Raw genomic sequence first — 134,246 nt, 5'->3', positions numbered from 1 at the left:
ATGAAAAATGAGTGTAAGCTAGCTAGTATAGAAAAGAAGATTACAAGAGTTTTTTTTCAATATGTGAAAAGTAAGCAAGAGGCAAAATAGACTTTGACCACTGGAAAATAACGCTGGAGAAGGAATAATAGGGAAAAAAGAAATGGCAGAGGAACTGAATAGTTACTTTGCATCAGTTTCATGGTGGAAGACACCAGTGGGATGCCAGAGCTCCAGGGAACCAGGGGGCAGAGGTGAGTGCAGTGACCATCACTAAGGAGAAGGTTCTGGGGAAACTGAAAGGTCTGAAGGTGGATAGGTGACCTGGACCGGATGGACTACACCCTCGGGTCCTGAAGGAGATAGCTGAGGAGATTGTGTGGTGATCTTTCAGAAATCTCTGGAATCGGGAGGATCGCAGAGGTCAGGAAAATGGCTAATGTACCACCCCTGTTTAAGAAGGGAGGGAGGCAGAAGACGGGAAATAATAGGCTGGTCAGCCTGACTTTGGTCATTGGTAAGATTTCAGATTTCATTATTCGTCAAGGGGAGGTCGTGTCTGACAAATCTGTTAGAGTTCTTTGAGGAAGTAACAAGGAAGTTAGACAAAGGAGAACAGGACGTGATTTATTTAGATTTCCAGAAGGCCTTTGACAAGGTGCCACATAGGAGCTGTTAAATAAGTTAAGAGCCCATGGTGTTCAGGGTAAGATCCTGGCATGGATAGAGGATTGTCTACAGGCAGAAGGCAGAGTGGGGATAAAGGGTCTTTTTCAGGATGGCAGCCGGTGACTAGTGGTGTGCCTCAGGGATCTGTGCTGGGACCACAACTTTTCACAATGTACATAATGATCTGGAAGAAGGAACTGAAGGCACTGTTGCTAAGTTTTCAGATGATACAAAGATCTGTAGAAGGGCAGGTAGTATTGAGGTAGCAGGTGAGCTGCAGAAGACTTGGACAGGCTAGGAGAGTGGGCAATGAAGTGGCAGATGGAATACAATGTGGAAAAGTGTGAGGTATGCAGTTTGGAAGGAGAAATGGAGGCATAGACTATTTTCTAAATGGGAGATGCTGAGGAAATCAGAAGCACAAAGGACTTGGGAGTCCTTGTTCACGATTCTCTTAAGGTTAATGAGCAGGTTCAGTCGCAGTTAGGAAGGAAAATGCAATGCTAGCATTCATGTCAAGAGGGCGAGAATACAAGACCAGGGATGGTTCTGAGGCTATAAGGCTCTGGTCAGACCCCATTTGGAGTATTGTGAACAGTTTTGGGCCCCGTATCTAAGGAAGGATGTGCTGGCCTTGGAAAGGGTCCAGAGGAGGTTCACAAGAATGATCCGGAATGAAGAGCTTGTCGTATGAGGAGCGGTTGAGGAATCTGGGTCTGTGGGTGGAGTTTAGAAGGATGAGGGGGGATTTATTGAACTTACAGGATATGCGAGGCCTGGATAGAGTGGACGTGGAGAGATTTTCCTCTTTTAGGAAAAACTAGAACCAGAGGTCACATTCTCGGACTAAAGGGACGATCCTTTAAAACAGAGATGAGGAGGAATTTCTTCAGCCAGAGGGTGGTGAATCTGTGGAAGTCTTTGCCACAGAAGGCTATGGAGGCCAAATCACTGAGGGTCTTTAAGACAGAGATAGATAGGTTTTGATCAATAAGGGGATCAGGGGTTATGGGAGAAGGCAGGAGAATGGGGATGGAAAATATCAGCCATGATTGAATGGCGGAGCAGACTCGATGGGCTGAGTGGCCTAATTCTGCTCTATGTCTTATGGTCGTATGGTCTAAAGCAGCCAGCTCGCCAACCTTGCTTCCTTGCACAAGTGTTTAACTTTTTTTTGTGATCGCAGCTGTTCCAGTCTTTGTAAAACATTTTTATCACAATTCTACTTCACAATGGCAACATTTAAGGGACAATTTAATGAGCTTTTATTGGCGGTGCACATGTGACACTCAGAGTGAAATTGTGAGTGCATTGTAATTTCTGATACATTCTGCTGGGATGTGAATTCATTAAATTACCCACAAAATCGCTGAAAGCTTTTCATCTCACACCAATCAGGACAAACACAAGAATGCCAAATTTCAAATGATCGCAACAATTGGTACTCTAGATCAAAGGGTGTTGATTGGTTGGCAAGTCGACTGATTGGCTGAGCCGTTGCCACTGAGAAAGCAACAGGGAACTATAGGTTCCCCAAGCTCCTGGTAATTCAAAAAGGCTTGAACATATTCCTCTTGTTTGTGGAGAACGTTCCCTGTATTTGAATGTCACTTCCAGCAGGTGTAAATGAGTTATGTTATAAACTCAAACTGATTATCTTGAATTGGTTGTTTGTAACTATTCGCACACTCTGGATTGTTCAGCAAGTGCTGCCCAAACATGGAATCACACCTAGCAATAGCTGTTTCACTTTGGGGTTTGTAATTGCGGACGGGTTGAGCACGGTCTGCATTCTGTCTATTATGAACAATCAAAGTTGATCAAACTTACCCGTTCAATATACTGCCACGGATTGGCTGGCTTAACCTGGAATAGTGGCAGAGAAATCATTCCTGAGTTGATTCTTATTGAAGCCTTGAATGCCTGAGTTATATATTAAACAGTGGTGTCCATCTCACCATCACCATATACTCGGCAGTTAATTTAATTATTTTTTGTTTTGGTGGGATGTTGGTGTCACTGGCAAGCACAGTATGTGTTGCCCATCCCGAATTGGCCTTGGACTAAGTGGCTTGCTGGGCCATTGCAGTGGGGAGTTCAGAGGTAACCACGTTGTTGTGGGTCAGACCAGGTAAGGACGGCAGATTTCTTTCCCTGAAGGATATGAGTGAACCACATGGTGTTTACAATAGTCATGGATTCAGTTATGAATTGAATTTAAATTCCACTGGCTTTCAACTCAAGTCCCCAGAGCATTATTAGCCTGGGCCGCTGGACGACACACCCAGTGGTGCCACGGTAGCACAGTGGTTAGCACTGCTGCCTTACAGCTCCAGGGGCCCGGGTTCAATTCCAGCTCGGGCGACTGTGTGGAGTTTCACTTTCTCCCCGTGTCTGTGTGGGTTTCCTCCCACAGTCCAAAGATTTGCAGGTTGGTGGATTGGCCGTGATCTATGTGCAGTGTTATGGGGATAGGGCGGGGGGAGTGGGCATAGGTAGGGTGCCCTTTTGGAGGGTCGATGCAGACTCGATGGACCAAATGGCCTCCATCTGCCCTGTAGGGATTCTATGGATTCCATTTGTGGAATATCAGTATTCCACAATCTCCCTCAAGGGAGACATGGAAAGAACCAATACCCATTCACAGTATAACCCGGGAAACCAGTTTGCTAGGAGCTGCTACACAGTTAGATCCTTCTAAACATCTACATCAGAAATTCCCAAACTAGGGCAGATGAGACCAGATTCTGGGAATATGTTTGGGGAGCACTAATCTACATATTAGATAATTTACACTTTAGTAACCTCTGAGTTTTCTTGCAACTTATGCTCACTTCTAAATGTTATTTGAAGTAGTAATTTATTATAATAACCTCGGTAAAAATATCTCCTGGTTGAGGCAACTTCAAAGGCAAAGTAGCTACAGCTTGAGTTGTTTTTAATGCATTGATTGTAAACCTTTGTAATTTCATCGGATTTCTTCAAATACTCTTGTGAAATGCGACATTAAAAAGCTGTGGATTGATCCTGTGTCAGATTGAAAAGACAGATAATTGGCTGTGAATTTATCAGAAAAGAAACTTGAAAGATTTCTGCCTCTTCATGTTGAAGATCCTGCAAATTTGGCCAAAGGAAGATTTTAAGGCTGTAAGTCAAAAAGTGAAGATTCACAATCTATCTAAAAGAGTTTCATAATCCCTTGCGCGATTCTCCGCTCCCCACGCGGCGTGGGAGAATCGCGGGAGGCCCCCCCCAAGACAAAATTCACGCCCCCCGGCGCCCCCTGCGATTCTCCACCCCCGCTCGGAAGAATCGGCGCTCGCCGTTTTTCACAGCGACCGGCGATTCTCCGACCCGGATGGGCCGAGCGGCCTGCCGTTGGCGACCGTTTCATGACGGTGGCAACCACACCCGGTCGCTGCCGTCGTGAAACGGGTGAGATATGCCCGTTTGGGGCTTGTGGGGGAGTACAGGGGAAAGAGCACCACGACTGTGCTCGGGAGGGACAGGCCCGCGATCGGTGCCCACCGATCGTCGGGCCGGCGTTCAATCGACGCACTATTTCCCCTCCGCCGCCCCGCACGGCCACCGCGCATGCAGGTTCGAGCTGTCAGCGCCGTGACGTCAGCTGCGCATACGCGGGTTAGAGCCGGCCAACCTGCATACGCGGCGACGTCATTAGGCGCGCTGGCCGCGTCATTCACGGCACGACACCCCCACGCCGGAGTTACGGAGCGCCGCTCCTAGCCCCCCGCCGGAGGGAGAATAGGGGCGAGGAGCGGCCTCCAAGGCCGTCATGAAACTCGGCCGAGTTTACGACGGCCCTCCCGATTTTTCCCGGGAGCGAGAATTCCGCCCCTTCTAAATATTTGACACCTATTTTAGGATTCAGAAATCAGGTTTCTGAGCCACTGGTTGTGCAAGTTGTTTTTAGTGCTAATCCCTTTCGGCACCAAGGGTAAAATGTCTTTGAGGAAAACAAGCCCCCACTACGTTGGCACCAGATTGGTGTTGGTCGCTGATAGGTCAGCGACTCAGAAAGACTGCTGAGGAATCATTCGAAAGTTCAAGCTCTAACTCAGCACTTACCTGGGAAACGTCAGCAAAAACCAACACCAGTTACCGAGGCCAGTTTACAGACGTTTACCTTTCCCCTCTTCACTTCCTGTAAGTGTTGTTTACTCCAAAAAGCAAAGTATCCGTATAGCGAATATGCAACATAAAAGAAATAAGAATTTTGCCTGCAATGTATGAGTCGTGCAAACTGTGCATTTTGGGGAAAATATACCGGCGGATTCTCCGTTTCAGAGACTGAAGTGTTGACCCCGATGCAGAAATCATAGACATCCGTGACAGCAAAACAGTGCCGCACCTGGACCCATTCAGTTCCTGTTAAGGGACGAGCACCGGGAACACATGGACCTCAATTCCAATGAGAAACGGTGCCAACTTCGCTGCTTCACAATTGACACTTGGGAGAATGACAAGCTGCAGCTGCAGATATACATTACACTCCCCCACACACCATCCCAGCCCCCACCACACACTGCATTCCCCACACCACACACACCATCCCAGCCCACACACACAGCATTCCCCACACCACTCTCCAGCCCCACACACACCTGCCATTCCCCACACACACCATCCCAGCCCCACACACACTGCATTCCCACACACACCATCCCAGCCCCACACACACTGCCTTCCCCCCACCACCACCCCCACCACACACACTGCATTCCCCACACACACCACCCATCCCCACTCCCAGCCCCCACACAACACTGCATTCCCCACACACACTCATCCCAGCCCCACACACACACTGCATTCCCCACACACACCATCCCCACCACCACACACACACTGCATTCCCCACACACACCATCCCCCCCCCACACACACACTGCATTCCCCACACACACTCATCCCCCCAGCCCACACACACTGCTTCCCCACACACACTCATCCCCCCCGCACACACACTGCATTCCCCACAGACACATCCTAGCCCCACACACACACTGCATTCCCCACAGACACCATCCCAGCCCCACCACACCATCCCAGCCCCACACACACTGCATTCCCCACACACACCATCCCAGCCCCACACACACACTGCATTCCCCACACACCCATCCCGCCCCACACACACCATCCCAGCCCCACACACACACTGCATTCCCCACACACCATCCCAGCCCCACACACACTGCATTCCCCACACACACCATCCCAGCCCCACACACACACTGCATTCCCCACACACACCATCCCAGCCCACCACACATTCACTCCCCACACACACCATCCCAGCCCCCACACACATTACACTCCCCACACACACCATCCCAGCCCCACACACACCATCCCAGCCCCACACACACACTGCATTCCCCACACACCATCCTAGCTACACACACACACTGCATTCCCACACACACCATCCCACCCCACACACACTCATTCCCACACACACTCATCCCAGCCCCACACACACACTGCATTCCCCACACACACTCATCCCAGCCCCGCACACACACTGCATTCCCCACAGACACCATCCTAGCCCCACACACACACTGCATTCCCCACGACACCATCCCAGCCCCACACACACATCCCAGCCCACACACACACTGCATTCCCCACACACACCACCCAGCCCCACACACACACCTGCATTCCCCACACACCATCCCATCCCCACACACACACCATCCCAGCCCACACACCACTGCATTCCCACACACACCATCCCAGCCCCACCACACACTGCATTCCCCCACACACACCATCCCAGCCCCACACACACACTGCATTCCCCACACCACCATCCCAGCCCCCACACACATTACCTCCCACACACCATCCCAGCCCCACACACACATTACCTCCCCACCCAACCATCCCAGCCCCACACCACCATCCCAGCCCCCACACACTGCATTCCCCACACACACCATCCTAGCTACACACACACACTGCATTCCCCACACACACACACCTCCCACCCCACACACACCTCACACTCCCCCACCACCCTCCCAGCCCCACACACACTGCATTCCCCACACACACCATCCCAGCCCCACACACACATACACTCCCCACACACCCATCCCACGCCCCACACACACACTGCATTCCCCCACACACACCATCTAGCCACACACACACACTGCATTCCCCACACACACCATCCGAGCCCCACACACACACTGCATTCCCCACACACACCATCCCCCCCCACACACACACTGCATTCCCCCACACACCATCCCAGCCCCACACACACACTGCATTCCCCACACACACCATCCCAGCCCCACACACACATTACACTCCCCACACCACACATCCCAGCCCCCAACACACACTGCATTCCCCACACACACCATCCCAGCTGCCACACACTGCATTCCCCCACACACCATCCCAGCCGCACACACACACTGCATTCCCCACACACACCATCCCAGCCCCACACACACACTGCATCCCCACACACACCATCCCGCCCACACACACACTGCATTCCCCACACACACACCATCCCACCCCCACACACCATCCCAGCCCCCACACACACTGCATTCCCCACACACACCATCCCAGCCCCACACACACACTGCATTCCCCACACACCATCCCAGCCCCACACACACTGCATTCCCCACACACACCATCCCAGCCCCCACACACACTGCATTCCCCACACACACCATCCCAGCCCCACACACACATTACACTCCCCACACACACCCCCCACCCCACACACACCATCCCAGCCCCACACACACCATCCCAGCCCACACACACACTGCATTCCCCACACACACCATCCCAGCCCCGCACACACCATCCCAGCCCCACACACACTGCATTCCCCAACACCCACCATCCAGCCCCACACACCACTGCATTCCCCACACAACCATCCCAGCCCCACACACACTCATCCCAGCCGCACACCCACACTGCATTCCCCACACACACCATCCCAGCCCCCACACACACTGCATTCCCCACCACACCATCCCAGCCCCACACACACACTGCATTCCCCACACACACCATCCCCTACACACACACACTGCACTCCCCACACACACCATCCCAGCCCACACACACTGCATTCCCCACACACACCATCCCAGCCCCACACACACTGCATTCCCCACACACACCATCCCACTGCACACACACTGCATTCCCCACACACCATCCCAGCCCCACACCACCATCCAGCTGCCACAACACTGCATTCCCCACACACACCATCCCAGCCCCACACTGCATTCCCCACACACACCATCCCAGCCCCACACACACTGCATTCCCCACACACCATCCCAGCCCCACACACACCCTCCCAGCCCCACACACACCATCCCAGCCCCACACACACCATCCCAGCCCCGCACACACCATCCCCCCCACACACACTGCATTCGCCCCACACACCTCCAGCCAACAAGATGGCAGCAAGACACGCAGCCCCACGTTTCGCAGGCGCAGAGCTTGAGACCCTCCTGGATTCCGTGGAGGAGAGGGTTGACCCTTACCGGGCCCGGGTAGGAGGCTGCCAGCCACCACCATTCGCCGTGCCTGGGCACAGGTGGCAGAGGCCGTGAGAAACCATCCAGACTGGCCAGCAATACCGAAAAGAACTGCTCAACCTCCTCGGGTCACGAGGGTGAGTAGACATCACTGAGGCCTTGGCACCAGCCCCACCCCTAAGACCCGTAAGCCTACCCCCATCTGTAGGGCGACTGCTCCCCCCACCCTGCACCACATTGCGGGCACCCATACCAGCCAGGTGCCCTGTCCACACAGGCCACCAGCTACCCACCCACCTATGGCAGACCGTCTAACACTGTCTATTTCTGCTTCCCCCCTCCAGAAGGCCGCCCACAACCGCTGGGAGTGGGAGAAGACAGACCTCCGAGCCACAACCGCTGGGAGTGGGAGAAGACAGGACCTGCGTGCCTGACCCATGACAGAGCAAGGACATGGTCTATGCCGAGGAAAGGGAGGGCGCCGGGGTGGAGTTCGGCCCGTGGGCAAGGACCAGCCTGAGTTGCGGTACCTGTGTGTCAACCCCCCCCCCCCAAACACCACCCCCACATCACCCTCACTCCCATTCTCATCCCACACACGCCAAATCAAATTTGTTTTGTCCTCTTTTAAGGTTAGACCAGAGCATTTATTGCCTATTCCTAGTTGCTCTTCAGAAGGTGGTGTTGAGCTGTCTTCCTGAAACCCGCTGCAGTCCCTGAGGTGTAGGTACACCCACTGTGCTGTCAGGGGGGAGTTTCAAGGTTTTTGACCCATTGTGCTAATTGTTAAATCCCACGGGAAAATAATGAAATAATCACACGTTTTTTAAATGTATTGTGCAAACATATTGTAGGAATGTTGTATTGGATATAACATTTCATAATGTATCGAATCATAGATGGTTACAGCCCAGATGGGTCTGCCTCTGCAGGGTCTTTAAAAGTGCAATGAGATTGTATTCACTCTCCTGCCTGTTGTATATTTTATATAACTCGGATCTATGCAGAGAGGACGCCAGTTTTCTGTGCGACATGTTTTATTTCCAGTGATTTAAAATGTCCATTCCATACTTCACTTCAGGTCAGTGTTTTTCAAACTTTTTTTCCGGGGACCCATTTTTACCAACCGGCCGACCTTCGGGACCCAGCCCGGCCGACCGTTGCGACCCACGCCGGCTGACCTTCGGGACCCACGCCGGCCGACCTTCGGGACCCAGCCCTGCTGACCGCTGTGACCCCACGCCGGCCAACCTTCGGGACCCAGCCCGCCCGCCGTTGCGACCCACGCCGGCCGACCTTCGGGACCCAGCCCTGCTGACCGCTGTGACCCACGCCGGCCGACCTTCGGGACCCACGCCGGCCGACCTTCGGGACCCACGCCGGCCGACCTTCGGGACCCAGCCCTGCTGACCGCTGTGACCCACGCCGGCCAACCTTCGGGACCCAGCCCGGCCGACCGTTGCGACCCACGCCGGCCGACCTTCGGGACCCAGCCCTGCTGACCGCTGTGACCCACGCCGGCCAACCTTCGGGACCCAGCCCGGCCGACCGTTGCGACCCACGCCGGCCGACCTTCGGGACCCAGCCCTGCTGACCGCTGTGACCCACGCGGGCCGACCTTCGCGACCCAGCCCGGCCGACCGTTGCGACCCACGCCGGCCGACCTTCGGGACCCATGCCGGCCGACCTTCGGGACCCAGCCCTGCTGACCGTTGCGACCCACGCCGGCCTACCTTCGCGGCCCATACTGGCCAACCTTCGGGACCCACGCCGGCCGACCTTCGGGACCCAGCCCTGCTGACCGCTGTGACCCACGCCGGCCGACCTTCGGGACCCAGCCCTGCTGACCGCTGTGACCCACGCCGGCCAACCTTCGGGACCCAGCCCGGCCGACCGTTGCGACCCACGCCGGCCGACCTTCGGGACCCAGCCCTGCTGACCGCTGTGACCCACGCGGGCCGACCTTCGCGACCCAGCCCGGCCGACCGTTGCGACCCACGCCGGCCGACCTTCGGGACCCATGCCGGCCGACCTTCGGGACCCAGCCCTGCTGACCGTTGCGACCCACGCCGGCCTACCTTCGCGGCCCATACTGGCCAACCTTCGGGACCCACGCCGGCCGACCTTCGGGACCCAGCCCTGCTGACCGCTGTGACCCACGCCGGCCGACCTTCGGGACCCACGCCGGCCGACCTTCGGGACCCACGCCGGCCTACCTTCGCAGCCCATACTGGCCGACCTTCGGGACCCAGCCCTGCTGACCTTCGCGACCCAAGCCGGCCAACCTTCGGGACCCAGCCCTGCTGACCTTCGCGACCCAAGCCGGCCAACCTTCACGACCCACGCCGGCCGACCTTCGTGGCCCAGCCCTGCTGACCGTTGCGACCCACGCCGGCCAACCTTTGGGACCCAGCGCTGCTGACCACTGTGACCCACGCCGGCCGACCTTCGCGGCCCATACTGGCCGACCTTCGGGACCCAGCCCTGCTGACCGCTGTGACCCACGCCGGCCGACCTGCGTGACCCACATTTTCTCTTACCTTGTTTGCTGCTGACAAAAATGGAGGAAATGGTTTTGGGTCCCTCTGGCCCTCGTACACACTCCTCCAATGGAACCTGTTGGGATGAAGGTGAAGCTTTCCGGTGTCGGAAAGTATGGAGTCTCCATCTGTCCAAAGTTCTACATTTGTTTCCTGTAAAATTTTATCAAATAAAACCCCCCCCCAGAACTTGTAAAAAATAATAAAAATAAAATGAATGAAAAAAATTAAATAAATAAAATATAATGAATAAAATAAAATGAAACCACCCTGAACTTGTAAAAAAACAGCAGCGACTGTTTAAAGAAAAAGTGGCCGCACTGCCTAATCACCGGCGCGCACCGTGACCTGGCACGCATGCCCAGTGCGGCCACACTGCCTAATCACCGGCGCGCACCGTGACCTGTGTAGCCACCTAAAATGGACGCTGAGCTACAAAATAAGTCAAGCGCTAAGACTGCTGGGAAACAGACAGTTTAGCCAGAACAGCAGTCTGCAAAGAGAGCATTTTGCATTCTGCAAACAGCAGAAACCAGTTTTGGGCTCAGGTGAGAAGACCTTAGCTAGGTGCAAATGGCAAAACGCTTTGCATGCTAATGAGGCAATCAGACCTGAACACCCACACAATAGATACATTTGATTCTGAATGGACACATTTGAATCAAGGCCCAGACATCGAGGCACCAGAAACCTCCAAACAAAAGGGCATAAGAAACGCCCCCCCCATCACGGAGACCCCCTCGCATTGGGGAATTAAAACAGTATCGATGAGGAATTGACCCAATAGGTAAAGCCCGCCCAAGAAGAGGGAAGGACAATGGAATCCCTATAAAAGACAGGGACCTCGTGTTGTCCGGTCTGTTTTTCTGTGCTCCGGCTTAACTTCGATCAAGGTCTGCTTTTCCGTGCTCCGGCTCTGACCACGACCTTGAAGATCCACTCTGACTCCAGCCGTCGAGCACCAGCCGCCGAACCGTAAGTGCCAGTACGACGCTCGCTACGCGAACTAAGCCCCCTAGAACCCCCAGTGACCAGAACGCTTGCTGAAGGTTGCAGCCCAAGACCAGGACGAAGGCCTCGCTCCCTGACCTTGCCTGTTCCTGTTAGATAAGTATTCTGATTACTTTAGTTTAGTCATAGCTTAGTCTCTTAGTGTGTGCATGAATATTTATTATAACTGTATAATAAATATTATCGTTTGGACCTTACTAATCGGTGTATCGTCTTTATTACTTTGAACTTGACCTTGGAATACTAGTGACGTTGTCTATACGGCAACTGGCGACTCCTAAAGCTGAATAAATACATAAGACAGAGCCTAGTGGTGTTAAGCACTTGGAAGTTAATACACCCCAATAAACGCGTTTTACGCCCATAGTAAAACGTGCAACACCTGGCACGCATGCCCAGTGCGGCCGCTCTGCCTAATCACCGGCGCGCACCGATGACCTGGCACGCATGCAGAGTGCGGCCGCTCTGCCTAATCACCGGCACGCACCGATAACCTGGCACGCATGCCCAGTGTGGCCACACTGCCTAATCTCCGGCGTGCACCGATAACCTGGCACGCATGCAGAGTGCGGCCACACTGCCTAATCACCGGCGTGCACCGTGACCTGACACGCATGCCCAGTGTGGCCGCACTGCCTAATCACCGGCGTGCACCGATAACCTGGCACGCATGCCCAGTGCGGCCGCACTGCCTAATCACCGGCGTGCACCGTGACCTGGCACGCATGCCCAGTGTGGCCGCTCTGCCTAATCACCGGCGTGCACCGTGACCTGGCACGCATGCAGAGTGCGGCCGCTCTGCCTAATCACCGGCACGCACCGATAACCTGGCACGCATGCCCAGTGCGGCCACACTGCCTAATCACCGGCGCGCACCGTGACCTGGCACGCATGCCCAGTGCGGCCGCGCTGTCTAATCACCGGCGTGCACCGATAACCTGGCATGCATGCCCAGTGCGGCCGCACTGCCTAATCACCGGCGCGCACCGATAACCTAGCACGCATGCCCAGTGCGGCCGCTCTGCCTAATCACCGGCGTGCACCGATAACCTGGCACGCATGCAGAGTGCGGCCGCACTGCCTAATCACTGGCGTGCACCGATAACCTAGCACGCATGCCCAGTGTGGCCGCTCTGCCTAATCACCGGCGCGCACCGTGACCTGGCACGCATGCCCAGTGCGGCCGCTCTGCCTAATCTCCGGCGCGCACCGATAACCTAGCACGCATGCCCAGTGTGGCCGCTCTGCCTAATCACCGGCGCGCACCGTGACCTGGCACGCATGCCCAGTGCGGCCACACTGCCTAATCTCCGGCGCGCACCGATAACCTAGCACGCATGCCCAGTGTGGCCGCTCTGCCTAATCACCGGCGCGCACCGTGACCTGGCACGCATGCCCAGTGTGGCCGCACTGCCTAATCTCCGGCGCGCACCGATAACCTGGCACGCATGCCCAGTGCGGCCGCACTGCCTAATCACTGGCGTGCACCGTGACCTGGCATGCATGCCCAGTGCGGCCGCTCTGCCTAATCTCCGGCGTGCACCGTGACCTGGCACGCATGCCCAGTGTGGCCGCACTGCCTAATCACCGGCGGCACGCATGCCCAGTGCGGCCACACTTTTTTTACATGTTTGCAGCCATTTTGACGGCCGCTTGCAGCCGGCGTTATTAAAAGGCAGCTGCTGCTGCTGTTGCGTGGGGATTGCGCGATCGGGAGTGCAGCGATTGACAGCTCCGCGACCCTCCCGACACCCGCACGCGACCCACCCGCAGGTCGCGCCCCCGAGTTTGACAATGCCTGCCTTAGGCCTTCAGCTCTTTCAATAGGGCAGCACGGTAGCATTGTGGATAGGGCAATGGCTTCACAGCTCCAGGGTCCTAGGTTCGATTCCGGCTTGGGTCACTGTCTGTGCAGAGTCTGCACATCCTCCCCGTGTCTGCGTGGATTTCCTCCGGATGCTCCGGTTTCCTCCCACAGTCCAAAGATGTGCAGGTTAGGTGGATTGGCCATGCTAAATTGCCCTTAGTGTCCAAAATTGCCCTTAGTGTTGGGTGGGGTTACTGGGTTATGGGGATAGGGTGGAGGTGTTGACCTTGGGTAGGGTGCTCTTTCCAAGAGCCGGTGCAGACTCGATGGGCCGAATGGCCTCCTTCTGCGCTGTAAATTGTATGATACTATGAATAGTTTGTTTATTTTCCTATGAGTCCATATCCAGGCTTAACCAATCCAGCGCAGTGAGCATTAATAGTAAACAGACTTACATTAGAATAATTAAACATTACACTGCCACTCCCCCAAAGCAATGCGATGTTTTTCCTTTACCAAGTGTGTTAATTAACTTTTGAATGATAATTTGTTTCCCTTCACATTGAGAGAGGGGGAAATGTGGCAGCGAATGATAGATTATGATATTGCCTAGCAACGGAGACCAGTCAAGTCAGACCCAATCTCCTCCAGGCCTTTACCTCTCTCTAGTCCCTGAGCAACAATTCCTGCATAAGTTACTGAGTGTCTGCACATGTCGATTGCCTTGTTGTATTTGCTATGCCTGAATTCTTTTTTCTTTTAAAGAACGAGATCGTTCTTTTTTCACTGGAGGATGCAGTTTGCATTCTGAAAGTTTCGGTAAGTGGCTTGAACAAAATGCTCCTTTAATATTTGCGGAAGCTGTAAATTACCTGATGTATGTTCTGGATTAATTATGTGCATGTTGATGAAGTTGCCAGTTTTGACCTCCTGCTGTTTGATTTGATTAGGGTCACAGAATGGTCTGACACAGCAGCGAGCCATTCAATCTATCAGGTTTACCGCTTTGCTTTTCTCTGTAGGAGAACTAATCCCAGTCTTGCACATGCTCTCCAGTCCATCTAATATTCCTTATTTTAATTCAACAATTGTTAGTGCTGGAGCATTCCTATCACAATCATATTCTAATTACAATCACAATCTAATCACAATCTACATAAAGATTTGTTTTGTATTGGCAGCTCTTTAATTTTTTTAATAATAATCTTTATTGTCACAAGTAGGTTTACGTTAACACTGCAATGAAGTTACTGTGAAAAGCCCCTAGTCGCCACATTCCAGCGCCTGTTCGGGTACACAGAGGGAGAATTCAGAATGTCCAATTCACCTAACAGCACGTCTTTCGGGATTTGTGGGAGGAAACTGGAGCACCCGGAGGAAACCCACACAGACACGGGGAGAACGTGCAGACTGCACAGAAAGTGATCCAAGCCGGGAAACGACTCTCTGAAGTTCCTTGCGGTCCTGGGCCGAGCAGTTGCCATACCAGGCTGTGATGCAGCCAGATAGGATGCTTTCTATGGTGCATCTGTAAAAGTTGGTAAGGGTTAATGTGGACATGCTGAATTTCCTTAGTTTCCTGAGGAAGTATAGGCGCTGTTGTGCTTTCTTGGTGGTAGCGTCGACGTGGGTGGACCAGGACAGATTTTTGCTGATGTGCACCCCTAGGAATTTGAAACTGCTAACCATCTCCACCTCGGCCCCGTTGATGCTGACAGGGGTGTGTACAGTACTTTGCTTCCTGAAGTCAATGACCAGCTCTTTAGTTTTGCTGGCATTGAGGGAGAGATTGTTGCCGCTGCACCACTCCACTAGGTTCTCTATCTCCCTCCTGTATTCTGACTCGTCGTTATTCGAGATCCGGCCCACTATGGTCGTGTCATCAGCAAACGTGTAGATGGAGTCGGAACCAAGTTTTGCCACGCAGTCGTGTGTGTACAGGGAGTAGAGTAGGGGGCTAAGTACACAGCCTTGCTGGGCCCCGGTATTGAGGACTATTGTGGAGGAGTCACACTTACTGGGAGAAGGCGAGGAGGCTGGACCTCAGAGAGTAACTGTGGCTATGCCCAGATGTTATATAACTTTGTAACTAAAAGATTTTGAATGAAATACCATTGCCTCCAGCATAATGTCTTCTGGAGTAAGAAACCAAGGCATCCTGACACAAACCCACGATAACAGAGTTATGACTGGATCTGGACCATATGGCAGAGACATAATTGACCGTGATTATCCTCTTTATGACACCATGCAGAGCTATGAGCCTGTTGCAGCCACTCCTCTACTGCTCTACGGTGATTCTTAATGAACCCTTACCCATGGCAGTAAAGATTAGACTTTGTCACCCACAGACCAGTGATTGGCATGATTCTCTGAGAGATCAGGCAAGGCCATCGTACAAAGAGGGTAACTAAAGAAGGCACAGTGAAAATTGCTTATCATTGAACCATCAGCGAGCCACTTCCGTCCCAACCATTGCAAAGTAAAGGGATCATTGTCCATAATTCTTATCTTCAAAGTCACAAAGCTAAAGGACTCTTCCATCCAATATGGTAGCCATAAAACTTCAGTAGCACACGCACCATCAGTGATACCGCATTCATTTTCACCACTAGAGGAGTGACGGATTGTTGGTACTTTAGTCCAGGGATAAAAAGGGGAAAGAAACAGTGGGGTTGAATTCGAGCGGGGACGTAGATTGAGTAGATTGGCCGTCTGACATGGTTTGAATGAAAAGGGAACGCCAGCAGGGTGTCTCGTGAAGCCAATTTATTATCATCTCATTTACAATCTCCCCCCACTCAGTTTGAATTTCACATCCAGCAGTTTCCAAACTAGCCTCATCCGAGAAAGTGCCTGTAAATGTTGAATTAAGCTTAATACCTGCTTATCCGATTGAGATTGTGTGCAAAAGCTCTTCCACATCTCCAAAACATTTTGAAATCCAAACACACAACGCAATTATTTTCAGTATATTTTCAGCACGCTTAATACTTCAGGAACGCTGCTAATTAAAATCCAGGAGAATAAGAAAGCAGTGAACATGTATGTGCATATATAAATAAGCTGAAGGTATGGACTGGGCCCCTGATTTGAGAATCTGTTGCTAAACAATTTATCATGCATGGCGCTATGAATTATTAGAAAGCCTCCCCAATGTCAGGTCATGCAAATATTTATTGAAAGCATTAAATAATAAATTGAACAGACTGCACATTTGTAAAGCTGTCATGTTTGGTTTTAGTTGAAAGCATTGATGTGCTAGATTGTGGTTTACTTCACTGCACTCTCTCTCAAGGGAGTAACATAAACCACAGAATATCAGCACCAGTCACAATCATCCTTTTGTTTCCAGTTACAAAGGCTCGAAGGAGGATGGTCTTGCATACAAATAAAATATTATGCAAATTCGGTAATGAGCATTTTCCTCTCCCCCAAGAAACCTCGAAACGTTATTTCATTCCATCCCGTCAAGTTTCCCTGTGGCAATGGAGGTAAAAATGGCGAAATGACTTTCATTGTCAGCTCGGCACTGATCAGAGGAAGGCAATACTTGTCACATTGCTGGGTGGAGTATATTGGCTTGCTATGTTCGCGAACTGCATTCGGAGGATGCCTCGCTCTGCCCTGAGAACCGATCCAGGTTTACACACATCACTGCACCGTCTGTCAGTGGTGGGACTGAAACCCACAGCACGCTAGTGATCTGAATTTTAAAATTTTATTTTGTTCTGTTTCACCTTGACCTCCGCCCCCACATTAGGGCAACGTTGTTCAAAGCCTTTCCTTCAGCTGTATGTACAGAGTTTAAATGCCACGATGCACGTATGACAGACGGGGTAAGTCAAACCTGTGTGTCAGATAGATTGTGGATTTTAATGATAATAATCTTTATCAGTGTCACAAGTAGGCTGACATTAACACTGCAATGAAGTTACTGTGAAAATCCCCTCGTCGCTACATTCCGGCCCCTGTTCGGGTACACAGAGGGAGAATTCAGAATGTCCAATTCACCCAACAGCACGTCTTTCGGGACTTGTGGGAGGAAACCGGAGCACCCGGAGGAAACCCACGCAGACATGGGGAGAACGTGCAGATTCCGCACAGACAGTGACCCAAGTCGGGAATCAAACACAGTTTGCTCTACTGTCTCTGTACCGCTCACTGCTCACCCCCCAACATCTGAAACCAAAAACAAGCCAAAGGCAAGGTGAATGAAAATAAGGGGGAGCGTGATAAATGGTTTGAAGCATCTGACTTAACTTCACCAAGGTTTGACTGTGAGCTGACCCAGTTTCCCACAGTGTACCACCACCATATCCTGCCAGATACTTGGAGCCATCGGAATATAGAAAATAGGAGCAGGAATAGCAGTGGTTTAGCTCACTTGACTAGACAGCTGGCGTGTGATGCAGGGTGAGGCCAGCAGCGCATGTTCAATTCCCGGCCCGGCTGGGGTTATTCATGAAGGTCCCGTCTTCTCAACCTTGCCCCTCGCCTGGGGTGTGGTGTCCCTCAGGTTAAACCACCAACAGTCAGCTCTCCCCCTCAAAGGGAAAAGCAGCCTGTGGGACTCTGGTGACTTTACCTTTATCAATGAAACATGAATACCAGTTTTCGCATCGTCATTCACTCCAGGAAGATGTTGCTCTGATAAGTGGCGTATTTCTGGAACTGTTGGGGAATTTGGTCGATTAGATTACCTGGGATCTGGTACATATCCAATCCCAGGCTTGATCTTTCTGGTGAGATCTGTAATTGCATAAATAACAGTTTCACTCAAGAGGGAAGTTGCAGTTAGTTTTCACAGCTGGCTCCTTGAAATCTACTCAAGCGCGAAGATAAACGGGGTTAAACAATCTAGACAGCTGAGTGTGTGCAAGCTGTCAATCAGAGGTTAGTAAAATCAATTTCACATCGATGTGAATGAAAGCCTTGCAGACCAAAGATCTGAGGGGGTTTAAACACAGCTGATGTTGTTTCCCTTCCTAGGAATTTACCGATGCTGTTTCTCTCCCGGAGGCAACAGGTGTGTTGCACAGGTGAGTTTTAAAGCAGTGATTTTTTTTCACAGTCTCTGCCTGGATTGTTCTCCAGCTTCCAGGCCCGGGTCTCTGTATTGGGAGGTGGTATTCCAGGCCAGGGTCTCTCCTATGGGGGGGGGGGGATCTCCGGTGGGGTCTCTCTTATGGGGGGGGGTGGTCTTTGCTGTGGGTCTCTCTTATGGGGGACTCTGGTGGGAGTCTCTGTAATGGGGGTCTCTGGTGAGGGGGGGGTGGTTGTGGGTCATCCTCATACCCTTCTAACTAGAACCAGAGGACATCATTTCAGACTAGAAGGACGATCCTTTAAAACAGAGATGAGGAGGAATTTGTTCAGCCAGAGGGTGGTGAATCTGTGGAACCCTTTGCCGCAGAAGGCGGTGGAGGCCAAATCACTGAATGACTTTAAGACAGAGATAGATAGGTTCTGGATAAAAAAGGGGATCAGGGGTTTTGGGGAGAATGGGGATGAAAAAAATATCAGCCATGATTGAATGGCGGAGCAGACTCGATGGGCCGAGTGGCCTAATTCTGCTTCCTATGTCTTGTGGACTTATGGACCCACAAAATCCTGTGGTGGTGGGGGTGGAATTGCATTGTGGGGAGGGAGGGGACCCCAGCCAGCAGACCTCGGTATTGGGCAGCCCGATAGGAGGATCCTTCGCAATCCCCTTCATCCATAAACCAGCCGGACAAGACATTGTGAATCGCTTCTGATTTGTGTTCCCAGAGTTTGCACGGATCAGTGGCGATTCATCTCCGGCGGAACAACATCGGGCCGGATTCTCCGTCTCGGAGACTAAGAGCTGATGTCGGACGAATCGGTGATGTTCCCCGACCACGGGAGCGGACCCAGTCCCGAGCAATTCCCGAGCAATTCCGGATCCGTTAATGCTCGAGCATCGATGCCACCTGGAACTGGGGCAATTCCAATGAAAAACAGTGTGCGATTCGCCGGGATTGGCACTCGAGAGGCTGACAGGCTGCAGTCACATACCAGCACTCACCCCCCACGTACACTCATCACGGCCAATAAGGTGGCAGCAAGAGAGCGGCACCCGGTTGGCAGATGAGGGCTGGAGACCCTGCTGGCCTCCATGGAGGAAAGGAAGGGCACACTGTTCCCCGGGGTGGGAAGGAGGCTGCCCCCCGCCAACGTACGCCGGGCCTGGGCACGGGTGGCAGAGGCCGTGAGCGCCGTGGGCCCCACCGTCAGGACCCGGCCAGCAGTGCCAGAAAAAGCTGCACAATCTCCACAGAGTGCCCAGGGTGATTCGCCCAGCACCGTGCCCCTGGCACCAACCCCAGTCTCACACACCGGTAACTCCCCACCCCCTCCACCGGAGGGCAAACCGAACCCCAGCCGCCGGCAGTTTGCTCGCGCACCCCCAACCCTGCACCACATGCCCGGACCCATAGTGCCCGCCATGGCCGGCTGCCCTGTTCACAAAGGCCAGCAGCTGCCCACTCCCTGCGCTGCCTCCATCTGACTCCCTAATGTGGTGAATGTAATATATATATATATATATGTTAATTCACACTGTCCTTTGTAAGCGCAGTAGCGCTATCCTACCACTAGGGGGAGTAGCTCTGGGAGTACTCAGGAACTTGTACTGGGCTCCACCCTTGGCTCCGCCCACGACTCCTCCCCCTAGTGCAGCTGTATAAATACCCTTGTCCAGAGTCAGCCTGAGTTCACTAAGAGTTCATCAACGGGTAACAGGCTGGCTCTGAAGTAAGTCGATTAAAGCCGAGATTCACATCGGAAAACACGTGTCTGGTGAATTGATGGTTCCATCACCTAACATTGTGAATTTTCTGTTCTCCCCCCTCCCCTTACTCACGGCCCCCCCAGGAGAAGGCTGTGTACAACCGCAGGGAGAGAGGGCATGGAGGGGGCCCGTCGGGCATGCAGCCCATCATCGATATGGAAGCAGCGGGCACTGGACCTCGTGGTGGGCCTGGGGAGAGGGCAGTCACTGAGGCAGAGGTCGGAATTGGGGAAACAGTGAGCCCCCGCTGAGTTGCGGTGTCCCTTTGGCATGCGTGGCACCACCCTCTCACCACCCCACACCCCCACACCACCCCCACACCACCCTCTCACCACCCCACACCAGCCCACTACCCCACACCCCCACACCACCCCACACCCCCACACCACCCCCACACCCCCACCCCCACCCCCACACCCCCACCCACCACCCCCACACCACCCCCACACCCCCACACCACCCCCACCCCACCCCCACCCCACCCCCACACCCCCACCCCACCCACCACCCCCACCCCCACCCACCACCCCCACACCACCCCCACACCATCCCCACACCACCCACACTCCCACACCACCCCCACACCCCCACACCACCCCCACCCCACCCCCACCCCACCCCCACACCCCCCACCCCACCCCACACCCCCACACCACCCCACACCACCCCCACACCACCCTCTCCCCACCCCACAACCCCGACAGCACACCCACACCACCCACACCCCCACACCACCCCCACCCCACCCCCACCCCACCCCACACCCCCACACCACCCACACCCCCACACCACCCACACCCCCACACCACCCCCACACCCCCACACCACCCACCACCCCCACACCACCCCCACACACCTACACCACCCCCACATCACCCTCACCCCACCCCACATCCACACCACCCCAACCCCACCCCACCCCACACCACCCCCACACCACTCCCACACCCCCACACCACCCCCCATCCCGACACCACCCCCACCCACGCCCAGATTGAACCACTTCTTCAGGATGCTGCTGCTCTGCTGGATCACGGCCCTGGTCGCGGCGTGGCTGTCTCCACCTTGGCCTCTGACCTCTGGATAGGTGAACTCAGCCCCGACTGCAGTGGATGACCTGGAGTTAAACCCCCAGCTGGGGCTGGCGTCTTGTAGGTGTCAGGAACTGTCGAGTGTGCCAGGATGGAGGCGTTGTGCACACTGCCGTGGGAACGGGTGCAGACGTGCATGATGTGCACCTCGCGGTCACACACCAGCTGCATGGAGTGGAACCCTTTTCGGTTTGTGAAGACCAGCCCCTCATGCGCTGGTGCTTGTAGGGGGACATGCGTCCCTTTGATCACCCCCTGAACCTGGGACATCCCAGCAATGGTGGCAGACCCACTGCCCGGGCATCCTGGTGGGCTTGGTCCACATTGAAACCTGATGTACTGTGCCGAGCAGGCCTCCGTGATGATGCAGATGGACCTGTGCACAGAGGTCTGCAAGTACCCCATGGCAAAAGAGATTCAGGGCGACCGTCACCTTGAACGGCCACCGGGAGCGGGGTGTCCTTCCCTATCCCCCTGGGGTATCGGGGTGCGCCCTGATCCGGCAGATATTGCGTACGGTTCCCCTGGCTCAGCCGAAAGTCTTCAACACATGCCTCGTTTTTTGGCTGACGCGCTATTCTCTGTCCAATCGCGTTTCCTGATTCCGCCGTTGGCCGACGGAGAATTCCGGCCATAGCCTCCCGAATGGAGAATTCTGGCCATAGCCTCCCGAAAGGAGAATTCCGGCCATAGCCTCCCGAATGGAGAATTCCGGCCATAGCCTCCCGAATGGAGAATTCCGGCCATAGCCTCCCGAATGGAGAATTCCGCCATAGCCTCCCGAATGGAGAATTCCGGCCATAGCCTCCCGAATGGAGAATTCCGGCCAACATCTTTGGCTCATTTCCAGGAACTGCCGGTTTCCCCCAGAGAATAATTTGTTGCTGTTCAGTTTCTTCAATATATTTTGTCCGTTGGAAATTATTTTTGGAGCTCATCCTGTTTTCCGTTCTGTGTCGTCCAGGAATAATTAAGATTTCACAGATAACAATTGTGATGACAAAAATGCTAATGTGAACAAACTGGGTTCTTGGTTACATTAGGGGTATCACTGTGGATTGTGTCAGTAAGATTGATAACATATAATAACAACATGACACCACACTGTACTCTAGGCCGTCACAGTCTAGATCTCCATCCTTTTTTCGATGTTTCGTTTTGCATGTCTAAAGGCAAACAGCAAAGTGGGAATTTGTAACTGGTAATGAGTGTGGCGAAATCTTCTCTTTGTGAGCAGGTTGTGTGGAGGTCACCAAATAGATTGTCACTATCGAAACTGTCGCATTGAAACTTGCTTTGTGGCAATAACACTCGTTTATACAAAACTCACAACAATTTTAAGGGGCAATTGAAAAGTTACAACAAGGAGCAATTCTTCAACCGTTTCGAGAAGGCTTTCGATAAATTCCCCCAAAAGAGGCTGATTAGTAAAATCAAAGCACATGGAATAGGAGGGAATATACTGCCATGGATTGAAATTGGTCAGCAGGCAGAGAGCAGGAATAAACGGGTTCCCGTCTTGGCAGGGTGTGGCTAGTGGGGTTCCGCAAGGATCAGCACTTGGGGCCCCGCTGCTCACAACATATATCAATGTTTGGATGTGGGGACGAAATGTAATGTTTGCAAATTCGCCGCATAATACAAAGCTAGACAGGAATGTGCGTTGTGAGGAAGATGTAAAGCGGCTACAGGAGGATTTGGAAAGACTTACAAGTGCGCAAGAACATGGTGGATGGAATATAATGTGGAAAAATGTGAGATAATCCATTTTGGTAGAAGGAACAGTTTGGGCAGAGAATTTCCTAAATAGTAAGAAATTGGAAGGTGTAGTTGTACAGAGGGACCTGGGTGCCCTTGTCCATAAGTCACTGAAAGCTGACATGCAGGTGGAGCAAACTATTCGGGAGGCTGATAGTACGTTGGCCTCTTATCACAAGAGGATTTGAGTGAAGTCTTGCTTCAATTGTATCGGAGCTTGGCTACACCGCACATGGAGCATTGTGGGTAGTTTTGGCCCCCGTCCTCAGAGAGAGTGTAACCACAGACATGTTCTGGGGATGGCACGGATGGTTAGCACTGCTGCCTCACAGAGCCTGGGACCTGGGTTTGATTCCGACCTCAGGTGACTGCCTGTGTGGAGTTTGTACGCTCTCCCCATGCCTGCGTGGGTTTCCTCCGGGTACTCCAGTTTCCTCCCCAGTCAAAGATGTGCAGGTTAGGTGGACTGGCCATGCTAAGTTGCCCCTTTGTTTCCAAAGGTTAATTGGGGATGCAGGGTTACTGGGATAGGGTGGGGGTGCTCGTTCAGAGGGTCAGTGCAGGTCTGATGGACCGTATAGTCTCTTTCTGTACTGTAGCTATTATCCGATTCCATGGCGACAGTGAGTTATGAAGAGAGATTGGGCAAACTGGGCCTGTCTTCTCTAGGGTTTTGAAGAATGAGAGGTAATCTCATTGAAACCTTCAAAATACTGAAAGGAATAGATGCAGATAAGAGATGCTTCCCCTGGTTGGGGAGTCTACAACCCGGGGGCACCATTTCAAAATAAAGGGGATGCCTGAATTGAGCAGAAGTTTATTGATGCAGAGGGTGGTGAATCTTTGGAATTCTCTAACCCAGAGGCTGTGGAAGCTCACTCACTGAGTGTCTTTAAAGCAGAGATTGACCAGATTTCTGATTAACAATAATGTGAAGGGTGATGGGGGATAGTGGGGGTGAAAAGGTATCGAAATGTCTGATCATCCATCATCGTACTGAGTGATGGAGCAGGCTCGATGGGCTGAATGGCCTACTCCAGTTCTGTGTGCGTTAAGGGCTGGGCGTTATTACACAGACCACTTAAAAAAATTCACCTGTAGCAGTAAACCTTCACAATCAGCGAAACATTATTTTACGCTGTTTATCTTTGTTGGATATTTGTACCGTCTGAGGCAGGGTGGGGGGTGGGGTTCTGATTATTCTTCTTTACATAAGGTTGGGAGCTGCGTGTGAGATTTCTGGAGATCAGATGCACCATCCCAAGAAGATGAAGCTTCCACACAGGGGTCGAGTTTTATCCACAGTTTGCTGAGCCAATTCACCTTTAAAATTGCTGATATATATTTTCAGTCAGTCTGCCCTGGGATTCTTTGTCATAAATGCAATAAGTGTGATGCTTTGAGCCACTGGGAGAAAGCTCACTGACAGGCTGTCCAGCACACATAGCGAGATTCTCCGTTTGGAGATATGTCTCCCACTGGAGCTGAATTGCATGGGAGTGCAAACCAGGAAGCGATTCCCCAATCCTTCGCCATGCAAATTTATACCAGAATAAATAGGGTAGATGCAGATTAGTGAAGTCCCATGGCTGGCCACGCCCCCCCCCCCCCCTCCCACATCACAATTCACCTTCCCCCTCCAGCAGTCTCCCACCCTTGTTTATTCTGAGTTTCCTCCTTCCCCCTAGTATGGGGGTGATGAGAATCACAAGAGATCCCCTCCATAAAAAGATCCCTCACAGATACCCCCTAATAGGAGACCCCCCCTCCCCCCCACAGATTCCCCCAAAAGACAGACCCCTGTCTGGAAGCTAGAGAGCAGTCCAGACAGAGGCAGTGAAAAAAAAATTACTGCTGTAGCACTCACCTGTGCAATGCATCTGCTGGCACAGGCACAGGAAGCAGCACCTGTCAATTCCTGGAAAGAGAAAACCATTCAGCTGTGTTTGAACCCCCTCAGATCTTTGATATTGTATTTATAAGGCTGTGATCAAGAGCTTCCAACCACCAGCCCCCTCAGCTGTCAGTACTGTTCCATTCATCTTCCTTCACGGTTGGATACCTTTGAAGTAGTCCAGCCGCAATGGTTTAAACATCAAGCTTTGATTGACAGCTCCTGAAACCACTTCAAACAGAGTTAAGTGCTTTCCAATCACCTCACTTCAAGGTGAGTGACTTTGGAAGTGGTCAGCCAAAATCTGACAGCACTTAACTCTGTTGGAAGTGGTCCAGGAGCTGTGAATCAAAGCTTAATGTTTGTAAACATTTTGTTTTCTGCCCAATCCTGGAACTGCTGGGTTTATTTTCTAACTTGAAGTTAGAATTTAAATGCTGATCTAGTGGCAGCTAAATGTGGACTCATGGGTGTAACAACTCATAGGATGGAATTTGGTGCCCTCCCCTGGATGTGTTTGGTGGCAGGGGGCCATTTAATCAGAGAGGAGGCTGGCGGCAGGGGTCCTGCTTCCACCCCGAATTAAGTCCACGGTGGGAAGGTTGGCGAATTTCATTCCCCTCCCACCGCCAACTAAGTACCTGAGTGTGAGGTTACTGCCCACAAGGGCCTCAGCTCTTCGCTGCTGCTATTGACCCAAATCTGTTGACAGGCCCTTGAACTGAAACTTCACTCGGTTTCACACTCCGCAGAGATGCTGCCAGTCCTGTTGGCTTTTCCAACACTTTTTGTTCTTATTTCAGTTTCTCTGTTTTTGCTTTTGGCTTTATTAACGCAGGGGCCCAAACTAAAACTTTTCTCATGGCGCAGCGGGTACCGTCCCGCCCTCGGGGCCCGAAGCTCTGGGTTCGAGACCCACCCCAGGAAGGTGCGCTCATAACGTGGCCAAACAGATTGAGTGGCTGTGTGAAATCCTCTGCGTGCACTAAAGGCACAGGCCACGCCTTCCTCCTGCTTGAATTAAAATGGCAGGCTGAGTTAAAGACACATGTCCATTAATCATCCATGGATCTTAAATGTAACGGCAAAAATAAAAGAAGGGGGAAATATTAAATCAACAGGTGCGAACAGGAAGGACCATTACAGCAGCAACAACCAATTTCACATTTAGGTTATTAAGCCAGATGTAGGAGACAGGACTACATAAGGCCTCACTTAAAGCTGATGAAAAATCACAACTTGAAGTGAAAGGACCCAGGAACATACCCTGAATACTCAGAAGTGGACCTGAAGACTGAGGGACAGACCCTGAGACTGAGGGACAGACCCTGAAGACTCGGGAATGAACTCCGAATATTCAGGAACGACCTTGAATACTCAGGAAAAGACGCCAAATGCTCACGAAGGGACCCCAAGACGAAATGAAAAATGAATGAAATGAAAATCGCTTATTGTCACAAGTGGGCTTCAAATGAAGTTACTGTGAAAAGCCCCTCGTCGCCACATTCCGGCACCTGTTCGGGAGGCTGGTACGGGAATTGAACCCGCGCTGCTGGCCTGCCTTGGTCTGCTTTAAAAGCCAGCTGTTAGCCCTGTGCTAAACCAGCCCCTGTTGCAGGAATATCCAGGAAACGGACCCTGAATACTCAGAGACAGAGACTGAATGCTCAAGAAGAGAGCCCAAAGACTCAGGAACGGACACCCGAATATTCAGGAAAGGACCTCGAATTCTCCAAGAACAGGTGCTGAAGACCCTGGTAGGAGCAGAGGCCTGGAGTCAAGCAGAGGAGTTAGCAAAGGGAAGGCCAGGCCAGGTAAAGCCGGGAGAGGCAAGGCCAGTGGTTGGCTAAGCTGGGAGTGCAGGGAAGAGGGGACTGAGGGAGAGGATAATAATAATAGCTTATGTCACGATTAGGCTTCAATGAAGTTTACCATGAAAAGCCCCTAGTCGCCACATTTCGGGAGAGGCTGGTACAGGAATGAACCCCCTGCTGCTGGCATTGTTCTGCATTGCAAGTCAGCTATTTAGCCCACTGTGCTAAACCAGCCCCCAGGACTGGAGCGCTATGGATAGTGGATGTTAACGGAGAGGCCACAGAAGAGAATATCTGTGGCAATAGCATTGAGATGAAAATTGGCCACATTAAACAGACGTAGTGACATCACTTCACTGACACTGGTAAAGTGAAACAATATTAATCGGGTTGACTTTGAGGACTGATTCTAGTTGTGTGTAAACTATCACCCTTCCTACATATTTCCAATTCAGACATTGGGTTATTGTGTATTTCCTGGTCTGTTCTGGGTGACACAGGCTCACAATGGAGAGTTTTTCATTTTCCATTAGTGCACCTGATATCTACAATTACCCTGGATTGTGGCAGATACAGTTACCCTGATATCTACAATTACCCTGGATTGTGCAGATACAGTTACCCTGATATCTACAATTACCCTGGATTGTGCAGATACAGTTACCCTGATATCTACAATTATCCTGGATTTGTGCAAGATACAGTTTACCCTGATATCTACAATTACCCCTGGATTGTGCAGATGCAGTTTAGGATTGTCCTTGATCCACCGAAGATCGAGCCCGAATCTTCTATCCTGGCCTTTCGCAGAGTGTTTAGCAATTTTTGTGAACTTCACCTGGTTTTCCAACATTCAGCCGCATTGTGAAGGTTAAGGTTTTTAAAAATTCATTCAAGGGGTGTGGGCTTCCGCTTGACTGGACCAGCATTCATGGCCCATCCCTGACCATCCTTGGGAAGTGTGTGGACCCACAAAGATTTATGTTCAGGAACTCTGAGAGACATTGTGGCGGCAGAGGTGAATGGAAAGACATTAATTTTCCTTGACTCACTGGGCTTCCCTGAGGGTAGTGACATCATAGCGGAATGGATGGGGGGGGGGGGGGGACAGCGCAGGCAGCCAGAGAATGGAGGTCAGTTAGGTTGAAGAATTACCAGTGTTGTTGGTTTAGAAATGCTGCCTTGCCGTTTTCTGTTGGACATCAACAATTTCAGGTGCTGATCTATTAACTGTTCCTCGGTCTTGTTGACTGCAATCATTTGTGCTGCCAATCTTTCTTCTGGTTCCCTCTCTCCTTCATCCACTTCTTGGTCATGAGTTGATGCCTCTCCCTGTTGCTCTGCCTTTTTGAACTGCAACCTCCTTTGCTGAGCCAAGTTACACAGGATGGACTAAACTCTCAGCTCACCTCCAGCCTGTGGCAGTGATCCTCTGGCATAGATGAAACAGTGGAGAGATTGAACGGCTGTCACAGGATAAAGGTGTCATGGTCATCGTCACTTAAATAGACACTGTTTGCACAGTCTCACATCAGTTATCATAGAAATCATAGAGCTCCTACAGTGCAGCAGGAAGCCATTCGGCCCATCGAGTCTGAAAGAGGACCTTACTGAGGCCCACTCTGCTGAACGATCCCTTAAACCAACCTACAAATCTTTAGACACTAAGGGGCAATTTATCGTGGCCAATCCACCTAACCTGCACATCTTTGGACTGTGGGAGGAAACCGGAGCACCCGGAGGAAATCCACGCACACACCGGGGAGAACGTGCAGACTCCACACAGTCACCCGAGGCTGAATTTGAACAAAGGTCCCTGGCGCCGTGAGGCAGCAGTGCTAACCACTGTGCCACCGTGCCACCAGCTGTAAATGTTCACACAGCACATCATTCATATTCCTGGAGTCTTGCTAGCTATTTAACTACAGTCTATTATGTCATTGAACATGAGGAAATCCAACCATTCAACGCCATTATTCCAGATTAACAATACTATACCAAACAATTCCTGGTCATTCTTCAATGGCAGACAGCACACCAGGATGGTTACAAGAAATATAATCACTTTGATTGCATTTCAAGGTATTATTCAAACAGAAATATATCTAATGTGTATGCACTGATGCATGTGTAACAATGTCAATGATGTGAGCCATACATCAAAAAAACTGATCTTGATGTGAAACTGATGTACCAAAATATCTGATGCATGTCAGTCTAGATCAATGTCAAGCAGTGATGCCAGTACAAACTGGTGTAATTCAAGCAGCTGGAACATAGATCAAATAATATGACCATATTACTTCAGCTCGACAACCCTCTCTGGCGTGGGGGCTACAGTTCACTCAGAAGGCCTAGGTTATTGTGGTAACATGCACCGTTTTTACATGAATGTCTAGTCTGGAGCTAGGGATAGTGATGGTAGAGAGTCCAACGTTCATTCCAGCCCATGGCAGACCAGGAATCTCTTCACTCTTCTCACCTGCCATTAGAACATAGAAACACTACAGCGCAGTACGGGCCCTTCGGCCCTCGATGTTGCGCCGACCTGTGAAACCATCTGAAGCCTATCTGACCTACACTATTCCATTTTCATCCATATGTCTATCCAGTGACCACTTAAATGCCCTTAAAGTTGGCGGAGTCTACTACTATTGCAGGCAGGGCGTTCCACACCCCTACTACTCCTCTGAGTAAGAAACTGCCTCTGACATCTGTCCTATATCTCTCACCCCTCAATTTAAAGCTATGTCCCCTCGTGTTGGTCATCACATCCGAGGAAAAAGACTCTCACTGTCCACCCTATCTAACCCTCTGACTATCTTATATTTCTCTATTAAGTCACCTCTTCAGCCTTCTCCTCTCTAACGAAAACAACCTCAAGTCCCTGAGCCTTTCCTCGTTTCACAGGTCGGCGCAACAACGAGGGACGAAGGGCCTGTACTGCGCTGTAGTGTTCTATGTTCTATGTTCGTAAGACCTTCCCTCCATACCAGGCAACATCCTAGTAAATCTCCTCTGAACCCTTTCCAAAGCTTCCACATCCTTCCTATAATGTGGGGACCAGAACTGCAACGCAGTACTCCAGGTGCGGCCGTACCAGAGTTATGTACAGCTGCAGCATGACCTTGCGGCTCCGAACTCAATCCCCCTGCTTATAAAAGGCTAGCACACCAGATGCCTTCTTAACAGCCCTATTAACCTGGGTGCAACTTTGAGGATTTATGTACCTGGATGCCGAGATCTCTCTGTTCATCTACACTACCAAGAATCTTGCCATTAGCCCAGTACTCTGCATTCCTGTTACTCCTTCCAAAGTGAACCACCTCACACTTTTCCGCATTAAACTCCATCTGCCACCTCTCAGCCCAGCTCTGCAGCTTATCTATGTCCCTCTGTATCCTATAACATCCTTCAGCACTATCCACAACTCCACCGACCTTCGTGTCATCTGCAAATTTACTAACCCATCCTTCTACACCCTCTTCCAGGTCATTTATAAAAATGACAAACAGCAGTGGCCCCAAAACAGATCCTTGCGGTACACCACTAGTAACTGAACTCCAGGATGAACATTTGCCATCAACCACCACCCTCTGTCTTCTTTCAGCTAGCCAATTACTGATCCAAACCGCTAAATCACCTTCAATCCCATACTTCCTTATTTTCTGCAATAGCCTACCATGGGGAACCTTATCAAACGCCTTACTGAAATCCATATACACCACATCAAACCGCTTTACCCTCATCCACCTGTTTGTCACCTTCTTAAAAAAACTCAATAAGGTTTGTGAAGGCATGACCTACCTTCACAAAACCGTGTTGACTATCGCTATCAACTGTTCTTTTCAGATGATTATAACCCTATCTCTTATAACCTTTTCCAACATTTTACCCACAACCGAAGTAAGGCTCACGGTCTATAATTACCAGGGTTGTCTCTACTCCCCTTCTTGAACAAGGGGACAACATTTGCTATCCTCCAGTCTTCCGGCACTATTCCTGTCGACAAAGGCGACATAAAGATCAAGGACAAAGGCTCTGCAATCTCCTCCTGGCTTCCCAGAGAATCCTAGGATAATCCCATCTGGCCCAGGGGACTTATCTATTTTGACATTTTCCAAATTGCTAACACCTCCTCCTTTTGAACCTCAATTCCATCTAGCCTGGTCGACTGAACCTGAGTGTTCTCCTCGACAACATTGTCTTTCTCCAGGGGTAAACACTGAGACCGAAAAATATCCATTTAACGCTTCCCCTATCTCCTCTGATTCCACACCAACTTCCACTACTAGCCTTGATTGGCCCTAACCTTACTCTATCAGTCTTTTGTTCCTTGATATACCTATAGAAGGCCTAGGGGTTTCCTTGATCCTATCCGCCAACGACTTTGTCGTGTCCTCATCCTCGCTCTTCTTACTCTCCCTTTAGGTCCCTGCCTGGCTAACTTGTAACTCTCAAGTGCCCTAACGGAGCCTGCATGTCTCATCCTAACATAAGCCTTCTTCTTCCTCTTGACAAGTGCTTCAACCTCCTAGTAAACCACGGTTCCCTTGCTCGAACAACTTACCTCCCTGCCTGACAGGTACATACTTATCAAGGACACGCAGTAGCTTGTTCCTTGAAAAAGCTCCACATTTTGATTGTACCCATTCCCTGCAGTTTTCCTGCCCCATTCCTATATATCCTAAATCTTGCCGAATAGCATCATAATTGCCTTTCCCCCAGCTATAATTCTTGCCTTGTGGTATATACCTATCCCTGCCCATTTGCTAAAGTAAACATAACGAATTGTGATCACTATCACCAAGTGCTCACCTACATCTAAATCTAAACACCTGGCCGGGTTTCATTACCCAGTACCCAAATCCAATGTGGCCTCGCCCCTTGTTGGCCTGTCTACATACTGTGTCAGAAAACCCTCCTGCACACACTGCACAAAAAGCTGACCCACTCTATAGTACTCGAAACTATAGTATTTCCAGTCAATATTTGGAAGTTAAAGTCCCCCCCATAACACTACCCTGTTACACTCTCGCTCTTCGATGTGTGTTGGAGGATTGGCCGCATTCCTTGGCCTTGGCTGTCTCAGGAGAGCAGTGACATTACCCACTGTACCGCAAAAGTGCCTTTGTAACATCCTGCTGTAGTGTTGGTCCTTTGTACCTTATGAAGGAATCCACCAAACATTTGACTTGTCCAAACCAGAAACTTCTATTGGGTCTCGTGTGGTAAGATGGCAATTTATTACAAGCATGGTTATCATGGAGTCTGCCAACTACTCCTCTGGAACTTGCCTTAGCACCAACCATTCACATGTATGGTCCTTATTACCCTATCTTAATCTTCTTCTGAGGGATGGCCGGAAGTATCTCTCCCTTATATGGGAGTCACAGGTCACATGATCTTGGTCTAGAGACCTCATGGGGTGCCACTGCTGGTTGGAGGCTGCACACCATCCATCTATGATATAGGCCCATAGGTATATCGCCACACCTACAATTCTGGGACTCTGATGGTTCCTGATTGTTATCACTCACCATCGGCAGCCACGTCTTCAGCTTCCTCCCTAAGTCTTTCCACCCTCCACCTCCTTTAAGATGCTCCTTAAAACCCATCTGACTGACCCAGCTGTGCCTGTTCTATATCCCTTTGCGTGGCGCAGTGTCAAAGTGTGTTTGGTAGACACTCTGTTGAAGTGCTGTGCGGTGTTAAACATGAAATTGTTGCTGCTACTGCTGGTCAGACAAGGTTAAAATCCCTCCCTCCCTATTAATATTCATTCTTAATGCAGAATGACAGAATCCAGCTTTGTAAAATGGCAAAATGCATCAGTTAGGCGGGACATTTCATTGAGATTATAATTGTAACAAATTCAAAGAGGACTAGACATTAGGAGGAAATTTTTCTTCTTCGCGCATGACAGGACCTGTGGGACAGGCGCTTAGCAAAATTATTTTCTGTCATGTTGATAATACCTTTAAAAAGATGAATAAAATATTGTGTTAACATTGACACTAGATGAAATGATAGGCTCTCCCAGTTTGCTTGTGGATGTGTCACATATTAAAATGCGCTTCCATTGGGATTCAGGCTCAGTTAATTGAACAAATTAGTTAGATCCCTGGATTGATGCAGTTTCAGCTTCAGAAAAAGATCAGCACAAGTAAAAAAAAATGTGATTATTCAGCTTGTGGGTCTTTCTGAGTAATCTAAAAGACAGGAGGAATTTCTCCCTCAAAATCATTTGTGGCAACATTTGTCCCTGAGCCTAAAGCAGCAGGACATAAATTGACCTCTGCTGAAAGACTACAAAAGGATAGATTCCTCCAACTCCATGTGGGGATAACAAATTTGTCTTTGCAGGGAAAACGGGATAATTTAAACATTCGGGACCTTTGGCTTTATAAATAAAGGGATAAGTTGCAGACGGGTGTACAAGGGCACCCAGATCCACATTCTCAATATATCACCATTTAATAACCTTTCTGTTTTCACGCCAAGTGTGTAACTTCATGTTTAGCTGTGTTTGTACTGCATCTGGCCAGGTGCTTGCCCACTCACTCAACACGTCAAAATCAGCTTGACCACCCTATAACTTCTCACAACTCACAATTCCACCCAGTTTTGTGTCATCAGCAAACCTGGAAATGTTACATTTGTTTCCTCCTCCAGATCATTTATATATATAATGAACAGCTGGTGCCCAATCCTGATCCCCACTTGTTACTGTGCCATTTGGAAAAAGACCCATTTATTCCCACTCTCTGTCAACCAATTCTCGATCCATGGCCAATACATTGCCCCCTATCCATGTGCTTTAATTGTGCCCACTAACCTCTTATGAGGGATTAAAATCCTTCTAAAAATCCAAATACACCACATCCACTGGTTTTCCCTTATCTATTCGACTATTTGCATCCTCAAAAATCGTAGTCATAGAGCAAAGAGAAGGCCCTTTAGGCCCATCCAGTCTGCGCTGGTCAAAACACTCATCTAACTAGTCTAATCCCATTAATTCTTTCCAAATGTTCTATTATCCCGTCTTTTATAATAGGCTCTAGATTCTTTTCCATGATTTATGTCTGTAAATTCTGCCTTTTCCTCTACCCTCGCTTTTTAAATAGCGGAGTTACATTACGACCCTCGAATCTGTAGGTAGACTGCTCCAAAGTCTATTGACTTTGGAAATGCCTACCAAAGCAGCTAATATTCCCAGGGCCACTTCCTATCATACTCTTGAATGCAGGTTATCTGCCCTGATGATCTGTAGCCTTTAACCCCATTAATTACTCCAGATTTACTGACTGATACTGAATTCCCTTCATTTCCCTCGCACTAGATCTTACTTTCTGGCAGGGTTATTTTGTGAAGACAGAACCAAAGTACGTGCTCAATTCGTCTGCCATTTCTTTGTCCCAGTATAATTTCCTGGCGTCTGATGCACGTTGCCTTTACTAATCTTATTTGCGGGCAGCACGGTGCACAGTGGTTAGCATTGCTGCCTATGGCGCTGAGGACCCGGGTTCGAATTCCTGGCCCTGGGACACTGTCCGTGTGGAGTTGCACATTCTTCGCCCGTGTCTGCGTGGGTTTCACCCCCACAACACCCAAAATATCAGGGTAGGCGGATTGGCCACGCTAAATTGCCCCTTAATTGGAAAAAATAATTGGGTACTCTAATTTAAAAAAAAAAACTAATCTTATTTGCTTCCCATATTAATTGAAGCTTTTAACGCTAGTTTCTATTTCCCATCCCATTTTACCCTCGTACTTTATTTTCGCCCTCTTGATCTGATTTCTTGTCTCTTTTGCTGAATTCGGAAATGTCCCCCATCCTCAGGCTTGCTGCTTTTTCATGGCCTCCTTTTTTGATTTTATATTATCCCCAACTTCTTTTGCAAGCCATGGGACAGACTCCTTCCCTCTTTCATTTTTGCGCAGACGGAATGATTAGTGTTGAAACCAATCAAGATAATTCAAGGCCCAGGTTGGTAAAAATACTTCCCAGATGTTACAGTTGACCTGGGAAAACAGTGAAATTGCTCTCTCAGTGTAAGTGAGAAAAGTCTTTCCCATAGGCGTGCCGGCACTGCGTAGTTTCCAGTCTGTCAGTTTTATTGATCAATTAATTTCCGCGAGAGTTCTGACCTGATTGACCCTGACAGATTTCACGCAAAGCCATTACATGGCTGTTAAAGCCAGGAAGCCAAATAGTTAGATGTGTTGGTTTTGACCGAAGCAGATGCAATGGGCCAAAGGGCCTTTTCTGTGCTGTTGACCCCTGTGACTCTATGACTAATTCAGGGCCAATGACTCAAACAACTGATTATTTTAAAAATGGAAAGATTGACCTGACTGCGATCACCTGCAAACGCCCCCAAGTGAAATCCGGAAGTGGTTGAATCATGTCTGGCCTTGCCTTCATCTAAAACACACCCTCCTTGGCAGCTATGAGTGAGCCTAAAATCAGGGAGGTTCTGGCAAATGTTTACAAATCACTGCCTAACTGTTAGCTGAAGCATCAGTCCCAATTCTGGGAACTACAGTTTAGGAAGAACGCAGAAGAGATTTATTAGAACCACACAGGAGATAAAGATTTCAGTGAATTGTAGAGAGCAGGCAAGGCACAGTGGCAGCCGTGTGTACCATCTACAAGCTGCACTGCAGGAACTCCGCAAGGCTCCTTAGGCAGCAACTTCCAAAGCTGTGGGGCTGGATTCTCCATTGACGGGATCCTCCGCTTCACCGCAGCGCACCCAGCCCGCGGGTTTCCCCACGGCTGGGGGTGGCCCCATTGGCCGCTAAACGGGACAGAGGATCTCGCGTAGGCGGGGGGGGGGCGCCGTGCTGAAGAATGGGTGCGGCAGGTTGGAGAATCCCACCCCGACCTCGACTATGAAAAGGACAAGAGCAGCAGATATCTGGGGAACACCATCATCTGTAAGCTCTCCTCCAAGTTACTCACCTCCTGACTTGGAAATATATCGGCTGTTCCTTCACTGTCACTGTGTCAAAATCCTGTAACTCCCTCCCTGACAGCACTGTGGGTGTACCTACATGGAATTCAGCCATTCTAGTCAGCATCCAACCACTACCTTCTCAAGGATAACTAAGGATGGAGAACAAATAGCCAATGATGCTCAAATCCCTTGAAATAAATAAAAATAAGTGGATAAATTTGCAGAGCCGAGGGGGAAAATTAGGGAAATGGGACTAATTGGATAATTCTTTCAAAGAGCCAGTACAGGTTGAATGGGCCGAAGGGCAGCCTTTCTACTGTACGATTGTGGGTTGGATTCCCCGCTTGGGGTCTGAGTTCTCCCGCTGGAGTAGAATTGCTCCTAATCTGTGCTGGCACTAGGAGGGGTGCCCAGGAGTAATTCCCTCTCCTTTGCCATGCATGTTCACGTATGGAGGGGACCTCACAGGATTCTGTTGGAACCCCAGAATCAGGCCGCCATTTTGAGCGGGCAGACTGATACCGAGGTCCAATGGTGGGTCCCCGTTTCCCTCACAACACAAATCCTGTCCCCCCCGCTGACAGGTAGGGGCATCCCCCCCCCCCCCCCACTACAGGAATTATGGACCACCTCCCCACCACAGTACGCACGCTTGAGTGTGACCAGATCCCCCCCCCCCACCAACCCCCTATCGGACCCAAAAGAGCACCCCATCAAACATCCCCATCAGATTCCCCATCAGACCCCCCCCTCCAATCGGGTCCCCCATCAGAGACCCCCATATCAGAGATCCCCATATCAGAGACCCCATATCAGAGACCCCCACCAGAGACCTCCTCATCAGTCAGTCCTACCTGGAAGCATAAAAAGCAGTCCAGGCAGAAACAGTGAAAAATCACAGTTTATTCACTTACATGTCCCTTACACCTGCTGTCTCAGACAGAAGTGTTAAAAGCAGCAGCTATTGCTTCATAGAAAGCCAAAACATATCACAAGGCTTTCAACCCCCTCTGATCCTTTAATCCGAGAGGCTTCTATTCACTTTCAAAAATAAATAGTTTTTAGTGGGCTGTAACTGACAGACTAATAGCTTCCAGACAGCCAGGTTTTTAATTTCCCTTCATGCTTGAATGCATCTCAAGTACCTGGCTGTGAAGCTAACCACAATGTTTTACACTGTAGAAGATAAGTGCTTTCATTCCTATTTTTCTCAGCAGAAAGCACTTAACCTATTTTGATGTGGCGAGGACATGTCAACCACAGCTAGATGTTTATTGGGTGGCAGGGAATCCACCTCTAAGAGTCTCTGAATTACTTTTAAAAATGGGTACTCTATCACTTGATATGACTTGAAAAATGAATCACTGTTCATATAGATACACAGGTTCCTCCAGCCCAGTGTCCAAGAATCTCAACCGAACCACAGACAAGGCAGGGAAGTTATTGGGCTTGGTTTGACTCATTAAAATGTTTCATAAAACTAGTAACAAAAATAATAGTCCTCAACTAAATCTGTCCTGTCTCTCTTTTGTGCTTTGTTCCAGGGCTACCTGATAAGTTAAGTATCCCGGAGTTCTACAAGTGCTGTAATTGTTTGTCAGATTTCAGAACATTTCGCTGATGTTGGGTACACGACACACCATGCATTTTTAGAGTGTAATTGGCACAGGCGCAAACTGTGACTATCAATAATAGAGGTGACATCTGTGCTGTGATACAGAGCATGGTTACACCACCAACACTGATAAATTAGCTGGTGTGAATGACATAACCAACCCGCTTATTAATGAATATTAAAATATTCAAATAGTTTTCAGGCAATTACATTTTGCAAATTACTCTTTCTTGCCTTAGCCTCATTATAGAATCCTGCATCAATTATCTGTTAATGGTGAAGTTTCCTCAGTGATCAAGTGGTCTCTGTAAAGGATCACAGTTTCAGGCTATGTGTGAATCTAGATTCATTCTAGATTCATTCTAGATTCATTCTAACAAACGCTTTGAAGAAATGAGAGAAGGTGTAGAAAATGGGCATCATTCCTTGTGGCACAAGGGATGATTTCTTTAACATCCAAATACGGCATTATTCTGCTAATATTACAGGTTCTAGAATCTAAGGAGATAAGCATGCAAAAGGATAATTTTTAAGGCACAGTGTTCAGCAAAACACGTGTCTTGGTAAAAACACGCTTTTTGATGGGGGCAAATGCAAGACAAGGGCTACAATTAGAATTTCCTCCCTGACAGATTAGCAGCAGAGCGATAAGTAGGCTAATCAGCAGTGCCTTGTAGCATTCTCGTTAGAAGTGCCTGCTAATAATTGTTTTCAAGAGATATCTGTTAAAACCAGTTGTGCCACAACCCGACCAGGAAGCCAACAGTAGGAATGGGAAAGGATTTATTTTAATGTAACAGAAAGTCCGCCACGGTTTTACATAGAAAACAGAAAATAGAAGCAGGAGCCTGCTCCACAAGTCCTTTTGACCCTGACTTATCATCAAGTTCAATACCCTTGCCTTCCCCCCATATCCCTTGATCCCTTTACCACGTAGAGCTAAATCTAGTTTTAGGTAGGGAGTCTGGATCAGCGGAGGCTTGGAAGGCTGAAGGGCCTGTTCCTGTGCTGTAATTTTTCTTTGTTCTTTGTTCAAACTCACTTTTAAATTCAACAACGTTTTAGCCTCAACTACTTTCTGTGGTGGTGAATTCCACAGATTCATCACTCTCTGGGTGAAGACATTTCTCCTCACCTCAGTCCTGAAAGGGTTTACCTCTTTATCCTCAAACTATGACCCTAGTTCTGGACTCCCCCCCATCAGACAATCTTTCTGAATCTATCTTGTCTAATCCTGTTAGAATGTTGTAAGTTTCTATGAGATCCCTCTCACTCTTCGAAAACTCCAATAAACATAATTTTAACCAACTTATCTCTCCTCTATGACAGTCCCGCCATCCCAGGAAACAGCCTGGGTAACCTTCGCTGACCTCCCTCCATAGCAACAACATCCTTCCTCCTAGATAAAGAGACCAAAGCTGCACACAATACTCCAGGTGTGGCCTTACCAATGCCCTATACAATTGCAGTAAAAACATCCCTATTCCTGTACTCAGATCCTTCGCTATGAAGGCCAACATATCATTTCCCTTCTTCACTGCCGGCTGTACCTGCGCGCTTACTTTCAGCGACTGATGCACGAGGACCACAAGGTTCATTGAATATTCACCTCTGTCATTTCACCCATTCAAATAATATCTGCTTTCCTATTTTTGCTACTGAAGCGGAGAGCTTCACATTATCCCATTATACTGTATCTGCCAATGCATATACCCACTCACTCAGCCTGTCCAAATCCTGCTGAAGCATCTCTGCATCCTCCTCACAGCTCAACCCTCCCACCAACTTTGTATCATCTGCAAATTTGGAGATAATACATTTAGTTCCCTCATCCAAATCATTCATATATAATGTGAACAGTTGGGGTCCCAGCACGATCCCTGAGGTACCCCACTAGTCACTGTTGACAATTGGAAAATGCGCATTTATTCCAACCTTTTGCTTCCTGTCTGCTAACCAGCTTTTTATCCATCTCAAGACACTACCCAAGCAGCACGGTAGCATTATGGATAGCACAATCGCTTCACAGCTCCAAGATCCCAGGTTCGATTCCTGCTTGGGTCACTGTCTGTGCGGAGTCTGCACATCCTCCCCGTGTCTGCGTGGGTTTCCTCCGGGTGCTCCCGGTTTTCCTCCCACCGTCCAAAGATATGCAGGTTAGGTGGATTGGCCATGATAAATTGCCCTTAGTGTCCAAAATTGCCCTTAGTGTTGGGTGGGGTTACTGGGTTATGGGGATAGGGTGGAGGTGTTGACCTTGGGTAGGGTGCTCTTCAAGAGCCGGTGCAGACTCGATGGGCCGAATGGCCTCCTTCTGCACTGTAAATTCTATGATAATCCCATGCACTTTAACTTTTCATATTAATCTGCTATGTGAGACCTTGTTGAAAGCCGTCTGAAAGTCTAAATGAACCAAATCCTTTAGTTCTCCCTAATTCAACTCTACTAGTTACATCTTCAAAGAATTCCAGTAGATTTGTCAAGCAGGATTTCTCTTCGTAAATCCCCGCTTACTTTGTCTGATTACACCACTGCTTTCCAAATGTTGTGCTACGAAATCCTTGATAATGGACTCCAGCAACTTCCTCACTACTGACGTTAGCTCACTGGCCTGTAGTTTCCTGTTTTTCTCTCTACTCCCTTTTGAATAGCGGGGTTACATTAGCTCACCCTCCAATCTGTAGGAACCCATTCCAGAGTCCAAAGCATTTTGGAGGATGACCACCAATGGATCTGCTATTCTGGGGCCACTTCCTGAAGCATTCTGGGATGAAGGTTATCAGGCCTGGAGATTTATCCACCTTCAAACCCATTAAGTAATTATTTACACTTCATAGTCTCGTTGGGACAACCAACAACATGCTGGTCCCTGCTCGGGCCGGTTTTTAAGCTCGGTTTATGAGCCCCAGTTGAGTGGTTCTCCGCCCATGACCTGGGGAAGCCCGTATGAGCCCCACTGGGAGATCATTTTGGGTTCCCCGAGGGATTATGAGAATATCAATGATTAAATATAGACTGTACTGATATGTAGACAGGCATGTAACTAAAGGTTATCACAACACCTAGCTGTGGCATAACCACTAGAGGCATTACAAGGCCCACTATATAATAACAGCTCCCTGAGGCTCTCCCTCGCTTTCCAGCAGGAGTTACCAGAGAACAGCAGTGTAGGAGATCTCAGCCCAGACACCACGTGTAGCTTAGATACAGTTTGTACAGTTAGTTATCCTTACTTTATTGCTAGTTAGTTCAGTAGAGTGTCAAACTCATTTATTAGTTTAATCGTTACTTAATAAATTCTTTCAGTTCACTTTGAAGACTCGAGTGTTCTTCAACATCATCTACAGTTAGTAACGACATATATTACTTAAACCCAGTAATATAACATGCTACCAGGAGTAGCAATATAATATAACATAGACTTCAATAGCTTCTTTTCTTCAATTCTCTTCCCAAATTGGGATTTCATTCCTTGTTCCAAGGGGAGAAAGAAGAGCTAGATTTTCAAAGCACCTTTCCCAATCTTGGGACATCGCAAAGCACGTGACAAAGTAATTACGTTTTAGTACAGAAAAGATACTGGAGAAATTAATGGGGCTGAAAGTCCCTACATCCGAGGGTGGCTGCAGAGACAGTGGATGCATGGTTATGATTTTACAAAATTACCGAGATTCTAGAGCAGCCCCAGTCAATTGGAGGTGAGCCAATTATCCTGATGTATGTAGTTGCTGAAATGCTGGAATCCACTCTTAAGGAAGAGATGACAGGTTATTTTGGAGGTCTGTGATGCTGTGGGTAATGCCAGGGCTTCAGTGCTCGGAGTCAGCGTTTGAGGGGCGGAGCATTCATATGCAGCCAAACAGGGTGAGAATCAAGCTGAAAATCCTTCCAGCACACTCCTGTGGCAGCTGGTAAGATGGTGAACTGGTGGGCAAAACCTGCTGGGGGTGCCAGGTAAGTCCAGCTCCCGGGGGGGAGAGGGTCATGCCTGGCAGTACTCTGCAGGGCCTGTGTACTGCCAGGGTGAATTGCTAGGAGGCACTGACGGCGGAGGGGAGGGTGGTTCCGTTGGGGAGGATGGGGCTGCGTTGTTCCTGGGTATGGCCGGTCCCATGTCGTGGGGAGGGTTCCATGGTGGTCGGGGGAGGACGTGTCCATGGAGTATTTGTGCTTTTATTTTTAAGTTTTTCAGATGGGGGCGCCATTTTAAAAGGGGGCCCAGATCTGTCAGAAGTGAGGCTGCTGTTGGTGCCGGCTCTGAATGAGGCCACCCCACCAGCACCATGTGGTGGACCCATCCATTCAAACAAAGAACAAACAACAATACAGCACAGGAACAGGCCCTTCGGCCCTCCAAACCTGTACCGGTCATGATACCAACCTTTGCCAAAACCCTCAGTGCTTCTTTGTGCTGTATCCCTCTATACCCATCCTATCCATGTGTTTGTCAAGATGCCTTTTGAACGCCGTTAATGTATCGGCTTCCACACCCCTCCCTTGGCAACGCGTTCCAGGCACTCACCACCCTCTGTGTAAAATACCTGCCTCGCACATCTCCTCTAAACTTTGCCCTACGGACCTTAAACTTATGCCCCCTGGTGACTGACCCCTCCACCCTGGGAAAAGAGTGTCTGCCCATCCACTTTATCCATGCCCCTCATAATCTTGTAGACCTCTATCAGGTTGCCCCTCAACCTCCGTCTTCTAATGAAAATACTGAGTCTATTCAGCCTCTCCGCATAGCTAACACCCTCCAGACCCGGCAACATCCTGGTAAACCTCCTCTGCACCCTCTCCAAAGCCTCCACATCCTTCTGGTAGTGTGGCGACCAGAACTGTGCGCAATATTCCAAGTGCGGCCTTCCCAAGGTTCTATACAAATGCAGCCTGACTTGCCAGTTTTTTATACTCAATGCCCGGCCCAATGAAGGCAAGCATTCCGTCTGCTTTCTTTTCATTTTTCTTTTCTAAGTATTTAAAAACATGATGGGGAAAGCAGGAAAACCAAAGGGGGCTGAACTTCGCTTTTCCAGCTGGATAAAAAAGTGGAAAAATTCGACCCAATAGGTTTGTTTCGAGTCAACAGGCTTTATAAAAGCATAAACATTCTTGGCAAATCCATGAGAAACATTTAAGGATATCAACAAGGAGGTAAGTGGAAGTACTGGCTGGAGTATATTTGGATTTTCCAAGGCCTTAATAAATGAACACACAATAGGTGTTGCACAAGACAGCCGAGAAGACAAGGCCATTGACAAGTGTTAAATGGATTAGAATAGATAGGTGCTTGATGGTCGGCGCACACACAATGTGCCTAAGGGCCTCTTTATGTGCTGTTACAACTCTATGGTCCACGATTCTCCGCCCCCACGCGGGTGGGAGAGTAGCGGAGGGCCTCCCGACATTTTTCACGCCTCCCGTTATTCTCCCCCCCCCCATGCCCGATCCAAGCCACGAATCTGCTGCTCGCACGTTTTTTACTGCGAGCGGTGATTCTCTGAGGCCGATGGGCCGATGCGGCCGGGCCTTCACGCCCGTTTCAACACGGCAGCAAAACACACCTGGTCGCTGCCATCGTGAAACGGGCGCCAGCTGCCTGTTTGGGCATCTAGAGGCCCGATTGGCACGGGAGCACCGCAACAGTGCTCGGGAGGGGACAGGCCCGCGATCGGTGCCCACCGATCGTCGGGCCAGCGTCCAAAACAGACAAATTCTTTCACCTCCGCCGCCCAGCAAGATCAAGCTGCCACGTCTTGCCAGGTGGCTGAGGAGAAAGACGCCAACTGCGCTATGCGCGGCTGACATCATCGGCCGCGTCGGCGACGTGACGCTTGAAGTGCGGCCTTGACGACCGTCGTCAAGGCCGCGCCGCCGTGACGCATGGGGCCGCGCTCCTAGCCCCGCCCGGGGGGGGAGAATCGGCCCCGGAAGTGGCCGTGAAGGCTGCCGTGGGTCACGGCCTGTCCCACGGCATTTGCGGAGAATCTCGCCCCATGGCTTTATGAGTTAGGGCTCCTGGATTGGGGACAATGATAACATGTATAAATGATTGGTTGAATGACTGAAAGCTGAGAGTAGGAATAAATGGGCCATTTTCAGTTTGGCGGGCTGTTACGACTGAGGTGCCATAAGGATCAAGGCTGGCGTCTCAGATATTGACAAACTATGTTAATAACTGAGTGGAAGAGAATAAATGTGATCTATTCAAGTTTGTTGACAAACAAAGCTGGGTGACAGCATCAATTGTGAGGAAGACACAAATGCTGTAATGTCACTGAGTCAGGTTGACGGAGGAGCTTTTTAAAAATGGCGGGCGGTTCTGACTTGGGTTCTCCCAATGTCATTCCCAGCCTGTGCGATTTTTGCAAGTGCGTTTAAAGGATACGGACAGGTTCTAGTCAGAAGCCCACATCTGGCACTCCCAACCTGGCCGGCTCCATTGTAGCATATCCTGCTTCTCTGTAATATCATCGAGTCTGGTCAGGCTTTTGAACAGTTGTGGTTCACATCTGCTTTAGAGAAGTTGTGAACCCTAATATGATGAGGGAGGTTTTTAAAGGATCAGTTCAATAGATCGCCTTCACGCCCCCTTCACCTTCACTTACTCCTGATATTCCCTCATGTGCCCCCTGTGCCAGACACTGGCACTTCCATGCCCATTGACTCCCTGTACACGTTTTACAGCTAATGAACATCAGAGTGTAAAGTGGGATGGCTAAAGAAAAAAAGTTTAATTATTCTTCTACTATGAAGAAAAGTCCAGAATGCATGCTATTGAAGTGCCAATCATCCAGGCCCTTAGCAATTTGCTAAACCACAAACACCTGAAATCACTTGACTGAAGTCAACAAAAATTGTGAACTTGACGGCCAAGATCAGAGAGCCTGAGCTGTCAATCAAACAAGTTTCCTACAGGTAACTGTGGGGGGCATGAGGTGGCATAGATGACATGGGGAGTGTTTGGAGGGTGTGGGAGTAAGGGCTGCAGGGCACAATCCCACTGTGCTGAGGCCGGCCATTTAAACAGACCGCTCCTTGCCCCACAGCCCCTATGTCAGCCAGCCCAACCTGCAATTCACTGGGTTTCCCACGGGTGAAAATCCAGGCCAAAAAGATTACACAGGGTGATGGATTGACTTAATTAGTGGCCAAGAAGCATCAGATTTTCTTATTTATTCTTTTCACGTTACGTGGAGGTCTCTGGTTCGGCCAGCATTTGTTGCCCATCCCTATTTGCCCCAGAGAATGTGTTGGTAATCTGTCTTCTTGAACCGCTGCAGTTCATGTGATGTAGGTATAACCACAATGCTGTTAGGGAGGGAGTTCCAGGATTTTGACCGAGAAGGAATGGCAATATTTCCAAGTCATGGAGTGACTTGGAGGGGACCTTCTAGGTGGGGATGTTCCCAGGTATCTGCTGCTCTTTTCCTTTCAGGTAGTAGAGGTCATGAGTTTGGAGGGTGCTGTCTAAGGAGCCTTGGTGAGTTCCTGCAGTGCATCTTGTAGATGGTACACACGGCTGCTACTGTGCGTCGGTGATGGAGGGAGTGAATGTTTGTGGAAGGGGAGCAATCAAGCGGGGCTGCTTTGTCCTGGATGGTGTCGAGCTTCTTGAGTGTTGTTGGAGCTGCGCTCGTCCAGGCAAGTGGAGAGTATTCCATTACACTGCTGTCTTATGTCTTGCAGATGGTGGACAGGCTTTGCGGGGTCAGGAGGTGAGATAGCATTCCTATCCTCTGACCTTTTTTAGTCACAGTATTAATGTGGCTAGTCCAGTTCAGTTTCTGGCCAATGGTAACCCCCAGGATGTTGATAATGGGGATTCAGCGATGGTAATGCCATTGAGTGTCAGGGGATAATGGTTAAATCCTCTCAGGTAGGAGATGGTCATTGCCTGGCACTTGTGTGGCGCGAATGTAACTTGCCACTTGCCAGCCCAAGCCTGGATATTGTCCAGGTCTTGCTGCATTTGGACATGGACGGCTTCATTATCTAAGGAGTCACGAATGGTGATGAACATCGTGCAGTCATCAGCGAACCTCCCTATTTCTAACCACATGATGGAAGGAAGGTCATTGATGAAGCAGCTGAAGAAGGTTGGGCCTAGGACACTACCCTCTCGCCTCAACTCTTCAATTCAGGTCTTTTGACCACATTTGGACCAGGGCTGTACCAAGACCAAGACCTGAATGGCCCTGGTGGAACCCAGGTGAGCAGGGTATTGCTGAGTAAGTGGCATTTGATAGCACTGCTGATGACTCCTTCCATCACTTTGCTGATCATCAAGAGTAGACTGATTGGGTGATAATTACCTCTTTTGGATTTGTCCTGCTTTCTATGGATAGAACATACATGGGCACCTTCCCATAGCCGGGTAGATACCCGTTTTGCTGCACTGGACCAGCTTCTTCTGGAGTTCCTTCAGTACTATTGCTGAAATATTGTTATTGTTGAACATTATTGGTTATTGTTGAACAGTAAGGCCTTTGACAAGGTCCCTCATCGCAGACTGGTACAAAATGTGAAGTCACACGGGATCAGGGGTGAGCTGGCAAGGTGGATACAGAACTGGCTGGGTCATAGAAGGCAGAGAGTAGCAATGGAAGGGTGCTTTTCTGATTGGAGGGCTGTGACTAGTGGTGTTCTGCAGGGATCAGTGCTGGGACCTTTGCTGTTCGTAGTATATATAAATGATTTGGAGGAAAATGTAACTGGTCTGATTAGTAAGTTTGCAGATGACACAAAGGTTGGTGGAATTGCGGATAGCGATGAGGACTGTCAGAGAATACAGCAGGATTTAGATCGTTTGGAGACTTGGGCAGCGAGATGGCAGATGGAGTTTAATCCGGACAAATGTGAGGTAATGAATTTTGGAAGGTCTAATGCAGGTAGGGAATATACAGTGAATGGAAGAACCCTCAAGAGTATTGACAGTCAGAGAGATCTAGGTGTACAGGTCCACAGGTCACTGAAAAGGGCAACACAGGTGGAGAAGGTAGTCAAGAAGGCATACGGCATGCTTGCCTTCATTAGCCGGGGCATTGAGTATAAAAATTGGCAAGTCATGTTGCAGCTGTATAGAACCTTAGTTAGGCCACACTTGGAGTTTAGTGTTCAATTCTGGTCGCCACACTACCAGAAGGATGTGGAGGCTTTAGAGAGGGTGCAGAAGAGATTTACCAGGATGTTGCCTGGTATGGAGGGCATTAGCTATGAGGAGAGGTTGAATAAACTTGGTTCGTTCTCACTGGAACGAAGGAGGTTGAGGGGCGACCTGATAGAGGTCTACAAAATTATGAGGGACATAGGCAGAGTGGATAGTCAGAGACTTTTTCCCAGGGTAGAGGGGTCAATTACTAGGGGGGCATAGGTTTAAGGTGCGAGGGGAAAGGTTTAGAAGAGATGTACGAGGTAAGTCTTTTACACAGAGGGTAGTGGGTGCCTGGAACTCGCTGCCGGAGGAGGTGGTGGAAGCAGGGACGATAGTGACATTTAAGTGTAGAAGATTTTAGTTTAGACGGGCAGCATGGTCAGCACAGGCTTTGAGGGCCGAAGGGCCTGTTCCTGTACTGTACTTTTCTTTGTTCGTTGTTCTTTGATCCGTTGATTGTGAGATTGCTGAGCTCTGTCTTGCTGCTTCTGCTGTTTGGCAGTCAGGTCATCCTGTGTCGTAGCTTCACCAGGTTGGTGTCTCAGTTTTAGGTATGCATGGTGTTGCTCCCAGCATGCTCTCCTGCACTCTTCATTGCATGGGTTGATATCCTGGCTTATTGGCAATGGTAGAGTGGGGTATATACTGAACCATGAGAGTGTGGTTGTATACAATTCTGCTGCTGTTAATGGCCCACATCACCTCATGGATGCCCAGCTTTAAGCTGCTAGATCTTGTTCAACATTTATCCCATTTAGCACGGTGATGGTGCCATGGAACATGATGGGGTATACTCAATGTGATGACGGGACTTTGCCTCCACAAGGACTGTGCGGTTGTCACTCCTTCGATACTGGCATGGACAGATGCATCTGCGGCAGGCAGGTTGGTGAGGATGAGGTTAAGGTTTTACCCTCTTGTTGGTTCCCTCACCACCTGTCGCAGACCTAGTTTAGCAGTTCTGTCCTTTCAGACCCAACCAGCTTGGGCTGTGGTGGTATTACCGAGCCACTCTTGGTGATCGACATTGAAGTCCTTCACCCAGCGTACATTCTGTGTTCTTGCCACCCTCAGTGCTCCCTCCAAGTAGTGTTCAATATGGAGGAGTATTGATTCATTAGTTGAGGGGGTGGAGCGATACGTGCTAATCAGCTGGAGGTTTCCTTGCCCATGTTTAACCTGAAGCCATGAGACGTCATGGGGTCCAGAGTCAATGTTGAAGACTCCCAGGGCAACTCCCTCCCGACTGCATACCACTGTGCCACCTCCATCTCTGCTAGGAATGGTGGTGACTGGGACATTATCTGTAAGGTGTGATTCCGTGAGTATGACTGCATCAGGCTGTTGCTTGTGATCAAGTGTCTGGGGTTGGAAGTTCAGCCGGTTTAGCACACTGGGTTAAATCGCTGGCTTTTAAAGCAGACCAAGGCAGGCCAGCAGCACGGTTCAATTCCCGTACTAGTCTCCCTGAACAGGTGCTGGAATGTGGCGACTAGGGGCTTTTCACAGTAACTTCATTGAAGCCTACTCGTGACAATAAGCAATTTTCATTTCATTTTTCATGAGTAGGAGACTGCAGACAGTTGTGAAGGGAGAAGAATTTAGTGCTTAGGGTTTGGAGCTCGCGTAGAGGCCCAAACATAAAACCTTCAAGCTATCCGATGTTTTACTGGAGGAGCTCATCTAGTACTGGAAAATGGAAAAGAAGTTGCGAAGCTGCTGAGATAGTTGGTGAAAAGCCGAGTTGGATATAGCCAGCTTAGATGTGGAAACTGAGCCCATATCTGCTGCTGATAGCACTCATGTGCAGCATGAATATTTGGATGAGGAAGGAAACTAAGAAAGGGCCATTGTTGGACTTCAGAGGTAAAGCTGAGAGATGGGAAGCAAAGTGATTGATAGGCATGATCCAGCTACAGTTAAATAGGTCAGAGTGGATCCAGGTGAAAGCAATCCCACTGAACTAGACAATTGAGATGTTGGAGGAAGAGGATCGATATGATCCACCATGTGAAAAGCTCTAGAGGTCGAGGAAAAACACTTCATAAAGAGAGAGATACATGGAGCTGTGGCAAAAATGGGCATAGATTGGGAAGAAGGCAAGACCTTCCGAATTTGAGAGGTTGGGGATGAGGCAGTGGTTTACAAGAACACTTGGTCAAGGGTGTTTTTATTTGAGGAGGATAGTGATGACAATGAAAGAGACTCCGGCAATAGTTCAGATGAACGAGCCATTAACCATTTTACCATGTCACCAGGTGAGATTGAGATAATTTCTGTATTTGTCAATTTACTGTTACATATCCTACTTGTGTTAAAAGTGTAATTAATGCAGTTGGTCTTAAAGATTCAAATAAACTCTTTTTTATGTCACAGAGTTATGGTGGCAAAGTTGTAATGCGTGAGAAATGTAATTTATATTTGGGTATTATTGACAGTTCAATTTGTCATGGAAATAGGAATTGAAATAGACTTGTGACAAATTCTGAAATATATATTAGATTTTTTTGAATTACTGAGGAACATCCAAAAATTTCAGCCTCAGAACTTTACCAGCTGCAGCAACCGAATAAATTATATCAATCAAAGTCCTGGTTCTAATCAATGTTCTTGTACAAGCTACATGGAGTAAACCTCATGCAGGTTCGTAGCACTATTGGAAACTCGTAAAATACTTTTACTATTTAATAGATACTTGTTTGCATAAGTCGGGAATGTTACCTCAATACACAAAATGATGAAGTGGATTTCGGTATATTCAATGAGTGAATAATCTGTTGCCCAACTGCCACACATATATCAAGCTGTTTGTCATCGGGTAAATAAATAGCCTGCATCTTATTAATAATGAATAACATTAGGACAGAGTGGGTGATGTCACAAAAAGGCAAAATGCACAGAAAAGTGTAAGAACAATTCTGCTCCATAAACAAGGAGTAGCAGTAGAAATAGGATTGTGAGCAGGAACAGTAACAGGTGTGCAGTGTTCAAATGTTCTGTGCTTGATTATGTGAATCTGTTTACTATTGATGCTCACTGTGCTTGCTTGGTTAAGCCTGAGTGTAGACTTAGAGAAAAGCACACAAACGAGGGCAGGTTCATAGGGTGGTGAAAAAGGCATATGGGACAGTTACTTATCAATCGAGGATTACAAAAGCAGGGACGACTTGTTGGAGCTGTACAGAACTTTGGTGAGGCCACAGCTGGAGCACTGGGTGCAGTTCTGGCCGCCACATTATAGGAAGGATGTGATTGCGCTGGAGGGAGTGCAGAGGAGATTCACCAGGATGTTGCCTGGGATGGAACATTTAAGTTATGAAGAGGTTGAATAGGCTTGGGTTGTTTTTGTTGGAGCAGAGAAGATTGAGGGGGGCGACCTGATCAAGGTGTACAAGATTATGAGGGGCATGGGCAGGGTGGATAGGGAGGAGATGTTCCCCTTAGATGAAGGGTCCGTTATGAGAGGGACACAAGTTCAAGGTGAGGGGTAGGAGGTTTAGGGGGGATTTGAAGAAAGACCTTTTCCCCCAGAGATGGTGATGGCCTGGGAGGGTGGTAGAGGTGGGTTGCCTCACATCCTTTAAAATGTACCTGGATGAGCACTTAGCCCATCATAACATTCAAGGCTATGGACCCAGTGCTGGCAATTGGGATTAGGGGCAGGTCAGATGCTTTTCATGCACCGGTGCAGATTAGATGGGTGGAAGGGCCTGTTCTGTGCTGTATTATTCTGTGCTTGTGTATGTTGGGAGCCTGAGCCAGAAGCTTGGAGCGGACATTTTAAAGCACTAGAAATAATAGTTCTGAGACACATAGATACTAGCCCCAACTCTGCATAACTCTGGGATCTAAAATATACAACAAGGAGCAGGAACCAGAAGATGGGTGGGACAGGGATCACTAGTAGGAACACCGGGAGAAGGATTAGGGATAGCGAGAGCAGAAAGAAGACTAAAAACAGAAGTAGGTGTTGGATCAGAACTAAGCATAGGGATAGGAGCAGGAGCAAGAGAATGAATTGGAGCAGATCAGGAACAGGAGCAAGAGATTGAATTGGAGCAGATCAGGAACAGGAGCAAGAGAATGAATTGGAGCAGATCAGGAACAGGAGCAAGAGAATGAATTGGAGCAGATCAGGAACAGGAGCAGGAGAATGAATTGGAGCAGATCAGGAACAGGAGCAGGAGAATGAATAGGAGCAGATCAGGAACAGGAGCAGGAGATGATTAGGAGCAGATCAGGAACAGGAGCAGGAGAATGAATAGGAGCAGATCAGGAACAGGAGCAGGAGAATGAATTGGAGCAGATCAGGAGCAGGAGAATGATTAGGAGCAGATCAGGAACAGGAGCAGGAGAATGATTAGGGGCAGATCAGGAACAGGAGAATGAATCGGAGCAGATCAGGAACAGGAGTAGGAGAATGAATAGGAGCAGATCAGGAACAGGAGCAGGAGAATGAATTGGAGCAGATCAGGAACAGGAGCAGGAGAATGAATTGGAGCAGATCAGGAACAGGAGCAGGAGAATGATTAGGAGCAGATCAGGAACAGGAGCAGGAGAATGAATAGGAGCAGATCAGGAACAGGAGCAGGAGAATGAATTGGAGCAGATCAGGAACAGGAACAGGAGAATGAATTGGAGCAGATCAGGAGCAGGAGAATGATTAGGAGCAGATCAGGAACAGGAGCAGGAGAATGATTAGGGGCAGATCAGGAACAGGAGAATGATTAGGAGCAGATCAGGAACAGGAGCAGGAGAATGAATCGGAGCAGATCAGGAACAGGAGTAGGAGAATGAATAGGGGCAGATCAGGAACAGGAGCAGGAGAATGAATTGGAGCAGATCAGGAACAGGAGCAGGAGAATGAATCGGAGCAGATCAGGAACAGGAGTAGGAGAATGAATAAGAGCAGATCAGGAACAGGAGCAAGAGAATGAATTGGAGCAGATCAGGAACAGGAGCAGGAGAATGAATTGGAGCAGATCAGGAGCAGGAGAATGATTAGGAGCAGATCAGGAACAGGAGCAGGAGAATGATTAGGGGCAGATCAGGAACAGGAGAATGAATCGGAGCAGATCAGGAACAGGAGTAGGAGAATGAATAGGAGCAGATCAGGAACAGGAGCAGGAGAATGAATTGGAGCAGATCAGGAACAGGAGCAGGAGAATGAATTGGAGCAGATCAGGAACAGGAGCAGGAGAATGATTAGGAGCAGATCAGGAACAGGAGCAGGAGAATGAATAGGAGCAGATCAGGAACAGGAGCAGGAGAATGAATTGGAGCAGATCAGGAACAGGAACAGGAGAATGAATTGGAGCAGATCAGGAGCAGGAGAATGATTAGGAGCAGATCAGGAACAGGAGCAGGAGAATGATTAGGGGCAGATCAGGAACAGGAGAATGAATTGGAGCAGATCAGGAGCAGGAGAATGATTAGGAGCAGATCAGGAACAGGAGCAGGAGAATGATTAGGGGCAGATCAGGAACAGGAGAATGATTAGGAGCAGATCAGGAACAGGAGCAGGAGAATGAATCGGAGCAGATCAGGAACAGGAGTAAGAGAATGAATAGGAGCAGATCAGGAACAGGAGCAAGAGAATGAATTGGAGCAGATCAGGAACAGGAGCAGGAGAATGAATTGGAGCAGATCAGGAACAGGAGCAGGAGAATGAATAGGAGCAGATCAGGAACAGGAGCAGGAGAATGATTAGGAGCAGATCAGGAACAGGAGCAGGAGAATGAATAGGAGCAGATCAGGAACAGGAGCAGGAGAATGAATTGGAGCAGATCAGGAACAGGAACAGGAGAATGAATTGGAGTAGATCAGGAGCAGGAGAATGATTAGGAGCAGATCAGGAACAGGAGCAGGAGAATGATTAGGGGCAGATCAGGAACAGGAGAATGAATCGGAGCAGATCAGGAACAGGAGTAGGAGAATGAATAGGAGCAGATCAGGAACAGGAGCAGGAGAATGAATTGGAGCAGATCAGGAACAGGAGCAGGAGAATGAATTGGAGCAGATCAGGAACAGGAGCAGGAGAATGATTAGGAGCAGATCAGGAACAGGAGCAGGAGAATGAATTGGAGCAGATCAGGAACAGGAGCAGGAGAATGAATTGGAGCAGATCAGGAACAGGAGCAGGAGAATGATTAGGAGCAGATCAGGAACAGGAGCAGGAGAATGAATAGGAGCAGATCAGGAACAGGAGCAGGAGAATGAATTGGAGCAGATCAGGAGCAGGAGAATGATTAGGAGCAGATCAGGAACAGGAGCAGGAGAATGATTAGGGGCAGATCAGGAACAGGAGAATGATTAGGAGCAGATCAGGAACAGGAGCAGGAGAATGAATCGGAGCAGATCAGGAACAGGAGCAGGAGAATGAATAGGGGCAGATTAGGAACAGGAGTACGAGAATGAATTGGAGCAGATCAGGAACAGGAGCAGGAGAATGAATTGGAGCAGATCAGGAACAGGAGCAGGAGAATGAATCGGAGCAGATCAGGAACAGGAGTAGGAGAATGAATAGGAGCAGATCAGGAACAGGAGCAGGAGAATGAATAGGAGCAGATCAGGAACAGGAGCAGGAGAATGAATTGGAGCAGATCAGGAACAGGAACAGGAGAATGAATTGGAGTAGATCAGGAGCAGGAGAATGATTAGGAGCAGATCAGGAACAGGAGCAGGAGAATGATTAGGGGCAGATCAGGAACAGGAGAATGAATCGGAGCAGATCAGGAACAGGAGTAGGAGAATGAATAGGAGCAGATCAGGAACAGGAGCAGGAGAATGAATTGGAGCAGATCAGGAACAGGAGCAGGAGAATGAATTGGAGCAGATCAGGAACAGGAGCAGGAGAATGATTAGGAGCAGATCAGGAACAGGAGCAGGAGAATGAATTGGAGCAGATCAGGAACAGGAGCAGGAGAATGAATTAGAGCAGATCAGGAACAGGAACAGGAGAATGAATTGGAGCAGATCAGGAGCAGGAGAATGATTAGGAGCAGATCAGGAACAGGAGCAGGAGAATGATTAGGGGCAGATCAGGAACAGGAGAATGATTAGGAGCAGATCAGGAACAGGAGCAGGGGAATGAATCGGAGCAGATCAGGAACAGGAGTAGGAGAATGAATAGGGGCAGATTAGGAACAGGAGTACGAGAATGAATTGGAGCAGATCAGGAACAGGAGCAGGAGAATGAATTGGAGCAGATCAGGAACAGGAGCAGGAGAATGAATCGGAGCAGATCAGGAACAGGAGTAGGAGAATGAATAGGAGCAGATCAGGAACAGGAGCAGGAGAATGAATTGGAGCAGATCAGGAACAGGAACAGGAGAATGAATTGGAGCAGATCAGGAACAGGAACAGGAGAATGAATTGGAGCAGATCAGGAATAGGAGCAGGAGAATGAATTGGAGCAGATCAGGAACAGGAGCAGGAGAATGAATTGGAGCAGATCAGGAACAGGAGCAGGAGAATGAATTGGAACAGATCAGGATCAGGAACAGGAGCTGGTGGACCTGTGGCAGAAATTAAGCAGTTGCTATAGCTTGGTATAGATTTCTTTAATTCCATTGCTGGCCACAAGGATGTTCATGAAGATTTGGTTAACTACTGCAAACATCTTCTCTGGATCCATGCTTTAATTACTCCTGTAAGTGGATCCCGTGCTCATTACATGTTGGAATTGACTCAAACAGCCCAATATCTACTTATACAATGGAAAACGATACAACGCATCCCCCTTGATTTATAGACTCCGTCTTGTGGAGATTAAATTAATCTTGGGCGGTATCGCATAACAACTGATATTGGTAGCCATTTTTATCCCCGTCTGATTTTGTTTCTGATTGGGTTTTTGTACATGGATTTCAGGTTCTAGCCCTCACTGAGAGATCAGAAAGTGACAGAGATAGAACAAAGAACCAGAGAACATGGGAACAGGCCCTTCGGCCCTCCAAGCCTGTACCGGTCATGATACGAACCTTGGCCAAAACCCTCAGCACTTCCTAATGCAGTATAGCTCTATACCCATCCTATCCATGTATTTGTCAAGATGGCTTTTGACTGCCATTCTCTCAGGAACGTAACTTTTCTGAATCCTAATCAACTGTTACTTGAAAGACTCCCACATGGCCGATGTTGATTTACCCTCCAACAGCTGCACCCAATCCAAATTCTTCAATTCCTGTTTACAGGTGCAACAGGTGATTAAGAAGGCAAATGGAATTTTGTCCTTCATTGCTAGAGGGATGGAGTTTAAGACTAGGGAGGTTATGCTGCAATTGTATAAGGTGTTAGTGAGGCCACACCTGGAGTATTGTGTTCAGTTTTGGTCTCCTTACTTGAGAAAGGACATACTGGCGCTGGAGGGTGTGCAGAGGAGATTCACTAGGTTAATCCCAGAGCTGAAGGGGTTGGATTATGAGGAGAGGTTGAGTAGACTGGGACTGTTCTCATCGGAATTTAGAAGGATGAGGGGGGATCTTATAGAAACGTATAAAATTATGAAGGGAATAGATAGGATAGATGCGGGCAGGTTGTTTCCACTGGCGGGTGAAAGCAGAACTAGGGGGCATAGCCTCAAAATAAGGGGAAGTAGATTTAGGACTGAGTTTAGGAGGAACTTCTTCACCCAAAGGGTTGTGAATCTATGGAATTCCTTGCCCAGTGAAGCAGTTGAGGCTCCTTCATTAAATGTTTTTAAGGTAAAGATAGATAGTTTTTTGAAGAATAAAGGGATTAAGGGTTATGGTGTTCGGGCGGAAAGTGGAGCTGAGTCCACAAAAGATCAGCCATGATCTCATTGAATGGCGGAGCAGGTTCGAGGGGCCAGATGGCCTACTCCTGCTCCTAGTTCTTATAATATTATTGTAATTTGCCTTTCCCCAGTTTAGCACCTTACCCTCATCCCTATCCAAAAGTACCCTAAAGCATACGGAATTGTGGTCACTTCTCTCAAAATGTTCCTCGACTGAAACCTCAACCACCTGTCCAGGCTCATTCCCCAATACCAGATCGAGCCCCTTTCCTAGTTGGACTAGCTACACATTGCATCAAGAAAGGCTTCCTGGATACACCTTACACACTCTGCTCCATCCAAATCCCTAGCACTAAGTGAGTCCCAGTCAATATAGGGGAAATTAAAATCCCCTACCACAACAACCCTATTACCTTTGCACCAATCCCAAATCTCTCTACCTATCTGCTGCTCTATCTCTTGCTGGCAGTTTGGGGGCCTGTAATAAACGCCCAACATTGTGATTGCTCCCTTCCTGTTCCTGAGCTCTACCCAGATTGCCTCATTATCTGAGCCCTTGTTCTGTGATTGATGTACCTGAACGAGGAATCGCTAAAACTCTTTTTGTGTGTGTAAGGAAGGCTAAAAGGGGACCTGATGTAAATCTTTAAGATAAAGGCGAAAATATATCGATGATGGTTATGGATATAGTTCAGTGTAATTGTGATCAGAAAATAGGAGGGAATTAAATTAATAATGGAAAGCCATTAATTCCATCTCAATCCCATCCGATTGTCACTGATTTGGAATAGGTATGACAGCAAAGACAAATAATTGTCTTGGCATTTATTCATTTCAAAACATTCCGAATAAACAGAAAACCTGCAAATGTGAAATACAAATAGAAAGTGGTAAAAATACGTGGATGGTCATTCATTCTGCATCCCTAAAGATCAAGGTTTATTGCAGTTAAATTGATTATCTGAACGAATTCTGCCCCAAAGGTCTGAATAAATATTTGATCAAAATATCTGAACTGAAATATCGGAACTGGAGCTTAAACTGGAGACTTAAATTCTCTACAAAGCATAATTCTTATTCAGGGCAAGTATTTACATATTTGGGCCTCTGCACGAGGTTGTAGATTCTCCTCTTCGAGATCTCTTTTACATCTCAATCATGTGATTGACATCGTTATTACATCAGCTATCCCAATGATATGTACATCCGTCTACATCTCCCTCCAACGTCTGAGATGTCCAGAGTGTCTCTGAGGTGCCTTGACCAATCTCCCAGATCTTCTTTTGAGGTTGAGGATATTCCGACTCTGCCTTCTATTGTTGTGAGTGTTCTTCTCCTGGGTGGCTGTGGATCTTGTGATAAAACTTTCTTCATGAGGCTCTGAGTGGTAACGGCAAGTTTCTGTCGGCTTTCTCCCCAAGGATATTAAGGTGCTGCCACCTCTTCTGATAATACCCTGGTCTCTCTCAATCCTGCGTGATCCTGGTTGTGGAGTTTTTTCAACGATTGTATCTTCCTTCTGTGGGTCTCAGATCCAGACTCGTTGACCTCTGCTGAATATGGGAGGAACTTGCCTACTTGGTTGACCCAAAGACTCTTTGAAGCTCAGTTATGTTCCTGGGTTGTGGATCAACTGCGATTCCAACGGCTTGCACTTTGTGACCTAGAAACCTGGTCAAAGGTTTGGAGAGTTCACATTTTTCTCTCAATGTTAGGCCTGCATCCTGTAAGACTCTCAGGACGACTCTAACTCTGCGATCATGCTCTTCCCTTGTTGATCCACATATCAGTATGTTGCCCACATGGAATATTACCCCTTCCACACCCTCTAGAATGTGAGACATTGTTCGCTGAAAAATACCTGAAGCAAACTCCATTCCAAAGGGCAATCTATTAAAACAATGATGACCGAATGGTGTTATAAATGTGGTGAGCAATCCGGATTCTTTGTCCAGACGTGTCATGTGAGTGTTCCTTTAAGAAAGGTTTTGATTTACCACATGACTTGCAGCACGGCTTGAGTGATGTCATTTGTGGGTGGAGCTGGGCTGTGGCTGTCAGGTGAGGGGGGGGGGGCTTAGTTTTCTGGTTTCATTTCCGGTTTGTTGGTTTGGACTGCAGAAGAAGACTGCAGTGTTGGAAAGCACGGAGTTAAGCTGCAGGAAGTCTTCCCTGTTTTATTTTAAAGCTGTTCCAGTGAACTGAAAGCACATTGGGTGCGGCAAACTGCCTTGGTAACATTAAAGATAAGAGTTGCTTTCCGGGAGGAGTTTGGAATCTGCTGGTTGAAAACGGGACCAGAATCTCAGGGAAAGGACCAGTCCCATTGGAGTGAGATTACAGTGTGCTGGGCCACGCCCTTGAAAGGGGTTTTGCTTTGTTGGATTTTGTATTGAATTGGAACAGCTAAGGGGATTCATTAAGAGTTATATACATTGATTACTGTAGCTGTTGTTGATTTTTCATGTTTATAATTTATAACCAATTCTTGCTGTGTTTTATATATGTTAACTACATTCTTATATAGATTACATAGAATTTACATAGAATTTACAGTGCAGAAGGAGGCCATTCGGCCCATCGAGTCTGCACCGGCTCTTGGAAAGAGCATCCTACCCCCTACCCAAGGTCAACACCTCCACCCTATCCCCATAACTCAGTAACCTCACCCAACACTAAGGGCAATTTTGGACACTAAGGGCAATTTATCATGGCCAATCCACCTAACCTGCACATCTTTGGACTGTGGGAGGAAACCGGAGCACCCGGAGGAAACCCACGCAGACACGGGGAGGATGTGCAGACTCCGCGCAGACAGTGACCCAGCGGGGAATCGAACCTGGGACCCTGGAGCTGTGAAGCGATTGTGCTAACCACAATGCTACCGTGCTTCTTTGTTTAGTAAACTTAGTAAACTTTGTTTTGATAAAGGCGCCGAGGAAGTCTGATGAATCACACCTGAAGTCTAACCAAATTCAATATAAAAGTTATAGTTCAGGAGAGCTTCGTAATACACTTTGGAGTTTCTACGCCCTGGCCCATAACAAGAGGCAACTGCCAAAATACACTGTGTGGATCTAATTTGTTAAATAAAATACTCTTGCCTAGATTGACAAGCCCCTCATTGAGCTCTTAGGCTGGACCTCATATGACACTGATTTATTTAGCTGAGGTAAATCCTCGCGGATTTTCATAGAGCCGGTTAGTTTTGGGACCTTTCCTGAATACTATTCTGTTGACATGGTAACCAGTGGGATAACCCCTTGCTGCTGCATCTTTTCACTTTTACCCTTGACTTTGTTGAAGAGTGGGTGAGGAATTTCCTTGGTGTGAAGAGGAAAATTGGTTTACCGTCAGCTGATGTAGTGTGAGATGGTGGTCGGTCATTAACACCCCCAGGGCCTGTAAACATGTTTGGAAATTCATTCCAGTTCTGGTCAGCAACTGCATCCACTTTATAGTTGAATTTGGGTTTTGGGCAACGCCTTCTGCACTCTTCGTTTTGAAAGACTGGACGGTTCAAAGAATTCTGTCTTTATGCTTCAGCTTAGCCGGGAGTTGGGCCTTTGACAGAATCACAGAATCTACAGTGCAGAAGGAGGCCATTCGGCCCATCGAGTCTTGGAAAGAGCACCGTCCCCAAGGCCACGTCCCCACTCCATCCCCATAACCCCACCCAACACTAAGGGTCATTTTTGGCTACTGAAGGCAATTTATCACTGCGAATCCACCTAATCTGCACATCTTTGGACTGTGGGAGGAAACCGGAGCATGCGGAGAAACCCACGCAGACTCAGGGAGAATGTGCAGACTGCACAGACAGTGACCCAAGCCGGGAATCGAACCTGGAACCCTAGAGCTGAGAAGCAATTGTGATAACCATTGTGCTACCCTATTGCTAACGTGCTGCCCTATAAACCATGCTGACATTTAAAGTTACCCCACCAGGACCGGATAATTTGACCGCGAAGAGTTGTAATTTAATCTGTTTGGGCAATGTGATTTAAGCTTATAAAACAGAAACCCCTGCTCCTGTGTCTAGTTTAAAACTCTTAAAAAAAACATTTTTCTTTGGAATTTTCACCTTTTACAGAAATCACATCAAACAAAACAAAAGAAACCAAAAAGGATAGCCATAGTTTACAATGTACAACAGGTACAGCTCTCAACAATAGTCAATGCAAGAATAGGAACAATAAAACACGATAAATGAGGGATTAAATGCCCAACAAATTCCCTTCACAGATACAAGACCTGTCTAAACCAGAACAGGAAACAGGCAACATCACAGACCCACTTTGTTCCCATAGATACAAAACAACATGGCAGAAGGAATAAAACAAACTCCTAAGAACCCCAGAGCAAAATGGGAAATTGACTAACTCTGACAGCACGAGTTACACTCCTTTCCAGGCCCAGGTTGGTATAGGCAGCCATGATATAACCACAGGATAGCGAGGGGAGGACCAGGAACCGGGGAGGACCAGGCACCACACAGTCTCAAATCTCAACCAAGTGCCTCCCACAGAGAGAAAAAAAGGATACATCCATCCAAGAAGCAGCAGGATACTGATCCCCAATCCTGGAGCCGAGCCTGCCCTAACCTGGCACTGTCACCAAAACGGAACCCAGGAGAACTAAGCCCCAAGGATTCCCATCGCACCCGGCAGTCGGATCAGGAGAACGACTGACTCGACCCGAAAGGGAGCCACATCAGTCCCAGTCCCCAACAGGATAACCCACCGTCTGTCTGGGCCTGGATAAGGAAAGGTGCTGAACACAAATAAGAGACTAACTCACACTGGGGGGACCTTCCTCGAACAAAGCGAGGACAGAACTAAACCTAGCAACCCCATCCCTCCTCCCGCTCCAGCTCTGCTCCTCCTCCCACCTGGGATACATTCGGATAAAGAGATTGTGCACAGATCCCAATCTCAACATTCAGCATAACGTGATATAAACTTCTTAAATCAGGATAACCAATGGTGCAAGATGTCACACCCAAATCATTTACTTCCCTGCAAGAAAATATAGTGACAACATCAAATGACATATTGTGGGGGGGAGGGTGGGGGGGGAGGGGGGGGGGGGCGGGGGGGGGGGGGGGAAGAATAGTATAATTATCAGGGAGCCACGTCCAGGATGACAACTGAGATGCGAGGCCGTCATCAGGAGAAGTTCGAAGGAAGTACAATCAAGGATAAATCAGGAGCAAAAATGGTGAGCAATCCTCAGGATCATCCAGGGATTCCAACGATTGAAGCACAAAACCTCATAGCTTCCACGATGGCATCGCACCCGAACCCAGACGGTCACCAAGTGTCTCGACTCAATAGTGCGGAATCACTGACCAACCGATCTCGGAACATGGTAACAACTATGCAAACCAAGAAAAATTGTAAAAGAAATGTGCGCATAGATTAAAAAAATTAGGTTGAAAGGTGAGCAGATCCCACAAAAATACAGCCACTCCCGCGCTCAAATCACAAGACTCCCCCCCCCCCCCCCCCCCCCCCCGGCCATCCACTTCAAATTAATAAATTAATCACTCCAATATTTGTTTTCAGTATCATTTACCTTCCCTCGACAGATTAGCTTTTTTTCTTGTTGTTCTTCCACTTCTTCTATGTGGCTCCATTTTGACATATTCTCATGTTATCCCTCCAGGTTGTCAACATTTTTGAGTGACAAACAGTTTTGAAATGGCTGATTTTCCCACAGTTGTGGCGATCAGTCTCAGCAGAGAGACATTTCAAAATGGCGGCTGACGTGCTTTCCCCCATTTTATTGGGCTTTAGGCTTTTGCTTGCCTTCTCTCCTGTGATCTACAAAGTGAATGGTCTCACTAGATCTTCACCGTGGGTCCTCTCCTTCCCATGGGCAAACACTCTATTCTGCCTCCTGGGTTCTGTTTGGCTGGTGCTCTTCACTGTTTCTGCTGGTGTTAACTCCTCTCTTGTCTGTAACCAGATCTGATAATGTTTCATCTGGAACTCCGACTATGCAAATCATCTCATCCTTCAAGATTCCATAATCACAGATCCCTGCCAGACATAATTGATGAACGACTCCGTGCTTTCACCTGGTCTTGTTATCATTTATTAAATTGAACCCTCCCGAATATTAAATTCTGGCGGATGCTAAAATAAGAGTCAAAAGTCTTCAGGACTTCCTCATAAGAAGTTGAAGTCCCATCAACCTCCTACCTTGCTATCATGTCATCAGCAATAGAACCTCCTGTTTAAAGCAGTGTACTGACCTGGTCTTTTTGATCTTTTTTGTGTAATCCTGAAGAAGCAGTTCTGAACCCTTTATCTCCAGTTGTCCGGTTTCTGTGCCTGTTGTGAGCCTCCTGCACTCTGAAATGAATCTGGGAGCGGGAGTGTGGGTTCCAGGCTTGTTGCTTTGTCCCTGTGCTCCCTGCTTTCCGGTCTCCGGGCCTGCGTCTCAGCTTGCATCCATTGCTCCTGCGATGTTCTGACGTCTTGGTGAATCTTAATTTTCTGTGTTGTCCTTCCTGGATCTCTTTTATTGCCAGCCCTGTATCTTCTTTTTAAGGCTTGCTGAGTCTTTTATTCGCTACCGCCTTGTTTTATGTGTCGTCCGGGTCAGGACAGGAGTCCTGGCGATTGCCTATTCTTCCAAAGTATGCTGCTCAAGTCTGGAGTTTCTCAAAGCCTGTTAATCTTTATTTACAGCAAGTATTTACACAGTTGGACCCCAACACAAGGTTGTATCTCGTCCTCCTTCCAAATCTCTTAATCTGACGTCATTATTACATCAGCATCATTTGCATTTCTGTTTACAGATGTCACCTCAAAACCTCACAAGGCTTTGACTTTGGAAAACCTGACTAAACTATGGAGCAGATAATGACATTTAGCATGGTAGCATAATGGTTAGCACAGTTACTTCACAGGTCCAGGGTCCCTGGTTCGATTTTCGGCTTGGGTCACTGTCTGTGCGGAATCTGCACATCCTCCCCGTGTGTGCGTGGGTTTCCTCCGGGTGCTCCGGTTTCCTCCCACAGTCCAAAGATGTGCGGGTTAGGTGGATTGGCCATGATAAATTGCCCTTAGTGTCGAAAAAGGTTAAGTGGGGGTTACTCGGTTACGGGGGTGGGGGATGGTTTAGCACAGTGGGCTAAACAGCTGGCTTGCAATACAGAACAATGCCAGCAGCATGGGCTAAATTCCCATACTGGCCTCCCTGAACAGGCGCCGGAATGTGGTGACTAGGGGCTTTTCACAGTAACTTCATTGAAGCCTACTTATGACAAAAGTGATTATTATTATTATATACGTGGGCTTGAGTAGGGTGCTCTTTGTAAGGGCCGGTGCAGACTCGATGGGCAGAATAGCCTCCTTCTGCACTGTAAATTCTATGACTCTATGTCTATTTTGACCCCGACTCAAATTTGAGGGCGACATCCTGGAGTTACGTTTGCTTTACATTGAACTAGTGCGAGAACTTGACACAAGAGTGTGGAGGGACAGAGGGATTTTGGGGTCCACGTACATCGATCCCTCAAAGTTGCCACCCAGGTTGATAGAGTTGTTAAGAAGGCGTGTGGTGTGTTGGCTTTCATTAACAGGGGGATTGAGTTTAGGAGCCGTGAGGTTTTGCTGCAAAACCCTGGTTAGACCACACTTGGAATATTGTGTCCAGTTCTGGTCGCCTCATTATAGGAAGGATGTGGATGATTTGGAGAAGGTGCAGAGGAGATTTACCAGCATGCTGCCTGGACTGGAGGGCATGTCTTATGAAGAAAGGTTGAGGAGCTAGGGCTTTTCTCACTGGAGCGAAGAAGGCAGAGAGGTGGCTTGATAGAGGTGTACAAGGTGATGAGAGGCATGGATAGAGTGGATAGCCAGAGACTTTTCCCCAGGGTGGAAATGGCTGTCACAAGGGGAATAATTTTAAGGTGATTGGAGGAGGGTATAGGGGAGATGTCAGAGGGAGGTTCTTTACACAGAGAGTGGTGGGTGTGTGGAATGCACTGCCAGAAGAGGTGTTGGAGTCAGAGTCATTAGGGACATTTAAGCGACTCTTGGACAGGCACATGGACAGCAGTAAATTGAAGGGGTGTAGGTTAGGTTCATCTTAGATTAGGATAAATGGTCGGCACAACATTGTGGGCCGAAGGGCCTGTACTGTGCTGTACTGTTCTATGTTGTATGCATTGAAGCTGTGTTGACAACGTCTGGCCCTAAAACCATGTGAAGGAATACTGGGTCAGTATTATACTACATTTTTGATTCAAACATTGAAAACGACTGTAAGAATTATTTTCTTAAACAATTGTTGATATAATGATAATTATCTCAACAAAACATTTGCGTTCCCCCAATTCTAATGATCAGTTAAATTACTGAAGAAATGTATTTATTTTTGCCGAAGAGCTGTCTGTGACAAATAACATGATGAATTTTATAGGAGAACACATCATTTGGATATTGTTTCCGAAAAATAAAGCTGCAATCTGAATTCAATTCAGAATGAGTTACGACATCGCATGAGATTGCTTTGCCTACACAGTCAAAGCCACTTAAGCTAATGTTCGGTATAATTACCGTTCTGTATTTTGGGCAGTGCAGGTAGCCTGTTCCATGCTTAGGATAAAACATCAAATATTGGCATTTCTATACCTCACAGGGTTGAAATTTCAAGTTACAAATGTGGGCCGCTTGTATTTTCAAGTTTATGGAATATTTTGAAATATTTTGGAAACCAATCCCTAACCTGACTAAACCTGATTGAAACCATTAAGATCCTCAGGGGTATTGACAGGGTGGATGTGGGAGGATGTTGCCTCTTGGCGGAGAATCTAGAACGAGGGGTCGCCGTTTAAGATCAAGTGGTCCCTCATTTAAGTCGGAGATGAGGAGAAATCTTTTACTCTTGAAAGGCAGCGGAAGCAGGGTCTTTGAATATTCTTAAGGCAGAGTCAATGGCGTCTTGTTTAATGAGTGGGTGACAGGTTATCGGGTGCTAGGCAGGAATGTGAGGTTGGAGGGTGGCGTGGTGACGTAGTGGTTAGCACTGCAGCCTCATGGCGCCGAGGACCCGAGTTCGATCCCGGTCCTCGGTCACTGACCGTGTGGAGTTTGCACATTCTCCCCGTGTCTGCGTGGGTCTCACCCCCACAACCCAAAGATGTGCAGGGTAGGTGGATTGGCCACGCTAAATTGCCCCTTAATTGGAAATTTTTAAAAAAAAACTTTCAAAGGAATGTGGGGTTGGGGTTATAATAAAAATACTAGGCTCGAGGGGCTGAGTGGCCATGTCCTGATCCTAATTCGTATGTTCGCCTGTATGTTCGTGAACTCTAATCTAACCCTACCCTAACCCTAACCTCATCCAATCCTGACGCGAATGATGTTTCTCCTTGGAATATTGGCCAAATGTTTGAATTGGATCTCTGTCAAATGTGCAATCTGCAGTAATTATTTAAATGTTGTTGCCTTAGCTCCAACCTTGGAGCAGAAAGGATATCAGCAAGGTCTAACTAGATCTCCAGTGTGCGGACGGACACCGAGATGTGAAAATTAGGATGAGTTGGTAACAGAAGCAAAGGTCCAGCAAGTGGAATTGTCCAGTCTGAGATAGAAACCAATGTTCCAGATCTTTTTTTTGGGAGGGGAGGAATGGGTAATTTATAGTCTTAGAGTCATAGAGGCCGACAGCACAGGAAAGGCCCTTGGACCCATACCTCTGCACCAATCAACCATTCTAATCCCATTTTCCAGCACTTGGCCCAGAGCCTTGTCTGCCCTGGCATCGCAAGTGCACAGCTAAATACTGGTTAAATGTTCTGAGGGTTTCTGCCTCCATCCTTTCAGGCAGCGAGTTCCAGACTCCCACCACCCTCTGGGTGAAAAGGTTTTTCCTCACATCCCCTCTAAACCTCCTGCCCTTACCTTAAATCTCTGCCCTCTGGTCATTGATCCTTCCATCAAGGGGAAAATTTTGTTTTTGTCTCTCTATCCATGGGCGAAATTCTCCGACCCCCCCGCAGGGTCGGAGAATCGCCCGGGGCCGCCGAAAATCCTGCCCCCGCCGTGGCAGAAATTCTCCGCCACCCGGGAATTGGCGGGGGCGGGAATCGCGCCGATCGGCGAACCCCCTGCGGTGATTCTCCGGCCCGCGATGGGCCGAAGTCCCGCCGCTGGGAGGTCCCTCCCGCCGCCGTGGTTTGAACCACCTCTGGTGGCGGCGGGATCGGCGGCGCAAACGGGCCCCCGGGGTCCTGGGGGGGGGGCGCGGGGCGATGGGACCCCGGGGGGTGCCCCCACGGTGGGCAGGCCCATGATCGGGACCCACCGATCGGCGGGCAGGCCAGTGCCGTGGGGGCACTCTTTCTCTTCCGCCGCCACCACTGCCTCCACCATGGCGGAAGCGGAAGAGAATCCCCCAGCGCGCATGCACCGGTGGTGATGTCAGCGGCAGCTGACGCACGGGCGCATGCGCGAACCGGCGAAGGCCTTTCGACCAGCCCCGACACCGGCCGACGGGCGTCAAAGGCCGTTGTATCGGTTTTGGCGCCAGTCGGCGTGGTGCCAGCCGCTCCGGCGCGGGCCTAGCCCCTCAATGTGAGGGCTTGGCCCCTAAAGGTGCGGAGAATTCCGCACCTTTGGGGAGGCCCGATGCTCCGCCACTCCGCTACGCCGGGACCCCCCGCCCCGCCGGGTAGGGGAGAATCCTGCCCTATGTCCCTCATAATGTTACACATCTCAATTATGTTCCCCCCTCAGTCTCCTCTGCTCCAAGGAAAACAACCCCAGTCTATCCAATCTCTCTTCATAACTAAAACTCTTCAGCCCAGGCAACATCCTGGTAAATCTCCTCTGCACCCTTTCCAGTGCTATCACCTCCCTCCTATAATGTGCATTCTCGAACTGCAGACAATATGCTCGCTGTGGCATAATGTTTTATACAGTTCCAGCATAACCTACCTGCTCTTAAACTCTGTACCTTGGCTGATAAAGACAAATATACCATATGCTTTCTTAACCACTGTATCCACCTGTCCTGGTAATTAAGGGACTGGTGTATATGCGCACCAAGGTCTCTCTGACCCTCGGTCTTTTCAGTTATCATGTATTGCCTTGCCTTGTTTACCCTGCCCAAGTGCATCACCTCACACTTTTCCGGATTGAATTCCATGTGCCACTGATCAGCTGATCTGATCAGCCCGTCTATATCCTCCTACAATCTAAGGCGATCCTTAGATTGTAGGAGGATATCTATTCCTTTCATAGTAATTCTTGAAGTGGACCTGGACACCCCCACGTGAGATACATGACAGGGCATGAATGCAGCATAATCAATATAGTAACTATTCAGAAGTGGTTCACTTACAATTCAAGACATCACTTGACTGGTGGCAGACATCTTTGGTCAGTTTCTTTTCTTGTCTTTAAATTGAAGGTCCCCTTTGAACAGTTTTGTATGTTTTTGGTTAGCTGGTGAACTTACAGGGAGATATCGCTCAGTGACAATTTCCTGTTGTCATGACGCCTGTCATTACCTCATTGATGTTTGTGCGATTTTGATGTGGGAAAATTAGTTTCTGCATTTTGCTACATTACAACACTTACTTCACTGGTTGTGAAATACTTTGGGACTGAGGATGTGAGCGACACTACAGAAATACAAGTTATTTTTCCTTTATTATGACAACAGGGGGTAAATTTTCTGTTCGCACCTGCAGCTGGAACCATCACAGGCGTGATGGGAAGTTTGATGGATCGTTTAATGGTCCGTTGGGCGCAGGTGGGAATTTCCAGTTTCTGAGTGGGCGCGACTGGAAAATCCCACGCCCCAAGTAATTATTTAAATGGAATTTGGAAATTTGAATATTTTCAAACCATGAAGCTGTTTTATTTAAATGGGATTAAAGTGAAATTTGGGACCTTTGACTAAAAATTGTTTAGATTGTGAAAAAACATTTTGACTTCGCTGGTAGATTATTACAGGCAGCATCTAAAAGTGCTGTAAAAACAGCATTTGAAAGGAACTCATTCTGGGAGCCAAAATTACAAAAGGAACTAGATTCAATCTTGAATCGCTCACGGGTTTTAGTCTTTGAACTCCCCCTGCTTGAACATGATCTAACATCTCGTGATTTCAAAGTTTTCCAACAGGAACTAATTTCTTGCGATCTTCCAGCATATACATTTCCATCAAATCATTGTATCAGATCCTTTCATTATTGCCACGTCTCTCCATGATTCATCTTTGTGTCTCCTTGATAAATGATGTTAGATGGCCTGCAACAGCTTTGGAGTCCTTTCATTATTTTCAGCAGTGTCGTCAGGAGATCTGTCTCTGTTGGAATATAGAACAGCAAGTCATCTGTCAGATGTTGGAACATGTAATTTAACATTAAAATAATCTGACAGCTGCGCTGAATTAATACTTTGATGCATACAAAATGGAAAAAGGCAAGGTGACTTTCAAAATCATTGACTTTTCCAACAAAGCCATTTCATTATGAAGGTTGGTTGCAATTGCTGTATTTCATTTGCAAACTTTCCCTGGATGATTATTAATCGACAATTAATCTTCCTTTCTAACATGACAAAGCAAATATTTTACTTTCTTCAAATCTCAGAAATATTCTTATGAAATTAACTTGTCTCTTCTGTAGGACTCGTCTTCCTCAGAGTCAGTACTGTGAGCGTTCCTATCTCCATTAAGGATACTATGAATAATGGAGGGGGGGAGATATGATCTATCATGAATTGTGAAGACCATGGTTTATTCAGTTTTCATCCACCTTTCTCTGAAACTCACAACACCGCTGAATGTGTTTAATCACATGTTGAATATGTGAAATGCGGTTTCATAGTTTCAATTGAAACCAGAATGATCCATGTGTGACCTGGTTGCCGTTCCTCATGCTTTCTCCATGGAACACCTCTCAGCTTGGAACAACACTGCCGGATCGCCATCCTGGGTGGATCTCAGTGGATCCCAACAGTGGGATCAATTTGGATTTGGCACGTCTGTCTTTTGTACTTGCTGGAGTCACATATAAAAGTCTCCATTCTTGATCTCCGTGTACTGGAACAAAGAACAAAGAACAATACAGCACAGGAACAGGCCCTTCGGCCCTCCAACCCTGTACCGGTCATGATACTAACCTTGGCAAAAACCCCCAGCATTTCCCTCAGTGCCGTATCCCTCTGAACCCATCCTATCCATGTGTTTTTCAAGATGCCTTTTGAACGCCGTTAATGTATCTGATCTCACAACTTCCCCTGGCAACGCGTTCCAGGCACTCACCACCCTCTGTGTAAAAACCCTGCCTCGCACATCTCCTCTAAACTTTGCCCCACGGACCTTAAACCGAAGCCCCCTGGTGACTGACCCCTCCACCCTGGGAAAGAGTGCCTGCTTATCCACCCTATCCATGCTCCTTATAATCTAGTAGATCTCTATCAGGTCACCTCTCAATCTCCGTCATTTTAATGAAAACAGTGGGAGTTCAATCAGCCTCTCCACATAGCTAACACTCTCTAGACCAGGCAACATCCTGGTAAACATCCTCTGCACCCTCTCCAAAGTATCCACATCCTTTTGGTAATGTGGCGACCAGAATTGTGCGCAATATTCCAAGTGTGGCCTTACCAAGGTTCTATACAACTGTAGCATGACTTGCCAGTTTTTATGCCCCGATACACTAACACCAGGAAAGTCAGTAACGAGAGCGCATAAACTCAAGATGGTTGGCAGAAGAACCATGGGGAAATTAAAGAGAATTCTTTTGCAAAGCAAATTATTGTTCTATTGGAATCCCAGAATGGTTATAACACAGAAGGAGGTCATTTGGCCCGTCAAGTATGTGCTGGCCCTCTAAAGGAGCAATTCACCTAGTGCCACTCCCCCACCTTCTCCCTGTAGCCCTGCACATTCTTCCTTCTCAGGTAATCATCCAACTCCCTTTTGAATGCCTTGGTTGAAGCAGCCTTGTGAGGGTGACGCTGAGCGACTTCAGACGGACATTGACAAGTTGGCCAAATGGGCAGACACCTGGCAGATGAATTTCAATGCAGTGAATTGTGAGGTAATGCATTTTGGTAGAAGAAACAATAAAGGAGACAATATAGGATCAATGGTACAACATTGAGGGGAGTACAGGAGCAGAGGGACCTTGGGGTTCAAGTGACCAGACAAGTTGAAACAGTTGTTAAGAAGGATTATAGCATCCTTGGGTTTATAAATAGAGGCATAGACTATAAAAACAAGGAAGCGATGCGACAACTCTACAAATCATTGGTCAGACCGTATTTGGAATATTGTGTTCAGTTCTGGGCACCTTATTTAAGGAAGGATGTTAAAGCCCTGGAGAGAATGCAGAGGAGATTTACTAGAATGATACCAGCAATGGGGAATTTTAGATACAAGGAAAGATTGGGGAAATTGGGCTTGTTCTCCTGGAACAGAGAAGATTTAAAAAAAATAAATAATTTTTATTCAAATTTTTCAACAACAAATTTTCTCCCAACAATAAAATAAACAAGGCATAGAAAAAACAGGAAGAAAAGCCCCTCCCCCCCCAATACAAAGCAATAAATTAATAACAAAAAAGAAAGTAACAAACATATAGTTGCAAAAACAAACCCCCTTAACAAACCCATAATCCCCCCCCCCCCGGTTGCTGCTGAAGTTGACCACCCCCTAACACTCCGCCAGGAAATCAAGAAAAGGCTGCCACCGCCTGAAGAACCCAGGCACCGACCCCCTCAGGGCAAACTTGACCCTCTCCAGTTTAATGAACCCGGCCACGTCGTTACTCCAGGATTCCAGGCTCAGGGGCTTTGCGTCCCTCCACTGTAAAAGAATCCTACGCCGGGCTACTAGAGATGCAAAGGCCAGTGTACCGGCCTCTCTCGCCTCCTGCACCCCCGGCTCCGATGCTACCCCAAAGATAGCGAGCCTCCAGCCCGGTTCCACCCTGGACCCCACCACCTTGGACAAGGTACCCGCCACCCCCTTCCAAAACCCCTCCAACGCCGGACACGCCCAGAACATGTGGGTGTGATTCGCCGGGCCTCCTGAACACCTCCCTCATCTGTCCTCACCCCCAAAGAACCGGCTCAGCCTGGCCCCAGTCATATGCACCCTATGCAGCACCTTCAGATGAATTAAGCTGAGCCGTGCGCAAGAAGAGGACGAGTTCACCCTCCCCAGGGCGTCCGCCCACGTCCCCTCATCGATCTCTTCCCCTAGCTCCTCCTCCCACTTCGCTTTCAGCTCTTCCACCGAGGCCTCCTCCCCCTCCTGCATCACCTGATAGATTGCAGAGATCCTACCCTCACCCACCCACGTCCCCGAGAGCACCCTATCCTGTACCCCCCTAGGCAGCAGCAGCGGGAACTCCGCCACCCGCCGCTTAACAAACGCCCTAATCTGCATATACCTGAAAGCATTCCCGGGGGGAGGCCCCACTTCCCCTCCAACTCCTCTAAAGTCGCAAACTTCCCATCGAGGAAAAGGTCCCCCATCCGCCTGATGCCTGCCCTGTGCCAACTCAAAAACCCACCATCCATTCTCTCTGATGCAAACCGGTGGTTGCCCCGTATCGGGGCCCACACAGAGGCCTTCACTTCCCCCCTATGCCGCCTCCACTGCCCCCACATTTTGTGGGAAGCCACCACTACCGGACTCGTAGAGTACCTTGCCGGAGGGAGTGGGAGCGGGGCTGTCACCAATGCCTCCAAACTCGTACCCACACAGGACGCCACCTCCAACCTCTTCCATGCAGCACCCTCCCCCTCCATCACCCACCTACGAATCATTGCCACATTCGCAGCCCAGTAATAACCCCACAGGTTGGGCAATACCAAGCCGCCTACCTCCCTGCCTCGCTCCAGGAATACCCTCCTCACTCTCAGGGTCTTCCGCGCCCACGCAAACCCCAGAATACTCTTATTAACCCTCCTAAAGAAAGCCTTCGGAATCAAGATGGGGAGGCACTGGAAGAGAAACAAAAACCTCGGGAGCACCGTCATCTTAACTGACTGGGCCTTACCCGCCAAAGAGAGTGGCAGCGCGTCCCACCTCCTAAACTCCTCCTCCATCTGTTCCACCAGCCTCGAAAAGTTTAGCCTATGTAGGGCCCCCCAGCTCCTAGCTATCTGGACCCCAAGATATCCAAAGCTCCTCTCTGCCCTCTTCAACGGGAGCTCTCCTATCTCCCTCTCCTGGTCCCCCAGGTGCAGCACAAACAGCTCACTCTTCCCCACGTTGAGCTTATAGCCCGAAAAGTCCCCAAGTATCCTCAACACCTCTGGCATCCCCCCCGCCGGATCCGCGATGTACAACAGTAAATCATCCACGTACAGCGACAACCGGTACTCCTCCCCCCCCCCCCCCCTCCTTCCCCCCGCACAATCCCCTTCCAGTTCTTCGAATCACTCAGCGCCATGGCCAGGGGTTCAGTCGCGAATGCGGAGACAAGGGCCTCGTCCACTGGGATAGCCGAACGTCCTCTGACCTCCTCCCATTCGTCCCCACACTCGCTACCGGGGAGGTATACAGCAGCCTAACCCAGCTGATGAATCCCTCACCAAACCCAAACTTCCTCAGCACTTCCCACAGGTAACTCCACTCCACCCTTTCGAAGGCTTTCTCCGCATCCATCGATGCTGCTATTTCCGCCTCCCCATCTGCCGACGCCATCATCATAACATTAGGAAGCTGCCGTACATTGACATTCAGCTGCCTCCCCTTCACAAACCCCGTTTGGTCCTCATGGATAACCAGCGGGACCACATCTTCCACCCTCCTGGACAGTATCTTAGCCAACAACTTTGCATCCATGTTGAGGAGCGAAATCGGCCTGTAAGACCCACACTGGAGGGGGTCCTTATCCCGCTTCAGGATCAGTGAGATTCTTGCTCTAGACATCGTCGGGGGCAGAGCCCCCCCCACCCTCGCCTCATTCAGGGTCCTCACTAGCAGCGGGCCTAGATCTGAAAACTTCTTATAAAACTCCACCGGGAACCCGGCAGGTCCCGGTGCTTTCCCTGTCTGCATGCTCCCCAGCGCCTCCATCAGCTCCTCCAACTCGATTAGGGCCCCCAGACCCTCCACCCGCTCCTCCTCCACTCTTGGGAACTCCAGCTTATCCAGAAAGTGGTCCATTCCACCCATCTCCCTAGGGGGCACCGACTGGTACAGCCCCTCGTAAATGGATCTGAACACCCCATTAATGTCCCTAGCACCCCGCACCAGGTTCCCTCCTGCATCTGTGACTCCCCCTATCTCTCTCGCTGCCTCCCGCTTCCGGAGCTGGTGGGCCAGCATCCGACTTGCCTTCTCCCCATACTCATATACCGCCCCCTGCGCCCTCCTCCACCGCGCCTCCGCCTTCCGGGTGGTCAGTATATCAAACTCCGCTTGGAGACTGTGACGCTTCCTCAAAAGCCCCTCCTCCGGGACATCCGCATACCTCCTGTCCACCCTTACCATTTCTTCCACCAGCTTCTCCCTCTCAACCCTCCCCCCCCCCTCCTTGTGCGCCCAAATGGATATAGCTCCCCTCTAGCCACCGCCTTCAAAGCCTCCCAGACCACCCCAACTTGCACCTCCCCATTGTCATTAGCTTCCAAATACCCCTCTATGCACCTACGGACCCGCCCATACACTTCCTCCTCTGACAGAAGCCCCACATCTAACCTCCACAGCGGGCGCTGATCCTTCCCCTCCCCCAGCTCCAGGTCCACCGAATGCGGAGCGTGGTCAGATATGGCTATGGCCGAATACTCCGCCCCCACCACACTCGGGATTAGCGCCCTACTGAGGACAAAAAAGTCAATCGGGAATAAGCCTTGTGGACATGGGAGAAAAAGGAAAACTCCCTACCCCCTCCCGGCCTCAAAAACCTCCAAGGGTCTACCCCTCCCATCTGATCCATAAACCCCCTCAGCACTGAGGCCGCCGCCGGCCTCTTACCCGTCTTAGACCTCGAACGATCCAGGGCTGGATCCAACACAATATTAAAATCCCCTCCCAAGATCAAACCCCCTGTCTCCAGGTCCGGGATCCGGCTCAACATTCGCCACATGAAACCTGCATCGTCCCAGTTGGGGGTGTACACATTAACCAGAACCACCCTCTCCCCTTCAAGCCTACCACTCACCATTACGTATCTGCCACAGCTATCTGCCACCACACTCTACACCACAAACGACAAGCTCTTACCAACTAAAATCGCCACCCCTCGATTCTTCGCATCTAGCCCCGAGTGAAACACCTGCCCCACCCAGTCTCTTCTCAGTCTCACCTGATCGGCCACCTTAAGGTGCGTCTCCTGGAGCATAGCCACGTCCGCTCCCAGCCCCCTCAGGTGCGCCAAGACCCGGGACCGCTTCACCGGTCCATTCAGCCCCCTCACGTTCCATGTGACCAGCCAAATCTGGGGGGTCTTCCCCCTCCCTCAGCGCCAGTCAGCCATAGCTCTCCCTCAGCTCACCACGTGCCCGCAGAACCCCCCAGGCCCGTTCCCCACGGTGGCAGACCCCCCCCCCCCAACCCCCCCCCCCCCATCACATGCAGTTCCCCTTCGGCCCCTCCAGCAGCAACCCGGTACCCCCCCCCCCCCCCAAAGCTAGGACCCCCCCTAGCTGTGTAATCCCTTCCATCGTACTTCCGTAAGTCAGCCGACTCCTGCTGACCCCGGCTGCTCCCACCGCCCCAACAACCCCCCCCCCCCCCCCCCCCCCCCCCATGCAACACAACCACCACACCCCCTCCCAGTGCCGGCCCCGCCCACTACTCCTCCAGCGCGGTAAGAAAGCCCGCGCTTCCATCCCAAACCCCGCCCCCCCCCCCCCCCGACCCAACACGCGGGAAAAAGAAGGGCGCTTGTCCCAACGGGCCCGCGAACAGCGCCCCAGCCCTCCACCAGTGAAAAACAAGAAAGCACCAGAATAACTAAATAACAGCCCCAAAAGGCGAAAGAGCAAAAAAGCAAAAAGGCATCAACAAACACAACCAGAAAAGCGAAAGGATACCCAGGAGGACAAGGCCTCCGGACAGTGTACATCAGTCCCCAGCCCCCCAGTCCTCAGTTCGAGTCCAGCTTCTCTGCCTGGACGAAGGCCCAGGCCTCCTCCGGGGAATCGAAGCAAAGTTGGTGATCTTGATACGTGACCCAGAGGCGAGCCGGCTGTAACAGGCCAAACTTCACCTCCTTCTTGTGAAGCACTACTTTCGTCCGATTAAAACCAGCCCTTCTCTTCGCCTCTTCCGCACTCCAGTCCTGATAGATCCTGATCTCTGTGTTCTCCCACTTGCTGCTCCTTTCCTTCTTTGCCCACCTCAGCACACAATCACGGTCAACGAAGCGGTGAAAACGGACCAGCACCGCCCTAGGCGGCTCCTTCAGCCTGGGCTTCCTCAACAGCACTCGATGGGCACCCTGCAGCTCCAAGGGCCCCTGGAACGACCCCGCGCTCATTAACGAGTTCAGCATCACGGCCACATAGGCCCCCAAGTTTGAACTTTCCAGCCTCTCCGGGAGGCCCAGGATCCGCAAGTTCTTCCGACAGGAGCGGTTCTCCATTTCCTCCATCCTCGCTAGCCATTTCTTGTGGAGCGCCTCGTGCGACTCCACCTTCACTGCCAGGCCTAGGATTCCATCCTCGTTCTCCGAGGCCTTTTACCGTAACTCTCGGATCTCTGCACCCTGAGCAGTCTGAGTCACCATGAGCTTGTCCAGCGAGGCCTTAAACGGTTCCAGGATCTCAGCCTTCAGCTCTCTGAAGCAGCTCCTGCTGCTCCCGCGCCCACTGCTGCCACACTGCCGGATCCCCGCCCGCCGCCATCTTGTTTTTCCTGCCTCGCACCTTTCTCTGCTCCAAAGCCGATTTTTTGACCGCCCCGCTCCTGGTCCAGTCCATCCACCGGCAGATAAGTGCAGCAGATGTGTTCCCACACCGGGAAAAGTCCAGCCAGCACTGCTACGGGCCCTTAAAAGAGCCTGATAGACCGAAAATAGCGCGAGCCTCCGAACGCGCGGCGTAGCTCCACATCACCGCAACCGGAAGTCCTGGAGCAGAGAAGATTAAACAGTGACCTTATTGAGGGGTTCACAACTCTGAACAATTTTGACAGGACAAAGAAAGATATTTTGTTTCCACCAGTTGTTAAGTCAGTGACCGGGGGTCACAATTTCAAGATGGTCAGCAAGAGAGCTCAGAGTGAGAGGAGGAGAAACGTCTTTACTCAGAGAGTTGTTGGGATTTGGAATGTGCTGCCTGGGAGAGTTGTTGGGGATGGAATGTGCTGCCTGGGAGAGTTGTTGGGGTTTGGAATGCGCTGCCTGGGAGAGTTGTTGGGGATGGAATGTGCTGCCTGGGAGAGTTGTTGGGGTTTGGAATGCGCTGCCTGGGAGAGTTGTTGGGGTTTGGAATGTGCTGCCTGGGAGAGTTGTTGGGGTTTGGAATGTGCTGCCTGGGAGAGTTGTTGGGGTTTGGAATGCGCTACCTGGGAGAGTTGTTGGGGATGGAATGTGCTGCCTGGGAGAGTTGTTGGGGTTTGGAATGAGCTGCCTGGGAGAGTTGTTGGGGATGGATTGCGCTGCGTGGGAGAGTTGTTGGGGTTTGGAATGTGCTGTCTGGGAGAGTTGTTGGGGTTTGGAATGTGCTGCCTGGGAGAGTTGTTGGGGATGGAATGTGCTGCCTGGGAGAGTTGTTGGGGTTTGGAATGTGCTGCCTGGGAGAGTTGTTGGGGTTTGGAATGTGCTGCCTGGGAGAGTTGTTGGGGGTTGGAATGTGCTGCCTGGGAGAGTTGTTGGGATTTGGAATGTGCTGCCTGGGAGAGTTGTTGGGGATGGAATGTGCTGCCTGGGAGAGTTGTTGGGGATGGAATGTGCTGCCTGGGAGAGTTGTTGGGGATGGAATGTGCTGCCTGGGAGAGTTGTTGGGGTTTGGAATGTGCTGCCTGGGAGAGTTGTTGGGGATGGAATGTGCTGCCTGGGAGAGTTGTTGGGGTTTGGAATGCGCTGCCTGGGAGAGTTGTTGGGGTTTGGAATGTGCTGCCTGGGAGAGATGTTGGGGATGGAATGTGCTGCCTGGGAGAGTTGTTGGGGTTTGGAATGTGCTGCCTGGGAGAGTTGTTGGGGTTTGGAATGCGCTACCTGGGAGAGTTGTTGGGGATGGAATGTGCTGCCTGGGAGAGTTGTTGGGGTTTGGAATGAGCTGCCTGGGAGAGTTGTTGGGGATGGATTGCGCTGCGTGGGAGAGTTGTTGGGGTTTGGAATGTGCTGTCTGGGAGAGTTGTTGGGGTTTGGAATGTGCTGCCTGGGAGAGTTGTTGGGGTTTGGAATGTGCTGCCTGGGAGAGTTGTTGGGGGTTGGAATGTGCTGCCTGGGAGAGTTGTTGGGGATGGAATGTGCTGTCTGGGAGAGTTGTTGGGGATGGAATGTGCTGCCTGGGAGAGTTGTTGGGGATGGAATGTGCTGCCTGGGAGGGTTGTTGGGGTTTGGAATGTGCTGCCTGGGGGAGTTGTTGGGGTTTGGAATGTGCTGCCTGGGAGAGTTGTTGGGGATGGAATGCGCTGCGTGGGAGAGTTGTTGGGGTTTGGAATCTCCTCTGAACCCTTTCCAAAGCTTCCACATCCTTCCTATAAGGTGGTGACCAGAACTGCACGCAGTACTCCAGGTGTGGCCGCACCAGAGTTATGTACAGCTGCAGCATGACCTTGTGGTTCCGAAACTCACTCCCCCTGCTTCTAAAGGCTAGCACACCATATGCCTTCTTAACAGCCCTATTAACCTGGGTGGCAACTTTCAGGGATTTATGTACTTGGATGCCGAGATCTCTCTGTTCATCTACACTACCAAGAATCTTGCCATTAGCCCAGTACTCTGCATTCCTGTTACTCCTTCCAAAGTGAACCACCTCAGACTTTTCTGCATTAAACTCCATCTGCCACCTCTCAGCCCAGCTCTGCAGCTTATCTATGTCCCTCTGTATCCCATAACATCCTTCAGCACTATCCACAACTCCACCGACCTTCGTGTCATCTGCAAATTTACTAACCCATCCTTCTACACCCTCTTCCAGGTCATTTATAAAAATGACAAACAGCAGTGGCCCCAAAACAGATCCTTGCGGTACACCACTAGTAACTGAACTCCAGGATGAACATTTGCCATCAACCACCACCCTCTGTCTTCTTTCAGCTAGCCAATTACTGATCCAAACCGCTAAATCACCTTCAATTCCATACTTCCTTATTTTCTGCAATAGCCTACCGTGGGGAACCTTATCAAACGCCTTACTGAAATCCATATACACCACATCAACAGCTTTACCCTCATCCACCTGTTTGGTCACCTTCTCAAAAAACTCAATAAGGTTTGTGAGGCATGACCTACCCTTCACAAAACCGTGTTGACTATCGCTAATCAACTTGTTCTTTTCAAGATGATTATAAACCCTATCTCTTATAACCTTTTCCAACATTTTACCCACAACCGAAGTAAGGCTCACAGGTCTATAATTACCAGGGTTGTCTCTACTCCCCTTCTTGAACAAGGGGACAACATTTGCTATCCTCCAGTCTTCCGGCACTATTCCTGTCGACAAAGACGACATAAAGATCAAGGACAAAGGCTCTGCAATCTCCTCCCTGGCTTCCCAGAGAATCCTAGGATAAATCCCATCTGGCCCAGGGGACTTATCTATTTTGACATTTTCCAAAATTGCTAACACCTCCTCCTTTTGAACCTCAATTCCATCTAGCCTGGTCGACTGAACCTGAGTGTTCTCCTCGACAACATTGTCTTTCTCCAGTGTAAACACTGACGAAAAATATCCATTTAACGCTTCCCCTATCTCCTCTGATTCCACACACAACTTTCCACTACTATCCTTGATTGGCCCTAATCTTTAGTCATTCTTTTGTTCCTGATATACTTATAGAAGGCCTTAGGGTTTTCCTTGATCCTATCCGCCAACGACTTTTCGTGTCCTCTCCTTGCTCTTCTTAACTCTCCCTTTAGGTCCTTCCTGGCTAACTTGTAACTCTCAAGTGCCCTAACTGAGCCTTCATGTCTCATCCTAACATAAGCCTTCTTCTTCCTTTTGACAAGTGCTTCAACTTCCTTAGTAAACCACGGTTCCCTTGCTCGGCAACTTCCTCCCTGCCTGACAGGTACATACTTATCAAGGACACGCAGTAGCTGTTCCTTGAAAAAGCTCCACATTTCGATTGTACCCATCCCCTGCAGTTTCCTTCCCCATCCTATACATCCTAAATCTTGCCGAATAGCATCATAATTGCCTTTCCCCCAGCTATAATTCTTGCCTTGCGGTATATACCTATCCCTGCTCATTGCTAAAGTAAACATAACCGAGTTGTGATCACTATCACCAAAGTGCTCATCTACATCTAAATCTAACACCTGGCCGGGTTCATTACCCAGTACCAAATCCAATGTGGCCTCGCCCCTTGTTGGCCTGTCTACATACTGTGTCAGAAAACCCTCCTGCACACACTGCACAAAAACTGACCCATCTATAGTACTCGAACTATAGTATTTCCAGTCAATATTTGGAAAGTTAAAGTCCCCCATAACAACTACCCTGTTACTCTCGCTCCTGTCGAGAATCATCTTTGCAATCCTTTCCTCTACATCTCTGGAACTATTCGGAGGTCTATAGACAACTCCCAACAGGGTGACCTCTCCTCTACTGTTCCTAACCTCGGCCCATACTACCTCAGTAGACGAGTCCTCAAGCGTCCTTTCTACCGCCGTAATATTTTCCTTGATTAACAATGCCACCCCCCCCCTCTTTTACCATCTTCTCTGTTCTTACAGAAACATCTAAATCCTGGAACCTGCAACAACCATTCCTGTCCCTGCTCTACCCATGTCTCCGAAATCGCCACAACATCGAGATCCCAGGTACCAACCCATGCTGCAAGCTCACCCACCTTATTCCGGATGCTCCTGGCGTTGAAGTAGACACACTTCAAACCAGCGTCCTGCTTGCCGGTGCCCTCTTTTGAACTTTTAACCCTATCCCTGACCTCACTACTCTCAACATCCTGTACACTGGGACTACAATTTAGATTCCCACCCCCCTGCTGAATTAGTTTAAACCCCCCCGAAGAGCACTAGCAAATCTCCCCCCCAGGATATTGGTACCCCTCTGGTTCAGCTGATGACCATCCTGTTTGTAGAGGTCCCACCTACCCCAGAATGAGCCCCAATAATCCAGGAAACCAAAACCCTCCCTCCTGCACCATCCCTGTAGCCACGTGTTCAACTCCTCTCTCTCCTTATTTCTCACTTCACTAGCACGTGGCACGGGTAACAACCCAGAGATAACAACTCTGTTTGTTCTAGCTCTCAGCTTCCACCCTAGCTCCCTGAATTTCTGTCTCAAATCCCCATCTCTCTTCCTACCTATGTCGTTGGTACCTATGTGAACCACGACTTGGGGCTGCTCCCCCTCCCCCTTAAGGATCCCATAAACACAATCAGAGACATCACGAACCCTGGCACCTGGGAGGCAACACACCAACCGTGAGTCTCTTTCGTTCCCACAGAACCTCCTGTCTGTTCCTCTAACTATGGAGTCCCCAATGACAAGTGCTCTGTTCCTCTTCTCCCTTCCCTTCTGAGCAACAGGGACAGACTCTGTGCCAGAGACCTGCGCCCTATTGCTTACCCCTGGTAAGTCGTCCCCCGCAACAGTATCCAAAACGGTATACTTGTTATAGAGGGGAACGACCACAGGGGATCCCTGCACTGCCTGCCGGTTCCCTCTCCCTCCCCTGACGGTAACCCATCTACCTTCTTCTTTTACCTGAGGTGTGAGACTACCTCCTTATAACTCCTCTCAATAACCTCCTCCGCCTCCCGAATGATCCGAAGTTCATCCAGCTCCAGCTCCAGGTCCCTAACACGGCTCTCGAGGAGCTGGAGTTGGGTGCACTTCCCGCAGATGTAGTCAGAAGGGACACTAGAGGTGACCCTTTCCTCCCACATTCTGCAGGAGGAACATTCAACTGCCCTAGCCTCCATTCCAACTGAACTAACTTCCCAACTACTGAAAAATAAAAATAAAAAACTTGTTAGCAATCCAACGGATTGTTGGGGTTTGGAATGTGCTGCCTGGGAGAGTTGTTGGGGATGGAATGCCCTGCCTGGGAGAGTTGTTGGGGTTTGGAATGTGCTGCCTGGGAGAGTTGTTGGGGATGGAATGTGCTGCCTGGGAGAGTTGTTGGGGTTTGGAATGTGCTGCCTGGGAGAGTTGTTGGGGTTTGGAATACGCTGCCTGGGAGAGTTGTTGGGGTTTGGAATACGCTGCCTGGGAGAGTTGTTGGGGTTTGGAATGTGCTGCCTGGGAGAGTTGTTGGGGATGGAATGTGCTGCCTGGGAGAGTTGTTGGGGGTTGGAATGAGCTGCCTGGGAGAGTTGTTGGGGATGGAATGTGCTGCCTGGGAGAGTTGTTGGGGTTTGGAATGCGCTGCCTGGGAGAGTTGTTGGGGATGGAATGTGCTGCCTGGGAGAGTTGTTGGGGATGGAATGCGCTGCCTGGGAGAGTTGTTGGGGTTTGGAATGTGCTGCCTGGGAGAGTTGTTGGGGATGGAATGTGCTGCCTGGGAGAGTTGTTGGGGTTTGGAATGTGCTGCCTGGGAGGGTTGTTGGGGTTTGGAATGTGCTGCCTGGGAGAGTTGTTGGGATTTGGAATGTGCTGCCTGGGAGAGTTGTTGGGGATGGAATGTGCTGCCTGGGAGAGTTGTTGGGGTTTGGAATGTGCTGCCTGGGAGAGTTGTTGGGGTTTGGAATGTGCTGCATGGGAGAGTTGTTGGGGATGGAATGTGCTGCCTGGGAGAGTTGTTGGGGATGGAATGCGCTGTCTGGGAGAGTTGTTGGGGTTTGGAATGTGCTGCCTGGGAGAGTTGTTGGGGATGGAATGTGCTGCCTGGGAGAGTTGTTGGGATTTGGAATGTGCTGCCTGGGAGAGTTGTTGGGGATGGAATGTGCTGCCTGGGAGAGTTGTTGGGGATGGAATATGCTGCCTGGGAGAGTTGTTGGGGTTTGGAATGTGCTGCCTGGGAGAGTTGTTGGGGTTTGGAATGTGCTGCATGGGAGAGTTGTTGGGGATGGAATGTGCTGCCTGGGAGAGTTGTTGGGGATGGAATGTGCTGCCTGGGAGAGTTGTTGGGGATGGAATGTGCTGCCTGGGAGAGTTGTTGGGGTTTGGAATGTGCTGCATGGGAGAGTTGTTGGGGATGGAATGCGCTGCCTGGGAGAGTTGTTGGGGTTTGGATTGTGCTGCCTGGGAGAGTTGTTGGGGTTTGGAATGTGCTGCCTGGGAGAGTTGTTGAGGATGGAATGTGCTGCCTGGGAGAGTTGTTGGGGATGGAATGTGCTGCCTGGGTGAGTTGTTGGGGTTTGGAATGTGCTGCCTGGGAGAGTTGTTGGGGATGGAATGTGCTGCCTGGGGGAGTTGTTGGGGATGGAATGTGCTGCCTGGGAGAGTTGTTAGAGAGCTGTGGAGCAGAGTCCTGGTGTGTACTTAAGGCTGAGACAGATAGATTCTTGATCAGTAAGGGGATCAAGAGTTAGGGAGAAAGGGCAGGAAAGCGGAGGTGGGGAATATTGGATCAGCCATGATCCTATTGAATGGTGGGGCAGGATGGAGGGTCTGACAACCTACTTCTATTCCTATTTCTTATGGCCTTATGGTCTTATAGAGAAACAATATATCTTCATATTCAGGGACACTTTCTCTGCAAAAAAAAAGAATATGAATCAAGAAGGCATACGGCATGCTTGCCTTCATTGGCCGGGGCATTGAGTATAAGAATTGGCAAGTCATGTTGCAGCTGTATAGAACCTTAGTTAGGCCACACTTGGAGTATTGTGTTCAATTCTGGTCACCACACTACCAGAAGGATGTGGAGGATTTAGAGAGGATGCAGAAGAGATTTACCAGGATGTTGCCTGGTATGGAGGGCATTAGCTATGAGAAGCAGTTGAATAAACTTGGTTTGTTCTCACTGGAACAACAGAGTTTGAGGGGCGACCTGATAGAGGTCTACAAAATTATGAGGGGCATAGACAGAGTGGATAGTCAGAGGCTTTTCCCCAGGGTAGAGGGGTCAATTACTAGGGGCATAGGTTTAAGGTGCGAGGGGCAAGGTTTAGAGGAGATGTACGAGGGAAGTTTTTTACACAGAGGGTAGTGGGTGCCTGGAACTCGCTGCCGGAGGAGGTGGTGGAAGCAGGGACGATAGTGACATTTAAGGGGCATGTTGACAAATACATGAATAGGATGGGAATAGAGGGATATGGAGCCAGGAAGTGGAGAAGATTTTAGTTTAGATGGGCAGCATGGTCGGCACAGGCTTGGAGGGCCGAAGGGCCTGTTCCTGTGCTGTACTTTTCTTTGTTCAAGCTTTGAGCCTTTTTCAATTACCTGAAAACATGAGGTTAGAGTCCAGCAGGTTTATTTGGAATCACTAGCTTTCGGAACGTAGCTCCTTCATCAGGTTTCACTCACTTGATGAAGGAGCTGTGCTCCGAAAGCTCCTAATTCCAAATCAACCTGTTGGACTTAAATCTGGTGTTGTAAGACTTCTTACTGTGCCCACCCCAGTCCAACACCGGCATCGCCACATCCTGAAAACATAAGGAAGCCTGTAGCTCCTCATTGCCTTCCGCATGGCAACGCCTAGGCCATGAAGAGTCGACTTGCTTACTAACTAGCATCTTTTCCTCCTGTTGTTTAAATTGTCTCGATTATTTGAAATTTGGCATTCTTGTATTTGTCCAGCTGAATGCAAGATAAAAAGCTTCAGAAGCATGTCTCTGTTTTCATTTATAATGACCCATTAGAATATTTAGTTTCCTCCAGTCTTTTTATGCCTTACTGCACACTTCCCACGGGGAGGTTATGGTATGTATATGAGTTTCATGGCTATTTCCAGTTCTGCCCATGTAGCGAATCTGAAGTGTCTTTAGGATGTAACCCCTTTTGTACAATGCTGATTAATTTAGTTTGATAGATTTACCCAGTAATAAATGTGAGACATGGTCATGGGCCATAAACTACAAACTTGCTCCTTTATAGCCATGTCTCCGGGAAAGGTCTGCACACTCACTTACCATATTGAGAACATTAATTGGTAATTAAAAGCTTAGTCAGGCTAAATGTGGGCAGATGACATTATTAGTGCAATGTCACTGAATCCCCTGTTTCACTAATTCATGGATCTTACAGCTAAGGGAACGGTAAAGAATTATTATTTAAAAAATTTTTTTCCACATAGCCAATGATATCTCCATCATCTATTAAAATATAAAAAGAAACTTTTAAACACACTCCAACCAGTTTTGCTGCAAATGGTTTGGAGGTTTCAAATCAATTGAGCCATTTGCTACAGTTCCAACACGCCTGGTTTCCGATACTGAGAGCAGACTTTTACTGGTTGACTAAAAACTCCATGAGACCATAGACCATAAGACATAAGAGCAGAATTAGGCCACTCGGCCCATCGAGTCAGCTCCGCCATTCAATCATGGCTGATATTTTTCTCATCCCCATTCTCCTGCCTTCTCCTCATAACCCCTGATCCCCTTATTGATCAAGAACCTATCTATCCCTGTCTTAAAGACACTCACCGAATTGGCCTCCACAGCCTTCTGCGGCAAAGAGTTCCACAGATTCACCACCCTCTGGCTGAAGAAATTCCTCCTCATCTCTGTTTTGAAGGATCGTCCCTTTAGTCTGAGATTGTGTAATTTGCTGATGTTGCCCATTTTTAAAAATTTTATTTACAAATTTAGAGTACCCAATTATTTTTTCCAATTAAGGGGCAATTTAGCATGGCTAATCCACCTACTCTGCACATCTTTGGGTTGTGGGGGCGAAACCCACGCAGACACGGGGAGAATGTGCAAACTCCACACAGACAGTGATCCAGAGCCGGGATCGAACTTGGGACCTCAGCGCCGTGAGGCGGTTGTGCTAACCACTAGGCCACCGTGTTGCCTCTGATGTTGTCCACTTGATATATTTACTTGCTCTGAAAAATCAATGTCACTGAATCATTGGGATTCAGCTGCGGGATTCTCCTTCGGCGGGGTCCTCCGCTTCGCGGGCAGCGCACCCACCCCCGCAAGATTCCCGACTGCGTGGGGTGGCCACAATGGAAAACCCCATTGGCCGGCTGTGGAAAATGAGAATCCCGACGCCGGAAAAGCGGGGTTGAGGGGACGGAGAATCCCGCCCCTTTGAAACAAAAATATCAACACGGTGGCACAGTGGTTGGCACTGCTGCCTCACCGCACCAGGGAGCAGGGTTCAAGTCTGTTTTTTTGGCGACTGTGAGGGCTTCTTGCGGGTGCCCCAGGTGTCACCCCCACCCCCCACCCCCTGCAGCACTGTGAGGCAGCAGTGCCAACCAGTGTGACACTGTGCCGAGTCTGTAGGGTTCACTGTAGAAACTTGTCAAGAATGCTTATACATCACCTCCCAGATCGGAAAACTCTACCAGCTGGAAGGTCAAAGGCAGCAGGTGCCCACGAACACCATCAACGCCAAGTCACAAACCATCCCAACTTGGACTCGTATCGTTGTTCCTTTGTCTTCCAGTCAAAATCCCGGAATTCCTTGCATAACAACATTGTGGGAGTGCCTCTACCACTCGGGTTGCAGCTGTTTATGAAGCACATCACCAGAACCTTCTCAAGAGTATTTGGAAATCATCAAAAAAATGCTGGTCTTCCTATTGACTCACTTCTCCCGAGAATGAATTTAAAAAGAATTATGCACGTCTACTTCTCAAGCCACTATTGTTGTGGTAGTTCTGAATAAACTGCCAATTATAATTTACAGAACTCAATTACTTTAAAACTGTCCTCTCTTATTGTCGATCCTTTCACAGGCGGGAGCAGTTCCTCCCGGTCTGTTCTGTCCAAACCCCTCACCATTTTGAACCTCTGTCAAATCTCCCCTTGGCGTTCTCTTCTCTTCAAGGAAAACAGTCACAAATTCTCTAATCTATCTTCATAACTGAAATACCTAATCCCTGGGACCATTCTCCTCAATCTTTTCTGTACTCGTAATGCTTTCACATCCTTCCGACAGTGCGGTGCCCAGAATGGACGCAATACTCCAGCTGAAGCTGAACTAGTGACTGACACAAGTTCAACATCACCTCCTTGCTCTTGTCCTCTATGCCTGTATTAATGGAAGCCAGAATAGTATAGGTTTTATTAACCGCTCCCTCACCCTATCATGCCACCTTCAATGACTTATACACATAGACACCCAGCTCCCTCTGCTCCGGCACCCACTTCATGTTCTCTGTGGTGGTCACCCATGCAAACAGGTGTAGAGGGTCGCGTAATTGTATCATTCCCGATCGTGTAAAGATCCAGTCCTGAAAATTGTAGATCATAGCTTTCAAGGAATATTTTTTTCCCCCTGCAGAATGTTTGGTCCATTATTCATTGACCTTATTTTAATAATGTTACATTTCCCATCACTTTCTATTCTGTTGGGAACTTGCGTTCTGAATGTTTATACAATGCATCTTCAAAATCTCGTTTGTGGTTGGCCACCCATCTGGAATGCAATTTAGATTTCTGATAATAAATATTTGCATGAGAGCAAAAAAAATCCATCAGAAAAATAGAAGTATTTATTTAGACTTTGCCAAATGGTGGCGGCATGTTTTGCTGTAACTAGCAGATTTATGCTGTGTGCTTTTAATGAAACAATTGCTCGACTAAATTGCTCATTTATTTTGTAGATTGGGTAAAAGGTACATAGACCTTGGCTAGACATATCAGTTTTAATAAAAGTAATATTTAAAATTAAATTTGAAAAGATTTTAAAACTATTTAGTGACACTTTGCTGCTCCTTGATATATTTTAGTGGTGATAATGATCATTTGTGTTTTATTATATGATACTGTCCTGATCTATTTATATGGTCTAGGATTCTGCAGTCCAAAAGTAATTTCATTTTTAATTCATACTGACATGTAAAAAATGTACAAATGACTGGCAGAATTGTTAACATTGTAAATTAGTTTTTAAAATGCCTCTGGATGAAATATTAATGTATTAAACCCGCACTCACGCCAAAATTGCTATCTTTCATATATTGTTGATGCTTTCAGATGAAGTGTAATTTGCAACAAAGGAAAATATACAAAGATATGCAGATAGCGTTTTCATGAAAGACATTTATTTTAGCTTAATGCACCATTTTAGAAGAAACTATTCAGCTCTTTTGAAAGTGGTTTGTAATTTAAACATCATTTTGCTTCTTGCTAACTCTTTCCAGCGGAGTTTAAACTGGAACATTCTATAATTTAATTGCTTTAATTGCCTGACACCGTTCCATGTATAAAAGTTCTGAATTTCTGTTTGTGAACAAAATCATCATCTTGTTTAAAAATGTCATTCTCAGGTTGTGATCGAGTGTCACTGCCAAGGGTCAGGCCAACCTGCCTCTAGTGGCCCTTGCAAAGGTGCCGGTAGGTTGCTGCAGTCCATGTAATAATAATAATCTTTATTGTCACAAATAGGCTGACACTAGGTAACACTAGACAAAAAGACAATGAAAAGCCCCGAGTCGCCACATTCCGGCGCCTGTTCGGGTACGTGAGGTAGAATTCTGAATTCTCAGCTGGTAGGGGAAATGAACCCGCGCTGCTGGCCTTGTTCTGCATCACAAACCACGGGCGGGATTCTCCCAATGGGGGGCTAAGTGCCGACCCCGGAGTAAAAACGGGAGTGTTTTACTCCAGCGTCGGCGCCCGTTCCGGGACCTCATTCTGTGGGCCACATGGGACTGGGCGGCACTGGAGCGGCCTCCACTTCACCAGCTGCCGATCCTGGCCTAGATCCAGCACCATGGGTCGGTGCCAACTAGCACATGCGCAATGGCCTTCTTCCCTACGGCAGCCCCAACGCCAAATGGCGCAGGGCTACAGGAGCCGGCGTGAGGAGGAGCTGGGGCTGGGGAGTTGCCGCATACCCCAACTGGCGCTGCACCGATGGTGCTGATTCTCCACACTGCGGAGAATTGCATCCCAGCGTCATGGCGCGATTTGCGTAGCGCTGCGCCGTTTCTCCGTCCCGGGGGGGGGGGGGGGGTGTCAGAGAATTCCGCCACAACTGTTTAGCCCACTGAGCTAAACCAGTTATTAAAGGTGATTTAAAGGCAATTTTAACAATTCTGCCAGTCATTTGTGCATTTTTTACATGTCAGTATGAATTAAAAATGAAATTACTTTTGGACTGCAGAATCCTGGACCACATAAATAGATCAGGATAGATTAAAGCTGCTACCAGAATGTTGTTAGGTTGAGAGTTCCAGCAGCAAGAAAGATGGTACATTTCTAGGTTGGTTTCTGTTTGACCGTGCGATGACTTTCCAAGTGGTGAACATTATCATTTTTTTTTTTATAAATTTAGAATATCCAATTCATTTTTTCCAATTAAGGGGCAATTTAACGTGGCCAATCCACCTAACCTGCACATCTTTGGGCTGTGGGGGTGAAACCCACGCAGACATGGGGAGAATGTGCAAACTCCTCACAGACAGTGACCCAGGGCCGGGATTCGAACCCGGGTCCTCAGCGCCGTAGGCAGCAATGCTAACCATTGTGCCACCGTGCCGCCCTGGTGAACATTATCATGACGGGTTTGCCAGATACACTGCATCAATGGTGCATGGAGGGAATGATGTTTAAGCTGGAGGTAGGTGGTGATCAAGCAGATTGCTTTGTCCTGGATGGCGCCAATCTTCTTCAGTGTTGGTTACAGATTCCTACATGGCAGTGGAGACCATGAGCAATGGAAAATGTAGCAATTAATTGTTTTTTCACACAGATGAAAGCATATTACTGCAAATGCTGGAATTTGAAACGAAAACAGAAAATACTGGACAATCGGCAGGTCGGACAGCATCTGTGGAGAGAGAAGGGAGCTAACGTTTCGAGTCTGGATGACTCTTTGTCAAAGCTTAGTCAAAGAACGAAGCGTTCTGTCTCCAGAGAAGCTGTCAGACCTGCTGAGATTGTCCAGTATTTTCATTAATTGTTTTTCATGCTGTGGAATCAGCTAAAGGCTGTACACCCACTATCAATATCTGAGATGCCCTCACATGTAGCAGGAGTATTGGAATGGAAATAGACTGATTATCAGCACTTGGTAACATCAGCTTCAGCAGGGGTGCACTCCAGGTACCTGGCTCCAGAGAGAGACAATTTAAACACATTTTTGATGAGGAAAACGTACCTTTGCTATACAACGTCACTAAGGTAGAATAACTCTATTAGCGATATCAGCATTTCTGGATGTATTTGGTGGATGATCTGGGCGAAGGTTAGGCACAAAGATGAGACTAAACTAATAAAGTTAAACTAGAATCAGACTTGTATACACCAAAGAGGGATTTATTGCAAAAATATATGTACAAAATGCTCCAATCAAGCAAGGCATTAAAGTGAAAAAGGTAAAGTTATGCAATTTGGAAAGAAAGAATTTACGTTTATATTGCCTTTCCCACGACCATGGGCATTCCATTACTCTTCAAAGCCAATGAGGTCATTTGAAAGCTGTCACCATGGTACTGTTGCAAACCACAGTAATTAATTTGGACACGGAAATGCCCCACAGACAATAACGAGGTCAATTATTAGAAAACCTAGTTAGTGATTTTGGTTGAGGGATTTGATTGGCTAGGTCTTTCTTCAGTTGGCTTCATAGAATCCTTTACAGCCGCGTGAGAATGTGGATGGTGCAGTCCCTCCACACCTGCACCTTGGGCTGTGTTACTGTGTTAACACAGCTATATAAATGCAGATTGCTGTGGCATTTGGGCAATATGTGCTCACCTCCTGAGGTGACACTGCGACCTTGTGATTCAGGACTGAGATTCCTGTCCTTTGGGCAGCATGGTAGCACAGTGGTCAGCACAGTTGCTTCCCAGCTCCAGGGTCCTAGGTTCAATTCCTAGGGGCTTTTCACAGTAACTTCATTGAAGCCTACTCGTGACAATAAGCGATTTTCATCATTTCAAGTCAACAGCTGAAATTCATGCTCCAGTTGCAGGCCCCTTTCATCACTTCTGTGCCTTAGATCAGTGGGCACAGTAAGAAGTCTGACAACACCAGGTTCAAGTCCAACAGGTTTGTTTCGAATCACTAGCTTTCGGAGCACAGCTCCTTCTGCAGGTGAATGAAGAGGTAGAGACTTGAAACAAACCTGTTGGACTTTAATCTGATGTTGTAAGACTTCTTACTGTGATCACCCCAGTCCAACGCCAGCATCTCCACATCATTAGATCAGTGAAAATGCTCTTCATATAATGTGCAGCTGAACTGTGACCCCCCCCCCCCACCAAAACCGCATGGAAAACACTCGCAACATGTGAATATTCCTTTGTCCAGGGTATACATTGCATCAGACGTCAGTTGTACCCAAGTGACAATGGTGTCCTGAGTTGCTAAGCAACAGTAACGAGGGGCGGCACGGTAGCCCTGTGGTTAGCACAGTTGCTTCACAGCTCCAGGGTCCCAGGTTCGGTTCCCGGCTGGGTCACTGTCTGTGCAGAGTCTGCACGTCCTCCCCGTGTCTGCGTGGGTTTCCTCCGGGTGCTCCGGTTTCCTCCCACAGTCCAAAGATGTGCAGGTTAGGTGGATTGGCCATGCTAAATTGCCCTTAGTGCCCAAAAAGGTTGGGTGGCGTCACTGCATTACGGGGATAGGGTGGAGGTGTGGGCTTAGGTAGGGTGCTCTATCCAAGGGCCGGTGCAGACTCGATGGGCCGAATGACCTCCTTCTGCACTGTAAATTCTATGATTTTATTAGAAAAGTCACAGTGACGTCAAGGTAATTAAGTTACTGCAGCAATTTATGAACAGTTTCTGCTGTATTTGTTTATCTATTGACTGTTGTCAGGTTTCCTGCCCACTGTACTTTCTCTCCCAGAATCATCATTAGTGCCGATGGGGTTCCCATTGTAAATTCCCCTGTGTGAAGTGTTTGGAATTATAGAATCATGGAACGGTCACAACACAGAATTCTGCCCATTGTTTCCAAGCTGAGCCTCTGCAAGAACATCTCTGCCAGTCCCTCCCGTCTCCCCTCCTACCCTTGCCCTACCATCCAGCAACATTCCTCTCTTCAGCTACTTGTCTAATTCTCTTTTGAAAGTCGGAGTTGACGTAGCCCCCACCACATGGCCAGGCAGCTCATTCCAGATCCTGTTCACTAACTGAGTAAAATGTTTTCCCCTCACCTCACTGCTACTTACATTGCCAATCACCTCTGAGTCTTGCATCTTCCGCTAACGGGAGCATCTTCTCCCGATATGATTTGACTGACTCCCTCTTGGCTTTTGAACAATATTTTTTTTAAATTTAGAGTACCCAATTATTTTTTCCAATTAAGGGGCAATTTAGCGTGGCCAATCCACCTATCCTGCACATCTTTTGGGTTGTGGGGGCGAAACCCACGCAGACACGGGGAGAATGTGCAAACTCCACACGGACAGTGACCCAGGGCCGGGATTCGAACCCGTGTCCTCAGCGCCGTAGGCAGCAATGCTAACCACTGTGCCACCGTGCTGCCCACTTTTGAACAATTTGAGCAATCCCCTCTCCTGCACTGCAAATAGCTGGAACAACATGAAGGTGTGTCATGCGGTGAAAATGTACCTCGAGGTTTCGATGGCATTCATCATCTGCTGGCTCTTTGAATCACTGCACAGGATCAGCTCCGCCTGCTAGCATCTTGTAACGCAAGCTTAGTTATCTTTTATCCGAGAGATATTTGAAATGTTTCCACATTCATCCATGAAGTTTGAACTTTAGCGTGTAAGGCAATGAAGCTATTATCTAAATTGAGCTTGTTCAGATCTGCTGCTCCCTTGGAGTACAATCAGAAAATACTTGCTGCTCTTGGTGCTTGGCCATTGGTCGGTCTGTAAAACGCACGGATCAAAGCTTGCACTCTGATATTTCAAAAGTGCTTCAATTGGGCTGGAGCCAGGATCCTAACGGAAAGGATAAATGTGGCAATCACAAGGACTTTAAACAAGTAAACGGGAAATGGTTCTGGGGGTTGGACTGTGGTGTGGGGTACGCATGTTGAAAAGGTTGGATCAATTATCATTTGAAAACAAGTGCAAGGGAAGAGATTGGAAGTAACAGTTACCGAAATTGTGCTTTAAACACTGCAGCGTAGATACACATGGTCGCGGATAGACGGGTCTGTCCGCTCCAGGATAGACTTCTTCTTTGTGTCCCGTGCATTCACGGTCAGGTCCACCGACGTCAAGCCGATGTTCTTCTCTGACCACTGCCTCCTACTGGCTGACTGCCACCTGCAGGAAAACCAGGGGACGGGCAGGGGGACATGGAAGCTGAATGTAAAACTATTGACTCCAGAGAACCTCGAGGAACTTAAAAGGGATTACAAAGGTTGGAGAACCGTGAAACCCCTCTTTGAGTCTCCACAGCTCTAGTGGGAAGCAATCAAGGGGAACATCAAAAGGTTTTTCATCCTCAAAGGCATTCAAAAGGTGAGAGAGAGACGAGGGCTCATGTCCAGACTCCAGAAAAGTATGCAGAATTTTCTCCAGCTGCAGTCGATGGGGTTGATGTCAAGGAGGATCTCCAAGAGGTGAAGGGCCAGCAAGCCTCGCTCTACACCTCGGAGGCCTCCAATGTCATCTTCCGGTCCAGAGTCCGCTCCGTGGAGCAGGATGAAAAGTGCTCACGCTTCTTCTTCCAGAAGGTACACAGAGAGACCTCTGTGATCAGCAGCCTGAAGGAAGAAGATGGCTCTGTAAAGACATCGCAGTCTGACATACTGAGGATCAGTCAATCCTTCTATGCCAGACTGTATGATCTGAAGCCAACAGACAGCACTGTTTCCCAGACCTTCCTGTTGTCTATCACGGAGGTCTTAGACGACAGCGAGCAGGAAAACCTGGACAAACCACTAACTCTGGACGAGCTGACAAAGGCCGTCAAGTCCTTTGAGACGAGTAAAACTCCCGGAAGCGACGGCTTACCGGCTGAGTTGTATTCGGCTCTGTGGGACTGGATGGGCCCAGACCTGCTGGAAGTGTACGAGAGTATGCTTCTGGATGGCAGCATGTCAGAATCCATGAGGAAAGGCATCATCACCCTCATCTACAAGCAGAAGGGGGAAAGGGATGAAATTCGAAATTGGCAACCCATTTCACTGTTGAATGTGGATTATAAAATTCTAGCCAAGGCCATCGCCAATCGGGTTAAGTCTGCTCTGGAGTCGGCGATCCACCCTGACCAGGCCTGTGCTGTACCCGGCAGGAAGATCTCTGACAGCCTCGCGCTGCTCAGGGATACGATCACCTACGTGCAGGACAGGAGGGTGGACACCTGCCTCATCAGCCTTGACCAGGAGAAGGCTTTTGACAGAATATCGCACACCTACATGATGGATGTACTTTCCAAAATGGGGTTTGGGGAGGGAATTCGCAATTGGACAAACTGCTCTACACAAACATCTATAGCGCAGTCTCAATTAATGGGTGGGAATCAGGAAAGTTCCAGATCAAATCTGGAGTCAGGCAGGGCTGCCCACTCTCCTCGGCCCTGTTTGTGTGCTGCATTATGCCGAGTCCATCAGGAAGGATCCGGGTATGAGAGGAGTGACGATCCCAGGAAGCGGAGGCGTGCAAGTCAAGGCCACCCTGTACATGGACGACATCGCCGTCTTCTGCTTGGATCCCGCGTCTGTACGCAGGCTCTTGGACACCTGCGACCAGTTTGAACTGGCCTCAGGAGCCAAGGTAAACCGCGGCAAGAGCGATGCCATGTTCTTTGGGAACTGGGCCGACCGGTCCTTTGTCCCCTTCACTGTCAGGTCAGATTACCTGAAGATGCTGGGGATATGGTTTGGAGCGGCTGGGACGTGCACCAAAAACTGGGAGGAGCGCATTGCCAAAGTAAAACAGAAACTGGGCTGGTGGGAGCAACGCTCCCTCTCCATTGCGGGCAAAACTCTGGTCATCAGGTGTGAGGTACTCTCGGTGTTACTGTACGTGGCGCAGGTCTGGCCCATTACACAACCCTACACCGCAGCAGTCACCCGGGCCATCTTCAAATTCATCTGGAGATCCAAGATGGACCGTGTCCGAAGGGACACCATGTACAAACCTCTGGATAAAGGAGGGAGGAACATACCCAACGTCTCCCTCATCCTGATGGCCACCTTTGTGTGCAGCTGCATCAAGCTGTGCGTAGACCCCGGGTAAGCAAACACCAAGTGTCACTACATACTGAGGTTCTACCTGTCCCCAGTGTTACGAAGGATGGGCCTGGCCTCATTGCCGCGGAACGCTCCAAGTAGTTGGACCGTGCCGAAACACCTGTCCCTCGTGGAAAATTTTTTGAAGAAAAACACCTTTGACCACAAAGCAATGAAGCAGTGGACAGCACGTAATGTCCTCGAGGCCCTCAGGGAAAAGGAGACTGTGGAGGACGTTGGATGGTTCCCTAAGCAGACTGTCAGAGTCATCTGGCAGAACGCCTCAACACCAGAACTTTCAAACAAGCACCAAGACCTCGCTTGGCTGGTGGTGAGAAGGGCCCTCCCTGTCAGATTCTTCATGTACACCCGAAGGCTCAGCGCCGTTGCCGCTGCCCTCGGAGTGGCTGTGGGGGAAATGAGACGGTCACCCCCCACCTCCTTGTGGAATGTGCCTTTGCAAAGAAGGTCTGGAGAGAGATGCAGTGGGATTTGTCCAGGTTCATCCCGAGCAGCTCTGTGACACAGGACTCTGTGCTCTACGGACTGTTTCCAGGGACACACACCGAGACAAACATCAACTGCTGCTGGAAGGTCATCAACTCGGTGAAAGACGCTCTTTGGTCTGCCCGAAACTTGCTGATGCAAAGAATTGTTCTCGACCGAGTGTTGCAGACTGGCACATTCCAAGGTCCAGGACTACGTGCTGAGGGACGCACTCAAGCTTGGGGCAGCTGCCGCCAAGGCGCAATGGGGAAAGGCCACTGTGTAAGGTCTTCCCAGCAAATGTACACCGAGGGGTGGGTAACAGTGTAAAACCCCTCGGTCCGGGCCTTCAATACTCCAATGTATAAAAGAAACATGACAATGTAAATATTTAAGAAAGAACTGTAACATGAAGAAGGATATGTGTGTAATGTCATCCCAATTGAATGGAAGAAAGACAAGTGAATGTGTAACTTTGATGGAAATGTACACTCAAGTCAATTTGAAATGTTCTGTAATGTTTATTAGAGATTTTATGAATAAAGTATATTTTTTGAAGAAAAAAATTTCATCTGTGCATTGCAGTCACTCTATCCAGAAGGTGTACCTGAGCAAGACACCCTCCGTGTTCAAGTGAAGGCAAGCATCCAGCAGAGGGCAGCAGAGCGTAGCTGCTGATTGGCTGTTGCGGGTAAAATTTGCATCAGTGCATTGTGGTCACTGTATCCAGAAGTCCTGTTACTCCTTCCAAAATGAATCACCTCACACTTTTCTGCATTAAACTCCATTATAGAGTAGAGGGGGAGGAGTGGATTACAGATAATAATCTTAATAATCTTTATTATTGTCACAAATAGGCTTACAATAACACCGTAATCAAGTTACTGTGAAAAGCCCCTAGTCGCCATTCCGGCACCTGTTCGGGTACACAGAGGGGGAATTCAGAATGTCCAATTCACCTAACAAGCACGTCTTTCAGGACTTGGGGGAGGAAACCGGAGCACCCGGAGGAACCCCACACAGTCACGGGGAGAATATGCAGACTCCGCACAGACAGTGACCCAAGCCGGGAATAGAACCTGGGACTCTGGAGCTGTGAAGCAACAGTGCTAACCACTGTGCTACCGTGCAGCCGCTCCACCTGCGAGATCCGGATCTCACCCTGGCTGGGCGCGATCCATAATTGCATATTTAAATGAGTCATTAGGCTTATTTAAAGACCCGGTCACCGAAACCACCGGGGCCTGGGAGTCAACGGCCGTGCCTGCGATGCCTCGCTTAGTATTGATCTACTCAAATATGGACCAGGCGTAATGGCACCTTGGTGGGGGGAGGGTCTCGCAGGGTACTCGGGACCCCTTGGGTCAGGGCAGGGTAGCACCGTGACACACCCCGGCACCAGGGAATTGTGGTACTGTCGGCTCGATCCCATAGCAGCGCCAACCGTGCACCTGAGCACCCTTTAGTGCCACCCTGGATTTGCCAGGGTGTGCAGGTACTCAGGTGCCAGGTTGGCACTGCCATGGGGTCAGGCCTGGGGCATTGTGCAGGGTGGGGGAGTTCCCAGGAGCCTCAACAAGGTTGGGGGGGAAGGAGGTGATCAATAATGAGAGGGGGGCGGGGGAGGGGGGCCTGAAAGGGGAGGGGACAGATGCCGTTCAATATGGCACCCTGATCCGTGAGCAGCCATTCCTGTTGGTGAGATCAGCTCGCCAGCGGGAATTCTCTCTGAGTGTGGCCTTGGCGGGAAGAAAAGCGGCAAAGTGGCGTTAATAGCGGGGTGATTCTCGGACCTGCAGCCACCGTTACACACTCCGCTAAACAGCCCCAAAAGCCTCACCTTTATCCGCTGAATGGCGCCATTTGTCTGAGCTGTGAGTTGGTAGCTTGTATAAATACAGAGACAACAAAGCAGAAAGCGAAATACAGACTGCTTCCAATGGGAAATTCTAACTTTCATTTGATTGGGATGTGACACCAGCGCTGGCCTGAAAAGTCGGGAATTCCTTGAATCTCTTCAGGATCGTTTTCTGCAACAATTTATTCTGGAAGCAACAAGGGGACGTGTTTATTATATTTATTAACAAGTAGTAAATCACAGTTAACTAACAGTCCGGCAGTGCCGGACCATTTATCTGCCAGAGATTGCAATGGGATTGGGTTCAACGCAATGTTTTAAATGGCAAAACGTGAAACAGACACTGCGGGGTGGGTGGGGGGGACAGGCGGAGGGGAGAGGGACAGGAGGGGGAGGGGAACAGGCGGAGGGGAGAGGGACAGGCGGAGGGGAGAGGGACAGGAGGGGAGGGGACAGGCGAAGGGGAGGGGGACAGGCGGAGGGGAGGGGGACAGACTGGGGGTGCGGGACAGGCGGAGGGGAGGGGGACAGGCGGAGGGGAGGGGGACAGGCGGGGAGGGGACAGGCGGAGGGGAGGGGGACAGGCGGAGGGGAGGAAGGGGGGAGGGGGACAGGTGGAGGGGAGGGGGACAGGCGGAGGGGAGGGGGACAGGTGGAGGGGAGGGGGACAGGCGGGGAGGGGACAGGCGGAGGGGAGGGGGACAGGCGGAGGGGAGGGGGACAGGCGGGGGGAGGGGGACAGGTGGAGGGGAGGGGGACAGGCGGAGGGGAGGGGGACAGGTGGAGGGGAGGGGGACAGGCGGAGGGGAGGGGGACAGGCGGAGGGGAGGGGGACAGGCGGAGGGGAGGGGGACAGGCGGGGAGGGGACAGGCGGAGGGGAGGGGGACAGGCGGAGGGGAGGGGGACAGGCGGGGGGAGGGGGACAGGTGGAGGGGAGGGGGACAGGCGGAGGGGAGGGGGACAGGTGGAGGGGAGGGGGACAGGCGGAGGGGAGGGGGACAGTGGGAGGGGAGGGGGACAGGCAAAGGGGAGGGGGACAGGCGGGGGGAGGGGGACAGGCGGGGGGAGGGGGACAGGCGGGAGGGAGGGGAACAGGCGGAGGGGAGGGGGACAGGCGGAGGGGAGGGGGACAGGCGGAGGGGAGGGGGACAGGCGGAGGGGAGGGGGACAGTGGGAGGGGAGGGGGACAGGCGAAGGGGAGGGGGACAGGCAGAGGGGAGGGGGACAGGCGGAGGGGAGGGGGACAGGCGGAGGGGAGGGGGACAGTGGGAGGGGAGGGGGACAGGCGAAGGGGAGGGGGACAGGCTGGGGGTGCGGGACAGGCAGAGGGGAGGGGGACAGGTGGGGAGGGGACAGGCGGAGGGGAGGGGACAGGCGGAGGGGAGGGGGACAGGCGGGGGGAGGGTGACAGGCGGGAGGGAGGGGAACAGGCGGAGGGGAGGGGGACAGGCGGAGGGGAGGGGGACAGGCGGAGGGGAGGGGGACAGGCTGGGGGGCAGGCGGAGGGGAGGGGACAGGCGGAGGGGAGGGGGACAGGCGGAGGGGAGGGGGACAGGCGGAGGGGAGGGGGGCAGGCTGAGGGGAGGGGGACAGGCTGGGGGGTGGGGGGCAGATATGACTGGCTCAGTCTGATGGGCAGTCATATCTTCAGGTTGTGAGGCTGCCCCCTGCACAGGTGTTGTCGCTGCTGCTTTCTATGGTGTCACCTACCTAGGCTGCCACAGACACAGGAAGGGCGGCCTCCACGGGATCAACACCAGCAAATATCATTATATCTGGAAGAAATTGGAGAAGGAATAAGTCCGACAATCAGTCGGTTTGAGCAGTGAAGCTAGAGGCTGCTCACAGTCAAAGGGAGTGAAGTTGACTTTCAGGATTGAAGCTGCAGCTGGGCTCTGTGGTGGCCGTGTTTGGTAGGATACCTGTTACGGGTCTCCAGAATAATTAATGACGGCTTCACAGATGCAAAACACCTTCCCCCCCTCCCCAGCCCAGGGGCGGCACCCGACCTGGAACTCTTCAGACCCTGACCATGCCCACCCCCCCCCCCCCACCCCCACACCCCAGTGTCCTTGAGCCGCATGCCGGAAAGTGAAAATGGCTACTCACCTCCTCAACCCTCAGTAGCCATTGCGTCAGCTACACATTTTCAAAACGGAGTGCTAAACGACGCTCGTGTGACTTCCTGCTGGGGAGTTGGGTAATTCCCGGGAGGCCACAGCATTCGACTTCGAACTCACTAATGAGATTGAAATTAATACAAGTTAGGGTTAGTGATATTCTCGCCATATTTGGGAGACATACGGAGGGGTGAGGGTTGTTGAATCAGGAGCAGAGATTCAGCAAACTTAACAAAAGCGAAATAACGGTTATGAATAAATAAGGGGTGGCAGGTACCAAGGCCAGATGGTTTCTGTTTCATGGTAAAAAGGAAGTGGGAGAGAACATTGCAGGAATTATAATCTTCCAAAGCTCTCTAGATTTGGGAATTATTCTTTCAGATTGGAAAGTTGTGTGTGCCATTCTTTATCAGGAGTTTACGAGAGTCTGTAATTTGGGCAGGCTGCTTGAACACCTTGAAAATTCTCAGCTTAGCAGAGAGTTTGAAAGTGTGTTTGTAAAGGGTAGGTCAAACCTACCCAACATGATTGAATTCCCTTCCCAATGCAGGTGCCCAGGCACTGAAGTAGATTTATTGTTGCTCGTTTAACAATTCTTTACTGCACCAAACAGTAAGAAATCTGCTTTCAGGTGTGAACAGCTATTTCAATGCTATTGTGGACTAACCTCATATTTCCCAAACAAATCTCCAAAACTCCCCCAGCCCGACCTCCATCCAGCCCCTTCTTTGGGTGCTATCTTGGTGCTCAGCAAATGCCACAAACTTTGCGGCATCATCGGTAAACGATGTGGACCAAGTTGTGTGGAGCCTGAACAGCCTTTGTGTTCCAGTCCCAGCTCCTTGAGTCCATTACTACCTTCTGCTCCGTGCTGTCTATCCAGTTTTCAATCTTTCAAAACGAATTTGGATGAGGACCTGGAAAAAATAATTTTCAGAGGTACGGAGGGGGGGGGGGGGGGGGGGGGGGGGGGGGGCGGGGTGGGTGACGAGCTGAGATGCTTTTGCAGGGAGCCAGCATGGACGTTAAAGGCTGAATGGCCTCCGTTGGTGCTGTACTCATTCTATGAATCAAACCAACCTCCAATTTATGAAACTATTGCTCATATTTTCCCACCCTCCTTTACATTACCTCAGACATACTTGTTGACATAGTTCATGGCCATCTACAACATGTGTTGTGTGAGATCATTGACTTGAGGAGATTGAAGATATTTAGCGGAGTAAATGAAATCCACCTTCTGTGTTATAATTTAACACACACTCACTGCACCACCTTCCCCTCCCATTTCCCCACATTTACACCCTCTTTGACCACGGGTTCATTGTATGGGTCACAGAATATGGATTGTCAGTAAACATGCAACTCTGGGATAGATGAGATATTTTTGCTATTCATTTTGTTTTTAATTTTGTGTTCACTCTGCCTCTTATCATGTTTCTCTTGCTTCTTTGCCACGCTCAGATTGCCAGACCATCAAAGGTGGTTTTGATTGCTTATTCATTTCGATTTTCAATTTTTGTCACAGCAGGGGGAAATGAAGAATAGGAAATGTAATTGGAAATCGGAGCTCCATTTACCTGTGCTACATCTGCCAGTACCACTACCAGTACTGCTGCCCTGATTACATTGGCTAGTATTATTTGCGTAGTCTATTAAACCCAAAAATGAATAAAGAACTTTTTATTCCTTGTCAATGTAGCCAATGGATGTTGCAATTGTCATGAGAGTACCTTTAAGAAATGGATGTTTAAGCAATGTACCTTTAAGAAATGCAGCAGCTCATATTACTGAAGTGATGTCAGAGGGTGGGGGGGAGCTGAGCTCACTTCTGATTTTAGTTTCAGTTTGCGAGAGAGCAGCTGAAAAGTGCCTGGCTGGTTTGCTGTGAGCTGATTGAAAGGAGACAGCCGGTGTTTTGAGAAAAAGAGCTTGGGTGTGTCTGTGTTTTGCAGTGAGCTGGATCTGCTGTGATCTCTGCCATGAAAGACTATCTCTGAATCATTTGGATGATTTAAACTCATAATAGTAATGTCATTAACCTGATGTGTTTCTGTTTAAAGGTGTCTTTTGGAGGTTTGAAGGAACATTTTGAGGGAATATTTAGTGTTGTATTATTTTCGGGGTTATCTTTGAAGTAAGGGGCGTTAAGTGATCCAATGTTTATTTAAAAGGTTAAGTTAAGTTCATGGAATAAACATTGTTTTGTGTTTAAAAACCCACATGTCCATAATTGTAATACCACACCTGGAGACCAAGCCGTGTGCTTCAAAAGCAACAATACATTAAAGGGAGAGGTTGGTTGAACTCCATGGTACATTTTGGGGTTCTGAAAATGCCGCTCCCATAACACAATCGAATTAACTTCACCATCTGATGATATTGGTTTGTGTATTTGGGTTTGTGGCTTTTAACCCAGGAAGTAATGATGCCATTTGTTAAGCGATGAACGGTTATTTTCAGCCTTTGGCAAATGACGTTGATTCTTCTCAGATAGTCTGACAGTTTGTTGATTTTCTTGGTCCTTCTATTCAATACAAGCAAAGGGGAGAATAGCAAACATTACGGCTGATTCACACACCATCCGGATTTGGAAATATATCTTCGTTTCTTCACTGTCGCTGGGTCAAAATCCTGGAACTCCCTCCCCAACAGCACAATGGGTGTACCTACGCCACATGGACTGCAGCGGTTCAAGAAGGCGACTCGCCACCACCTTCCCAAGGGCAAGTAGAGAGGGCAATAAATTTTGGTCATGCCAGCAATTCCCACACCCCATGAGCTCACTGAGCTAAATCGCTGGCTTTTAAAGCAGACCAAGCAGGCCAACAGCACGGTTCGATTCCCGTACCAGCCTCCCCGGACAGGCGCCGGAATGTGGTGACTAGGGGCTTTTCACAGTAACTTCATTGAAGCCTACTCGTGCCAATAAGCGATTTTCATTTCATTTTCATGAATAAAATATAATGGAGTCATCAAAACTCAGTAAAACTATGTTTTTTATGTGCAAAATATTAGTGCTCCCATTGCCACTGACCTCCCTCCATCAACCTCCCCATCCATTCCAAACTCTCATCCACCCCCAACCTCCATCCTCTCCACATTCCCACTCCACCCCAACCTCCTCCCACCTTCTCTCTAAGGGCCGCACATTCTTTGAGAGTCCTGAGTGGAGGTCCCGGGGGCGTATCTCTCTGCTGCTCCTCTTTCCCCCAAGGTCCGCGAGAGTCCCTTCCTGACTCCTTGAGGAGGAGGGGGCTCTTGGACGGAGGTCATGGTAACCTGTCTCTCTCTGGTGTAGTCACTGTGGAAACCGCCTCTGGATACTGCAAGGCCTGCACGCAAACAGGGCATTCCGCCGGAGCAGGGTCTCCATGGCGATCTCCACCCTCCCCATGGAGACCTCAATTACATCGAATTACATAGAATTTACAGTGCAGAAGGAGGCCATTCGGCCCATCGAGTCTGCACCGGCTCTTGGAAAGAGCATCCTACCCAAGGTCAACACCTCCACCCTATCCCCATAACCCAGTAACCCCACCCAACACTAAGGGCAATTTTGGACACTACGGGCAATTTATCATGGCCAATCCACCTAACCCGCACATCTTTGGACTGTGGGAGGAAACCGGAGCACCCGGAGGAAACCCACGCACACAGGGGGAGGACGTGCAGACTCCACACAGACAGTGACCCAAGCCGGAATCGAACCTGGGACCCTGGAGCTGTGAAGCGATTGTTGTATCCACAATGCCACCCTGCTGCCCAGCAGGCAAATACTTCACCTGGGGCAGCAGGGTAGCATGGTGGTTAGCATAAATGCTTCACAGCTCCAGGGTCCCAGGTTCGATTCCCGGCTGGGTCACTGTCTGTGTGGAGTCTGCACGTCCTCCCCCTGTGTGCGTGGGTTTCCTCCGGGTGCTCCGGTTTCCTCCCACAGTCCAAAGATGTGCAGGTTAGGTGGATTGGCCATGCTAAATTGCCCGTAGTGTCCTAATAAAAGTAAGGTTAAGGGGGGGGTTGTTGGGTTACGGGTATAGGGTGGATATGTGGGTTTGAGTAGGGTGATCATGGCTCGGCGCAACATTGAGGGCCGAAGGGCCTGTTCTGTGCTGTTCTGTTCTATGTTCTAGAGCAGGGGGATGGACTCTTCCACCTCACATGCTACTCTGTAGAAGTTTTGCCCATCTCTGTCAGACGCTCCTCACCCCTTACTGCATCTCAAGCTTCCTGTTTAGGACCCGTCCCAAAGGCTCGTCATCTGACTCGAACTTTGCAGGACCCTCTTGCCCAGCAGTCTCTCTTTGATTCTTCTGTTAACTTGCCTCTGTGAAGTCAATGTCACCATAGCTACACTAGGAGCTGGGCCGATGAGGGGTGTCTCAAGTAAAACCAGCAGCACGGAAAATGTCACAAGTACTAAAATAGCAGTTCTTATTTACAGCTGTTTTAGAAATAATTAAAAATACATAATTTGAATGTAGCTGTAGTGAGGTCGGTGTTTATTTCCAGGCAGATTCTTTTATTTTAAATTCCGGTACTGAATATTGGTGTAATGGAGCAAGCAATTTTATTTCAATGCCCACCAATTCTAAACATACATGAGAATGTAAGAGGGGATAGTGACGTTTAAGGGGCATCTTGACAAATACATGAATAGGATGGGAATAGAGGGATACGGACCCAGGAAGTGCAGAAGATTTTAGTTTAGACGGGCAGCATGGACGGCGCAGGCTTGGAGGGCCGAAGGGCCTGTTCCTGTGCTGTACTTTCTTTGTTCTTTGTTCTTTGGGAGGTGATATTGTCTTTGACGTGGGTTCAAATCTCAATACAGCAGATGGTGCACTTCGAGCTGGAAGATTGCCGTAAGATCCAATGTCCTTTAGGAAAAGGCCGAGCCGACACGTGCTCTAGACCCACGGCAATGTGGTTGACTAACTGCCTCTCTCTGAAATGTCCAGACAGAGGTCAGTTTTCTGGGGGGGGGGGGGGGGGGGGGGGGGCTGGGGGGGTCTGTAGAGGAGGTTCCTCTAGTCAGGGTTTCAGGGGAGGGCACGGGGGAGGGGGGGGCGGTGTCTGGGAGAGGAAGGGTGGGCACATTGTACATTGTGGGGGGGGGAGAGGTAATCCTCGGATAGGCTTTGGGGGAAACCCCCTTAAGGGGTTACCCCCTTGGTCCATCCTGCGGTCCACTATGTCAGGATCAAATTTGATGAGGTCTGTAGTATTCCCCGTCCATGTGACCACGTGATTCCTGGCCCAGGGGATCGGAGAATCACGGAAGACCGGAGAATAGGGTGTTGGGCCTGCCACATGGATGCAAGTGGATCAGGAAGACCCATTTTCATTCATTCACATTCTCCCGCTGGCCCATTGGGTGTGAACCAAGATCCCACCTCCAGCAGGGGGGGGGGGATTCTCCGCCACACCGGGGACCCCCCCCCCCCCCATGAGGAGAATCCAGGCCTTTTTGTTTCAATAAGATCACCTCTCATTCTCCTAATACCACATCCTGCAAAGGGTCAAGGGTCGCAGAACAGAGATAGGGAGGACAGGATAAAATAGTTTGCCATGGTGGAGAGTTCTAGAACCAGGGGACATCGATTCAAGATAAGTGGCAGAAAAGGGCAGCACGGTGGCGCAGTGGTTAGCACTGCTGCCTCACGGCGCCGAGGTCCCAGGTTCGATCCTGGCTCTGGGTCACTGTCCCTGTGGAGTTTGCACATTCTCCCCGTGTCTGCGTGGGTTTCGCCCCCACAACCCAAAGATATGCAGGATAGGTGGATTGGCCACGCTAAATTGCCCCTTAATTGGAAAAAAATAATTGCGTACTCTAAATTTATTTAAAAAAAAGATAAATAACAGAAGGTGTTAAGGGGACACGAGGGTAGTGGGAGTCTGGAATTCGCTGCCCGAGTTGGTGGTGGAGGCAGAGAATCTAAACTCTTTTTAAAAAGTACCAGGAACTGCTCTAAGCTACAGGGCTATGGACAGGGTGCAGGAAGGTGGGATTAGAAAGGGTGCCAGGGTGACCTCGGGCTGGCACTGACAAGATGGGCTGAATGGTCTTTAACCTTTCTATGGGACGGGACATCAGATTAAATAACAACAACTGGCATTGACATAGTGCCTCATCCACTTAGTAAAATGCCCCAAGACAGTTATGAAAGTTTGTTCTTGAAGTCCCTCAGTGGGAGCATCTTTTGAAGTGCTCTCAAAGTTATTTTCTGAAACTTGCAAACATTTCTTGAAAGGGGATGCATGGAATTCTGTGGGCTTGCTGGAGGGCTGTGACTCTCTTTGACTGATGGATGGGAAAGAGGGAGGTGGCGGAGATTTTGGTTGAAGATTCTGGTTGAAGATTTGGCGGCAGGTTTTCTGGAAGGCAGTGACAGGGGAAGTGCCGCTGTTCGATATTCCCGACTGATTGATGGAAAATCAGAAGTGCAGTTGCAGCTTTTCGCATGTGAACATTGTTCTCTTCCATTAGGCTGTCAGTGTGAAGCTCGATTCTTTCTCACAGGGCAGAGGGAAGTAGCACAATATCAGTCAAACCCCACACTTACTGCCTGAATCTCCTGAGGATTATTTTGCAGAGCATTATTGGCAATGACCTGTGCTGATTCTGCCCTGCCTAGACTTTAAATGTAATAGAGGCGACAGACACTTGTAGAATTGGCCGGAAACAAGAAGGAGAGTTTTATTAAATAAAATGGCATTTGAATAAAGTTTGTAATCACTGAAGAAAAATAGATTTGCTGATGTGGAGTTTAAGCGTTTTGAATTGAGCCTTATTGTTGGGATGAGGCTATTATTCAGGGTGCTGGCTGTGATCACGGTGCTGGAATTCCAGCTTCCTGTCGATCAATCTGCAGCTTCATAACAGGGACAAACACGTTCTCCAGCCCAGGCATTTTTAAAGTGGGGGTCGCGACCCGCGGGTGGATCGCAGGCGGGTGTCGGGAGGGCAGGGGAGCCGTTCCTGATCGCGGGAATTCAAGCGCAACATCTGCAGCAGCCGGATTTTAAAAATGACGGCTGCGACCATTACGGGATAGGGTGGAGGCGGGGGCTTAAGTAGGGTGCGCTTTCCAAGGGCCGGTGCAGGCTTGATGGGCTGAATGGCCTCCTTCTGCACTGTAGATTCTATATCGAATCATCCGCCCAACCTTCACATCTTTGGACTGTGGGAGGAAACCGGAGCACCCGGAGGAAACACGCGCAGACACGCGGGGAGAACGTGCAGACTCCGCACAGACAGTGACCCAAGCCGGGAATCGAACCTGGGACCCTGGAACTGTGAAACAACTGTGCTAACCACTGTGCTGCCCCTATATATGATCGATATATGATCCAGAGCATCCAAACAGTTAAAGTAAAGAACTCATGCAATTATTGTTACAGTTACTCAATAAACCTTTTGTTACTACTGGATGAGTTTGCCTCTTCTTCATCGAGATTCAGAAGACCTCATTATTAACCAAGGATTGAGTAGCACATGTTACCTACCACACAGGTAATAAAACAGCATTAGTAATTCAAGGCAGTTGTCAGGGGGAACCTGTGTAATATCAGCCAAGAGCAATTCACTTTGCGTTTGTTCCTTTAGTCTCATGCCAAAGGATAGAGGTGGAAAGTTTGCCTAATGCACTATCAGGCAAGTAGATGAGGTGTGAATGGCAGGTCTGTTCCCAGCAGAGTCATTTGAACTTGTCAGACACCCTTCAGAGAAACCTTCATGAGTATCTGCCCTGGATGTGCTAATCTGAAACAATTAGTACTTCAAAAATCCGAGGCAATTTCTGAACATTGACAGCAATGTCAGTGTGGAGAAGTGGCTCGCCCTAATGACCCCCCCTTGACAATATAAATGGTTCCAGGCAGTTTTGTACAATTATTTTCCATATTGACTGACACCGTGACAAAAGAACTCCACTGATTCATAGTAACCGAAGTCCATTTCACAACTCTCTGAGCCTATCAAAAGCCACATTAAAATGAGACAGTGAAGATTTTTTTATCCTCATTTCAGACAAGACAGCCCCGATTCTGTTACACTGAAAATGGGTGGGAGATGCTCACAGCAGTCTATTCACTGCTGCTTGCAATCGGAATTCAAATAATTCTGCTCTATTCTTTTGCATTGTAATATCTCCTTGGAGTTTGTCTTCAAATGACATTGACTGTGTTGGGCTGGGTTTATTTCTACCTGCACTAACCATGAGTTGAGATTTGTCACAACACTATCCACAGATGAGTTTGTGCGTGCCAATTTGTAAAGTCAATCTGCTGACAGCAGGCATTGCACTGAAAGGAAAGAATTTGGTCCGAGCGCTTACAGCATCAGCATTGCAATTGAACTCGAAATAGGTTCAGTTTGTGAAATCGCAGAGAGGTGGCTCAACACAGTGTCCGTTCTGATTCCGAATACACGGGGACATAGACCGCTGACATCACGGCATGCTTTATCCATGGTTTGCTTGACAACAGAATATCCATTGAAACTGAAATGTCATTTCGATCACCAAAACCAAACAGCTAAGGTTCGCTTTTGAAAGATTGCACAAAAAATAAGACCAGTAAAAGTGTCAACACGTTGTAATTATTTTTAGGTATAGAGCAAGGCAACAGTAAACCCGAATGAAAATGCATTGTGTGGGGCAATAAAAATAACTCCTCGCGCCTTTATGTGACTCGTGTTATTTAATACACTGACTCTTGATGAAGGATTTATTACGAACGGAGGGAAAGATGCTTTTAATAAATTAAAATCATGTGATTAATGCTGGAATGGCAACATATTGTACTGATGGTTGATTTCTCTGCGTATCATCCTGCTTTGTATTAACTGTGAGATTCCTTCTCCATTTCACTGAAGCAGGCATGTTGTCCGGGAGCGTCGGAACTTGTCAGAAAACTGCATGACAAATTGCTAAAAGTGAACGTGGACAGGCAGTGCCAATGCTGGCTAAGGACATGATCAGGAAATGTGTGACATTGCTGGAAAAGATCTCTTTCATTCAACAGACAATGCAATAAATATTAAGTACAATTACTGATCGTTGAATATTTAATTATTGAACTATTTATTTGGTGCTCTCACAGCAGTCTAGAAATCAGCTGGTTAGCTCAGGAAAACCTCTTCAGTCATTGGCCCAGAGACCCGCCATCATACAGAGACCTTCAGTGGAGGTCGGATGCCCTTTGGGGTCGGTCAGACGGTCATTTAAATGGTTAAAGTTACGCAATATTGTCAAAGTTATTGCTAACAGACCTGCAAAATCAACTGTCAAAACTGTCAGAAGCAGCTGTCAAAAGTGTCAAATAAACCTGTCAAAAGAACCTATCAAAGATGTTCAGGTCATGTGGATTGGCCACGCTAAATTGCCCCTTAATTGGAAAAAAGGTAACGGGGGGGGGGGTTGATTCTCCGAGCCCCGCGCCGGGCTTGAGAATCGCCGCAACTGCGCCACAACACCCCGCCGCCGGTGTGTGATTCTCCGAGGTGCGGAGAATCGGCGCCATTTGCGGCGGTGCGTTTGACGCGGCGCCGGGCGCGGGCTGCTGGAATCGGCGGGGCTGCCGATTCTCTGGCCCGGTTGGGCCGAGTGGCCGCGCGGATACGACAAAGTCCCACCGACGCCGTTCACCCCTGGTCGCTGCCGGCGGGAACTCTGCCTGAAGGGCCGGGGGTGGCTTGTGGGGAGTGGGGGGGGGGGGGGGGGGGGGAGGGGACTTTGTCCCCGGAGGGGGGCCTCCGATGGGGTCTGGCCCACGATCAGGGCCAACCATCGGCGGGCCGGCCTCTCCCCCCCCCCCCCCCCCCCCCCCCGGGCCTACTTTTCTGCGCAGCCGGCCCCATATAACCAACGCCATGTTGAATCGGGGCCGGTGCGCAGAAGACGTCCCCCACGCATGCGCAGGTTGGCGCAGTGCCCATTTGGCGCTGGGAAGGGAGGCTGGAGCGGCGTGAACTGCTCCAGCACCGTGTTGGCCCCCTGTGAGGGACAGACTAGGTCGTACCCGGACCCAGTTCGCGCCGTCGTGAAACGCGACGGCATTCATGACGACACGAACACTTGGGCTCCATTTGGGAGAATCGCCCCCAGGATGCTCTAAATTCAAAGACAGAAACTGTCAAAGACATTTAAGGGTCTTTTGCTTTAAGTCTATTCCGCTCTCCTTTTTGACATAAGCCTGAGGAATTCAATTACTAGATGACTGATTTCATAACCGTCCAAAATCACAGCAGGTTGCCATTTCATAATTTGGTTGAAAGCTACAAATGGTTATAGACTCTTTATAGACTATGAATTCCAATGCTTGTTGTTAAAAGGGTTTTGAATGAAATGTTTGTTATTATACAGCTTTATTTGTTGGCAGAATAAAAATGTGGTAAATGGGCTTTTCTGAATGTTTTGAACGGAAATCTGCAATAGACCCTTGAACATCATTTTATCCCATCTCTGCAGGATCCCTGAGGTCTGCCCACGGTGGGTACTGAGTAAGTTGGCATGGTGGGTGTAAGGCAAAGGGTGATGGGTGGGATCATGTGTTGGCATTATGTTGGCATAGGGGCTCTGAAGGGCATGGGTTCACATGAGTTGGCCATGGAGAGTGTATGGGGCATGAGGAGGGTGGAGACTGAGGGTTGGAGAGTTGTTTCATGTTTTATTCTTTAAAAAAAATTTGGACACAATGCCCGATCCCCTAGGCAGGCCGTCAGCCCATCCCATCTCTGCAACCAGCATCCTCCTCACTACTTCTGAGGTTGCCCATCCCGATAGGTTGGGTGGTGATGGCACCAGGGGTGGGTGAGCCTGGATCCTAGCCTGCAGCAGCCCACAGTATTCTGGTGGAACCAGAAGGAATGCTCCTGTCCCTCCTGCTTCCATGCCAGCAAAGTTTTGAGCATGTTTTGAGGCAGTTTCTTATAGTGGAGAACAGCAATCTCTTTAAGGGTTGCTGCTTCAGCTGTTCAATGTCATGGGAAGCTGAGTACATTATAGACACTGCTCACATGTCCCTTAAAGTCAAGATCCTTGATATGATCCCCACTTGGACCATGGGGAAATCATTGTTGACCTCCCCGTGGCACTTGTGCAATCATGTTACTAAAGTTCTCACTTTGTGGCAGAACGTCAATTTGCATAATCCAGCCCAATAAAACTGCTGGATGCTCCAGCTACCCGGGGAAGGTCCCTTTTCAAATGACAGCAATCACAAGGCGGTCGGGAGTCTTGCACCAGGCTCTTCCTGTCCCCAAGTTAATTGGGGATATTGACGTCTGAAACCTACTGTGGGTACCCCTGCCCAATTCTCCTGGACCCACGCCATCATCCCCATTCTACTGGCCTTCAGTAAATTCTACCCATTCACTCTAACTCCAAATTTCTATCTGTCAGGTCACCATGGATACTGCTGATCTCCGATGGTCTTGTCCTTATCAAGTCTCCCTGCATATCCCACCCCAGTTGTTCATCCCGATGTGGGTTGCGTCTTTGTTCCTGTAAAGTTGGAGAACTGCAGATAGCTGTCATTTCATCCATGGTCAGATCCTCTCCACGTTTCAGGTAAACATCGCCCGAAAGGTCATGATCAAGAACTTTTCTTTCTGATTTCCTGCCTCCTCATTCCGTTTATCCCTTTTACTTCTCCTCAGGGATTTTCATCCTGAAGTTTGAGGCCTCCACAGGCACCCCACTTCCCAATCCCTCACTCAATCAAACTGACCCCTTCTCTCCACACACCCTCAACCATTTCTAGGTTCACCTCTTCTGGAAGAGTCCCGTTGAACTCTTCCTCACTTAATTCCTAACCTTGAGTTACTTTCCTCATCCCTGTGGTTGCTGACGCTGTTAGGGTTCCATCTTACTCAGGTACTAACCTTCTTTCATTCAGAACTCTCATTACCCTGCTCAAAAAATGGCGTGATGACCCTCTCCAATCACCATTGATTCTCTCCTATACAACATGGAGTGGGATTCTCCGTCCCGCCAGCCGGCCATTGTGGGCAGTGCCATGCCATTGGGAAATCCCGGGCGTGTGTGCGATGCCGGCGCAATGGGGAATCGCGCCAGCGGAGAATCCAACACATGATTTTATTGTGACTTTTGATGAATTAGTATCTGGGAACAGAAAAGAATCTCCAGTTAAAGGTCTCATATAAATTATTACTACTTGTGTTATATTTCTTTGCTGCCGCAAAGGTGTGGAGGTGGCCACACTCTGGATTTGTGTAAAACACGATGAGATCTTTATTAAAGATGCAATCAAGATGGTGATCTGCCCAAAGCCCTCGCAAACACTCTGCTGATCTCACTACACATCACATGATGCAGAACCAACAGGAATACATTCCCACATATGTAAAACTTTGGAATCTCCTCTCTGCAAAGATAGTAACCATCCCGTAGAGGAGGATATCACTGATCCACACAGCCAATCAGCATGAATTTAAATGGGAGAAAAATCCAACAGTCTTCAGTCCAGTACGTGATACTTGCACGCCTGATTTTCCTCTGCATTGCGTGAGGGAATAACTATATTCTCAGGCTTAGAAACTAGCACAGTGACATTTAGATTGACAATTGGGGTTGAACCCTGCATCGAGAATTCACACAGTAGCTTTCTCAGCCACTCCCTCCTCTAGACCCTGTCACAGAGGTGTTACCAGATTCAATTCCCCAATGTTTCAGAGACACATTGCTCCCAGCTCAAACCCATACTCTTCTCCCAATTTTTGATCAGGTGCCATCCACTTTTCCCGCCATCTCTTAATTGCTGTTGGCATCCATCCTCCTCCACCACCTCAGTCCCACTCCTTCACCTTCAACTTCTTCAGTCCTCTCCCCTTTGCTTCCTGTAACAGCCTCCCCGAACAGGCGCCGGAATGTGGCGACTAGGGGCTTTTCACAGTAACTTCATTGAAGCCTACTCGTGGCAATAAGCAATTTCATCTTTCATTGGGGCAGCAGGGTAGCATGGTGGTTAGCATAAATGCTTCACAGCTCCAGGGTCCCAGGTTCGATTCCCGGCTGGGTCACTGTCTGTGTGGAGTCTGCACGTCCTCCCCGTGTGTGCGTGGGTTTCCTCCGGGTGCTCCGGTTTCCTCCCACAGTCCAAAGATGTGCGGGTTAGGTGGATTGGCCATGCTAAATTGCCCGTAGTGTCCTAATAAAAGTAAGGTTAAGGGGGGGGTTGTTGGGTTACGGGTATAGGGTGGATACGTGGGTTTGAGTAGGGTGATCATGGCTCAGCACAACATTGAGGGCCGAAGGGCCTGTTCTGTGCTGTACTGTTCTATGTTCTATCTATCCATTCCCCAATCTCTCTCTCTTTTCACAATACTTCGCAGCACTGCATCATCACATTACCTCTTAGAAATGGAATGAGAAAAGAGTTATTGACATACTTTATTTTCGCCCTGTCTATTTGTGAGTTAAAGTTGAAATTCCCGTATCAGCCTCCCGAACAGACGCCGGAATGTGGCGGCTAGGGGCTTTTCACAATAACTTCACTGAAGCCTACTCGTGACAATAAGCAATTTTCATTTCATTTCATTTCAAATGCTAAGTGCCAGGATTCAAAGGGCTCATCCGGGATTGTTCAAATGGCGATGGAAAAGCAATGACCTTCCAGACAGAAAGAAGCTCAAACATTTCCAGTAAGTCGCTCTGCGACTGAATCCAGTTTACAGCAAATATCTCGATGGGGGAATTTCACAATTTTTCTGTATTGGACTAATAAGTGGTTTCCCATCAATTTTAGTCAAAATTGCATCTAATCAGATGTTTTCAGCAATTGCCTCTCAAAGTCAGAGTAATTCATAGAAAAGTAATTATACCTCCTGTGGTAGTTCATTGCTGCCGTTTCCAGCCGACAATGACAGGTCTACTGTCAGTCTTTGTGCCTTTCAGTTGAATGTCCTCTATGCTTCCAGATGAATATGAGAAATTAAAATAATAAAATTATTCATGAATAATGCAGCGCATGGATATTAGCTTACAAAATAACGTGCTTTGAATGGAGATGTGATTAATATTTTATGTGCTATTCACTGGAATTTTACAAGCAAATTTGCATTTTTCTTTTTAGCTTTTAGCTTTGTTTGATAATAAGTTATTCACACTGATCTCTGGAGGTGCTACGGATACTGAATTGCAAAGGTGTGTGTACATGGATTAGAGAGGCGATAGTCTTTTGGAACGATGTTTAAGTGAACAGTGAAATAATAAGGTGAACACATGCTAGATGCAGCATTTTATATAGGTAGACATTTAATATTAGTCTCCTATAACGTTACTAATTGATAATAGGTAATGGCCTATTTACCCATTGCAGCTCTCTGTGTAGCCGACACATACTACAATTACACAAATAAAACTTCATGAATCATACTGAAGTTGTATGAAAAGAACCATTTGTAATAGCTGTAAATCGGGAGATGGAAGGCAGAGGGGAACGGAGAAACTGTAATGAGCAAACTGGTGGAGCTGTGGCTGATCAGCCTCGGGGCCAGATGAACTTTACCCGAGGGTCTTAAAAGGTTCCATCTGAGTGGAAAGTACCAAATATAAGCCCTCTTTGCAATAAGGGAGGGAGGCAGAAAACATAGAACATAGAACATTACAGGACAGTACAGGCCCTTCGGCCCTCGATGTTGCGCTGACCTGTGAAACCCCATTAAAGCCCATCTACACTATTCCCTTATCGTCCATATGTCTATCCAATGACCATTTAAATGCCCTTAATGTTGGCGAGTCCACTACTGTTGCAGGCAGGGCATTCCACGCCCTTACTACTCTCTATGAGTAAAGAACCTACCTCTGACATCTGTCCTATATCTATCTCCCCTCAATTTAAAGCTATGTCTCCTCGTGCTAAACATCACCATCCGAGAAAAAAAGCTCTCACTGTCCACCCTATCTAATCCTCTGATCATCTTGTATGCCTCAATTAAGTCACCTCTTAACCTTCTTCTCTCTAACGAAAATAGCCTCAAGTCCCTCAGCCTTCCCTCATAAGATCTTTCCTCCATACCAGGCAACATCCTTGTAAATCTCCTCTGCACCTGCTCCAATGCTTCCACATCCTTCCTATCATGCGGCGACCAGAACTGCACGCAATACTCCAAATGCGGCAACATGACCTCATGGCTCCGAAACTCAATTCCTCTACCAATAAAAGCTAATACACCGTACGCCTTCTTAACAACCCTATCTACCTGGGTGGCAACTTTCAGGGATCTATGTACATGGACACCGAGATCTATCTGCTCATCCACACTACCAAGAATCCTACCATTAGCCCAGTACTCTGTCTTCCTGTTATTCCTTCCAAAATGAATCACCTCACACTTTTCTGCATTAAACTCCATTTGCCACCTCTCAACCCAGCTCTGCAGCTGATCTATGTCCCTCTGTAACTTGTAACATCCTTCTGCACTGTCCACAACTCCACCGACTTTAGTGTCACCTGCAAATTTACTCACCCATCCTTCTACGCCGTCCTCTAGGTGATTTATAAAAATGACAAACAGCAGTGGCCCCAAAACAGATCCTTGTGGTGCACCACTAGTAACTGAACTCCAGGCTGAACATTTCCCATCAACCATCGCCCTTTGTCTTCTTCCAGCTAGCCAATTTCTGATCCAAACTGCTAAATCACCCTGAATCCCATGCCTCCGTATTTTCTGCAATAGCTTACCATGGGGAACCTTATCAAACGCTTTACTGAAATCCATATACACCACATCAGCTGCTTTACCCTCATCCACCTGTTTGGTCACCTTTTCAAAGAACTCAATAAGGTTTGTGAGGCACGACCTACCCTTCACAAAACCGTGTTGACTATCACTAATCAAATTATTCTTTTCCAGATGATTATAAATCCTATCTCTTATAAACCTTTCCAAGACTTTGCCCACAACAAGAGAAAGGCTCACTGGTCTATAGTTACCGGGGTTGTCTCTACTCCCCTTCTTGAACAAGGGGACAACATTTGCTACCCTCCAGTCTTCTGGCACTATTCCTGTAGACAATTATGACATAAAGATCAAAGCCAAAGGCTCAGCAATCTCTTCCCTAGCTTCCCAGAGAATCAGAGGATAAAACCCATCCAGCCCAGGGGACTTATCTATTTTCACACTTTCCAGAATCGCTAACACCTCCTCCTTATGAACATCAAGCCCTTCTAGTCTCTCAACCGGGACCTGGGATTCATGTCGCATTACATCCACCCCCCACCATCTAGAATGAAGCGGATGAGTTGCAGAATTGCATCTGGAGATTGGCAGTTGTCAGTGTTGAGGACTGAGGCTGTTGCAGCAATGCCGTCGTCATCCGCTTCATTCTAGATCACAACGTCTTCATCTTCGACAACAAATTCTTCATCCAACACCACACAACCCTGCCAGGGCAATCTCTGCAAGACATGCCAGATTATCGACTCGGATACCACCATTACACGTGGTAACACCACCCACCAGGTACGCGGCACATATTCGTGCGACTCGACCAATGTAGTCTACCTCATACGCTGCAGGAAAGGATGTCCCGAAGCGTGGTACATTGGCGAGACCATGCAGACACTGCGACAATGAATGAGCTGGCATCGTGCGACAATCACCAGGCAGGAATGTTCCCTTCCAGTCGGGGAACACTTTAGCAGTCAAGGGCATTCAGCCTCTGATCTCCGGGTAAGCGTTCTCCAAGGCGGCCTTCAGGACACGCGACAACGTAGAATTGCCGAGAAAAAACTTATAGCCAAGTTCCACACACATGAGTGCGGCCTCAACCGGGATCTTGGATTCATGTCGCATTACATCCACCCCCCACCATCTGGCCTGGACTTGCAAAATCCTACCAACTGTTCGGGCTTGAGACAATTCACACCTCTTTAACCTGTGATTATCCCTCTCCCTGCATCTGTGAAGATTTGATTACCTGCAAATGCTCGCATTCCAAGCATTGTCCAGCATCTCTGACTTTGTCTATTTGAATGTTTCTGGAACATACCTCGCCATTCCCCTGAGGAAGGAGCAGTGCTCCGAAAGCTCGTGTTTGAAACAAACCTGTTGGACTTTAACCTGGTGTTGTAAGACTTCTTACTGTGCTCACCCCAGTCCAACGCCGGCATCTCCACATCATGACTTCCTTTGGAAACATAGAAAATAGGAGTAGGAGGAGGCCGTTTGGCCCTTCGAGCCTGCTCCGTTATTCATCATGATCGTGGCTGATCATCCAACTCAATAGCCTACTCCTGCTTTCTCCCTATAACCCTTGATTGTATTCGCCTCAACTGCCATACCTAGTCGCCTCTTGAATGTATTCAATGGCTGCGTGGGTTTCCTCCGGGTGCTCTGGTTTCATTCAACAGCCAAAAATATGCAGGTTAGGTGCGGATAGGGTGGGGGAGTGGCCTTAGATAGGGTACTCTTTCAGAGGATCAGTGCAGACTCGATGGGCTGAATGGCCTCCTCGTGCACTGTAGCAATTCTGTGGATTCTGGTCCTATTTTGCATGTTTGTATGTTTATCCTCAGCCATGTTACTTTTAGTCAAAGTTATCCTGTAATGATTCAAACGTTCATGTTTAACGCTTTTATTGAAATAAAATAAATTAACAATTGCTTTCAGAGTGTCCACCTGCTCTAATAAAGGCTTCGTGTCTTTTAATAATTTTTCCTCAGATTTTTAAAATCGCTCCACAAGAAATAGGCGTCAGGAATTACGGCCTGTCTGCTCTGTTAGTGGCTTCTGTAGATTAACTCTCATAAAGCATCCACACCACCTTCAGCAAGTAACCGCTGTAATCCCACCTCTACAATCCAAATAGGACTGCTTGCCCATTGATAATAAGGAACACCACCCCCACTTTGGTGTGTCTGAGATAGTGGGGGTAGGGCTGGAGAGGCGAGAAGATGATTCACATAAGAGTGACTGTTGAGAGGGAATACTAATACCTGCTCTCTGAAAGAACCTCCTCCAGTTCGAGCAATGATGTGGGCAAGTGATGGGATAAGTAAGAACTGGAAAACCATATTATCATTAAGAATGCATTAGACAATTACACTTGAGCATTGTATGTATGGTAAAATGATGTAACTATTTTCAGCTCTGGCTTTTTGCAGTGTTCCATCCAAGTAAGATGACTGAATGTAATGTTAACTCTGTGATAATTCGCTGCATTTTTCCCACACTGCTCCGTGCTGGGACACTTCATTTCATATACACAATCTCCATTGGAGGTTCCAGAGGATGCAACCTGACTTCAGGTTGTTTAACCTATACAGAGTTGTGGGTTTAAGCCCCAGTATAGAGCTATAGCACGAAATCTATGCTGACACTACAGTGCACCAATTGATCACAAAGAATGTGATAAAATAATGATATGACAGGGTAGAGTCAGCATGGATTTATGAAAGGGAAATCATATCTGACAAACCTTTTGGGAGTTTTTTTGAGGATGTTACCTCCACATAATTTGTGGATGTTGTGTATTTGGATTTTCAGGATGTTTTTGATAAGGTCCCACACAGGAGATTGGTAAACAGAATTAGAGCACATATACTGCTGTGGATTGAGAATTGGTTAACAAACAGGAACCAGAGAGTAGGAATAAGTAGATCATTCTCAGGATGCCAAGCTGTGACTAGTGTGGGACCACAAGGATTAGTGCGTGGGCCACAGACGTTAACAATCTATATAAATGGATGTGGGGACCGAATGTCATATTTCCAAATTGGCTTATGACACAAAACGTGGTGGGAATGTAAGCTATGAGAAGGTTGAAAGAAGGCTTGAAGTGGATTTGGACAGGCAAAGTGAGTAGGCAAGAACATTACAAAAAATCATTGTTAGGATATGAGGCTCGGCCAGCATTTATTGCCCGTCCCTAATTGCCCTTGAGAAGGTGGTGGTGAGCTGCCTTCTTGAACCGCTGCAGTCCATGTGGCGCAGGGTAGGTACACTCCCTGTGCTGTTAGGGAGGGAGTACCAGGAGCTTGACCCAGCGACAGTGAAGGAACGGCCGACATATTTCCAACTCAGGATGGTGAGTGGCGAATAAGGAGGCAAAAGCCAGTGATAGTCCCAAAGACAGATAAATTCAGATTCCAGCAAAGGAGGACCAAAAAGATAATAATGAGAGAGAAAATAAACTACGAGAGCAAACTAGTGAGGAATATAATAATAATCGCTTATTGTCATGAGTAGGCTTCAATGAAGTTACTGAGAAAAGCCCCTAGTCGCCACATTCCGGCGCCTGTTCTGGGAGGCTGGTACGGGAATTGAACCTGCGCTGCTGCCTCGTTCTGCATTACAAGACAGCTGTTTAGCCCACTGTGCTAAACCAGCCCCTATAAAAGCTGACAATAAGAATTTCTTCAAATACATAAAAAGGAAGAGAGAGGTTGAAGTGAACATAGACCCTTAGCAAATGAATCTGTGAGATAGTTATGGGGAACAAGGAAATGGCAAAGGAATTAAACAGATATTTTGCATCAGTCTTTATGGCGGAAGATACTTTGAACATCGCATTAATGCTAAAGAGTTCGGGGAAGGAATTAAATACCATCACTAGAGAAGTAACATTAGACAGACTAATGGGACTAAAGGCAGATAAACCCCGTTTTCCTGATGGTTTGTATCCTAGGATCCTAACAGAAGAAGCTACAGAGATAGTAGATGCATTGATTTTGTTTTGATTGATTGTCACATGTACCAAAGTACAGTGAAAAGTATTTTTCTGCACAGTACACAGTACGTACATAGTAGACAAAAGAATAAACAACAGAGAACATTGATTGACAAATGATACATCGACAAACAGTGATTGGTTACAGTGCAGAACAGGGAGCCAAACAAAGCAAATACATAGAACATAGAACATACAGTGCAGAAGGAAGCCATTCCGCCCATCGAGTCTGCACCGACCCACTTAAGCCCTCGCTTCCACCCTATCCACTTAACCCAATAAATCCTCCTCACCTTTTTTGGCACGAAGGGCAATTCATCATGGCCAATCCACCTAACCTGTACATCTTTGGACAGTGGGAGGAAACCGGAGCACCCGGAAGAAACCCATATAGACACGGGGAGAAAGTGCAGACTCTGCACAGACAGTGACCCAGCAGGGAACCAAACCTGGGACCCTGGCACTGTGATGCCACAGTGCTAACCATTATGCTACCGTGCTGCCCAATCAAGAGCAACATAGGGCATTGTGAATAGTGTTTTTACAGGGAACAGATCAGTCTGAGGGGGTGTGGTTGAGGAGTCTGGTAGCTGTGGGGAAGAAGCTGTTCCTATGTCTGGATGTGCGGGCCTTCAGACTTCTGTACCTTCTGCCTGATGGAAGGGTCTGGAAGAAGGCAAAGCCTGGGTGGGAGGGGTCTCTGATAATGCTGTCTGCCTTCCTGAGGCAGCGGGAGGTGTAGACAGAATCAATGTGGGGGTGGCAAGCTTGTGTGATGCGTTGGGCTGAGTTCACCACACTCTGCAGTTTCTTGAGATCTTGGGCCGAGCAGTTGCCATACCAGGCTGTGATGCAGCCGGATAGGATGCTCTCTATGGCACAGTTGCCATACCAGGCTGTGGGGCAGCCGGATAGGTTGCTGTCTATGGCACAGTTGCCATACCAGGCTGTGGGGCAGCTGGATAGGATGCTCTCTATGGCACAGTTGCCATACGAAGCTGTGATGCAGCTGGATAGGTTGCTGTCTATGGCACATCTGTAGAAGTTTGTGAGAGTCAATGCAGACATGCCAAATTTCTTTAGCTTGCGTAGGATAATTGGAGTTCAGTGTCATTAAACAGGGATTTGAAAGAGGGACCAGTGTCTCTCTCCAAAATATCAGCTGTTCCTCAGATTGATGGTCACATCTTGTTCAGTGGGTTCCTCCTGTGGCCCAGTGGTCACAACTGGTAATCTCCAAACCAATACTCTGGAATCCCACCAAATGGTCAAATGGGAATTCAATTAAAAATCAACCTGGGCAAGGAAAGGTTGTTATCATCAAAGATCTTTGTGCGATCCAGCGATGAGAATGATTTGAACAGAATACAGCAAAATGTTCTTTTTATGGCCGAAATAATTATAACGGGACTGAAACGAGGCAGCTTTGAAGAAGGACACCATCCATTTTCATTTTGGGCCAAATTCTATTTCTCCGCTGCCTTTTGGGGTGATGTATTTTATTTGAATGTCGCCCAGCTTCACCAGTGCTTTCTTACTGTCATTGCATTCCTCACTGCACTGTCTCTCTCTTCCAGATTAAAGCACATTACTTCTAACGGAAATCCTGCCGGGAGGGAACTTTGCTTTTGTTTCTGTGGGATCAGTTCTCTGCTGCCAAGCTGGGAATTTTGACCTTATCCTGAGCGAACTCTGACCTTCCCTACAGTGCAACCCCATTCTGTGCTTCTCCATGGCCAGTGGCCTCACCCATCCTTCAGAAATCCTCTGCCACTTTTCACTGGGTTGTGTGGGAGGATTTAAGCACAGAACCACAGAATTTACAGTGCAGGAGGCCATTCAGCCCATCAATTCTGCACTGACCCCACTGAAGCCCACACCTCCACCCTATCCCCGTAATCCAGTAACCCCACTTAACCCTTTTGGACACTAAGGGGAATTTATCGCGGCCAATTTACCAAACCAGCACATCTTTGGACTGTGGGAGGAATCCGGAGCACCCGGAGGAAATCCACGCAGGCACGGGGAGAACGTGTTGACTCCACACAGACAGCGACCCAAGCTGGGAATCGAACCTGGGACCCTGGTGCTGTGAAGCAATTGTGCTAACCACTATGCTACCGTGCTACTGCTGCAACTCCTGACCTTGTGCTCAAGTCAAAAAGCAAGATTGAGAGTGGCCTCTCCGGTCTCTTCAACGAGCGTAAAATTCCACACCTGTGATTGCTGAAGCCAATCTGGTGCTACTGTTTGTTAACCAGCTGGCCCTACCAGCAAAATAGCTTAATAGTAACTGCAAGGAGCACTAAACCATAAAATCTTTCTCTTACTTTTCCTACAGAGCCACTCAACTGAGGGAAAGATGCTCGTTCCCTGTTCTGAGAGCTGAAATACCTGTGCTGAGATCATCAGCGGTCTGGAGCCTGTGAATATTCCAACGAACACTGCCCCACCTGCACCTGCTCCCTTGGGGTAGCAGGTAGCATGTGGAGGCCTGACTGAGAGGGTGGGGGGGGGGGGGGGGGGGGGGGGGGGGGGGGGGGGGGGGGGGGGGGGGCGCACACACCCAAAGGGGGAGGAGTGGGAGTACTTTCAGCAGAGTCTCATTTCTGTGTGTCCTTTCTCTATTTTCCCTCTCATGATCTACCTAAACCTCCCCACAAGCTGGAGAGCGCTTTGCTGCCTAGGAGTGAGGTCAGGAATAGTCAACTGGGTTTTCGGCATCTTATTTAATGTATAGACACCATGGGTGAGGGACAGCATACACTCAGTGCTCCATGTGGGTGGACTTTCGTGCAAAGGTCTGAGACATCATGAGACTCATATACAAATGGACTCCTCCAATCTCTCTCCTGTCGTGCGTATAAGTGTAAAGTCGCCATCATCCCAGATGGCCATTGGCTGCTTTCCCCTTTGAGGGGGAGAGCTGACTGGTGGGGATTTAACCTGAGGGTCACCACACCTCAGGAGAGTGGCAGGGTGAAGAAGGCGAATAACCATAGCCGGTACAGGGATTGAACCCGCACTGCTGGCCTCGCTCTGCATCACAAACCAGTTATCTAGCCAACTGAGCGAACCCCGCCCCCACAGTCGCGCACACTAGCCCCCAGAAAGAGTAACCGAACCTCACCTTTTCTGCTGCTGCTCCAGAATAGCCTTCTTCATCAATAATGCCAATGACTGAGGTGCAGAATTGATGTTCAGCTCAGCAGAGCTTGGAGGATCCTGATACCCCCAATCCCTCAAACTCATGGGACGTCCTGCCCCATGTATCCAAAGGTCTGTATCCAACTGCTGAGACTTGCCCCTGTGAGTAGACAGATTGAGGGGTGGCTATGCTGACGCCTTCTATGAAGATGTTACAGAGTGTAATTTTGAGTACAGAGTGTTCTCACAAGCCTTTATTATTATTATTCTCCTCTGTAATTGTTTTACTGGTATCTGTTGGGAGTTCTGAGCACGTGCGAGCTTTGTGTGGGCTTTTTCTGTCTGTAAGAGGGTGACCTGTAAACAAGATCTGTTTTCATAGAATTTACAGTGCAGAAGGAGGCCATTCGGCCCATCGAGTCTGCACCGGCTCTTGGAAAGAGCACCCTACCCAGGCCCACATCTCCACCCTATCCCCATAACCCAGTAATCCCACCCAACACTAAGGGCAATTTTGGACACTAAGGGCAATTTATCATGGCCAATCCACCTAACCTGCACATCTTTGGACTGTGGGAGGAAATCGGAGCACCCGGAGGAAACCCACACACTCACGGGGAGAATGTGCAGACTCCGCACAGACAGTGACCCAATGCGGAATTGAACCTTGGACCCTGGAGCTGTGAAGAAATTGTGCTAACCACAATGCTACTGTGCTGCCCAAACTAGAGCTCCTGTTTTCATAGTTATTACTGTTGCCACTGTTCCGCAGAGTTACTGCTATTGTTAAACTTTGTTATTTATTTATATAAAAAAGCTTCTTCTTTTAAACAGCGCATTGAACTCCCTCCTTTGTTATTTCAAGTTATCACAGAAAATATCTTTCACTGAGGCACTTCCTCCACCCAATCCTTGCAATCTTTCTTCCATTTCACTTCCCACCTCTGTCATATGGCGAGCCACAAGGCTCACCATACAGGAAATGTGAATGAAAGAAGAGGTCACAATACCACGCTTACACGGTGAGACTTTTAGAGAGAAGGTTGTCGCTCAGTAACATGACCCCGTGCTGCCTCACTCTGATGCAGAACCTGAGGATACACTGCTGGGGTAACCCTCGTTCTCTCTTATTTTATTGTTGTAAAATAATAAGGATATTAAAATTACCAATGGAATGAAATAATCTCAGTTTGGCCATTGTTTTAGTAGCTTCTATTGATGTGGAATGAGTTGTTTAAAGTTTTGACAGCACCACTTTGACAATCAGAACACTGGTATGTTTCATGGTCTTATCAGCATAAGCTTCTTTACAACTTAAATTACTCCAATTACCCAGCTGTTTCTACACTAAGCTAAAACTCTGCTGAATAATTCAACCCTAAGTCTAAGTGATGGCCTCTCTTTGTCTCTGTCATTTTTCAACACAACACATGAATGACTAGCTGCCTTTTTCTCCTCGCCTCGAACACTGACCTCCCTCTGTAATGACACAGTGCTTCCTTACGTCTCAGACAGTAACCTTTTCAAAACGATCACTTCTGTCATGAAATATTAATGAGAAGACGATGAATAATAAATGCCTCCTAACACAGTCTGTTTGTTTGAATTACGCCGTTGAATTCTTGAAGAGTAAATGTCGTACACATGTCAGTGGATGAAAGGTAGACCCCACTGGTTACGTTCAATGCAGATGTAGGTGGAAATTCAATTATTTTTTTTACATTTAGAGTACCCAATTCATTTTTCCAATTACGGGGCAATTTAGCGTGGCCAATCCACCTAGCCTGCACATCTTTGGGTTGTGGGGGCGAAACCCACGCAAACACGGGGAGAATGTGCAAACTCCACACAGACAGTGACCCAGGGCCAGGATTGAACCTGGGACCTCGGCGCCGTGAGGCAGCAGTGCTAACCCACTGCGCTGCCGTGTTGCCCTATAAATTCAATTATTTAAGCAGCCTCACCGTTGAATGGAGATTTTGGGGAAGATGTTTCACTCCTTTTCTTCATGTTAGTGAAAAGACAAAGGGGCATTGAGCATACAGTGAGCGATACACTCTCACATGCTACCATGGGTGGGGTGCTGTGAGTTTGCAACAATGGTTTGTGTACAAACTTTCTTAATAAGTTGTTCAAAAAGCCAATCATTACAAACAAAACAATTACAAATGGACACACAAACACTTCCCCATCTTTAACAAGCAACTGTAGAAAGGATTACAAAGAAATTGCAGCGGGAGAATTAACCGTACAACTTTTGTCCTTCCCATGTGTGGCGACTCTCTGTGAATTCTGTATAACAGCAGTATATATTTTCAACAGGACATTTAGGGTGTGGGGGGAGCACATTTGTGTATTGTTTGGATTTGGATTTGTTTATTGTCACGTGTACCGAGGTACAGTGAAAAGTATTGTTCTGCGAGCAGCTCAAGCAGATCATTTAGTACATGGGAAGAAAAGGAAATAAAAGAAAATACATAATAGGGCAACACAAGAGCTTGGATTCTCCCTCAACCGGCGGGGCGGCCGTACCAGCGGCAAAGAGCGGCGTGAACCACTCCGGCATCGCGCAGCCCGGACGTTGCGGAATCCTCCACACTTCCGGGGCCTAGGCCGGCGCTGGAGTGGTTGACGCCATGCCAACCGGCACCGAAGGGCCTCTGCCGGCTGGCACGAGTAGCCCCTGCACACCCCTGAGGACTCTCCAAGCCACCCTCAGAGCCAGGTTCCGCCGGTATGGACCTTGTCTAATCTACGCCGACGGGACTGGCCGGAAACGGGCGGCCGCTTCTCCCATCGGGGCCCGGAGAATCGCCGGAGGGGCCACTGCCAACGGCCCCCGACTGGTGCGACGTGATCCCCGCCAAAAAACCTGTGCCGGGGAATTCTGCGACGGAGCGCCGGGGCGGGTTTCATGCCCCCCCCCCCCCCCCCCCCCCCCCCCGGTGCTTCTCCGACCCGGCGGAGGGGGAGGCGGAGAATCCCGCCCAAGATATATGTTCTGTATGCGGTTAACACACTTCAGACTTAGAGATTCTTTGTGGTTACAAATGCGGATATAAAGTTTTCTCTTGGTTCTCTTGGCAATGTAGATCTGATATAACGAAAGAGAGATTGTCACTTTGAATAAAACCTTGCCGATAGGATTCACAGCTCAATGTGATGTTTCTGCTGCTGCTAAAAGAGGCCCCATTTTCATTTTGCCACTGGCACAATTCTTTCTAACAACCTCATAACGCACAACAACTGCAGAAAAGTAATCTGATTTTCCAAATGTTGCTTTTATGAACTTCAGCCTTTTCTCTTGAGATCCATTTAATGACAGATAGTTTTGTTTGTCTGGTCTTATACTTACCGAGGTAATCGACAACAACCTCTTTTTTTGGTCGCTTTGAAACGCTTGGATGAAAAGCTGGAGGACCAGCAGCAATTTATTGGTAATATATCGCATCTTGTTCCCTGTAAGTTTCCAGTTTGACATTTGGGGCTATTCTGTGCTATTTGGAGTGCAGGATTGTTGTTCACCAGACTCATTTGGGCAAATCTAATGTTTCTCAGTGAAGTCTGCCCAGTGTTATGGTTGTGTTTTTCCTGTTGACTTTTCACCATGTGTAGCCTTTAGGGTCTGTGAAACAAGTGAACTATTCTCCATGCCCAGAATCTCGTTTCCCCACTCTCGCCAGATTTTGTGCTCCCGCCGCTATTCTCGCTGTCGGCGAGTGCGGGGACAAAATTAATTCAGTGGTGGAAGATGTTTGCAGAAGACACATGCATGGATGATAATGATTCAATAGTTTCTCTATTTCATCTCGCCTGACAGCGTCGATGTCAGAGCACCTTTCCAATGTGCCATGCAGACAGACGTGAACATTTTCAACAGGCTGCATGAAAGATTCAGCAAATTGATAACGTGACACCCTGTAAGGAACAAACAATATCCTAGCCATTGGCAAGATTGCATTTCTAAAGCCCTTCACAAACAGCAAAAGGGTAACAAACAGCTGCTGCTCTCCTGATTCCCCCGCCCTTAGAACCATAGGATTCCCTCAGTGCAGAAGGGGATACATGAGAAATCATGGAATCATCGAAGCCCTTCAGTGCAGAAGGAGGCTATGTGGCTCATCGAGTCTACACCAAACCTCTGAAAGAGCACCCTATCTAGGCCCAATCCCCTGCCCTACCCCATAACCCTATCTAACCTGCTCATTTTTGGACACTAAGGGACAATTGAGCATGGCCAGTCCACCTAACCTACATATCTTTGGAGTGTGGGGGGAGGCCGGAGCACCTGGAGGAAACGTAGATCGGGAGAAAGTGCAAGCTCCACACGGGCAGTCAGCCAAGGTCAGAATTGAACCCGTTTCCCTGGCGCTGTGAGGCAGCAGTGCTAACCACTGTGCCACTGTGTACAGGGACAGGTTGTGTTGAGAAAGCGGGGTGGCTGCAGAATGACTTGGACAGGCTAGGAGAGTGGGCAAAGAAATGGCAGGTGGATAACATTGTAGAAAAGTGTGAGGTTATGCACTTTGGTAAGAGGAATAGAGGCATAGACTATTTTCTAAATGGGGAAAGGCTTTGGAAAGCAGAAGCACAAAGGGACTTAGGAGTCCTAGTTCAGGATTCTCTTAAGGTTAACGTGTAGGTTCAGTCAGCAGTTAGGAAGGCAAATGCAATGTTAGAATTCATGTCGAGAGGGCTAGAATACAAGACGAAGGATGTACTTCTGCGGCTGTATAAGGCTCTGATCAGACCCCATTTGGAGTATTGTGAACAGTTTTGGGCCCCGTATCTAAGGAAGGATGTACTGGCCTTGGAAAGGGTCCAGAGGTGGTTCACAAGAATGATCCTGGGAATGAACAGTTTGTCATATCGGGAGTAGTTGACAAGCCTGTACTCAATAGAGTTCAGAAGGGTGAGAGGGGATCTTATTGAAACTTACAAGATACTATGAGGCCTGGATAGAGTGGACGTGGAGAGGATGTTTCCACTTATAGGAAAAACTAGTACCAGAGGACACCATCTCAGACTAAAGGGTCGATCCTTTAAAACAGAGATGAGGAGGAATTTCTTCAGCCAGAGGATGGTGAATCTGTGGAACTCTTTGCCGCAGGAGGCTGTGGAGGCCAAATCATTGAGTGTCTTTAAGACAGAGATAGATAGGTTCTTGATTAATAAGGGGATCAGGGGTTATGGGGAGAAGGCAGGAGAATGGGGATGAGAAACATATCAGCCATGATTGAATGGCAGAGCAGACTCGATGGGCCGAATAGCCTAATTCTGCTCCTGTATCTTATAATTAGATTTTTGCCAACGTTCAGGAAAACACGTTACTTTATCTGTTCCAGATGGACGGAAAACATAATTGTGCTTTACAAAAAAAGACAACCAAGATTGTGACAATGTTCTCACCAGCCGATTGCTAGATCCTCCCAACAAACATCAAACCCATGGTGACAGAATGAAGTGAGCACTGGCAGAATATTATTAAAAGTGTATTTTTCCGGTTAAGAAACAGAACAGGTGATTATCTTTTATTGTCCGTTTTGCAGGTTGTCAAACAATCACCCTGCTGAATCTCTCAGCCATGGTTATTCTGCAGTTTTAATTTCCAATGGATGGATGGTCACTTCCCGCAGCAACCCGTGATGAAAAATCAGAATTCACATCACAACCACCAACAAATTGGCTACAGTTTTGGGAATGTGCTCCTCAACCTCGAGCGTGCTCTCCCCAAATATCTTTTGAGACTGTCTTAAGAGTTCAGCTGTGGTGCTTCACTACTCATCTTGAATTCCTCTGAGTCGTGGCTCTGATGGAGTCTGGTATCAATCGCACTGTGATAAACAATACCGAGATGACAGATTTATGGCTTAAATGAAATTGTGTTCCATAAACTGTGAAACAAAGACTCATAACTCACCTCAGCTCCGTACATTTTAGCCAGAGTTATGTTTCATGCTCTGATCTACACGGGATCGTTTTTGCTGATGGCCTCATGCGTGACATCAATCACAGCCCTTGTTGTGCAATGCTTAAAAAAAAAGGAGTCACATAAAATCTTGGTACACAAACCATGCATTCATTTGTCTGCTATCATGACGCATAGAATCGTTCCACAGACCAGTTTCAATCTCCATTGATTACAGCTAAATGATTCTTGAAGACTCTGCAGACACACTTATGTTATAATAAAAACAGGTTTCATGATAAGTCACATCGAATATTTCCACCTTCAGCGATTTGCCAGAGAATTCCATAAACTTGCAGAAATATTTTTGATTGAACAAAGATTCCATTTGATAATCAGACGCTCTCTTATTCCACATCAGGTTTTTCCCGGGATATGATTCTTTACCTGTTGCTGGGCGTAAAAATTCCAAAGAGAAGCCGCGGAGTGTATGTGGATGTAGATTGCATGAAGGCTGGCGTGTTGGTCTGAAAGCTGCACACGCTGGTGCACACAGCACATTTGCAAAGAGAAATTGAGGCTCCGAAGATGGATGTTGAAACAAATTGTGCCACAATTTCAGCAAATTGTCAATTAATAATCATTATAAAACATCATTGTGTAGGTTAATCTAGTCACATATAAGGTGTCAAGGATTATCGTCAGCTAGTTTGACATTTTGGACACCCAGCATTAGAAAGGATACAGACTGACGATGCTTCCTGTTAATTGAATCTAAACAGATATTAATCCACAGAAAAAAATTCAAGTGAACATTGCTGATGGATTTTAAAAAGAATGGCAGCATATGGTACTGGTCCGTTGTGAAGACTTAGTCTTCACAAGCTGTTCTGGTTTAGTGCCTGGAAGGATCACAACGTTAACGGGAATATTCACTGAGTCAAGGATCTGGAATCGAATTTCAGCGACATATTTAAGAATGGCTTTTAGTCATTTTTTATGGCCCAGCAGAGTCTCAGGCACAACAGACTTCACCTTGATCAACCTCTTCGTTCCAGGTTGCATTAAGAACACTGGTTAGCACTGTTGTCTAACAGCGACAGGGTCCCAGGTTCGATTCCCGGCTTGGGTCACTGTCTGTGCTGAATCTGCACATTCTCCCCGTGTCTGCGTGGGTTTCCTCCGGGTTCTCCGGTTTCCTCCCACAGGTCCCGAAAGACGTGCTGTTTGGTGAATTGGACATTCTGAATTCTCCCTCTGTGTACCCGAACAGGCGCCGGAGTGTGGCGCCTATGGGCTTTTCACAGTAACTTCATTGCAGTGTTAATGTAAGCCTACTTGTGACACTAAAGATTATTATTATTATAAGATTATTATTATAAAGAGGCCACCAGCTCGCCCACGTTGGGAGGGACATTGTAGTCTCGGGAATAACCTGTGGATCATAATCCAGGCTGTGTATCCAGTGTGTCACTATTTCTCAAATATTCCCTTTGTACAGAACTGCTTTCTTAATAATTGTATTTCATTCAAGAAACACGTTGGCAGTCTGAAGATTCAATTAGGTGACATTGAATGTGAATTATATTAAAATTACAGTGCACCGTTCCTTCGTTACAGGCACAGAAGAACGTATCATCATTTAAGGTTACAGCACAGGGGCAGGCTATTCAGCCTATCATATCCATGCTAGCTCTGTGCATTTGAAGGATGACTGAGGTGTAAACAAGTTGCTGCATCCTTCGGAATTACACCCTAGTCTGTGTCATCGATTTCTGGATATGAGAGCTCGAGAAACAAAATGAAGGAGGTAAAAAAATACGACAGCACCTAACGGGGAAAGAATAGTTGATTCTGAACACGCTAGAACATTCCTCTGCATCTTTTCATTCATTGTTAAGCAATGGGCCATGCCCTACCTACCTCCCTGACTGACAGCTCATATCTGACCTGTCCCAGGTTCCGAGGAAGGGAACTCAAATGTCTCCAACAGAGATTTAATGCTAAAAGAATTGATTGAGTTGTGAAGCAATATATTTCATAGCTTCACCTCTACATCTGTAAATGTGTCAAAAATCATCAGCTGTGTCATTGGGATAGTTGACTGTTCTTTCCACGATTGTGGATTGATTACTGTTCTTAGATAGGAACACTGGAGCCAATATGTGGGAGATATGAGGACATACATCAATGAGGCAACATGAGATTTCACTTCATCTTCTAGGTGCTTCGATATGGCATTTGACACAACATTAACTGGGAGATAAAGGAAAATGAAGAAAAGGAATGTGCCAGTCTGGTTGGGCTCATTATCTGAACACTGAACAGGATGGATATCAAATTGTGGGCAGAAATTTGCATTGTGAGATAGTGATATAAAGCTGTTTTGACTTCATCTTTCAGAACTTCTTTTTTCGGACATTCCTCCTTTTCATTTCCTCCAGTGAGCAGTCGTTTTTACATTCTGTACTAGGTTTTGTCTTGTCTCTTAAGGAGTTTTTTTTAGAACATAGAACATACAGTGCAGAAGGAGGCCATTCGGCCCATCGAGTCTGCACCGACCCACTTAAGCCCTCACTTTCACCCCATCCCCATAACCCAATAACCCCCCCTTACCTTTTTGGTCACTAATGGCACGTCATCACGGCTAATCCACCTAACCTGCACGTCTTTGGACTGTGGGAGGAAACCGGAGCACCCGGAGGAAACCCACGCAGACACGGGGAGAACCTGCAGACTCCGCAGACAGTGACCCAGCGGGGAATCGAACCTGGGACGCTGGAGCCGTGAAGCCACAGTGCTATCCACTTGTGCTACCGTGCTGCCCTTAAGAATTCTAGAGGTTTGTATGGTCAAACAATACCCGTTCATTAATAACACATAGCTATATACATAGGATACAGTCCTGATTCGGTGCTATCTTCAAGCAACTTTGACCAGACTCGCAACTACTCCCATGGGACTCTCTCGATGTCGTATTGTGGGCAATGCTGTTTCCCCAGTGCCACATTAACCCTTACAGCTCCAAACACCCTAATGCGACAAGAGATAGGAATAGAGTTTCTGCTTCAGGTGCAATTGATGCATTGTGCCGAAAATGCACTTGAAATTGCACTGATCCGGAAACGGTCCACATAGCTGCTTAAATTCGTTTGGAGTATCACAAATGTAAAATCTTCCATGAGCCATTGTAACACACATAGTCACTTTGTTTCTGATACGCCTTGGTGTATTTAAGGGTGGCAACTTGGTCAGTTTTACTAATTGGTTTAACATCAAAATGATTAATTTTTAACAAAGATATCGAGCCCTCCAGCTCTGTGCAACCCAATTTAAAATCACTGAAAATGACTTAAAATTTATACTGAACTAGATATTAGTTTAATTGATGTGTACGCTCGTCAGCTTCTTCGTAAGTTCAACATTTTTTGACGGGAAAATCTTCTTAAAGGCCCTGTGGTCCGAGGAAAAGAAGTTCCAGGAGCGAACGGACCGGAACTGTCACAATCGCTAAAAAGCTTAGACTTTTGATCTGGAGACAGGGTCAGTTTGAGGACAGGGTCTGGTTTGGGTGAAATGAACATTGATCCAGTACAAAAGATCATCTTCACAATATTTTAAGTACTATTGACCTATACCAGATTTTCAGCAATTTGGGGCGTGATCTAACGGCTCCGCCGTGCCGGGCGGGAATCTGAGCAGGCCGGTTAGATCCTGCGGGAGAGTCCGAAATCGGGAACTGTGCCGGCCGCTGACCGGTTCCAATCTAACTGCCTCGCTTCCGTTGGCGAGATCGGATTCTGCTGCAGTGCGGCGGGAAACCAATAATCTCCAATTAAGGCCAATCTCCATCTCATTAACGGGAAGGACCCCCTATCTAATGGCCTTCCGTGATCTGAATGGCTCGCCATCGAGTGATTACCTGGGCCCTTCAGCACAATTATTTAAAACGATGAATCCAGCGCCATGCCAGCTGTGGGGATCGGAGAAGGTGAGTAGCCATGTTCGAGATCAGGAAGTCAGCCCGGGGGCACCGGGGCTGTTGCCCCAGTACTTGGGGGAGTGGGTATGGGAGCCCCGAGGTTTGGGGGGTAGGGATGGACCTGGTCAGGGGGGGGGGCAGCCCCATCAATGGGGGGTCACCCCTGGGTTAGATGGGGCGTGGGGCTTATCCCCCGCGGTTCTGACATGCCACCCCACCGGATCGTGTGTACCCATTCCAGGGGCAACTTCAGCTTCTGCCTGTCCCTCCTGCTGAACACCCCCAGGACAGAGCCCCGTCCGTACTAATATGGCGATGGTCACTTTAACTCTCACTGACTGTGGTGGCCGCTGGCCGCACGGCTGAAGGTTATCGCTAATGGGGAATTGGAAATGTTGGGAATGTGAGAACTCCACAGCTCCCGAGCGGATTCCCGTGGGTACACGTGTCATGTCCTGGAGCAGCACGGCAGCACAGTGATTAGCACTGTGGCTTTACAGCTCCAGGGTCCCAGGTTCGATTCCCCGCTGGGTCACTGTCTGTGCGGAGTCTGCACGTTCTCCCCGTGTTAGCGTGGGTTTCCTCCGGGTACTCCGGTTTCCTCCCACAGTTCAAAGATGTGCAGGTTAGGTGGATTGGCCACGATAAATTTCCCCTTAGTGACCAAAAAAAGGTTAGGAGGGGTTATTGGGTTACGGGGATAGAGTGGAAGTGAGGGCTTAAGTGGGTTGGGGCAGACTCAATGGGCCAAATGGCCTCCTTCTGCATTGTGTGTTCTATGGTCTATGTTCTATGTCACAGGGGGGGTGTTAATGCCCAACCAGACTGTGAGGCCTGGACACTGGAGGCTTCAAAACCCCAGCGGCCGATAATCGAACGCTGGGCCACAGCATTGGGAATATCCTTATGACCAGAGAGTGGGTGTGTGGGGGTCCCATGTCTTGGATGTCATGTGTTTCAATGGTGTACTTGTGTATCCTAACTGTGCTGCAGGCAAAGATCTGTTGCTGTTGCCTGTTGTGAACTGTGAGCCGCAAGCAGCGATGGACAAAATCTTCTGACTCTTGGGAAAACCCTTCTGTAAAAATCAGGATTCAGACGGAATTATCCTTCCCGGGAGTAAACTCTTGGCCGCTGTAGCTATTGGACCAACACATAGACAGTTCCGACTGTGGTCCCGCTCCCTTTAAACTGTTCTATTATTATGGGAATCAGGAAATCGAGTTTTTATAACGTCAGTAATGGTGGAACAACTGTAGAATTGGCATCACAAAGAGATGTTTGATTGGGAAACATTTCATTCCCTTCAATTCAATGTATTTGTCACTGGTTCTCACCTCCTTGCTCAGAGAATTCAAAATATGCCAAGGTGACAAAATGTGGTGATTTCAGTCCAGTTCTGATTGGATGAGTTAACTTCATAACAGAATGGCAATGACACTGCCTTTGATTGGAAATTGCGGGCATTCTATAAGGTTGCTGGTTTTGTTTGCTCGCTCAAAGACATCTTCCATGAAAGACCCTAAGGAATGATACCTGGGAAGACATTCACTAATACCACCATGAGCGCACGGTAGCACAGTGGTTAGCACAGTTGCTTCACAGCTCCAGGGACCCGGTTTCGATTCCCGGCTTGGGTCACTGTGCGGAGTCTGCACGTTCTCACTGTGTCTGCGTGGGTTTCCTCTGGGTCCTCCGGTTTCCTCCCACAAGTCCCGAATTATAGAATTTACAGAGCAGAGGAAGGCCATTCTGGCAATCGAGTCTGCACCGGCCCCTTGGAAAGAGCACCCCACTTAAGCCCACGCCCCCACCGTAGCCCCACCCAATCTTTTTGGACACTAAGGGCAATTTATCATGGAAAATCCACCTAGCCTGCAAATCTTTGGACTGTGGAAGGAAACTGGAGCACCTGGAGGAAACCCACGCAGATACGGGGAGAACGTGCAGACTCCGCACAGACAGTGACCTAAGCCGGGAATCGATCCTGGGACCCTGGAGCTGTGAAGAAACTGCTGTGCTACCGTGCTGCCCACGTGCTGTTAGGTAATTTGGACATTCTGAATTCTCCCTCTGTGTACCCGAACAGGCGCTGGAATGTGATGACTAGGGGCTTTTCACAGTAACTTCATTGCAGTGTTAACGTAAGCTTACTTGTGACAATAATAAAGATGATTATTATTATTCAAAAGCTCTGGTCTAATTATTGGGACATTGTTTGATTGGATTGTGGACTTAACTGTGGTTAGATTTCAGATTGGAGGGTCAGAAATCATTTATTCTCATTCCCTTTGTTTCCCTTGATTATTTCACAAATTGCTACCTGGCGAACAAGATAGAGAAAGAATACCCAGCGAGACGTAACGGGCAGCAAGGTTCAGAATCTGACATGTGAATGAAGGTTTTATTAGAAAGCAATTAATTTAGAATGTAGCAAATGAAAGAGATGAGCAGTGATTAGAAACTTCAAAATCAGTTCTGTCCAAAAAGGGTTTGTTTATAGGAAATTGATGGAGAGAACTTGCATTTGCATAACACATTGAAGACAATAGGGGGCGGGATTCTCTGATCCTGAGGCTAAGTGTTGATGCCATCGTAAACTCTGTCGCGTTTCTCGACGGCGTCAACATGGCCTCAGGATCAGCAATTCTGGCCCCTACAGGGGGCCAGCACGGCACTGGAGTGACCCACGCTGCTCCAGCTGCTGATCCCAGCGCCAACTGGGCACCACGGGGTCCGCACATGCGCCGTGGCCCCCTTCTCCGCACCGGCCCTGACGCAACATGGCGCAAGGCTACAGGGGCCGGCGCGGAAGAATGGAGGCCCCCAGCCCGAGAGGCAGGCCCGCCGAATGGTGGGCCCCGATCGCGGGCCAGGCCACAACGGAGGCCCCACCCGGGTCGATTAAGCATTAATCAGAACACAGAGAGAGCTCTCCTGCTCTTTGAATTGTATTGTGAGATGTGAAGAATGTAGAAATTGTTACATATTATGTTTTATATCTGTCGCAGTACCGTTTTTAAAAGCTTGGGTTACAGTATATATTTGTTGCTGTAATAATATTAAAGGCCCCAGGTTATGGTACCCAGACTGTGTGTCTGCTAAAGCTGCAATTAAAGAGTCATAAAAGAGTGAGCTAATTATTGATTTTAATCGCTTACTTGGTTACAGATAAAGGGCTAATAGAATCATGTTTTGATTGCTGGAGAATTCCTGGAGTGTAGATAATTTATGAGAGAGTGGTGTTTAGCCCTAGAGCAGCAGGTCATGGAACTTAGTAGCTTGAAGATGATTTATTGAATGGGAGGGACCAGGT

At 48.6% G+C, this 134,246-nt stretch overlaps 2 long non-coding RNA genes across 2 annotated transcripts; one reads left to right on the top strand and one right to left on the bottom strand.

The window, feature by feature from the left end:
* Positions 1–17,034: 17,034 nt before the first annotated feature.
* Positions 17,035–128,063, top strand: LOC119979064. Its single transcript, XR_005463631.1, has 3 exons — positions 17,035–17,413; positions 126,386–126,503; positions 126,590–128,063. It is a non-coding gene; the product is annotated as an uncharacterized LOC119979064 (long non-coding RNA).
* Positions 96,182–112,124, bottom strand: LOC119979065. The gene is made up of 3 exons (XR_005463632.1): positions 112,043–112,124; positions 98,186–98,315; positions 96,182–96,262 (listed from the first exon to the last, which is right to left on the bottom strand). It is a non-coding gene; the product is annotated as an uncharacterized LOC119979065 (long non-coding RNA).
* Positions 128,064–134,246: the final 6,183 nt, after the last annotated feature.

This window comes from Scyliorhinus canicula, chromosome 15 (genome assembly GCF_902713615.1).
Source record: "Scyliorhinus canicula chromosome 15, sScyCan1.1, whole genome shotgun sequence".
In the NCBI taxonomy this organism is placed as follows: domain Eukaryota; kingdom Metazoa; phylum Chordata; class Chondrichthyes; order Carcharhiniformes; family Scyliorhinidae; genus Scyliorhinus; species Scyliorhinus canicula.
This window is presented reverse-complemented; position numbering and strand designations above follow the sequence as displayed.